Consider the following 144,179-nt stretch of genomic DNA (forward strand, 5'->3'; position numbering starts at 1 on the left):
TGCTAGCCCAAGAAGGCCCAAAATTATCCAAAGATAGCCCAACTGAGAGGGTGATAGGGTAGAAGACTGGCTAGAATGAAATGAGAGGTAGCTCTCAAAATGTGTCCTGTCAGCTTTCTCCTGCTTCATCCTAGCTTATATTATTATTTGCTCCATCAATATGTCAAAAACTAGTGGAATATTCATATCCATATTTTTTAAAAACGGGTTAATGATATGGAGCATGGGTGCAAAGCTTGATTGTATCAGGCTGGATCATGACGTATTGTGATTTTTTGGGGGTGGAACCAGGGTGGGTGTGGCCTGCATGTGACATATCTGATCAGCCACTAGTTTGACAGGCCTGAGATGGAGCATTCCCATGACTTATGATTTTAAAGTTACATGCTTTAAGAAGAACAATCCTCACACATACACTTGCTGATGACACTAGTCTGATGGAGAAATAAAGCCAGGAGAATCTATCAGTTATTGCCCTTAAATTGTCCCTCAGCAAAACTGTATAGATAGGACCGTCCACAAGCTGCATTGCTGAGGCAGATTAGCGCATGCCCATCAGAGCAGACCAAATTATGCTGACAAATTTTTCTGCCAACTCAGGTCCTGGAGGAATGAATGCAGTCACGAGGAAGAACCCTGGACTATCTTTGAATAGGCTGACCTGGCTCACTGAGTAGGCTTTGATGTAGGAACATCCCAAGAGGATAATGTTAACTATATAGTTGCTGCTGCATAGTTGGTACAGCCTAATAATTATCTCTTTACAAAAATCTTCAAACTGTTCTGTTGCTGTAACAGAGGAAAATTGTTGGGAAAGATTTCATTGCGATCTTTTCCAGCTTGGGTCTGCTAATGCACTGGATAAGAACTCCTGACATTCCCAACCAAACCCCACTAATTGGGGCTTCTGCCTATTCCTTAAGCCAAACCACTTATTCTGTTTTCACTGATACATTGGTAGCTGTTTGCATAAAATAGGTATATGGCTAGCCTGGGGAGTGAGTGAAGTTCATTTTCTTTTGAAGGGAGTGAGGGAATCTATTCTTCCATAGAAGACAGAAAAGAATGTTTCATTTTCAGCATTTCTATATTAGTAAAGAGAAAGGAATTTAGATTGTTTTCCAATTGTTTTCCTAGATTGTGCATGTGCAAGTAAATAACAGTTTCCATTTTTATCTCTATCTCTGTCTCTACCTCTATTTCTATAAATTCCCTTTTCACCTTTATAGGTGGTCTTTGTCTTCCTATATGAATTCTCCATGAAAGGCCTGTGGTTCCTGGGATCTTCCATCTTAGGAGCCACAGCCCCAAAATGCGGCTATCACTTTGGTCTTTACTTTCTACATCTGCTTCAGTTCCTCCTTCAGGCCCTGGTACTTCTCTAGCTTCTCACATTGTTTCTTCCTGATGTTGCTGTCACTTGGCACTGCTGTATCTATCACGACTGCTGACTTTTGATCCTTGTCTACTATCATATCTGGTTGATTGACTAGTACCTGCTTTTCTGTGTGGGTCTGGAAGTCCCACAGTATCTTAGCTTTCTTGGTCTCCATGATCTTCTGTGGGATCTCCCATCTGGACTTAGGAGGGGCTAGCCCATATTCTGTGTGCTGATGTTTCTGTATGTAATGCCAGCTACTTGGTTGGACCATTCAATGTATGCTGTTCCTGCCTGTATCTTACACCCTGCCACTATGTATTGGACTGTCTCTGATACCCCTCTGGATAGTCTTCAGCTTGGATCTTGTCTAGTATGGTAGACTCATACTTCTATGAATCTGGTGCTTAGTGGCTATACTTGTGTTGCTATGACCAGTGCCTCAGTGCTCTTTTAGTCCAGCCTTTTAGTCCAGCCCTTCCCACTGGTAGGATTTCCAATATCTGCCACCTCAGCTATCTGTCGATGGTATATTCCATGCAGGGTCTTGTCTTGTCATAGCACTTTCTCTGCTTGATTTTCCTCCCAGGTCTGTTTTTGCCTCAAACATTCTCTCAGCAGCTTGTTTTGGGTGCCATCTTAATGATGTATTCCTGGGCGGTCTGAGTTTCATCCAGGACAATAGCTTTGACACTCACTACACCCCAACCACCCTCTTTCGAAGTAGTGTATAGTCTCTGGGTGTTGGCCTTGAGATGAAAATCTCCATACATAATGAAGGGCTTCAGTGGCTTCTATGTTCTTTGGCCAGCTCATTTATTCTTCTAAGCATTCACAGATCATTGAGTCGTAAGCTTTCTTGTAGTCAATCCAGGCTGTGCTCAAATTGGTCTGTCTAGAACAGTGGTGTCAAACTCAATTTTATTGAGGGCTGCATCAGGGTTTGACCTTGGAGGGCCGGGGGTTGGCATGGCCGGGCATGGGTGTGGCCATGGTGGATGTGGCCATGGTGGGCATGACATGACACTTTGTTGGGGGTACCTGTTGTGGCCAAGTGCTAAGGCAGGACTTCCCTGAGACCTTCCCTCATTCTCATTATAATCTTCCTTCCTTCCTTCCTTCCTTCCTTCCTTCCTTCCTTCCTTCCTTCCTTCCTTCCTTCCTTCCTTCCTTCCTTCCTTCCTTCCTTTTCTCTTCCCTCTTCATTCTCCTTCTTCTTTCCCCTCTTTCCTTATCTTTCCTGTCCCTTCTTCCATGCTCAAATGCAAAAAGGGAAACATTTCTCCTTTTGTTTTGTTTTTAGTTTGTTTTAATAGCCCTCTGCCAGTGAAAATGGAGCCCAGGGTGGCCACGCACAGCTCCCCTGAGCTCTTTTCACTGGCAGAGGCAATGCAGGCTGGTCCTTTGCTGTTTCCAGGCTGGGTCCACAGGTCAGATTTGGCCCCTGGGCCTTGAGTTTGACACCCCTGGTCTAGACCTTTAGTCTTGGGCAGCTTCTCTATTTATGAGCAACTGGCATTTTAGTCTCTGGTGGTGTTCCCAATGCCTGTCCAAACTGTGCTCATGTACTGGCCCATGAAGTACAGTAACTAGGTGGCTGTGAAGCCTGGTGGAACTTTATATATTTATGGGTGGAAGGATCTTTCCTCCAACAATTCTGATATGGTCCTTGCAACTTAATACCTCCAACTCTGCAACTTGATTTTCTCTCTATTGTCTTATATAAATAGTCCTCAGGTTAAGACACGGGATTGCCATTTCTAAATAATATACTCTCAGATAGGGAGTGTCATGAAGATGTTTTGTGAGAATGAGGGATATTGCAGGGAGGTTCTGGGGGGACCCGCATAGGCCAGGGATGAGGTGGGGGAGGCTGGGGGAGTGCTTGAGACCCGGTGGAGGCTGCACATGCAGGGAGCCCAAGGGAAGGATGGTGCAGCATGCGTGCAAGAAGTCCAGAGGGATTTATCAAAGCTACATGTGATCTTCCCTGCTGGCTTCCCCATTGCCTTTGTTTGTGGGAATCTGGCTGGGAAGATTGTAAATAGTATCAGTGAAACCAATTGCCAATCACCCAGATCATTGCAAGGGTCCTGCAATTGCCAGAACTTGAGGACTAGTTAAAAGTACCAGTCCTTCAGTAGTGTCCCAACTTTGAATGGTCACTGAGTGAGTGGTTGGTAGATAAGGACTACCTGTATTTATTATTTATTTATTTGTTTGTTTAACAAAGGAAGTAAATACAGATAAATGGAGACAGTATAATAGGGATGGTAGGCATGCTGGTGTGCTTATGCACGCCCCCTTTAAGGACCTCTTAGGAATGGGGTGAGGTCCATGGTAGGCAGTTTGAAGTTGAAGCTGTGAGGGGTTGAGGCTGTAACAACGGAGTCTGGTACGGCGTTCCAGGCATTGACTGTTCTGTTGCTGAAGTCGTATTTTCTGCAATCAAGTTTGAAACAGTTTACCTTGAGTTTGTATTGGTTGTTGCCCATGTATTATTGTGATTGAAGCTGAAGAAGTTGTTGACAGGCAAGTTGTTATAGCAGACTATTTTGTGAACTATGCTTAGATCAGGCACAGTTCCAGATTGTCCAGGCCCAGAATTTCAAGGCATATTGTGAATGGAGGAGTGGAATACTTTTCCCAAGAAATATCTCTGAACCCGCTCAATTGTGTTAATGTCTGATATACAGTGCAAGTTCCAGGCGGACGAGCTGTATTCGAGAATTGGTCTGGCAAAGGTTTTGTATGCCCTAGTTAACAATTCAATATTACCAGAGAAGAAGCTTTGCAAAACAAGGTTAACAACTTTTAATGCCTTTTTTGCAATGCTGTTACAGTGAGCTCTGGGGCTTAGATTGTTTGAGATGAGTACTCCTAGGTCCTTGACAGAGTGAGGGTTGTCTATGAGATCATATCCTCCCAACTTGTATTTGGTGTTCTGATTTTTATTGCCAATGTGTAGGGCAGAGCATTTATTAGTTGAAATTTGAAGTTGCCAATTACACGACCATTCTGACACATAGTCAAGGTCGCTTTGTAGGGCAGTAGCATTGTCAGTGGTGTTAAAAAATTTAAGTCATTGGCAAAGAGGATGTAGCTGCTTTTAATATGATCACATAGGTCATTGATGTAAAGCAGAAAGAGTGTGGGTCCTAAATCGCTGCCTTGGGGGACACCGCTGTTAACTGGTGCCCAATTTGATAGAGCCCTCCCTATTTTGACTATTTATTGCCTGTTTGACAGGAACATGGCTATCCACTGGGTGCAGGGATCCAGAGATGCCATAAGAATTTACTTTCAAAAATAATTTGTCATGCACCACTGAATCAAAGGCTTTGTAGAAGTCTATGTAAATTGCATCTATTGCTTTACCCTGATCAAGATATGTGGTCCAAATGTTTCTGCAGTGTAGGAGTTGCAGATTACAGGAAAAAAAAATTCTGAAACCAAACTGCTTGTTAGAAAGTAGGTTGTTTGTTTTTAAGTGGAGGGTGATGGATTGGTTAATAATTTATTCCATGACTTTACAGGTGATGCAATACAGTGAGATTGGTCTGTAATTTTCTACTAGACTAGGGTCTCCCTTTTTAAAAATAGGTTTGACTGTGGCTAATGACCATAAGTTGGGAAAGGAGCTGTTTCAGAAAGATACCTCATAGATTGTACATAGAGGTCCGGCTAGGGTAGTGACAAGCTTTTTCAAGAAGTAGGCACATAATCCATCAGGGCCAATAGATTAAGATGGCTTTAGGTTACGTAGTGCCATTTCAACATTCCTACTATAAAATCAATATGTAGTAAATTGTTACAATTTGTTATGATATGACTAGGAAGTGAAGGGCAGCAGCCATTGTTGTCAACAAAGACTGAGCTGAAGAACATATTGAATAGGTTGGCCTTAACAGCTTCATTGTTACAGTCTTTCCCATTAGGTCCTTTTAAGGGTGGGGTAGATTTTGAGGGTTTAAGTTTGGCATTTACGAAATTATAGAAGGCTCAGGTGGATTTCAAGTTTAACAATTCTTCCTCCTGTTTGCAATGGTAATTGGTGCATTCAGCATTTATCTGGTGGCATAAGGCTTTTAAAGTTAGCTATCATACATAGCCAATTTTGTTTTCTCGCCAAAGAGATTTTTTTTTTGGATTGTAATTTTCTTATTGTTATGGGTAATTTGTTTTTGTTTTTTGGCTTTAAGGATTATTTTTGGAACGTATAGGTTAATGACTCTATTGACTTTGAGCACAAAAGTGTTATAATGGTTTTCTGCAGTATTACAACCTGTGAACAAATGGTGCCAATCAAGAGATGTGAGGTCGGCAGCTATGAGATCATAGTTGTCTATTTTAAAATTATAATTTGGAGTCACATCATTAAGATCCTCTTTGCAAGGACATAAATTGAGACAAAAATCAATCATACTGTGATCACTGTTGGAAAAAGGTTCTTTAACTTTTAGGCCATAAATTGAGTTTAAGCTATTGCAGAAGATGAGATCCAAGCAAATTGTATCAAATTATTATATTAGATAAAAAAAAAAATCTTCTTGATGATTGCTCATATGTCTCCTAAGTAGAAAACTATCTCCAGGCTAACAAGGTCATGAACGATGGCCTGAAGGTGCAACCTTACTATGTATCTGCGGACAAGCCACGTGATATCACTGAAAACTTGATAGCAAGTGTAGAGACTGTGATCTACGCAGACCTCAAGAAAAAATTAAGGGAATATTTTGAGCATAAACTCTTGGTCATCACCCGGCACAATGCATTCAAGCACCGTGAACACAGATCCAGGAAATCTGTAGCAGAGTTTGTGGCAGCCCTCTGCCAAGCTTCACACCAATGCGAGTTCCCTGATCTGAAAGACCATCTCAGAGACAGGCTCATTTGCAGCTTGCCTAATAGTAAATAACAGTGGCACCTATTCACCATGGAGAAACTGACTTTCCAAGATGCATTGAAGGAAGTCATGGCAGATGAGGCTGCTGGAGGGGCCATGAAGACTCTCCAGACACCAAAAACACACACCAACCCCCAGCAATCCACCAAGAGACCGCAGAAAACTCGGGGGAGGTCAGTGAGAGCGAAGAAATTGATTGCTTGTGGAGAGAGCCACCAGACGGCCACATTTCACAGAGCAAGCAACTCCCCCACGGAGCCACACAAGGTGCAGGGAACAGCATGAAAGACAGAGTGCAGATTCCACACAGCAGTATGCCATGCCTGTGGAAAGCAAGGGCATATTGCCAGTGTTTGCAGAGGTTGTCAGTGGGAAACAAAACCTGTTACGCAGCAGCACAAAGGGAGATGGCCCCCAGGACAGAACACAGTTGAATACTGCTTGGGAAGGCATAACATCCAATGCACAGGGGCCCAACGTCCCATCAAAGAAAAAATATGACTCCAACTAAAACTACAAGTGGTCCCATGCTCCATGGAGCTTGATACTGGATTGGCCCTGTCCATTATCTCCTCTACAACTTTTGACCAATTTGCAAACATAGCCGACAGCAGGTACAGCTCAAATCATCAAGCTTCAACAATTCAGAGAGTTTGAGGGTCCCCTCAGCTTAGTGGTCATAGAAGGGCCACACATCAGCTTCAAAGGACTGGACAGGTTCAAGGCCTTGGGCATCAGGGTAATGGGCATCCATCAAAACCAAATAGCCAATCTAGAAGTGGTATGCCAACAGTATGCTGATGTATTCAGCACTGAGCTGGAACAATACAAAGGAGTACTCATTTCACTCAACCTCAATCCAGCAGTAACTCCAATCCGATTAAAACCATGCAGGGTTCCCTTTGCATTGAAGCCTAAATTGATGTGGAGCTAGACAAGCTTGTACAGCAGGGAATGCTCCAATCAGTGGACTGTAGGCAGTGGGAGACTCCTATAGTGACCCCAGTTAAGACTAATGGGGACGTTCACATCTGCGCAGACTACAAGTGCACCATAAACAAGGCACTTCAGCAGCATGCTTATCCTGTACCAGTGGTAAGCTACATCCTTGCCTCACTCCAAAGTATTATGGAACAAACACTGAAGAACATTCCTGGTATCTGCCCATACTTTGTCCTGATTGCAGGGGACTCAGCAGCAGTCCTGGCGGAACATCTCCTTGTAGTACTTAACATTTCCGCAAAGTAGGCCTAAAACTCAAGAAGAAAAAGTGCCAGATCGGCACAAAATCCAGAGAATTCCTGGGTTTCTGTATCAATACTGCCGGAATCCACCCATCTGAAGGAAAGCTAAAGGCAATTCAGCAAGCCCCCACACCAAAATCCAAGGGGAGCTTCAAGTTTTCCTGGGCTTGCTCAATTTTTACCCCATCCATCTTACCTTATAAGGCTGCCCTGGCAGAACTGCTACACTGCCTACTGGACAAAAAAGCACCTGGGTCTGGTCGAGCACACAAGACAAAGCATTCAAGGCCGTAAAATCATTGCTATCCTCTGACCCCATCCTAGCTCATTTCAATGAAATACTACCAGCAACACTAGCCTTTGCTGCTTTGCCATATGGCACTGGGGTACTACTAAGCCACAGGATGCCAGATGGTACAGGGCCCTCCATCACATGCTATTCTAGAATGGTATCATCAGCTGAAAGGAGCTATTCCCAGATAGACAAGGAAGCTCTTTCCATAGTGTCTTGCATTAAGAAATTCCATGACTTCTTATATGGATGAACCTTCATCATCTATACAGACCACAAACCTCTGCTTGGTCTCTTCATAGATGAGAAACGAACACCACAGATACTGTTGCTGCAAATGCTACAATGGCCCATTTTTATGGCTGCATACTAGTACCAGCTAGTCCACAAGCCGGGCAAGAAAATGGGCCATGCCGATGCTCTAAGCCAACTGTCTCTACCACAGACTGAGCCAGATCTGGCCCCAATTTGTCATATTCTGGCGATCCAGGACCTGCCTGAAGCACCCCTACATGCAGGGGATGCTGCACCTGAAACCACCATGGACAGAATGCTTAGCCACGTTCTCAAGAAGGTCTTAAGAGGATGGCCAGAGGCCCAGCCAGGCCCTGAGTTCCAGCACTATGCTGGTCAGAAAAACAAACTGTCAGACCACAAGGGATGTGTGCTGTGGGGCAGCAGGGTCATCATTCCACCCAGTCTTCGCTCCAAGGTGCTGGATTCCCTACACGAGGGGCACTTAGGAATTGTTTGGATGAAGGCTCTAGCCAGGAGCTACTTGTGGTTGCTAGGCCTGGACAAAGTCATGAAGAATCAAGCAAGGAGTTGCCAGGCCTATCAATAAACCTGACCAGAGAAGCCACAAGCACCAATGCACTGCTGGAAGACCATGCACACCCCAGGGTCTCGCATGCACATTGATGCACATAAAAGCATTCAAATGCCTAGCCACGAGATAAGTGGAAAGAAGAAAACTCCATTTTGTATTTCTGGGTGCCATAAAAAAATCATTCATTTTCTTTCCATAAATGCAACTTGAAATGTCACTCTACCAGGGGTGGGATGCTACCAGTTCTGCCCGGCTCTATAGAACTGGTAGCTCTGAAGAGCAGCAGACACAGAACCAGTTCTGTGTTTGCTGCATTTTGGCCCACCTGCCTGCCTGGACTCCTACCTGTCCTTTATTTCCTGCTTTTTCAACCTCAGCTGCTTTGTGCGCCACAGCTGAGGTTGAAAAAGCAGGAAAAAAGAGGCTTTTCAAATGCTGCGCACCTGCGTGCAGCGTTTTTCAGCTGTCCTGGTGGCACAGCTAAAGGTTTTTTTACACGCTTGCATGGGCACAAAGTGTGCATGTGCGCGCAAAACGTAGTCACCGAACCGATAATAACACCAGTTGAATCCCACCACTTCACCCTACTGAAGTAATCTTGAAAAGCATTCAGGTTCTCTGAATGCCACTACTAATTAATAATTGCAGTATTTCTATTGGGCTCATTTGGGCAAGCTAATGTTAAAAAAGGAAGACAATAATATTAATCTAATTCTTTTTAGGAACTCCTTTTTAGGAAAGCCCATGTATCATCAAACGATAAGAGGCAAAAATCAGAGGTTTTGTAAAGTTTCCTTTGTCTGTTGAAATGGGGTATAAATATTCAATTCATTTCAGAAGAATATGAGCAAGATATTTCCAATTATTTACATCTTAACTATATTTTAATTTTTATAAATCAACCTGTATTTTCCTTACATAATCATTTTGCTTTGAACAGAAATGTTTGTCAATATGTCAACCCACTGCAGTGTCAGGATGCTACTGGTGGTGCAGTGGTTAGAATGCAGGCTAATTTAGCTCAGTGCTAGGAGCTCAATCTCACCGGCTCAAGGTTGATAAAGATCTGAGGTTGGTAAAATGAGCACCCAGATTGTTGGGGTCAATATGTTGATTCTTTAACCTGCATAGAGAGTACTATAAAGAACTGTGAAGTGGTATATAAGTCTAAGTGTTATTGCTACTCATTTCTATTCAAACGATTTAAGATAAAAATCACAAACCACATAACATACCTTTGGTACTTTTCTTTAAAATCCAGCAACATAATTTTGAGTCATTCAAATAACAGTTTTAAAGAGTTCAAGTATTTGTAAGAGTTACAGAACAAGTCCTCTTGTTTTTAATTTGGCATTTCAGTCTGCTTATGTGCCAACATAAAGCTATACAATTTTTTAAAAAGACAAGACGGAATGTCATGCAAACCAATTCTAACTCCAGGTACATGGAAGCAAATTTACATCCAAAGATATGTGTCTAAGGTAATCATAGCATAGGTAGTCCTTACTTAAAACCATTTATTCAGTGACTGAAGTTATGATGACACTGAGCGGAAATTCTGGTCCCAGTTAGGGTTGATAAGCAAGGACTATCTGCACTTACTATATAAATAAAGTATTTCATATAGATAACCCCGTAGCAGTTAGTCTATAATATATCACCATTACAAAAATGAGAATTTACACAACTTGCTGTTTCATTTCAATAATGTTTTGTATGTTGGACTTCATTAGGCTGTATTTTTAACATCATTATTGCAGTTTATGCAAATCATTGATCCACAGGAGGAACAGCCTTATTTCAATGAATTCTTTTCATTTATTGATTTAAATTACAGCAATGGAACTGGCACCAGATTTACCCTGAACAAATGTAATAGAACTTGATTCTAGGATCTACAATCAAGCCATATATTCCACAGCAAATCCCTACTGAGTCAGAATACATAATGTTTGGTAAGATAGGCAGAATCACTAAGAATTTTTTTTTTTAATGAACAAGTTATAATATCCAATATAAAGAAATGGGGAACCCATCCCCCTTATCTTTTCAAATAAGCAAGCTGTGTCAAAACAGAAACATAACAGTTGAAACTTAAATAGAGTGAACATGCTCTATGCTTAAAAAGAGTGAACATGTCAGTATGCTGCCATTAAATTATTACTATATTTTAGGATTTCCAAGGCACATTGCAATATTGGCAATGTTGTTTCCAAGTATTGTGGAAGTAAGAAAAGTAAACTTCAATAAGCTGTGGTTTCTTATCTTAGACAAAAAGGATATCTACAGAACAAAAAAAATTAGATTCCTAATTAATAATTATATAAATTACCAGTTTGTATTACTAGCATCTATCAAAAGCAATACAGTTTTACATATGTTTAATAACTACTGTATCATATTTCCAAATTCCATATTTTATTTTTCCTCCAGAAACTTGTTAAGGCTGAAAAGTTATGTTTTTTATCTGAGATTAAGTTCCAATGCATACAACAAGAATTGTTCCTATACACATACACACAAGTGCATGCACACATGTGTGCACAAACATACAGCTGCACGGTAAAATATTTCCCAGATCATAAATTTGAAAGAATATGGTAGCATATTTTCAGATTTCATTAAAAGGTATACACTTTCATGAGCTGCAGTTTATTTCATCAGCCTTTATCAAATTCATGAAAGCTTATGCATATTACTAATATGCATTAGTCTGCAAAGGTGAATCCAGACTCAATATGATTTTTGGATCTCATAAAGTAATACAGATCTCTCCTACAATTTTCTTAAATCATTCAACCTTTATCACATTTTTTTGTTTTTTCCATTTTCCCACAGGCACAATAGCTCATTTAAAATTTGCATTGTGGCTCTTTAAAAATGCAACCACTACAGATATGTATTAATGCAATAGTTTTTCGTTGTAACTCTCAGCTATACTTGAATTTCAAGCAAAAATGCATTTTAAACCTAATTTCTAGAAATTATATTTTAGACTAAGGCCTACTGAATTAAATTAGCTTAATTTCCAAATAAATATGAGTTATTCTCTACAGTTTAGTAACCATAGTTCTAACTCCAATCATTCCTAGCTATGCTTTGCTAATCTTCCATGAACCACCTTGCTAGTGAACCTCATAAAGGATATGGTAGTTCGCTTTGCTGTAAACAATTAGTCACGTGCAGCTGATACAATTTGGCAGGTTCTAGAATTTATGCATGTGGTCCAACTGATGAGCCATTCAGTTTGGTTTTGCTCTTAAAAATTGTTTTCTTGTTTAGAATTCGTGTTAAGGTTCCTCCTTTCTTTTGAGTACCATCAGATCTGGGTTGCTGTAGGTAGGAGAGATCATTATGTGATTGGCTCATTCCTGCGTCTTTTTTATGGTGTCTTCGAAGAAAAAATAACTTTGCACTCTTTTTTAATATTCCACCTGTAACAATGAAAATATATAGTTAGTGTGATGACCAGGGGCGTGGCACAAAGGCAACACAGTCACATAAGTAAGAAGAGTCCCTTTAATACCTCCAATTTTGCCCCCAATGTCCAGGTTACCTTCGGCTGGAGAAAAAAACTCTCCCAAGAACAGTCTTTAAGTGGAGGAAATTCAGTCCGAAAGGAAAGTACATACAAACTAAATAAAAATCCACACAAACCACGCTGCAGTAATTACCCGGACAGGACAAGATAAGGAATTCCAGGCTTGAAAGGCCAACAAAAAACACAGTTGGGAAGATGCCAGGAATCCAGATAAGCCTCAACAATAACAGATAACTCACGATTTGCTTCCAACGAGTTGCTGTGCGCAATCTCCCTTTTTAAACACTGTGTTCCCAGCTGCAGCGAAGGAAGGGAATCAGGACCCATAAAGCCACGCAACTCACATTGCTCCCTTCTCCATTCCTCCCTGCGTGTCCTAGGGTTAAGAGGGGGTGGGCCTGGATCTTCCTCTGAATTCTCTCTGCCTTGCTGTACCTCTCCCCTGCTGTGCCCAGCTGGACTTTGCCCCTCCCCAGTTTCTTCCACAGCCAACGGAGCCATACTCCCATTCCCTGTCAACTGCTTGGCCTCCCCCTCGGAATCAGATTCCGACAGGGGCATGACAGTTACCTTCACAAAGTCAACTTTATCTGAAATCCTAAAGTTCCCTAAACTGTGGCAATTGAGTTCTCCACAGCTGTACTGGATCCCATCAATTTCATAAATACTGGTCAGAATTGGTGTGGACTTCAATCTAGGGATTATGACTTTTCCCCTCTAAATAATTAGTTAATATTTCTGAGCACCATCATAAAAGGCAGGAGCTGTTGACATGGCATACACCTTTTCTTAACAGTACCGTAGGACTGTCAAATTAAATTCAAGTGTTTTTGTTACAAAAAAACAGAAATGCCCCAAATCTCAGAATGTTAGGTTGCTACCTGAAACTGGAAAGACTTTGAGCTTAAAATGACAAATTCATAATACACAGCAGTGTTTCCCAATCTTGACAGTTTGAAGATGTGTGGACTTCAACTCCCAGAATTAGCATAGGTGGCTGGGGAATTCTAGGAATTGAAGTCCACGCTTCTTCAAACTGCCAAGATTGAGAAAAACTGATATACAGTATACATTGCACCAATAGAAATATTTTAAATACCAAAATGCCAGGAACAACCCACATTAACCTTGTAGACCTTCAGGGTTCCCTAAACCACAGGCTGTAATGAAAAGGTCATTAATCTCAGAGAACAGGAGTTGTGATTGAAATAGTGGTATCCTTAAGACCTTTAGTTATACACTGTTATGTTTTGAATATATATAGTTGTGTTAAGCCCTGCTAAAGTGAAAATAACCTTTAGATGACTCTAACTGTTAACTCCAACTGTTTTGGAGGGAAACTTAGAACATTCATATTTTGGGTGGGCTTAATTATGATTGATTAAGGCCCTGTGGGCCCAGAGTATAAATTACAGGCGTTTGCCTGCTGTTCTTCAGGTCCAGTTTTGAGTCAATAAATGTTATTGTAGCTATGTTGGTCTGCTTCTTGCTTACTGAAGCCCACTACATAATAGCGGCAATGAGGATGGGATGCTGCAGAGGAGACAGCTGCTGCTAACCAAGAGACTGAAATCACTGGGTGATAGGCTGGTTAATGAGCCCCAGCAGGACTAGTCTTCACCCCTGCATACCAGTAAACCATACTGGAGGCACGCTGAAATCACTGGGTGTCAGACTTGGTAAAGAGCCCTGGTGGGATCACGCTCCCTGCCCTGCCTGCCAGTAAAACACACTGGAAGCACAGACATACCAGTGGGATCCATCTCAGGAACTCCTAAGTGCAGCTCAGCTCCAACCGCAGCAGTACAAGCATTAACCAGTACCACAGGGGCCTTTTCAAAATGGCTAAACTGGGATGGCTCAACGAGTTCAATATTACTCACCCAGAACGTGAAGACTCTCCAGCCACCAAAAAAACACACCAGCCCCCAGCGATCCACCAAGAGACCGCAGAAAACTCAGGGGAGGTCAGTGAGAGCAAAGAAATTGATCACTTGCAGAGAGAGCCACCAGACGGCCACATTTCACAGAGCAAGCAATTCCCCCACAGAACTGCGCAAGCTGGGGGGACTGCATGAAAGAGCAGAGTGCAGATTCCACACAGCAGTATGCTGTACCTGTGGAAAGCAAGGGCACATTGCCAGAGTTTGCAGATCTTGTCAGTGGGAAATGAAACCTGTGATGCAGCCGCACAAGGGGAAATGGCCCCCAGGACAGAAGAGAGTTGAATACTGCTTGGGAAGGCACAGCATCCAGTGCACAGGGGCCCAACACCCCATCAAAGAAAAAATACAATTCTAAAACTGCAAGGGACCCCATGCTCCATGGAGCTTGATACTGGATTGGCCCTGTCCATTATCTCCTCCATGACTTTCAACCACATTTGGAAACGTAGCCAATGGCTGGTTCTGCTCAAATCATCGAGCTTAGTGCTAATGGACTTCCAGAGTCACCACGTTCCTGTAAGGGGCGAGGCTACCATTGGAGTACAATTCAGAGAGTTCAAGGGTCCCTTCAGCTTAGTGGTCATAGAGAGGATGCGCACCAGCCTCATAAGTCTGGACTGGTTCAAGGCCCTGGGCATCAGGGTGACGGGCAACCATCAAACCCAAATAGCCGATCTAGCAGCAGAATGCCAATAATATGCTGACATATTCAGAACTGAGCTGGGACAATACAAAGGGGCACCCAGTTCACTCAACCTCAATCCAGCAGTAACTCCAATCTGATTAAAACCATGTAGGATTCCCTTTGGATTGAAGTCTAAAATTGATGTGGAACTAGACAAGCTGGTACAGCACAGAGTACTCCAATCTGTGGACTGTAGCCAGTGGGAAACTCCCAAAGTGATTCCAGTTAAGACTAATGGGGATAATTGCATCTGCGCAGACTACAAGTGCACCATAAACAAGGCACTACAGCAACATGCTTATCCTGTACAAGTGGTAAATCACAACCTCACCTCGCTCCGGGGGGGGGAGGGGGGATCTTAGCTGAACTAGACCTCTCCCAGGCTTGCCAGCAGCTCAAATTTTACCACTCCTTCTTACTGCATACTGGACAAAAAAGCACCTGGGTCTGGTCAAGCACTCAAGACAAAACGTTCAAGGCAGTAAAATCATTGCTATCCTTGGACTCTGTCCTAGCTCATTTCAACAAAATCCTACCATAACACTAGTCTGTGATGCTTTGCCATATGGCATTGGGACAGTACTAAACCACAGGATGCCAGATGGTAGAGGGTCCCCAATCGCATGCTATTCTAGAATGTTATCATCAGCTGAAAAGTTATTATTTTTAGTTGATAAGAAGAAACTGAGTATAAGGTGTCTTTATTTTCACATCAGAAAGTGGGGCTACTACTAAGGAAAGGATGAGACATCAAACAAAACTTCTAGGAAGCAAAAAGAATACATGGAAATCAGAAACTATATTCAGAAATGGATTTCATTTGCATAGGCTGTGAAAGTTTGATTTTTCCAGGACAGCCTAGATCAAGACTCTTGAAATGATCATACAGCCATTGAAGGGGAAAAAATGAATTCTGTGAAACACATCTATGCATTATAGATAGCTCTCATAGAAAGCTGAAGAGAGAGAGAAAAGAGATATCTGTAGAGAAAAGGCCTGCTCAAGAGAGAAAAGCCAACCAGTGCAATTACCTCTTATGTTTTTTAAGTTGGGATAGAATATAGAAGAAACAATATATTTAGGCAACTTTCTAGTCTGCATACATATCAATGCAGACTACGAGATGCAGGGAATGTTATTCTGCCAGGAGAGAACTCACTTGCTATGAGTACAGTATGCTGAGTAGTCACTTCTAACTCAGGCTGCTGCTGATCATTTTATGGCTAATGTTATCTATTCCAGGAAGCTCAGAGAGCGGGAAAAAAGAAATATTGCTTAGGATGAAAACTAAAGGCTTGTGCTGCTATGCTGCGAGAAAGAAAGAAAGAAAGAAAGAAAGAAAGAAAGAAAGAAAGAAAGAAAGAAAGAAAGAAAGAAAGAAAGAAAGAAAACCACAGGTGGAGCCTGGCCTGCTTTGTCTTACATCAAAATCCCAAGAACCCACAAAAGAGTCTTTTTACCCAGCTTTTGTTTAGATCTTCTTCCCATCTATAGCTGTACAATTTCATACTGTCACTTGCAATTGTGTCATAGGAATTTTCTAGACTGCTTATCCATATTGTAGGAAATTGTAATTACTTCTAAACCTGAGCAAAAGAACTGCACAATATCCTCAAATGTTACCATACACTCCTGGTATTCTCCTTGTACATGCTATTTATATTCAACAGAAATTTTCTGTAGCTTTAATGCAAAGAACAAGAAGCTGCTTGTTTGCATCAATCACCACATTCAATCTAGAGGTGGTATTCGGCAGGTTCTGACCAGTTCTGGAGAACCGGTAGCAGAAATTTTGAGTAGTTTGGAGAAATGGCAAATACCACTTCTGACTGGCCCCACCCCCGTCTATTCTCTGCCTCCCAAGTCCCAGCTGATCAGCTGTGTCTTCTTTTGTTGCCCTGCACAGGAGAACGGAGCTGGAAAGCAGGTTAGTGGGGTGGGGAGGCAATGGGATTTTGCAGTAACCTTCCACTGCCATGGCCACCAAGCCATGCCCACAGAACCAGTAGTAAAAAAATTTGAATCCCACCACTGATTCATGATTCAATACTCTGATCTGTTACATAGATCAAAAGGAAAAATATTTATATTCAAAAGACAGATAAATGGATTTTCACAGGAACCATTCATTCTAGAACAAATCTGGATATTTTACTGCCCCCATCCCAGGCCACTTCTGACCCCTGTCTGGCCCATGTGAGATCACTTGGAAATTAGAAATCAAATGTAAAAAAGTGTACGCTATGCATGCATTACAACTTATTCTGAAGGTGACTGCTTTTTCAATTTAGGTACATGCATGCATGCATGCTTATGCACCTTCATATTAGTAAAACCATACAAGTTACTGCTTTTTATAAAGTGATAAAATTAATATTGAACAGAATTAAATTCAGCCTATTATTAATGTTTGGTTCTCCATAATAATCCCAGTTTCTCATGTGGCCCTTTGGGAAAATTAATTGCCCACCTGTTCTAGAATAACACATAGACATTGAAAAACCATAGAGAGGATTTTGTTACACACATACACACATAATTTCCATGCGTTTTTTTTCTTTTTAATTCTGAACTTTTAAAATGTTTTTCTTCAAAGACAGAATCTGAAAGTAAAACAAAACAGCAACATGGTTGTTCTGTTAAGAAGACTGTTCCAGATTACTACCAGGAAAAAGTAAAGTACAAGAGGAAGGGGTAAGAAATACCACCAGCGTTCCTCTAATCCCTATTCACAACCCCAGTGGGAGCATACACTCCATCCCCACCTCAGTGATTTTCTAAGTGTGCCCAAGGCTCAAAAATATTGCCTTCTCTGATTTAAATACAAGACTAATTAGAACAGCTCTCCACTTCTGGCACTTTAAAAAGTTTTGGACTGGAATTCTAACGATACTCAGAATAGAGGTGGGAAACTATGGCCCCCTTTAGGACTTGTGGACTTCAACTCCCAGAATTCCTGAGCCAGCATTCTGGCAGCTGAAGCCCATAAGTCATAAAAGAGGCATAGTTCCCCACCCCTGGTCTAGAAAATACCTGGCTGGAGAAAACTATGCCACTGATGCCTCTTTAATAGGAAAGATTCATACCTTTGGATTTCTTCCCAATTTCAGATTCTGAGATGCTTACAGAGCTCCCTGATATCTTATCACAGTCTTGGTCTAGTAGTGCATTGTTGCTCCATTGATGGTGACTGTCTAAGGTCCAGGCACCATGGCTGTGTTCCTGGGGTTCTTCAAGGGCAGATGTCATTTGGGAGGCAGCTAGCGATACTTTTTCATCTGAAGGGGATTGTGCAAGACACCCTTCAAAACTAAAAGTATCATCTTGTTTACAGGAGCCATCCATGGCTGCTGCGTAGTCCATCATGAGTGCACTTTTGCTGTCCTGAGATAAATTAGTCTGAAACATGAAAAACAAATACCACAGCCAAAACACCATTAGTTTGGAATAAAATTAGAACCAAAAAGAATTTTTAGATATGCTTAAAATGTTTGTGTCAATGTTCTACCATGCACACTTGGACATGCTATGGAATAAAAAGTGAGTTTCCTTTATTTATTTAGTTTAGTTTGTCAACCGTGTATGAGAAAACAAGTATAAACATAACATATAAACATATAAATATAAACTGGTGTAAGTATGTACATAATAAATGAGACGAATAAATGGGAACAGTAGAACAGGGACGTTAGGCACGCTGGTGTGCTTATGCACACCCTTACAGACCGCTTAGGAATGGAGTGAGGTCCACGGTAGACAGTTTAAGTTTAAAGTTTTGGAGGTTTGAGGATGTAACAACAGAGTCAGGTAGTGAGTTCCAGGCATTGACCACTCTGTTGCTGAAGTCATATTTTCTGCAATCGAGTTTGGAGTGGTTTACTTTAAGTTTGTATCTATTGTTTGCCTGTGTATTATCGTGGTTGAAGCTGAAGTAGTCATTGACAGGTAGGATGTTGTAGCAGACAATTTTGTGTACTAAGCTTAGGTCAGACCATAGGCTTCTACGGTCTGATCTAGATAAATTTTAATTAATTAACTCATTACATCTATACCTGATTCTAATTACTATGTTTTTTACCCTAAGTACAGAGAACCACAAATTATTGTTTTGTTTTTTACTTCATGACATGAAAAACTTTAGCAACAGTTAGTGTAATCTTTCTGATGCTTGCAGTATTCAGAAGAAATGTCTTTTTTCTTCTGGGAAACCATGCCGCAGTCTAGAAATTCAACCGCAAAATCCCACATAAATCCAGTGGGGAGTTTTTAAAAGAATTTAGTAGGAAAAAAAATGATTTTGAATTAATTAAGTAAAAAAAAATCATGATTATTTTGTACCTTTGAAATCCCTGATATTATGATGGTGCTTTTTTTTCTGGGAGATTTGAGCTTTTGCTTTGCAGATTCACTGAGCTGTTGAATGGCTATTTCAGCCACAGGATCTGTGCCATTCAACACCAGTAACTCTGCCAAAATAAATAAATAAATAAATAAGAGAATGACCAGATAAAATAATCAAGTGCACAATACAGAATCAAGCAAAAATGCCTTAGTAGAAATTAAAATTCAATTCTTTAAAAAATAAAGCAATATTTTTCCATTGGTTTGCATTTCAAGAAACAGTTCTGAGAATTTTGCTTGCATTTCATCAATAGAGGCAATTCAAAGTTTAAATATACATACACTCAAAATACATCTTGTGAACAGTATAGTTTATATGATAAACAGCTTCATATCAAATTAGTCCTAAGCGCTTCAGAGGCAGATTTGCTTTTCAGGTTCTACCAACCAGTTTCTTGTAACTAAATGCCAGTGATTAGAAGTAGCAGTCATTAAAATGGAATATATGTATTCTGGAAAAATCTCAGATAACCTCTATAGCTATTTGTCAAAGGAGCAGATTTTAGTAGCAGTATTTTCTTAATACTACATAGAAACTGCCCATTGATATTTCATATCTCCTATGGCATTATCATAACTATAACCCTCTTAGTGGAAGATTATGATATCATAGAAAATGCAGTGATCTTTTAGCTTGTTTTCTTTATGAAAGCAAAAAATGAGTCCCTAAGATATTCCTTTCCAATTCAAATTGCTCAATTTCTGTGACTCTGTTAAGTATTATTGTTCACCTTGGCATGTATAGAAATCAGGCTTATTATTCTGTGTGAAGTAAGCCATAGTATCAAACAGTCATTTGGTGGTGGTGGGACTAACAACCCAGTGTCTTCCAATTCAAAATCAGTTGTATAAACCGACCCTAAAAACCATCACATGCCAGCTGAATGTTTGCTTGATATGAGTTTATTAGAATACCACTGTCTGGAGTGGAGAGCGGAGCTGCCGATATCTTTGCTCCTGGATGGTCCTATCGGATCTAAACCGTCCCGAAGAGACAGTGAAAGTGAAGAGCACATCCTGTCAATCCCAGGGATACCACAAAGTCCCTGGTAGATCCAGGAGAAGCTCTTCTTGCCAGCGGCAAAGAGGCAGCCATTAAAGCTGCTGAAGTTGGGACAGCTCCAAAACAGAAGAGAGCAGAAAGAGAGAGTGTGCCGGTTTGGTGAGAACTTTTTCTTTATTCTAAGATCTGAAAGGATACCCTAAGGAAAAGAATCTGTAAAAGTTTTTGACAGAAGTGATTAACCAGCGATTTTAAACAGGAATGTCAAAATAATTTTTTTTTCTCATTGCTGGATTTTCTATACACACTCTTATATTTTGAAACTGAAATGGTTTTTTCTTTTACATCTATTTTTTTTCTCCTTTTTGATTTTGTAATATTTTAGGCTAGAGGCTCCCTTTTACTTCTTTCTTTTTTTAAAATATCTTTTTCTTTTTTTTTATTAATTCTTATTATATCTTGCTTGGAAAAGTAGCGGGAAAGTGAAAGCAAAGAAACTTTGTAACACTGCCAACTAGAGGCTTGAAAATATTCTATTTCCCTGTGACCAGTCAAAGCTGAGAAAGAAAGAACTGAGACTCTTTTTCAAGGACGTTGCTATTTGATAAGATAGAGGGAAGAGCATGGGAGAGTATTATTGCAGGTGCTCTTCTGGGTTTCTATCAACAGCTGGACTCTGGTGTTGAAACCAAGGGGGAAAAAAGGTGATAAGTTTTTGGAGAAGAGAGCTATAATAAGAGCCTTGGATGATTAAACAAAGTGCAGTGTGCTCTTTTTACTTTTTCTAAGTTGTGCTATCCCTCCTCACCAGCTTTTTTGTATTTCATTTTATCTTTTTTTTTCTTGTAATAACTATTTGGGTTTTTGGCTTTGTTGGAGCTTGTCTTTGTTTTTCTTTTTTTCTTTGGAAGTCCAATCTCTACGTTTGCTTTTTATTTTAAAGGGAAAGCTTTAGTATTCATGTTTTTTTTTAAGGGAATAGCTTTTTTTTTTCCTTTCCTGGTATTTTTGTTTTTTCATCTACCTTTCTGGTTTATTCTTATGCACTCTTTTCTATTTGAGACCCTTCAATTGGATTAAGGTGTTAAAGAACCTGAAAATTTTTTCCTTTTCCTTTTTTTTTTCAAGACTTTTTCTACATCTAACTACTGATTGGATTAAGGTATACAAGAACCCGAAGAAATTTTGTCCTCCTTTTTTTCTAGTTTTTTCTTATCATTATTATTGGGCTTCTTTTTTCTACTATTTTTATTTTGAACTATAATTGGTTACTTCACAATTGGATTAAGGTTTAGAAGAGCCTGAAGATTTTGAATTGCTTAAAATGAGTAGGAAATTTACAGCCCCTGGTTCTTCAACTTCTACTTCTTCCTCTCCACCATCTGGAGGACAAGGTTCAATACAGACAATGTTAAAGCAAGAAAAAGAACAAGAAAAAGTGACTCTGCAGATTATGCAAGGAATTTAAAATAATCAAGCAAGATCAGAGAATATTGAAAAGAGAATAGAGAACATTGAACAAAGAACAGAGAACATTGCACAAAGAACAGAGAACATTGAACAAAGAACAGGGAAAACTGATGAAAAAGTTGAGAACATCCAACAAATGATGTTGAAGTATGATGAGAGATTCCAAAAAATTGAAGAAGATAAACAAAGAGACAAGAAGATTGGAGATATTGATAATAGATTAACGGTGGTTGAACAAGATAAAAGTGGTATGTTGAGATGGGAGATGGATAGATCAGAATTCTATCTTAGATTCCAAAACATAGAGGAAGAAAAAGGACAAAATTTAGCTGAGATAATGATAGAAATACTGCCTGAAGCTTTGGAAATAACTCAAGAGAACATGATCTATGGAATAGACAAGGTTTATCGACTTTTCACAAGATATGCGATGAGCTTACCAAGAGAAGTTCATATTAGATTTATAAAGAAAGCCATTAAAACGCAAATATTGCAAGTGGCAAAAGAGAAAACATTGAAATATAAAGACAAGGAGATTGTGGTCTTGAAACAAATACCCAGAAGAGTGAGAGAGATGAGAAGAGAATACCGATTCCTGACTAAAATGCTACTTTAAAAAGAGGTGAATTATAGATGGCTGATTCCAGAAGGTTTAATGTTCACATGGCAAGAACAGAGACATAGAATTGACTCAATTGAGAAAGCGGAATTATTTTATACAGAATTTTTTGGAGGGAAAGAGGAAGAGGCAGAAAAAGAGATCTCACGAGTTGAGTTCCAAGAGGACTGCCAAATGGCAACTGAAAAAGAAGGTGCAGTAGGTGGAAAGGTGGAAGCTAAAGAACAACATGAACTAAGATCTACGAGAGCTGCTAAACTTAACTACAAAATATAACCATGGAAGAGAAAAAACTGATTACAATTAATATAAATGGACTTAACTCAACCGTTAAAAGAAGGAAAACCTTTCATAAATTAGAGAAATTAAAATTTGATATAATTTGTCTACAAGAAGTACATATTAAAAAACAATAGGAACAATTGTTGATACAGCCAAAATTAGGGAAAATATTTACTTCCTTGACCCAATGTAAGAAAAGAGGAGTGGTTTTATATATTAAAGAGACCACCCCAGCAAAATTGATTTATACCGATGATGATGGAAGAATACTAATGGTGGAAATAATGGACAATAATACGAAAACACTCCTGATTGCAATCTATGCTCCGAATGACAAACAAGAAGAATTCTACAAAAAATTACATATGAAAATAATTGAACTGCACTATGCTAATATAGTTATGATGGGAGATTTTAATGGAATTGTAGACAATAAATTGGACTATACAGCACAGAAAACAATAAAGCAAAACAGAAAGACTCTCCCTAAATCTTTTTTTAAAATGGTAGATGAAATAAACTTAAAAGATACATGGAGAGAAAGAAATGCTAAAACTAAACAATACACCTTCTATTCAAATAGACATTTATCATGGTCCAGAATAGATATGATATGGATGTCAACAGAATTAATAACTAATATTCAAGAAATAAATATTGAAACAAGTACTTGGACAGATCACAATCCAATGACAATTAAATGGAAAGGACAAAAAAGAAGATCTAGATGGATGTTAAATAATACTATTTTAAAGGAAAAAGACTTCACACAGTGGATGGAGAAAGAATTGGTTTTTTTCTTTAGAGAAAACAAAAAAGAAGAAACATCAATTCAGAATGTATACAATGATGTTAGAGGCTTGATAATAGACTATACAAGGAAAAGGAATACTATGAAAAGACTAGCCTCTAAGGCCTTAGATGATGAGTATAAAAGACTTGAAAAAGAGCTACAGAAAATGCCACAGAAAAAGGACATCAAGCTAAAAATGGATATAATTAAATATAAAATGGGTGAAATAGAAAAAGAAGAATTAGCACAGAAAATTAGAAGGGCTAAACAGAACTACTTTGAAGACCCAAATAAACCAGGTAGATGGTTAGCATACAAATTGAGAAAGGAGAGGAGAAAGAATCAAGGAAAATATTGCAATTAATAGATGATCAAGGCCAAGTTTGCCATGGTAATAAAGAGAAGAAGAAAATCATTTGAGACTTCTATGGGAAATTGTATATGCAAGAGAATATTGATGAGGAAAGAGTCAAGCAGTACTTACAGAATGCTAACTTACCTCAGATACCTAAAGACACTGAAAAAATGTTAGAAAGCAATATAACGATGATGGAGTTAACTGAAGCACTCAAGAAGCAAAATAATGGAAAGGCACCAGGCCCAGATGGACTTCCGGCAGAATTTTACAAAACATTACAAGAATCATTGAATCTTCCATTGCTAGAAGTTATGAATGAAGTTATGTTAAAGAAGAAGATACCTAAATCAAGGTCAGAAGCCTATATTACACTTATTCCAAAAGAGGCGGCTGACCCATTACAAATTAAGAACTATAGACTCATTTCTCTACTAAATGCAGATTATAAAATTTTTGCTTCAATATTGGCAGAAAGACTTAAAAAATATTTAAATAATTTTATCCATCCTGATCAAAATGGATTTCTGCCAATGAGACAAATTAAAGACAATATGAGAGTAATCTTGGATACCCTGGAATACTACGAGGCACATCCTGAAAAACAAGTGGCTCTGATATTTCTAGATGCACAGAAAGCATTTGATAATGTGAATTGGTGATTCATGTTATTACTGTTGGAACAGATGGGTTTTGCTAAAAGATTTATTCAAGCAATAGAAGTTATATACTATAAGCAGATGGCAAAGATAATGATAGAGGGAGAACTGACAGACTCTATCAATATAAGAAAAGGAACAAGACAAGGGTGCCCACTATCACCTCTGTTGTTTGTGTTAACTTTGGAAGTGCTAAATAGAAATATTAGAGATGAAAAGAATATAAAAGGAATGAAAATGAAAAAGGAAGAATTTAAGCTGCAAGCATTTGCAGATGATCTGGTTTTCATCTTAGAAGACCGTTTAGAAACAGCATCAAAATTGATAGAAGAGATAGAGACATATGGAAAGGTGGTTGGTTTGAAAATAAATAAAGATAAGACAAAGATCTTGATAAAGAATATGCTATTAAGACAAAAGGAAGAACTGGCAGACCTATGGAAAATTCAGGTTACGAATAAGATCAAGTACTTGGGGATATATTTGACAGCAAGATGTAGTACATTAAGAGAGAATAATTATATCAAACTTAAACAGCAGATAGCGCTAGATTTGGTGAAATGGGAAAATTTACAACTGTCACTAATAGGGAGAATTTCAACAGTCAAGATGAATATATTACCCAGAATTTTATATTTGTTTCAAACAATTCCAATTAGGCTTGGAAAAGATTACTTTGAAGATTTAAATAAAATTGTGTTGAAATATATATGGCAAGGTAAGAAAGCGAGAATAAAGTTAAAACTTTTGCAAGATGCTAGAATTAGAGGAGGATTTGGTTTGCCTATTTGGGAGTTGTATTACCAAGCTACAAATTTGATGTGGGTTAAGGCAGTGGCCCCCAACCTTTTTTTGTGCCGCGGCCCGGTACCGGCATCAGCACGCATGACAAGGCGAGCCGAGCGATCGGCCAGCCAGCCGTCCCCCGCTTCTCCCCACCAACTTCAACTCATTTGTACCTTTGTTGATGGGCTTTGCTTCAGGATGGCTTTGGGACGGTCGCTGGGCTCATCTTGCCTTGGGTGCTGAAAGAATCCTCGTGCCTTAGTTTCGTTTGAAGCCCCCCCCCCCCCTTTGATGAAACTAAGGCGCAAGGATTCCTTCAGGACCCAAACGCCACTTTCCAACCGGAAAAGCTCACCCGGAAGCACTTTCTCGTCAAACAAGATGGCGGTGCCCAGCAAACCGGCGGCCCGGTAGGAAATGTTCCACGGACCAGTAGCAGTCTGCGGCCCAGTGGTTGGGGACCCCTGGGTTAAGGAATGGATAACACTAAGAAATACTAGATTGTTGACATTAGAAGGACATGATTTGTTGTTGGGGTGGTATGCTTTTTTATGGTATAAAGGAACTAAAACTCAGGGGTATTTTAGAAGACATATACGGGAGTCTCTGTGGTTAAACTGGGAGAAGATTAAAAGACAATGTTATTTGAAAATTCCAGTCTGGTTATCGACTATTGAAGCATTTTCTTATCCTATAATATACAAAAAGGAACAAACAGTTAGATGTGGTGAAATATTGAATGAAAAGGGTGAACTCAAATCTATATAAAAACTAGAGGAACAAGGTATAAAGATGAATTGGTTTTCAAATGCGCAAATACATTCAAGGTATGATAAAGATTCTAAAATGGAAGGTTTCTATGATAAATTGACTGATTTAGATAAGATTTTGACAGGTACTGATGAAAAGATGATTAAAAAACTGTATGGATATTTATTAGAAATTAAAGTAGAAGAAGAAGTTAAAGAAACTATGATTGCTTGGGGAAAATTTTTTGGATATGGGATAGATTTAGAGAAATAGCAAAAATTGTGGTCTCAAAATTATAAAAAGACAATGTCAACAGCATGTAAAGAAAATTTGTATAAGATGTTTTACAGGTGGCATTTTCCCCTGACAAGAATAGCAAGAATGTTCAAGAATAAATCCGAAAAATGTTGGAAATGTCATCAGACACCTGGCTCATATTACCATATGTGGTGGACTTGTGCTGATGCTAAAAAATACTGGACTAAAATCCACACGTGGTTGGAGAAAATGATGAAAAAACATATAGACTTGAAACCAGAGATATTTTTATTGGGAATTTTACCTGAAATATATAGTAAAGACTTGAAATACCTGATTGTAAATGTATTAACAGCAGCTAGGATTGTATTTGCTAAAACTGGAAAAATGAGAAAATACCATCACAGGAGGAAATCATTAAGAAAATATTGGAATGTGCTGAAATGAGTAGATTGACATTTGAAATTAAAGAACAAGAGGATAAACAATTTTATAAAATTTGGGATCTTTTCTATCAATTGTTAGACAATAAAATACAGTAATGAACTATGTAGACTTTTAGAAAATAATAAATATATAAAGATGTACTTCTTTCTTATTATATCTACAAAATGATTTTAGGATAGATTTGGGATGATAATGTGAACTGTTATAAAATAAACTAAGTAAATTATGATTATCTTATAAAACATGAATGAATAAAAGTATAGTCAAATGATTGATTAATAATGATTCTAAGGTATTTAATTTTTGATTGAAAATATGAGATTATATGCAATGTAATTGTAATTGAAGACTATGAAATGGAAGCACAAAACAATTTGTAAACCAACTGGCACGCTGTATGTACACATATGGAAGATAGCTTGACATTTTTATGTTTTGTTTATGTTTGTTTTCAAAAACCAATATTTTTTTTTTAAAAAAAGAATACCACTGTCTGATTGTCCCATGCATTTCTAAAGAAAACACAAACTTACCAGTATCTGAGGATGATAATGCCTTGCTTACTGAAACATTCTGACAATGGATTGCTTGAATGGATAAATCCTTTTCAATCCCTTTCAGTTTAGCAGGACTTTGCACTGGGGAAACTATTAGATAAAATAGCTTATTGTTTCATTTATACCTTATAAAGGACAAATCCAGCAAAACATTCACCTTTGGCAAATGGATAAGAAATTAAATATATACAGTAGATCTGATATTTAGACAGTTAAAAAAACCCTTTACTATATTAAGCCATACTGTTGATTGTTTGCTTTGGCTTAGCTTAAAGCAGTGTATATCCAGCATAATGTATATTCAAACTATTAAGCAAACCATTAACAAACGACTGTATTAATTATTGTAATGTATGACTCCAATCTATCACCTGCTTCATTTCAGATTTTTTTTAAAAAAATGCTTTATGGGATATGAACATACACTGTCTAGAAATTCAAGACATAGACAGTCAAACCACACAGTTACTGTTTGTATTTCTTTTCCACAGCACAGATTTTTCACTCTTATTTTTGTTTTGTATTCACAGTACAGCATACAACATCCGTTTGTTCTGAACAACATAGTTTATTTATTATCATGCTTGGAAGGGATTTTAAACAGATCTTTAAAAAAGACTTACATGTGAAAAATAATAACTGGCTTATTACTACTAGTAGTACTACTGTAGCCGTGTATTTTTTTATTGTTGCAATATAATTTTATCTACATAGTTAAACATTAGTGAAACAGGAGTGAAAATCTTTCTTCCTTCTGGAATTTTCCACGTGCCTTCAAAATTTGCCTGAGGAGATGGGTAACTCTCCCAAACAGAATTATTTTACTGATACTGAATTTTTAAAAATATTTTAAATTGATGTGTTTGATAGTACTAATATGATTGTTGGAGAAATTATAGTAGAATACTATAGTAGAATACTATGGTAGAATACTAACTATGGATCATTCTACAATTCTACTAAAGCTTGCTGCTTTATGTAAAATAATCAAGACAATCCAGCACTTTTATTCTATAGGAACAGAACTAATAGGTACATTGTTAATATATCTATATCTAATCTCTATCTCTATCTATCTACATTGTGTTTCTCTGAAAATAAGACCCAATCTTATGTTTTGGGGAGCTCCAAAAGAAGCATGATGGCTTATTTTGGGGGAAATGCAGTTTCGGGGTGATCAGCCTGGCTGAGCACTTTTCCCCCCCGGTGCATGCAGAAGAAGTGGCAAGTGCAGGGGGACTGATGGTATCTACCAGCTCCTTGGTCAGTGCACTCTGGGGCTGCACACCCCACACAGTGCAGGTGGGTTGATTCCAAGCAGCAGACAGAGGCAGAGGCACAGAGGGGGGGAGGCAGGCTATCTGGACATGCTATGGGAAAGCCAAGAGTTGATGGGCTGGAGTGAGTAGATAGCTGTGGGAGGCTTGTCTTTGCACAGTGCCACTGGCAGCAGATGAGGGAGAGGTGAGGGGCAGAAGGCAGGCAACCTCTGGTGCCCACCTACCCACTCTAGCCCACCGATTCTTTGCTTTCTCACAGCCCACACAGCACGTCTGGATCACCTCCCCCCCACACCTCTGCCTCTGTTTGCTGCTTGGACAGGTAATCAATTCACCTGCACTGCATGGGCTGCAGCTACTGCCAGACACCATTGGCCTGCATGTGCTTGCTGCCTTCTGTGCCCACTCCCTTCCCCTAGGGCTTATTTTTCAGGTAGGGCTTATATTAGCTGCACACTTAAAAATCAGGCTAGGGCTTATTTTCAATGTATACACACACACACACACACACACCTATTCACACCTATTAGCTCTGTTCCCATAGAACAAAAGTGCTGGATGAATGATGGGTGTGTGGGTGGATAGATAGAAAGATGGATAGAAAGGAAGAAAGATGGATGGATAGAAAGATGGATAGGAAGATAGATGGATAGGAAGGAAGGAAGGAAGGAAGGAAGGAAGGAAGGAAGGAAGGAAGGAAGGAAGGAAGGAAGGAAGGAAGGAAGGTGGGACAAAATTGTAATACATATACACCAGCATATAAAATTGCAATACACCAGCATATAAAATAAACAATTATGTTTGGGGTTGGCAAGTCCCTAGACATCCTAACATCATTTTGTTGTGCATGCCTTTAATCGTGTTAATCATACAGTCCAATTACCTCAGTAGGTGAAAATATTTACAGTGCCATTTATAGCACCTGTGTGGTTATAGTCTGCTCTCCTAGAACATTTTCCTCAAAGTTCTGGGGCTTAAAATCTGCCTGCTAATTAAGCCAGTCAGCTTACTAACCTGACTGTGAAATGTGAATGTGAAAGCTAACTTAATTTTTGACTTTTAAATAAAACAAAAATTTAATGAAATTTCACTGAATTACTTTTGAAATAATGTGCAACAAACAAAACAAAGAAACATGTTTCTTCCTTTTTGTTCACTGCATTTATGTGAAACAGAATTTTTACACTGTGTGAAAGAAATACAGAAACCAAAACACCAATCCCATTAAAAATCTTTTGTGCAAAGAAAGAAATAATCAATCACCTCTTTTATATACAGAAGTGAAGTAGTTGTTACAAGTTAAGATGTATTTGAGGTTCATTACTACTATTTTTAGTTGATTCAAAGGTTAAACAATTTTAAAATTACATATTCTTTTAAAAGAATCGAATCACTTTTTTTTCAGTCAAACCACCCTCCTCCTTTTTAAGAACTAGCTTGCATATTATCTGTCAATATCTTCAGTCCCAGAATGTTCCACTGCCAAATAAGTTTGGGAAACACTGAGTCAATCAAAGTTGTATCCTGTCTTTCATCTTACATGTTAGCAGAGAAATTTGTCTTTAAAAGTCAGGTTCTTGGAGCAAAGTAGACTTCCTCCTGTGTTCTCACCTGAATGCAGAACAGATGATCTCCCTTCCACCAAAGTCTTGGCTTTCACAGCAGTTACAGTAGTGACCACAGTCCCACAAGGCATCACAGTTCGGTCCTTTTCTACTTTTGCAACAGGAAGTTTGGCAGGAACTTGCTGTGATTTGGTTTCTGATGGTTCTATGTACAAAAACTAAAGAAAGAGAAGTCTGCTTAGCATCTTAAAATAAGGATAGTTGAACATATACCTGGCTTTTGTGGGGGAAAGAAAAACTGTAAATCAAATCATTCTAAAAACCTGTAAGAGTCAACACAGTTACACCCATTTTTTAAAAAATCACGTACAAACCCTCTGATGGGCTTGAAATGGGGTGATTTACTGTTTTGTCTACATTTTACCATTATATGTCATAACAAGTCAAATGAATAGGGTCAGGATACATTCAAGAAAAGAAAATTCAATTAGTGTTAAACTTTCTACCTCTGCAGACACAGATCCTACTGCAGAGCTATTATTGCTGATTTGGCTGTTCAGTTCAAAACTTTGCAGTCCAGAAGGCTGTTTCCTGAATAAATCCAAAGGAACACTAGCAGAAATGGAAGAATCACCTGCATAAAACAGAAGTAATTTATTAAAATTTTCATTACTGAAAATTAGGTTGAGAACAAGTTTTAAATATTTTGGGACATATTGTATTAAAAACTATTATCTTTCATATAAACCAGAAAAGAAGTTACTATTTCCAGTGTACCATTTGTAACTTCGTAAGGAAATCACTGAGGAAGAAGACATTGGGGCTCTGAGTTCCGCCATTTATGTTTGGACCGATGTCCCTCCTGATTGGTTAAGGCGACCTTGGAGACACATTCCACTGTTTTAAAGAAAGTGGTGGTTCATCCTCTCCTCAAGATGCCATTCAAAAGTCCTGGGCAACTTTGGCCCAATATCCAATCTTTCCTTTTTAGAAGATATTGAGATGGTGATAGGCTTGCAGCTTCAAAGGGGGCATGAAAGAAACAGATTTCTAGGGCTATTTTCATTTGGGTTTTAACTTAAGCCAAATTACAGAGCCACTTAATAGATAATCTCTATAGGTTTAGGATGGGGCAGTGTATCTGTACTAGGCCTCCTTGATTCCTCAGCAGCCTTTGGTTTCATTAAACATGGTATTCTTCTCACCTGACCTATGGAGCTAGGAGTGCAAGGCAGAGTTTTACAATGGTCCTCCTCTTTTCAAATTGGTTCTGGTTCTGGTAGAGTAAAGAAAACCAGCCCTAATCCCATTTTGCAAGTGCTTGAGGGCTAATTTCCAATTTACCACTGATATGAAACAGATGGTAAAGTAATCTGTTGGCAGAGGGATAAGAATCAACAATGTGTTGATAATACTCAGTTATATGTCTCTGCCCCTGTTTTATGGAAACTTCTGGGTATAATTCAAGATTCTGTTTGTCATTTTTAAAGTCCTGCATTGCATAAAGTCAATTGACCCCAGTGGTTTCTGGCCATCCCTCCTCAGCTGGCAGATCTGCTTTGTGAAACAGTGTTCTTTAGTCGAACCAAGGATGCTTCTGTCCTGCTTGTCCCATGGCCTTTTCCCCAAATTCAGATGGCCCTGACTTTATTGACCTCCTGGAAAGCCTTGAAGGCCATTTCCCCAGACATTGGAGCTACAATGATAGTAGAAGATAGCATACGTGTTTTGCTTTTATGCTGTTAATCACACACAAGAGGAGATTCATTTATTTTTAATTGGGTGTTGGCTTTTGCATGGCAATGTAATTATATTTTTTTGTAAACTGCCCAGAGTTACCTCATTATGATTTTCAGCCACATAAATCTGCTAAGTAGTTGTGACCATGTGCTACATAGTGGTTGGATGATCCTCTTTTCTCTGAAGCTAAATGTGTTAGTCATTAGATGGTTAAACAAGATCTTGAGTTTCATTGTTTGCTTAGAATTCATTGAGGAAAGAGTGGATGGAGAAATAACACCTGGGCTTCTGTGGTGTTCAGCAGTTTCTCCTGCTACACTCTTCTTCTCATTGGGCATTCCTCAGTTTTACAAACAGAGAAGATAAGTTAAAGCCCCTTTTTGGAGAGAATGAGTCTCCAACAGTACTTACCATCCAACTCCCCATTTTCTGTAATGTTGATTTGCAGCACTTTTGATTTGGCATTTAATTCACTGTGGACAAACAAAACTTATAGTTAGCAAAGCATCCAGATATATATATAGTTCCATATTTTAAAACATAGTTTCTTAACTGCATAATAGAATTTCCAAGTAGTTGTTTGCTTGCCAAGTAGTTGTTAAAAGCAGAACCAACTATTTGGAAGGGAAAAAAATTCCCAAATGCTGGCAAGAACATATTTTATTTTGTTTGAGCAAACAGAATCAACTTTATCAACAATTAATCATCATAAACTTACTGAATTACTGGAATTTAACGTTAGCATTTTCACTAATTCAGTAAGTTTACCAATGTTTAATTTCTAATATTTGTATTAAGCTAACTACAAAGAAAGTGTAGCTTTGTATTCAACTGTTTTTATTTCTGGGGTTGAAATCTGTAATCATATTCCAACTCATCCAGGAATAAGAATCACTGAACTCAGTAGAATTTACTTCTGAGTAGGTTTGCAGTGATATGAACTACTAAAAAAGATTTCAGTCGAACAGGAGTACATAGAAACAAAAAGCATATTCATTCCATCTAAAATTCAGCCATAATTCATTATGCTTACAGCTATTATTCTAGCCCTGTCCTAAAATCCAGTATAGATTCCAGCCACCAGCAGCAAATTAATTTTGGTATCTTTTAGTAAGAATAACTGTCACTTACCCAGGAAATTACTAACAAAGTGACAGAGGGAGAGAGAGAAAAAAGAATGATCCTGCTCACTTTTATGCTGTCTCTAATAAATAACTACCAAGGGAACATCATAGGCAAACCATATAAAAAGAAAAGTTCCCTTTCCTATTAGGCAGTTTTGTCTTCTGGTACAGCAGTGAAAGAAGGAATAAAGCAAAACCATTTCAATACCTCCAGCAGAACAGGCTGGTCAAAGTAGAATAGAAAAGTGGAAGTGTGGCCATGTTGTTAGAGGAAGCAAACAGCAACATGAAGCAGAAGTTCAACTTGAACATAATAGACTCTCTGTGTGATCCATATTTCATGCTGATTCAAAATGTTCTTTATTTACTTTTGGCTTTGTCTTGTTTGAATTAAGCTGTTGCCACTTGGGTTAGTGTAATGTTTGAACTTAACAGGTTTCTTGTCCTCTAACTGTTGTTAAGTCCAATCGGTGCTGGAATCCATCATTATTTTTAAATACATTGCTAGAAAATTGCTTCATTGAGGGGTTTTATAACATAGATGTACTCACCCAGGAAATGTGCAAAGGTTCAAATAGTATGACAAAAGAAAAACAAAACCTAAAATCCCATCCCATCCTTATGCTATAATATTTGCCAGTGTGTGATCTGAATGTAATTGATACTCCAGACAATCTACAATAAAAATGGGATCATGCTCCTTATTCTTCATTATAATGCTAAGCTATATACTACTCTGTGTAGGCTTTCAGCCTCAGTAAGCAAAAGAGATTTTTCTCACTAGGAGGATAAAAAATAGGGAATTGTTTTCTAGCACGTTTATAAAAGTATTATAAGGAGTACTTACAAAATAAATTCCTCTTTCCAAGAAAGGTCCATGGGATAATTGGCAAAAGAGCTACAAAATTTCTGCAAAGGGTCATTGAGTTGAACTATACAAATGGGGTTAATGATACCTATAATGAGGGAAATAGAAAACAACTTAAATAAAACAAGAGTTTCTTACTTGGTGTGCAACTACATTAAAAATGGTTTTTGCATTTCAAATTAGTGGGCTACTGGAATGTAGGCTCTAACCCATATAAGAACTCTTACTGTATTTGGGAAATTTTAAACGAAGAATCTAAACCTTTATCAACACATAAATATTGTAATGTTTACTATCCCTGTGATGACCAAATAGAAGTAATCTGGTAAAGATATCACAAGCTTGAGATGTCTCTTATGTGCAAAAGACTGATTTGTTCTTTCATGGTCCGGGGAGTACTTTGATTAATAAAACTTTAATGACAAAAAATATGAAATTAGAAAAATACAACTCAATCTTTTAAAAGTCATCATTAGTCATATATAGCTTCATTAAGAAAAAGTAGCCAAACCATATTTTAAACCAACCAAAAACTAGTTCAAAGACTAATTCAATCAGGACGGGGCCAAAGTTTAAAAAGCAGGAGGGAAATACAGTAAAGAATCTATAACCAATGTGGGTAAAGCACTTGTTTTCCTTAATGCTCACCTTCCCTGAATTCCCTGAAGGAAGTATGCAAGCACAGGCTCGTAAAAGCTTACAAAACCTGATGGACAAGTTATGTACTCACCTCTTTAAACATATATTGCATGACTTAGTAATTGATGTTATGACCACTTAATGTTATGGTGTATAGCACTTGAAAGAACTGCAATGACTCGCTTAAGTAACATTGGAAGAGTAAAGACATCAGCCTCACGACCAAATGCAGATTTAGTTAATACAATAATTTTTCCAATTCTTACTTATGGCTGTGAAACCTGGACTCTGAAAAAGGCAGATAAATGGGTTGACACCTCTGAACTGGAGGTGAGCTATTACGCATCCCACAGACTGCAAAAATAACAAAGAAGTCCTTGACTGACCCTCACCAAAAATATTACTTGAAGCCAAGATCGCCAAACAGAGGCTGTCATACTTGGGTCATGTCATAAGAGCTGACTCACTCAAAAAGTCAATCATGCTGTGAGAAGGGGCCATCCCAGTACTCCCTGTCGAACACTATAAAATATGATGCTGGGATGACCATGGTGGATCTGAAGGAGTAATGCGAGACAGAGAGGCATGGAGGGTGCTGATCCATAGAGTGGCCAACAGTTGGACATGACTGAATGGCTGACGATGATGATATCATGACCACTCTGAATTTTTGACTTTCCAAATCTATGTTCAAGATAGCACATGGCTAGCAGAATTGTCCCACCGATTTACAGTATACTCAGTATACTGTACTGAGTATGTCTATATGTCTATAATCTTATTCAAATCATAAAAGTCCATTATACACAGAGACATCTAGAAGTGTTCATATGAATTAATGAGCCTCAATATGTAATGATTAGGAGAGGATAGCAAAGATATTACTGCAGATTTGTATATCATATTAGTTACCACATCCCAATTATAATAAAAAAGAGAAAGAATGTGAAATGTTTTTAATCCTGCAAGAGTATGTAATGTCCTTGAACACTTTCCTGTTCTCCCACCTATAAATATTAAGAACTAGTTAAAAAGTTCTCTTCACTTGAATTGCAATGATGTTATTTTTTTTATAATAGGAATTCATAGGCAACTGATTCAAACATAAATTATCCTGTTTTGAATGAAATTTTTGAAATGGTCCATTTTAGACTCAAAACAATGATTCCATGTTTGAGCCAGAGGCATTTTGCACTTGAAATAGGGTGCTTTATATTCCAAACATTTTGTACATTCTAATTTATAATAAATCTAGTAAAGTAGCCATGCTCAATATAGGGACCTCTAAATGTGCGTTATCCACCACTTCTCAATGGAAACTGGGCCACACAATGTTGTAAAGGGCAAACTAGAATTAAAAAAAGAATTAAAAATAGAATTAAAAAAAAGATTTCTTTATAAAATTTCTTGATACTTGGAACAAGATAGAGAACAGACATTAAAACCAATCAATAAAATAACATCTACTTTAATTTATCGTTGCAATTAAGACAGAATATATATTATACAATTCAGGAGGGTACAGGGATAGCAAAATATAAATTATTATACCTGCAGTGTTATGATTGGTGAGTGTTGCCTTGATGTTTTTCATGAGCAATTTTAGTTCATGAGCCCTTGGAGGCTTAGGAGGACTAGCACCCTGTGGAATGGCCCCAGTATACTGTGCATTCTGTCAATAGGAAGCAAAAAATAAATAGCTCCATTAAAGATAAATGTGCAATAAATTATGCTGTTCTCATACATTAAATCTCAACATCATTTTGTATTAAGCATTGCATAGGCACATGAATCATTTATGCAGTCAATGCATTAAATCAGGAAAATCTTTCAACAGGAAGTCTGAAAAAGGAGCCAAAGCAGCAATGAGCAAATCCATTAATTTAAATAAAATTATACCTGTATTCCTTTTATATCAGTAGATCTTGTACTCAGAATCATAACAGGTGATGTGCAACTGATGAGATTCTGCAACACACTTTTAAATGTTTCTAATGCAGTGCATATCCCAAGAGTCTGATCCTATAAAGAGAAAAATGGTGGCATTGCTTATAAAACTTTGAAGAAGCATATAAGAAAAAATCTTCAATATTATTTTCAGCATGCTACTTAGCACATTGATTCAAACTATAGCATCATCTGTTGTACAAATTCTACATTGCTTCCAATTCTAGAAGAATAAGCTTGGATTAAGACAAATAATACATCTGGATGTAGACAAATGTATACAGGTGAGATCTCCTCATGTATTGTATTTAATTTGTGCATAATGGAGAAATGAGAACCATGATATGGAACATATAAGCAGGCATAATGGAAAGTGCCAATGCAGCTCAGTGACAATACATCAAATATAATAGCCAGACAGCAAAAAGTCAAATTGCAAATGATTAAACACTTATTATTTATTTAGCATAGGATGACAACAGGACAGAGAAGTCACACAGCCCACTAAACATAAATGAAACATTTATGGTGGTACAGCAGTGGTCTCACAACTGGATGTCCAATTGAGATATCAAGGATATCTAGTATTGCTTCATGGGACTTCTACAAGTGCCATCAAATTTGGTACCCAGGAGAATTTAGTTTATATTTGAATATTGGGAAGGTTATTGAGATGTTGAATGATATGTAGATTAGATTACACCCAATGGTACTTCTCCTTTCCTTTGTATGTTTCATTCCAGAATGGTCACCAAGGCCTGGAACCATTACCTGGAGATGTAAATAATAATTGTGAAAACAAATTGAAGTGTTTGAAGCATTGAAATATTCAAGGAACAGTAGCTCTTATTCAGAAAATAAGAAGTCCAATTTGTACATTCCCCTTCAAGATACTAGTTTGTGGTTTGCAGGGAAAGAATTCTGAATTCCTTGATCTTGGGTGCTCACACTTCACATGTATTTCAGGAATATTTGTATCCATCCCATTCTCTATCTAGTTATGCACATTCTTGGAGTGAGTTTAATTGTCAATCTAGCTAAAATTATATTAATTTAGACAGACAGAGAGACAGACATGCCTCACTTTTGGAGGAAGTAAAAAGTGGCTGCAAGGACGACAGAGAATAAATTGTTTGATGGAGATCATTAGGGCAAAGAGACGAATGGGTTCACTGGCTTCATGACACTAATTTTAAAGAATTCTTTGAGTAAATATTGTCAGTTACATTCAATTAATCCAGATGTTTTTCAAAAGTCAGCTCAGAAGATAAGTAATGCACACTAAGCAAACTCCAAAGAATACACACTGGCTGATTATTTTTAGAGGGTTCCTTATAACTTTTTAAAAAGTGTCGATTCACACAGTTCACCAAGATTGAAATTACCTGCTGATATTTAATTTACACTATGTAAAACTTTTTTGCTTTTTTAAAAACAGCAGCCTGTAATTGTCAACCTTTCAAAAAAGCTGTTACATCCACACTAGTTAACAGAAACTGCAGCTTTATCCCTTGCTCCTAATTATATTTATTAGAAGCCACTCCTTTGGAATGTAGAATCAAGGTGCTAGCGATTTAGAGATGGGACGGGTAAAATATTATTTATTTAGATCTGCTGCAGTTACATATAAGAAAACAGCAATATACTTACTTTTTGCACATTAGTAGGTTTGACTTCCATATTTGTTTCAGAGGAATAGATGAAAGACCACTTAATCTGGATGTCTTCTTCGGATTTTGTTGAAAGTTTCAGCTGTTGATAATGACAATTTATTAAGAATTGTTATTTTTATTTTGCAAAATTAAGCATGATGCCCGTTGCAGTTTTATATAAGTTGCAGTTCAATTTATGGTACAGAATCTTTCTTCTTTGAAATTTTTAAATTATGTTGTGAATATAAATTCAGATGGAAAATCTGATGTACTCTCCAAATACTTTGGACCTCAATTCCCAGCAATTCTAATAGTAAACAATTATGCAAGTTAAAAACTCTTGAAGAACAGCAGATTGACTAGTTATGCAAGTTCATTCTCTGTAATAAAAATGCAATTTAGTATATGCACAATTCAGGGAACTATAATCACCTTCTGGATTAGTTAGTTCTCAATTTTCATAATTGATCATACTAGCTGGGCTATCTTTGGTTGGTGACACAAAATTCTGAGAGTTTGATCCTAGCATCTCTTTCCCCAAAGCCCCAGACTGGGAAAGCTACAAACTAGTGCATAATTTCTGTAGGACAACTGATTAGTAGGTGCTTAGCATTTACATTTCTGACATAATTTCTGATGGGTAAACATTAGAATTTAGTACCTTGACTTACAAGAATGTACAAGATGATTAAATGAACCAATACATATGTAAGTTATCTTACTGCAAGATGTGTTAATTTACATTCAAAACATTACCTGCAAATGAAGTGGAGATAGTTTTACATGGTAAGACTGACATTCACCAGTAAGAGGTGCAGTTTGGCATACACTGACAAGAAAATGGAAGGAATTTCCAATTACATTACAGGAAACCACCTAAAAAAATAAAATATAGTTTTATCATCATTTGTATTTATAGAGAAAGCATCCTGAGCATTTATTTGAATGTTAAAGTGACTGCCATTTTTTGACATCAGAAATTCAGAATTCATATCTTGGCAGTTGCATTGGTCCAGAAAAGTAGGCTGTTTCTTGTCTCTTAGGTGAATTAAGCTTGTATATAATCTTGTCCATGGGAAACAAAGCTCATTGATGTAATTCTATTGCTATTATTTTACAACCAAACTAAAATGAACAAGCAGGAACCTGTAATGAAATGTTGTAAGATCATTTTTCAAGCTTTGTTACCCAGAGCATTCTCAGAAAAATGTTGTAGATGGCTGCACCAGTATGATAAACTGAAGAAATAAAGTACTTGCCTTTACAGCTGTATGTGTATGTATGTACATACAGTATATTCGTTCCACACAAATCAGAATGTTGCATTAGCAGGATCCTGTCTCATATGAAAGCCAATTCACATATAACTGCATGGATGTTGGTATCTCAAGAAGATCAATATCATTTGAGTGATATTGACAGAGGATTGAGTAACATCATAACAGGACTGAAGCCTTCCCAGCCTTCCAAGGAAATCTTCCCACTTGGGCTCCAAATAGTCTAAAACAGAAACTTTTCTGTAGTGTGTGGAGGAGTTCAGTGGCAGGCTGGTGAGGAAGGGGCTATTATTTTTCACATTCCTTATCTAAATTATTTAAATTTAGGCTGTCTACATGTTTAGGTCTTGGATAGGAAGATGATCGCATTACTGCTACATTAAGGAAGAAGGTTGTTTTTTTCACCTTCCTCCTCCTAAAACTTTCCCCATAAATTCTACCACATGGATATTTCCTCTGTTAGGGAATTGTTAATTATGTTTGATAAAGATATGACTAAATTTTAGCTTACACTGCCCTTTCCTCAACCCAATGTCTGCACATCCCATTCCAACACTACAGAACCCTATATTCAGTGCAGAGATATCTGGTTTTGTACCAAATTTATCAGATCAGTATGTTTATTCTTCTCTTAAAAGGGGCAAATATTTTACTTATTATTTATGAATTTAAGGTTTAGGCATTAAAGGACTATCAAGCAATCACAGAAAAATCCTATCATTTTTATCTGCTTCTTCTTACGGGTACTTTAAGTTTTCTCTGACCAAAATATATATTTAGGCTTATCTGGGAGCCTGTTTCTCACAACCTTTGAAAGGGTTAATATTAGACCACTGTAATCTCATACAGCACTTCTGCTTCTCAGTCTTAAGGTATCTTCTTCTTTGAGAACAAGTTTGTCTACTGATATGTATTAACCATTTGGTATCATTTTTGCTTCAAATATGGACAGTGTGGCTGTCTGGTTTTTAACACAGAAACATTTGTACTATTATTCAGGTAGCACTTTGTAAATAATTTACTGTTTGTTAATAGAATTCTTTATTGGCCAAGTGTGATTGGACACAAATTTGTCTAACAAAGGAAAGTAACCCATGAAAGAGTCAGTCCTTTGCTAATTTCATACCAACTAGACAACCCCTGCTCTCTTGAGTCAATATTTCAGAGTTATTTCCTTACTTAAACAGAGAAACAGAAATACGCCAAGTGGACAAATAGGGAGTAGGAGTGATTCCGACTTTCTGCTGGTGGGCATTATAGTGCAGAAAGGGTTCCTGGGATGCACAAGAGGTATGTGTTGGTTTAATAGGGGGGTTTCCCATACGTCAAGGGGAGGTTACTGATGTGTGTAAGAGGTAGGTTATACAGGTGGTGGCATGGATCAAGAACAATCCAAAGGGATGGTAGAATATGTTAGAGGTCCTGGGCTGGTGGGGATAGCAGGATTTGGGAAGGTGCGTGGAATTGCTTGGGAGTGCACAAGAAGTTCCATGCTGCTTGGGGATGGTGCTCAGGGAGGGCAGCATGGATCAGGAAGAGTATGTGAGGCTGAAGGCATGCCACATGAATCAGGAAGGCACGCAGGAGGGATTCAGGTTGGGTGGGTGAGTATGAGTGCATAAGAGTCTGCACGGGCTGGGAAAGTGCATGGGAGGCAGCACTGGTCTGGGAGGGTGCATGAGCATACGCAAGAGGTGCGGTGTGGGTCGGGACAAGCATGCAGAGGGCACTGATTGGGGAAGTTGTACGGGTACATGGGCCAGCAAGGGTATGTGAGGTTCTCTCCTCCTTTTCCTCCCTCCCTTCCTTCCCTTCTCTTTCCTGAGGGAGGGAGGGATTGTGAGATTGACTGAGAAATAGTCACAGAATACTGAAAATGATCACATGACCACAGCAGCAGCCAGTAGCACTGAAGCAGCCATGATTTCCTCAAATTCCATTCCCTCAGGAGTCATGGGTTTTAGATTTGGGGTGCATTCTGTATAAGTTACCTGTTGAGGTACCTTAGTCCAAAAATTGTTGTCCTATGATGCACTATTTTGTTCAGATAAAGGTCATGAAGACTTGTATTTTAATACTGTATTGATAGATTTTAGAACCAAATTCCTATTTAGTAGTTGGATTACCAAAGCAATCAAACATTTGTTTGAACTTTCGCAAGTAAGTAGAGTAAGCAACTTTTAAGAAGAAAAGGGGGGAGGGGAAATCAGCACACTTCTATGCATATTGGCTACTAAGAGAGGTTTTTCTACTATATATACAGTAAGGTATATAGAAATGTATATATTATGGTTATCATACAAACTAAACATTTATTTGATTATATTGTTTGTTCTTACCATGTTTCAAATTTAAATTCCATTACTATTTGTTTGCCAAGGCAAAATTGAAAACAAAACCCATTTCAATTAGTGTAGCTAACAAAGCTTTCCAAAATAGTTTACAGTAATCAATTTTAAATGCAGTATGATGAACAGAAAACGAAATAGATGAGCTTGTGAATAACTACCAGGAGTTCACAAGCTCTACTTACAAGATTCCCTTTTAGGTTGCTCTTCACCTAAAAATTACATATACACTTTCTCTTTTCTTTTTTTGAAGGCTGGAAACCTATTTAGGTAAGTATAAAATATGCATAAATATGTATATAAAATATGTGTGAAAGTTGGATCATAAGAAAGGTTGAGCGCCAAAAAATTGAAGCCTTTGAACTATGGTGCTGGAGAAGACTCCTGCAAATCCCCTGGACTGCAAGGCGATCAAAACCGGTCAGTCCTAGAGGAGATCAACCCTGACTGCTCTTTGGAAGGCCAGATGCTGAAATTGAAACTCAAATACTTTGGCCACCTAAGGAGAAGGAAGGACTCACTGGAGAAGAACCTAATGCTGGGAACGATTGAGGGTAAAAGAAGAAGGGGACGACAGAGAATGAGGTGGCTGGATGGAGTCACTGAAGCATGAGCATAAATAGACTCCGGGGGATGGTAGAAGACAGGAAGGCCTGGAGGAACGTTGTCCATGGGGTCGCGATGGGTCGGTCATGACTTTGCAACTAACAACAACAAAATATGCAGCTTTCAAATGTTCCTTGGTCCTAATAATTAAGTAAAACCTGAAAGATGTACAGCACTTATGGGAGCCTAAATGGAATAAAATCTACAATTCTTCTTAAATACCAGGATCACCATGAAAACTTTTCTCCCTTAATGCTGTCAATTTCTTTCTTCCTCTACATTCACCTCCAACTGATGAAGGCAGAATCCTGACAATAAGGTTGTGTAAATCAGTTTAATTTGTAAGCGGCTCAAAAATCTGGACTACCAGTAGATTGCATAAAAGAATTAGCATCTAATAATCCATAATTTTGCAATATGTAAGCAGTAAAGCATATTTTAGCTGCATAAATTGATTAACTAGCTTATTAAGCTTAGGACAAGAGTATTATGAGGTAAAGACAGCCACACACTTAAACACATTGAGGTTTAAAAGATTGCCAAAACAAGGTGGGGAAAAGAACTAGAAATAACTATGAAAATTTAGAGGCTGAATATAACCCATACCAGACTAAGTGCTTTAAAAACATACCTTTGAACGCTAACCAGATAAATGTTTTTCTTGCTTATCTTTATCCTCATAGCCCTTTTAGACTTTAATCAGAAACTTGAGTTACTCTGCTGCTATTAGAAAGTGATTTAAATCACAACATAATTGACTGCTACTGCCAGTTGCTGCTCAAGTAGGAATCAGCTTTGTGGAAGAGATATTGTTACTTCCCATAGAAAGCTAAGTAAAGCTACTGATGGTTGACAAAGGAGTGACTGTTGATTGTGCTGCCAGTTTCAAAGCCATGTCTTTCCAGGACTGAAATTCACAAGTAACCATTTGCAAAAAATCAAAATTTCATGTATAGTAATACTGAACAAGGTTTGGGGATACCTGGATGCTAAAGAAAGGGAAAGTGGTGGGAGAGGAAGAATATAGGCTTCTTTGATCTTGAAACCTTATCCTATATGATTCTGAAAATGGAATGTGGGAGGAAGGGCAAGTTTGAATACATTATGATATCTAGTAGGAAATACAGGTTTCAGATTAAACTTTAAAGGTGTAAACAAATGCACAATTAACTATTTCTGAATACATGAAATACATTTTTTTTCCAACCTTGGAACAATGCTAAAATTTTAATAGATTAGAATAATTATAATAGAAGCACTAAGATTATAATAGAAGCACTAAGGAACTTGTCAGTTTTTATATTTTCTGGAAATTAATGCTTCTTTTAAAACAGTCAATACAAGTCAAATGAGAAGCTGAATAATCAAACATAGTGTCATTTTCAAACCAGAGTAAGTCTACATATTCTTCCCTAATTATCAAATCCTGCCCTATATTCCTAATTTCATGTTTAGTCTAAGTTTCTGATTATCAAGAAAAAAAATATGTTAACACATTTAAATGATTTTTAACATATTTGCTTATTTGTAAGGACTCACAGAGAGCTAGCTGGGGATATCACTAGGGGCATGAAATGTAGCAATAATTACTAACCTTTTGATTTCTAGTCTGTGACGATTTTTTAAAATCAATTATTGACATAAATGCATGCCCCATTCTAGATAAAAAATATGTATTTAATAATGTAATCAAAGCAATATGAACTTTGCTTAAGGTGTGCCACAATCCAAGGAAAATAAAACATTTCACATAAAGAAGCAAAGGTTTGTTTGCCAACTGATCTCGCCCTACTCTTATTTACATAGGAATAGACTGTACTTCTGTATTTACTCCATAATGCCGCTTGTATTCTTTTTATTCATAACTATTCTTTCATTTTATAGTATAAGCATGATTTTGATGTCAGAAAGACTAATTTGTTATGGGACACTGGTAAACCAATATGCTTCCAGTATTCTTGGCCTACATTTTTGTGTGAAAAAATAGTAAGCTGAAAATTATTATCTGCAAACATGTATCATCAGTTAAATCATATAATTTGTTTAGATTGGATTATGCCATGTGATCAAATTACTAGTATATTTACTAAAGAAAGGATTTTTAATGTATCCATTTTATTATTTTGCCAATTCTATGCAACTCTTTTTTTGATACACTATAACTATTCTACTGCACAGCTAAATGTCAATCCACTGAATCTACCCTTATTAATACTTTACAACTAAGCATTAATTCCTAATAAACACTTTTTGTGTAAGGATTAATATACCATAGACAACAATCCATAGATAGTATTTACCAAACAGTGCAGAACAGCAAACAACAAATGACATAAATTGAAGTGAGATTTTTGAGGGCATGCCCACCTCAGTTTGAAATATTTTCCCCTTTTCCTGTACATGACATTAACAAGAGAGAGAGAGAGAGAATGCATTGGCCTTCATGGTAAGGAAATACATAAGCAGCTGACCAGTTTTATACATAGGGCTCCACCTTATAAATTAAGGAATGTCAAGAAAAGAAAAGCTCACGTTTTCTTCAGCAGATTTTACTACATTTATAATTCCTTGTACTGCAAGCTCTTGATTCTGATGAGCTGCATCTTCATCAAATGTAAATAAGCAGGTGTTCTGGAAAAGATAGGAAGAAAAAGTGACATACACAAAGCTATTAAAAAGACTGAATTACTGAAATTGAAAAATTGAAACAGCAAACATTGGAGAACTCTAAAACCAGTGAAAGTTGTGCTTGAAATAATGTTTATTAACAAGATGCATGGCAATGCATTTTCTGTGCAAGCCCTCAATTTCCCTTGAATAGGATGCTTGAGCTTTTGCCAAAGTACAACAATTTATATAGAAGAATGTCATATTATGTAGATTCTAGTCTGTGATACTGAGGAATAAAGTTAAGAACCCAATATTCAATTAAATCTTCAATTAAATGCTGCTTCATTATAAATCAAGACTTCTGCTATTTCAAAGTTTTACTAATGCATTTAATTATGGGAGACTCTGGTAACCACCTGTACTATGTTGCCAGGCTACTGCTTAGTTAAATGAATTCAAATCATTCTTATCACCAGTGTTGATTCACAGAGTTTTAAAAATAAGTTTTCAGTGTACATTCTTAGTTCTTTATTGTGTTACCTGTAGTAGGTGCATTAGATTAAGGAATATTATGAAAAAGCAATAACACCTGCAGGAATTAAATCATGTGAACCAAAGTAAAGTGGGAGAAACATCTGTTTGGTTTCAAACTTCCATGGGAATAAATAACTAGGAATTGTAACTAACTGCAACTTATTAATCCGGTTTAAATATATTTGCATGTACTCTTAAGAAACTTTTTCTGCAGTTTGCTGGATGTCCATAACCAATTTTGCATTCAAATTAACAGTATAAAAATCTCTATGGACCTATAAAAATCCTACTTCTGGCTGATTAATTTGCTTTGAGATGTGACTGTATGCTATAAAATATATTAAATATAACATAACCCCTAGAATAAATGCAATAATTTTTCATCTCCATTTAAACATTGAATGCTTCATAGAATGCACTAAACCAGGGGTGTCAAACTGGATTTCTTCAAGGGGCTGGATCAGCATTTTACTTTTTCTTGCAGGCCGGCCGGAGTAGGTGGGTGGATGGACGCCTCCTTCAGCACCCTGCTGGCCCCGTACCGCATTTTAGCTGCCAGAGGCACCACAGGCCAGTCCTTTGCTATTTTCAGGCTGACACCGCGGGCCTTGAGTTTGACAACCCTGCACTAAACCATCATTTAATTATGTTTCATTGAATACAATTGAGGATTTAAGACTACAACTGAGCCCAAAATTGCAGTTGTTATGCAAGGCAGTTGTTAAGTGAGTTTTGCCCCATTTTATGACTTTTTGCCACAGTTGTTAAGTGAATCACTGAAGTTGCTAACTGAATCCAGTGGTCATTAAGTGAACTTGCCTTCTGCCTTTGATTTTGCTTATTGGAAGCCAGATGGGAAGGTTACAAATTGTGATCACGTGACCCTGGGACAGTGTAACTGTCATAAATACATGCCAGTTGTCAAGCACTCGAACTTTGATTAAGTGATTGTGTGAATGCTGCAACTGTTGTGTGAAAAACGGTCATAAATCACTTTTCCCCTAAATGGTCACTAATGAATGGTTGTAAGTCAAGAGCTACCAGTAAAAATAACTCTATACATTTACTAAACCATAAATCAGAGTTTATATATTATAGTGCCTTGGTTCAGAAACAAATTGCAGAGGTTTAATGTGACATGTGAATCCAGTACATGTTCCATGATGAGTACTGATTATCTTAGAATGAGTACATGAGCAAGCTCTGCTCATTATCATATTTTCATACTATGGCCTCCAATTGGACAATATTATATAGGGCTATAGTTTAAGGTCCAAAACATCAAACTGGTTCAGAAGCTGCTGCTACATACAAGTTTACTTATTCAGTATATTTGCTTATCCTTCCATCTAGCTCTAGCTTCACTAGCACTATAGTTGGATATGTGGACTAAGGATAATGGAAGTTGGGTCCAATCTGGAAAGTGTCAGATTAGAGAAAGCTGTTCAGCTCATCTTTTTTTTATTTATCAATCCTTAATTAACTTTATGGGCTGCCCACTCACCTTTTCTGGTATCTAGTTTATGAGGCCAAACCAAATGATTTAATTCATGTTTTTGAATGTGTTCTTGACAAAAGGCAGGAAGGCACAGAGAACTATTATCTTATTATACAGTCAGGCCTAATTTCACAGACTGTGGTATACTGTACGTAAAATTATGCTATAGTAAATATAACTATTCATCACAAAATCCTTGGTTGAAATAAAATGAATTGATATATTTATGACTGCAAACTCTCTATTTTATACATTTTCAAATGTGTTTAAATATAAGAAATAATTTAGTTGAAAACAGCTGGAATGAGAGAGGGAACAAACATGTTCACCTTATTTAAATATCTAGTGGCGAACAGAACTCAGATGTCATCTATATTGCCAAATACAATAATAAAAAACATAACATCGGTAGCATGTGCTTTGTGATGGACTGTGTTCTCTTTATTCCAGGGCTTGTTTGTTATGGTGGTGAAGCAGCAAAAAAAAATGCAGTTTTGCAATGATAACATTGTTTTGAGTGAGGAAATAGAAACACTGCCTGCCAAGCAGTGAGCTAAAAAGAAGAGGATGCAGTTGCTTTCTGGAACGGATGTACGCAGGCAAAGTATTGTTAATTTCCTATCAGACTTTCTACAGTAAGTTTGTTTCCTACTCTTTGACCCTCTTCCCAAAATTACTGTTTAATTTTCCATTTTAAAAGTTATTATTGGAACACACACAATAGCAGGCTGGAACGTCACATTAAGTAGGATAAATGAATTATCTCAGTCATTCCTGAAGAACAAGCAGGGGAAAATTAATGATTTTATCCTATTTACTATTACTTTCTAGAAATTTAGGAAGGAGTCACCATGATAACAGATAACACATAATCAGAGTTGGAAGGGACCTTGTAGGTCATCTAGTCCAACCCCGCACCCAAAGTGGGAGACCCTACACCATTTCTGACAAATGGCAGTCCAATCTCTTCTTGAAGGTCTCAACTGATGGTGCTCCCACAACTTCTAAGGGCAGGCTGTTCCATTGGTTGATTGTTCTCACTGTCAGAAAGTTTCTCCTTATTTCCAGGTTAAATCTCTACTTGTTCAGTTTCCATCCAGTTTTCCTTGTCTGGCCTACAGGCGCTTTAGAAAATAGCTTGACCCCTTCCTTGCTGTGGCAGCCCCTCAAATATTGGAAGACTGCTATCATGTCTCCCCTGGTCCTTCTCTTCACTAGACTAGCCAAGCCCAGTTCCTGTAACCATTCTTCATATGTTTTAGTCTCCAGTCCCCTAATCATCCTGGTTCCTCTTCTCTGCACTTTTTCTAGAGTCTCAACATCTTTTTGGTAATGTGACTATGACCCAAGGTAGTACTTGAGTTATGACCACAATTGAGCCGAACATTTATGTTGCTAATTGAAACATTGAGTGAATTTTGCCCCATTTTATGATCTTTCTTGCAACAGTTATTAAATGAATCATTGCAGTTGTTAAGTCTGGCTTCCCCATTGACTTTGCTTGTCAGAAGGTTGCCAAAACTGATCACATGACCCCCAGGTTACTGCAACCACCATAAATATGAGCTAATTGCCAAGCATCTGAATTTTGATCATGCGACCATGGGGAGGCTGTGATGGTTATAAGAGTGAAAAACGGTCATAAGTCATTTTTTTCAGTGCCGTTGTAACTTTGAACAGTTACTAAATGAACTATTGCAAGTCAAGGACTACTTGTACTTTTGAGGGTTAGGGAAGAAGAGATTATCACCTTTTCCCCTGAAAATAGACACCACCACCCCCCATCCCATTGAATTCAAGATAATTTCTGTTTAGGATCGAACCATTACTAAGCAGGTTCAGTTGATACATTTTTTTAAAGCCACATTCCCACACACAACAGGATTGCATAACAAGACAAATCACTACTGGCCACTGCAAACCTTTTCACGCCATAGTCAAGACACAATTTTTTTAGCTGTAGAAGCTCCCCAGTACCACGATCATCACTAAGGCACTGCTTGAGCTTTGTCTTCTAGCTTTCCCTCCGTGGGTTAGTTATATCTGATGCGAAAAACTCCTGGCTAAAAGTAAGCAGCGAAGTTAACTGGAGCTCACGGACGTCTCGTTCAAAGAAAAAGGAGCTGGACCCGCTGGGGCCGGGCTGGGCATTCCCTCACCTCCCGCAATCCGGCTTCCTTGTTCAGCGCTGCGATCCAAGCTTTGTGCCATTCGCTCCTCCAGCTGTTGAGGGACAGCAGCCAGGTGAAAAGGGAGCCCCCCTCGTCCTCTGGCAGGAGTCCCGGGCGCGATGGACTGGGAGGCGGCGGCTTCCCACCGCCTTGCCGCAGGAGGCTCAGGCCATATTGCACCAGGTAGACGCTCAGGACGGCCAAAGCGGCTGTAAACAAGGAGAGCAGCGAGAAGCGCTGGAGCTCATCCAGCCAGCAAGCCAGCCACGACATGACTGACCATATTCACCGGGCCGCCTCGCTTCCTCTCGAGAGCAGGGAAGCTCTTCTCATGGCAAGGCGCCTGCCCTCCGCGGCAAACTCCGGGCATGCGTCCTTCCCTCCGGTCCCTCAGGGAAGCCTCTCCTCGGCCAAAAGTCCAGAGCCGCGGCTCGGAGCGAAAGCGCGCGGGTGACGAGAAGGCTCGGGCCAGGGGTTCGCCTTCCGCCTCGGCCAGATGGGCGCGCTTGAGAGGTCGGAGGCTCAGCCAGCAAGATGCGGCGAGTCGGGAGCCGCAACGTCACGGGAGCGGCGGCCCCGCGCGCAGCTGAGACTTTCACGGGACTGAGGCGCGGCGGCACAGCTGCCCGCGAGCGCCGGCCGGGAGGAGGAGCGGCCAAGCGGGTCACCAAAGGAAAACATCCCCAAGCTAGAAAGAAAAAGCGGAGGCGACCCAGCTCGCGCCCCCTTCTTCCCGAGGAGCCAGGCAAGGATTTCTCCCGCTCCCAAACTACGTCCTGCTCTTGGCGCGGCGTCCTCTTTTCGGCTCTTCAGGCCCTGAAGCTTATGCCGCCGGCGACGGGGAGACAAGGCTTCGCTGGAGGCTTATCCCAATCACCGCGGGCTTTCAAAAAGAGACTGGACAACCATTTATCTGAAGGGGCTAGGAGCCTTGTGGAAATCACCAACTAGAAGACCTCCAAGGTCCCTTCCAACTGTTATTCTATGCCAGTGGTTCCCAATTTTTTTTCGGTCCACCGCCCCCTTGGTGCTACAAACTCATCCTCGGTGCCCCCCACCCAGGGGTGGGATTCAAATTTCTGTGGGCGTGGCCTAGTTTGAGGGTGTGGCTTGCTGGTCACCTGACTGGCTGGCGTGGCTTGCTGGCTGGGCGTGGCTTGCTGGTCACATGACCAGATAGGTGTGGTTTGGTGGTCATGTGACTGGGTGGGCGTGGCCAGGTGACTGGCAAACAAGTGGCCCTCACTTAATGGCCGGTTGTTTAGCAAGTGTTCTAATTTATGACTGGCCTCCCCAGAGATACTTGACCTGTTTTTGGAGTTTTGACAGCCATGCACACACATGACACACTCCCTTCTAACCCTGCTGGAGCAGGTCATTGGACTAGAATCGGCAAAGCATCTCTGATTAGATTCTAGTAGTGAATAGAATCTATGCTCTAATCTACGTGCACAGCTCCGAGGCGTTTGCCTGAATCCTAGAGCCCCTTTCAGGTGCTGACTGCAATCTCTGCGCTGGAAACAAAGGGCAGACCCTTGGCTTGGGGCTTTCCTGCCTTCCACTGGATGACAGCTATCCCTCTGTTATGTCTCAAAAAGGAGGCCAACCAAATTGTGCCCACATAGGAGGGTAGGGTTGCAACTGCAAAGGAAAAGGAAAAGTCCCTGTTGCCCCCCCCCCCCACCCTTGCTTGGGATCACCACTGCCACTCCCATGACGCTGGGAGGCAGCAGCAGTTCTCTTCAGCACTGGTGGAAGTAAAGGCTGAGATCTTGGCGAAAGACAGGCAGAGGCATCTGAAGGACTCTGCTGCTTTTATAAGAATGGCCCCTTTTGCATACTGTATGTGCAGGATCGCAAGATGGAAAAGGGGCAGCGTTTGAGTTGAAAAGCTGTGACACCGCTTTATTGGGCTTTCATCCTGGGGTGGGATTCAAAATTTATAACAACCGGTTTTGTGGGCATGGCTTAGGTGGTGAACATGGCTTGGTGGTCATGTGACTGGGTGGACATGGCTTGGTGGTTATGTTATTGGCTGGGTGTGGCCAACTCAATATCACTCACATTGAGGCCAGCTTCTCCTCACCTGGCCTCTCATGACTGTAGGGATGCTGCAACAGTCGTGGTGTGAAAAATGGTCATAAGTCACTTTTTTCAGTGCCATTGTAACTTTGAATGGTCACTCCACACAAGCAAAGTACCAGCAAAGGAGGGGAAAAAAAACTCCAGAGAAATTCCTGAGACAGGAAGTCTAGTCCTGCCAAGAATGGAATAAGGGTTAATGGAGAAGCAGTTACTGTAAGCAACACCAGGATGTTTCCTTCCTGCCTTCCTTACAGGATTAGGCCAGTAATTTCTTCTAACAACCGGTTCTCCGAACTGCTTAGAATGTTATCAACAGGTTCTAGCGAATAGGTGTGAACCTGTAGAATCCCACCCTTGCTTTCATCCCCATTCTCCCCTCCCCCTGCAAGATGCACCGGAAGTGGCTGGTAAGAACATTGACTTCATGGAATACTCTCCACAATGTTGGCATTCAGTGGAACCAAAAAGAGAACAGAACAACTTGATTTCCACAAGGCACTGCTGTCTGCAGCAGCCAAGAGAAATGACCATAGAGAGTGGCAAAATGGGAGGGGATGGTCCTTCGCTCCCCTCCCTGTGAATCCAGAGGGTGATCCAAAGGAGAACTTGAATTGATTTTTCATGGAAACTACTAGTTTCCCTCGGGATCGCTTTGATCAGCTTTAGCAGCAGACTGGTCCTCATATGAAGGCACTGGTGTGAGGACACATCATCGAGTCTTAAACAAGCCATCTTCGAGCTGAGCTTTATTGTGCCTCAGCAACATCTCACAGTTTTAACTGCAGGACGTTTCAAGGCAGTAGATTTACTTCTGTGTTTTCCTATCAATCCTAGCAATTATGTACCAATGGGGGGGGGGAATCACCAGTACCTCTCCAGAATTAATGCAAAAATTTCCTGCCCTTCGTGTTATGTTCCTTTTATGCTCTGCAGACCCTAACATTTCCTCAGGAGCATTTTTTTCTTTTCACTTGTTAGGTTTAATATCAGTTTATTCATTGTTTTGGAAATACACATTTTTTCAGCATATCAAAGAATTGCTATTCCCATGACAAAAATCTGTACTTTTCAAAGTCACTTCACTAAAGGCCCCCTGCCAAGCCCTGCCTCACTCTGTTATTGCCTTGTCTCTGCTTGGTTTTCTCAGCTCTAAACAAAACAGATCCTTCTTTTTTCAGCAAAACAGGGAAGCTACCCATCAATTTTATTTTCTAAGAAAGCTTATAAAATTTGTTTGGGGTTCAGAAACAAAGATTTTGCTTTGTAACTTGCCAACTCCCCACCTTTCTGATTAATTCTTTTTAAATAAAAAGGTAGCGTAGGGAATTTTAAGGCCACTACATGTGCTATCTGCTGGCACATTAGCATTTGTGTCCACTTTACTGGAGCCATACTACACTAGGTAATGCAACAGAAGTAAACACTCCAGTTTTAAAATAAATTCAGTATAACATTCATAAAGGCTAATGGCTCCTAGGAGGAATGGATCCATGAGTTTTGCAATGAAAATTGTGGTCCCAATCTAGAGGTAAAATAGATTCCGTGTGCCTAAGTTTTATGAAAGCCTAGATCAGGGCTGTCAAACTCCTGGCCCAGGGGACAGATGCATCATGCTCTAGCCACGCCCACATCCAGTTTAGAGGAGGGGGAAAAAGTCCCAATACATCACGTGACGCCGACATGATGACATGAGTTTGACACCCCTGGCCTAGATGGACAATTCCAATGAATGAAGGTATGTATGTTCACAAAATGACTGCCATAATGGACATTGCTAGTAAAAATACACATTAGTGAGAAGGCAAAACAGATTTCTACATCATCCACAGTAGGACTCTTGAAAACAAAGAAGATACAACACTGATGCTCTGCTGTGCCAAAGTATATGCTGAAAAGTGGAATATCAGTGTTTAGTATCTTTATTTTGACAGAGTAACAAAAGGTAAAACTGTGTAGACAGATAATTTCAAGTAGTGTTGTATAAAGTATCTTGAATTTAAATAATTTCTAATTCAAACAAGCTCTATTGCAACAGTTGTTTTTCTCAGTTCGGGTGTATCTTGAGTTCAAACCAACTCCCAAATTGACTGAAGTAGTCTGTCTTGATTCAACACAGCTGTTTTGCCTGTAACATGAGAGGACAATTTGAGTTCAAGATGGTTTAGAAATTTATTTATTTTATTAATAAAATTTGTATAACTTATTTCACCAAAAGTGACTGTGGGCAGCGTACAATTGGAATGATTGTGCAGAAATGATTTATGTACTGTATTTATACTTTCAAGAGAGCAATAAATTGCCTGCTTTTGCTTGTAAATTGTAACTGTTGAGTCTTTCCAGTATTGTTTTGATTAATTTTTGTATCCATAGCAAAAATTTTAATAGTCAGAAGATTTACTTAAAAGATTTGTTCATAAATAATACATGTCAGATTTCAAACCAAAGTTTTTATCAGCGTAATGTAGTGCATAACATTTCTAACCTAAATGTAACCTTGATAGAAACTAGTCGAGTGTCATTTCCAGAACTTGTAATCTTCAGATGTGTGGAAAATATTTGCAGAATTTGCATCCAGCATTGCAGCCAACATTCCTAGCACATCTGGAAGTTACTCAATTTCAGAAGTCTGCATTAAGAGAGTACATAGCTTGGAACTTAATTTAAGTAAAACATGACTTTGATCTCTATTTGGAGTACTTTTAAAAATAATTTTATTAAGTGCTGCATTTACAATAATAAAAAAACAAATTAAAAATTAAAAAAAATGCATGAGTACAAACAAAAGAGAGAGAGAAAAAAAATTAAGAAAGCAAGTATTCTCTTCAAATAATTAACAGATGTAAAACTCTTCATCCCAGGTTATAACTTATCCTTAACTTTGGGCAAATCCAATAAGCAACACCTTCTCCACAAAGAGAAAGTTACAGGGAGGGTGGCATGCTTTTCTATGGGAAAACCAAAAAAACATTTTTATAAACACTATATGAGAGATTCTTTGATACATACTTGGAACAAAATTAGGTGAAAACATTATATGTAAATACCTGCATGGTTATCTACCATGGAAGCGATGATACACCCAAGCACATTGGATTTGGGAAAAATGGTCAGATACAAAGAAATATTAGATAAACGGGGAAAACTAAAAACAAATCAGGAATTAAAAGAGCAAGGAATAACCACAGACTGATGGCCATATTTACAATGACAAAACAGATTGTAAAAAAAGCTGTAGAAGAATTTGGAATCTATACAGAGTGGCAACAATTAGATAAAATTTTAATAGGCCCCGAAGAGACGTTTATAACAAAAATGTATACCTATTAAAAGTTGAATTAGAAGAGGAGGTAGTAAAAGGTTGCATGATAGCTTGGGCAAAAAATATTGGACATAATATAGATTTAGAAGATTGGGAAAGAATGTGGAACAAAATTTATACATTAACAAGATCAGCAGCCTATAAAGAAAATATGTACAAGATGTTCTATCGATGGCATTTGCCACCAATGAGATTAGCTAAAATGTATCCTAACATGAATCCTACATGCTGGAAATGCAAACGAAATCATGGTACCTTCTATCATATGTGGTGGTCATGCCTGGAAGCCCAAAAATACTGGAAGAAAATCTGGAGTTGGATACAAGAGATAGTTGAAGAAAAAATAGAATTTAAACTGGAATTGTTAGTAATTAAGGGGAAGTATAGGAAGAAAATTAGATATATTCTACTACATATTTTGACAGCATCAAGGGTAGTATATGCACAATGTTGGAAACAAAATGATATACCTTCGGAGGAATGAATAATTAAAAAAATTCTAGATTGTGCTGAAATGGATAAATTGACCTTAAAACTAAAAGAGAAAGAGGAATCAGAGTATTATGAAATTTGGTATAATTAGTATAATTGGTTGAGAAAGAGAAACAAGATAAAAGGAAATAAAGTTATAGATAAAATATATAAATGTATATAAAGATATATAAATGTAAATATTTATATGAAATTAGTTTGTATAATAATGTGTATAATAATGATGACACAGTACTGTTAAAATTAAGATTAACATGTTTTAAAGCTGGAAAATAACAATAAAAATAATTGGGGGGGAAAAAGAGACACCTTCTCCAGTCCAGGTATCAGCAAAAAGTCCAAACAGAGCCCAAACATAGATTGATTGCATTGATTAACAGATCTAGAATTCAGCATCCACAGCTTGATTCTTAATTGTAAAAAGCAAACTCACATTTAGAAGGCATAAAGTGGTTCCAGTATCCTGGTGTGAACAAAAGTAAATAAAATTTAACTTGACAAAGAGGGACAATTTCTCCCTTAAAGACAACTTATCACAAATATCTCTTACTTTAAATGAAAGGACAGTTCGATACAAAGCCATTTTAAATGCTCTCAGATTAGGACAGATACTGAAACTCTAGGGAAGACCTTGTTAACTAAAAGCAAACCCAGTGCAGAATATTTTTCCAATCCAGATGCCAGCAAATTTGAAAAGAACCATCCAAAATAACCTGTCCCATTTTAACCCTAATCAAATAAACCAACTTGGTATTCCTTTTTTATATGTATAAATCTATCTTACTCTTTAATCTATTCAAAAGATTGTTGATCCTTGTTTCAAATTTCTTCAAAACTTTAAACAGCTTCCTTTGTAAATCCTGTAAAAAGAAATTACTCTGGGATTGTCATTTTTATTTCCTTCTTAAAATTTTCTTTTGTGTCTGATGACAAATTCTTATTCAAATTCTTGTTCATATTGTTCTCAGATAGACTTTCTTGCATATCTTTTTCTATAGCCTCTTCTTCTGGAAACAAACTGTTCCCAAGAAGACACAACACAACTGACATTCAGCATCCTAATGCAGTTCCTCAAAAATGATTCTGAACTGCCATCATAAATTCCGTGCTGTCTCCAATATCAAAAAATTTTTCTTTTCCACAAAATGGATTTATTGTTTAAAATTAATTTCAGTCTTAATATTCAAAGTCCAATGTTTTCTAAGCCCTTAACCCATTTTAAAATTTCTTTAACAAAATCATTTTCTTCCATTTTCTAGTTATTAAAATTCTCAAAGATTACAATTATTTTATTTTGTTATATTAAGAAGGCACTCGCTGTGTTTCCAGCCTTGAGATTTTGACGGTATCTAAGTTTTTTTTAGAGCAATTAATAGGCAATTTCTGAAAGTGATCAGCAAGAAAAGTGTAACCTTGGTTGTTTTTTTTCCTTCCTTCCTTCCTTCCTTGCTTCCTTCCTTCCTTCCGTCCGTCCGTCCGTCCGTCCGTCCCTTCTTTCACCTTAATTTGCACCTAGAGCAAATTCCTTGCTTCTGGAGATGCCTGCTTTGCAGTCTTCTTGTAAGAAGTAACTGTGGAGCACAGCTTGGTGATCTTACATCCTCTTTTTGTCCAGAGAGTGTTGAAGGAACCAATCAGTGGTGGCATTCAATTTTTTTTACTACCGGTTCTGTGGGCGTGGCTTGGTGGGTGTGGCAGGGAAAGGATACTGTAAAATCTCCAGTCAGAGGTAGGATTTGCCGATTCTCCAAATTACTTAAAATTTCCACTACCGATTCTCCAGAACTGGTCAGAACCTGCTGAATACCACCTCTGGAACCAATCTACTTGTTGGTTTTCGGTTCTTAGTCAGAAACATTAACTCCATTTTTTCAGAGCCATTTCTAATCTATCTCTGGAAGTCTACTTGGAGCACTTTGAAAACTTTTTAAAAATTTCAACTTATTGCATCTTCCCCTCAATAGAATCAGACCACCAGCTAATCCTTGACTTATGATCATGATTGAGTCCAGAGTTTGGATTGTAAATTGTTTTGGGCATTAGGAGAGGTCCCACATGATTACCTCACTCAACGGCTGATATCCCAGCCCTCCAAGATAGTCGCTAGCAACAAATGGATGGAGTGAAAGATCTGCCTGCTGAAAGAGGACAGGCAGTTCTCTCCATGTGCAGAATGGAATTACTCTGCAAGGCTGGAGAAACTAAACTTGGATAGTTAGGATTTGAGTTTTGTTTCTCCAGGCCAAGGCAGGTGTTCCTCTCCCCCCTGTGAGGAAGAGAACTGGAAAACGGGGCCAGAGAAAAAAAGGTCCAAGCTTTCTCCAAGGAAGTTTGGATCTCAAAGATGCAGGTTTCATTTTTCCAGCCAACCACAGAAGGGGATTGGTATGCTGGGCCAGAAAAAGGAAGCTCAGATCTTCAGGATCTGACCTTCCTTTCCAGTCCAGCACGCCAGTTCATCTCCCTGCTGACTGCGAGAACAATGCAATTTCACAACTTTCAAGAGCCTGGGAACAGAACTTTTGACTTTACTTTATAAATAAACCCCCACCCCACACACAATACAGATGATGATAGATAGATAGATAGATAGATAGATAGATAGATAGATAGATAGATAGACAGAATCTAGACTACATTTACACAATATGAAATATGCTAAACCTCTCTGGATGATTCATGGAAATTTCTGTAACATCTTAGCTTTATCCTGCATGATTCTATAACCATGTTTATTGAAAATTGAAACCATGATTGTTGCTTTAAAATTCTAGTTATTGCTTATCAGAAATGGTGATATATTTTTAAATAACTCATCCTAGATTATTGATTTGTTGAACTATTACCCAATAGATGGCAGTCAAGCCACTGCTAAAAGTTGGAGACCTGAAATTTGAGCAATCACTTTCAGATTTTCATGCCAGATCATATAACTTCAATATTCCAAAAGGATAGAAGAACAATATATAGTGTGATTGTGAAGAACTATTTGGAAGGGTATAATTTATATGTGCTACTTTCTCATTTAGCTATCACTTAAGGTTATGTGAAAAAATGCTAAATATCTTCAGATTCTGTATTTAATTGAAAAAAGACCTAATTACATTTACATTTTTAGGTAAATGTGTGTGGTTTATAGTCTTTGAGCTTCAATCCACCATTTATGTAGGGGGAGGAACCCTAATAATTATTTGTGAGAATGCTTAATTGAACTCTCTAGGATTTACATCTTATTTACAATAAGACATAACTCTTACTCTGCAGTTTTTATTCCAAGTAAACATGCCATGGGCATGGTGACATATTATGACACCAAGACATAATGCTGTTTGGTGATTTTGGTATAATATCTTACATGAAACCAGCCATTGTGGTTATAAATTATTTGTTTACCGCTCAGCATGGTATATTAATTCCATGGTAGAGCAAATCACGAGTGATGATGATATAAGAACCTGATCTGTAGACAGTCACACTTAAATAACAAGGACTTTATTTTGTTATTAAGAACTGGAATATTGCCATGATATTTAATATGAGACAGAATCACTCCATCAAACAAGTTTATTTTACTCCATGTTTTCTTAATAAAGAACTATATAATTAAAACATACAGTAGAAAAATAATATAAAACAGCAACATTACATTAAAAGAATTTGAAACTTGCAATTTTGAATTCTAAAAAAGTTAGATTTGTACTTTAAAATTAACATATAGTAAACTAATGTGTACAAGATATACATATTCGTAACAACAGCTTTCAGATTTGTTAGTTTAAAACCAGAAAAAACTCAAAATAGAATTTAAATTATATTCCTGTTTATTTATTGGACATGATTACTCCACGTGCTTTTCTAATGCAGTCCCCCAGATTAGACAGCAATATCATAAAGAAGTAGGCCTTTTGTCATTTTTTTTTTAAACTATTTTTTCAAGCATTTAAATTTTGCCTATTGACTATTCAGAATCATTTTACAGACACTCAAAATGAAACTGGTTGTGTGTGTAATCATCTAAGGACAATGAAGAGTAAAATACTATTTAAAAAACTCTCATTAGAAATACAAATCTCATGCATTCCACGCAATTTGTATACAAGAACTATAAAAAATCTGCAAATTTTAATATCTCAACAGCTTTCCATGCAAGTGCTAAAACTGTGAATAGGGTACTGTTTGGCTCTACTGAATTCAATGGTTTTTTTTAAAAAGTAAAATAACTATAATCAACCTTGGAAAGTCGAATTCGAGATATCTCTTTCAGTATATGAAGTGTTAATAAATTTAGAACTTTATAAAGTGCTCATCTTTCTCTACTACTGGGAAACATTAGCTAACCCAGCTACTAAAAATGATTCCCCTGTTGCATTTGTGATTTATATTTGGTTTTAATACTGATTAGAAAATTTCCATTGCAGTAGGAAGAAAATTAGTGTGCTTTAATTGAATCCAACATACAGGCAACAAAATGTAAAGTGTTCTTTTAACACAAGCATGAGCTAAAAGATTATGGCTAAATTAATTTTAATTAAAGATTAATAATTGACTATCAATTTAAGACCCTATTGCCTATAGCAGCTTCTACAGGACCTGACCTGGTTTGGTATATCTTGTAATTTCAAAATTCAATTTAATTACATATGATTGCAGAACTACCACTAACATCTCCCTCCTCTTTCTGTCTACATATAATCTAAGAGGTACATCATTCAAAGAAAGCACAAGATCTTATGTTCAAATCCTAATAATTAAAAGGGTGTGATGTAGTTCACAATAAAAAAATACTGGCTGTTTTGACTATATTGGCAGGTAGGATTTATTAGGATTGCTGAGCTTAATGGCTGTTGTGGTTTTGAGGATTACTGGATATATTCAGCTATGTTACAGTGCCAGAGGCTGTAGTCCTATAAAAACTTGGACATTGCTGCCATAATTAGGAAAGATGGGAGAAGCAGATACACCTTCAGAAAAATGGGATATGATTTTCAATATGCAATTATTGGGAGATGATAAAAAGCTACCTTCCATGGAATCAAATGCTAGAGTATCCAGTATCCACAATTAAATAACTGAAGAAGTTTCTGAGCCACTTGGGCTACTGTTATCCATTCCACTTTATAAAAACAAAACCAAGTTTTTTGTTAAAATGCTACAATGTTCATACATGTTTGCTACTTAGGCATGCAAGTTTAGAATTATTCCTTATAGAATTTTCTTATTTCATACCTTTAGAAAGATTAATTTATGAACAGTGTTTAGCATAGTGCTTGTTTTAAATAAAACATTTAAATTTTATTAAAGTTTAGAATCTACATTCATATGTAGATAATATTAAATCTTTGCTAGGGTAGAATTCCAGTTATTTAATGAACTTTAATTTCAAGTGTCATTTTTGCAAATATATGAATTTGCAATATAAATTACTAGATTTTATTCATGTTACAACTAAAATAGTAGTTATATGTATCCCAATATACATATAGTGATATTTTTAATTTTGAATGTTTATCTCATTAAACTCTAAATTACTTGAGAATTATGAACTATATTTAATAAAATGTAAATTTGAGCAATAAATCAATGCCTTTGTTTGTATAATAGAAAAATTTTCATTATACTGTTGTAAATAAAATGTATGCTGAATTTTCTTTTATTACAATTACAAGCAATATATATTTCTTCAATGAGATTTAGTAGAAGAGTTTCTACTAAATCTAGACTTAACGAAGGGGAGCATGTTTGGCAGAGCTGACAGCTAGACATTCAATATTTGGAGGTTTTCTAACAGAAGCCCTACTAAAATAAAATATAGTTAAGAAATGAGAATTCTAACCTATAAAGTTAACATTTGTATTACTGGTTTAAGTATGATTCAGAAGTGTTGTGCACATTTTAAAAGTGCTGTAGTAATGGGAATGATGAGCAAAGCTTGTATATAGACTGGGAGATCACCAGATTCACACATTCCCTACCATATAGGAGTACAACAACTATCCTCAAGCACATAGTAATGAACTCTGAAAAAAATCTGTTAATATCTAACGTCAGAGTGAAAGAGGCAAAAGCGGCATATATTTGTTGTAATTCAACAGATGGAAAAAATGGCTGACTATAAATTGTTGGTTCATGTTAAGTTGGTACTATAATGGGATCAGAGTAGAAATGCTGAACTGGGGAAATATTCTAGGTACACGTTTGCCATAAAAATAGCAATGGCTCCCATTCAGTTTAAACAAGCAGAATGTAAATTCACCTTTTTAAATGATCAAGAATTCATTTATACTGAAGTTAAAAATAAATGTCATTGTTCAGAAACTGTGTGTATGAACCTTGTTCTAAAGATATTAATTAGCCTTTTATACATTCATTTATATTTTCAAAATAAGAATAAAGTACATGGTTTAGTTTGGGAATAAGGTAGTTTATTTGTAAACTTTGCTGTTAAATTATTGCTTTTTCCTTATAGCTTGAGGAAATTAAAGTCAGATTTTTCCCTCTTTTTAAAAAAAAGATTACACAAAAGCACGCTCAAAACTATAAGTCTGGCCACAATTATTTCTATTTTTTTTAATAATATAAAGATTGCTTCTGAATAAATGTGAAAGAGCTTTATTAAACTTCATAGGTTCATACCTTGAGAGCCCAGTTACAAATGGTGTCTGAAAGCCTTGTATGCAGACCTCAAAAATTACTGTACTCTAATACTTTTGTTAAATTGTAATTCTTTATCTGACAGCAGGGCAAAAGGACATTGATTTGTATGAAAATAGTAAAAAATGCCTGGATAATATTAATTTCAACACATTAAATATAATTAAATATAGTCCCCCCCCAGACCTCATAACTATTTAATAGAATATGCCCTCCATCATGCCACTGAAAGGTCAAGAATGGCCTTTGGTTGAGAAAAATGTATGTCCATCACATTAAGTTAGGATTCACAAAAGCTTTCTTTTCACAACACACTATTCACTAAAGAGTAATTATCCTGGGGAGAATTTGGTGGCCAGGTGGATATAATCATATAGCTTTCTTGCAATAGCATGTGTTTTGTACATGCCTTTCTCGGATCCACTCACTATATTGTAGCCTAGGGTGGTGAGAGAACTTAAATCATATGATCTTGGGAATTCAGTTGAGTAAACTGTGGTTCATTTAAGTATGGATAATGTGTTATGAACCTCAGTTAGACTTCTCAATCATCAGTGTAGACAAGTGATTCTCAATAAAGCCCAGGCACAAAAGGACATCAACAGCAGTAATGTAGTAACTGCTCCAAGCAATTGTTGATGCCCAGAAATATCCTATTATTCCCACAATAAAGTACAATTTGACCTGAAGCTGGATGCAAAGGCCTCAATGTTTGCTATACAGTTGCTTTCCTGTAAAACTTATTTCTGCCTTTCTTACCTTGTTTACTAATATTTGGATCATGGACTTTCAAGAATTTACTGTATTTGATCAAAAAGTGATTTGACAACCCATATTTTCTACAGCAACTTTTGATCAGCCGACCATAGAAAATAAAAAATTTAAAACTAGTCAATATTACATGGAGCTCACTAGATCACGTGTATTTTATAGATCTTATTTTTTAACTTTAAAAAATATTGTAATTTTAAGTTGCTCTAATAACCTGACTGACAATGACATTTTATTTACTGCTCATATTTCATATCCATTAGATTCTATATTAGTGTCCTATAGTTCTTTTTCCTTTTAGAAACGGAGTAAGTTTCCCTTTGTTTTTAAATATCATAAATGAATCTTGCGATTACTGTGGCTCTTTCTTACACCACAATCTAAAATGTCAATTGATGTATCTACAGCATTCACATTCTTATCATTCATTCTAATATATGTTCATTAGCTCAAACTTAAAATAAACCAGAATTAAATGTGAATTTTTGAGCAGGAAATAAAACTCCAATTGCTTGGCAGGCTTGTGTATTAATTATTCTACTCAGTCATATATGGAGGCTATAACTCATTATCCCACTGTATCAGTCCATTTTAATTGTAGGACTACTGATATATGAAGCTTGTCTACTACAATGGTTGTATTATACCAAAAGAAGAAATCAATGAACAAGAATTCTTATGTAAGGATGGTGCATGACAATTGATGAATATACATCATGTTTGGGAAGGTTGTTTATAGATGGTGCAACTGTACAGATGCCTATATGAATAAATAAATAAAGCATGCATTAAAATTAACTGCTTGAAAAGTTCCTAAACTGGTCATATTTGGTGTGGAATTATAAAGTTGAAAAGCACCACATTTGGAAACACTATTTTAACTATCACAGGCATTTTGACCAAGGAAAATCAGTGGGCTTAAATTTGCATTAGATCATGGCTCAATATTCTAATCACTTTAATCTTAAACAAACAAAACAACAAGGTGCTGAAAGTAGGATACTGGACAGAAAAGTTCAGTGTGGATTTTCATTTATGAAATACATTGCTTTTTGGGTGTTGCATTTCCTCCTCCACCTTCACCTAAGCATAGTTAATATAAAATTTCTATTCATTTTCTATTTATACATACATAATTATTTACATTTGAACATTTTTTCCAAACATTTTTTGCAGCCTTGGGTGGGCTCACTTTTACCCAGTAATGGAAATAATTTTTTTCATTTTTTTAAATGTTCATATTCATACTATGTAAGCACCAATATGGATCAGAAGCAAAGAACAACATAATTTCTGATATCTATTAAATGCCATTTCATTCAAAAATGAAACAGTTTGCATTGGAATATCAATGTGCTACTGCTTCTTACATTAATTCTGTGTATTAAAATATAAGGCTATCAGCCTCTGAGGATCAGATAAGCAGTGTATCATATTCCAAAATTAAGAATCTTTTTTAAGGCAGCCAAAGAAAGGTTCACACCTAGTGTACAGGTAGCTCATTTAATTACCAGAGTTATAACACTACTGAAAAGAAGTGACTTATGATCGTTTTTCACACTTATGACTGTTGCACTATCCCCATGGTCGTGTGATCAAAATTCGGATGCTTGGCAAATGACCCATATTCATGATGGTTGCAGTATCCTGAGGTCATGTGATCAACTTTTGCGACCGTCTGAGAAACTAAGTCAATGGGGAAGCCAGATTCACTTAACAACCACGTCACTAACTTAATACCTGCTTCACTTAACAAACTGTGGTAAGAAAGGTCACAAAATGGGGCAAAATTCATTTAAGAAATGTTTCACTTAGCAACATAAATTTTGGGCTTAATTATGATAATAAGTTGAGGACTACTTGTATAGAAATAAAAATCCAAATGCTCACATATTGCTAATCTTTGATTACATCTTGTACAATATTCATTCAGAAAATTCCAGTAATGAAATCATTCCAAGATAAGCAATCTTTTTCAATAAGGGTCAAGTTAATTCAATTGAGGTTTTATTCATTATTGCTAATGTTCAACAGGACCAAGGCCAACACAGCAAAGCACTCAATCCACTTCTTCCCTTAACATCAAATGAATGACTAATATATAGAGCTCATGAGTTATTTTCTGTAAAAACAACTAGTATGAAATTTTGCTGTTCTCTAAATACTTAAATCACTGATTCTTTTTACATGTATCCATCTTTACCAGTGTAACATTATGAGAAATATATACTCAGATTTAATGAATGCAATTATTCTATAACTAGGAAATCTGAAATCACAATATCAAAAAATTTGCACAATTTTCTCTAGTAAGGATAAATTTAGTTTACTTTCATTTTTATATCCAAAACACACCATCACATATTTCAAGTTTAATTTGGAGGGGTTTTTTTACCCTTTGTATGTCTATGCCATATATATATACATACATATGTATGTATGTATGTATGTGTGTGTGTATATGGTATTCAGCTTTGTTCAGGTATTTTCCCACGTCATTATAGTTGTGCTTTTAAAGTTGTAGCAACGTTTCGGCAGAATCTCATCTGCCATCATCAGGCTTCTGTATTCTACAAATACAGAAGCCTGATGATGGCAGATGAGATTCTGCCAAACGTTGCTACAACTTTAAAAGCACAACTATAATGACGTGGGAAAATACCCAACAAAGCTGAATACCATACATGTAAGTACCTGCTTGAAAACACACACACACACACAATATATATATATACATACACATACATATACATAACATACATACGTGTGTGTGTGTGTATGTATGTATAATATATATATATATATATATATATATATATATATATATATATATATATATGTGTGTGTGTGTGTGTGTGTGTATATATATATATATATATATATATACATATGTGTGTGTATATATATATATATATTTCAGAAACATCACAGAAATTAAATAGATATTTGAAACTTTCTATAGGCACGCTTAAATTTTAAAAGTTTTCTTTAATTGTGTGTCTGTTCATGGCTCCAAAGACTAAATGCAGTTTTGAATGTCCTATGGCAAAGTTTGCACATATATTGTCTTTTGAATGTGATAGCTGACAGTGGTGGAGCATGATAAAAAAGTGTGTCAGACTTCTGTGGAACAAATAATTTCTCACTACCTGAAGCGGTTTCTGACAGGCTTGTAGGACTATCAGGTTCCAAAGGCTGTATTTTGGGAAGCGGAGGGGGTGGAGGCAAAGGTGGTGGTGAAGGAGAATTAGCAGAAGAGCACATCTCAGATTCTTTTCGCAAAGGTTCTTCCAAAGCTTGTGCCATATGGGACTGGAAATGACTCCACAGTCGGAAATTGGTTCGGAAAGCCTTATTACACACATGGCAAATAAAGGGTTTCACTGAGCATAAAAGCTCTTGATGACGCTCTAGCTGCTTGTGTACGGTGAAAATTTTTCCACACTTTTCACAGGGCCACAAACCAGCCTCTTTATTAGCAATGCCTTCCTTTGGTTCTCGGTTGCTTTCAGAGATCTCCTCTTCTACATCATCCACAGGTTCTTCTTTGATTTGAACTTTCAGCTGTTTGGAAACACTAAGATCTTCAGGGAGGCATGAGGAATCTTCCGAATCAAAATTGATTTGCTCTGAGGAATCACTAAATACACCATCTTCTTTAGCTGCAAGAAAGCTGCCAATTTTGTTAGGCTCTGCTTGATGATGTGGCTTTGAAGCATTACTTACTTCACCATTGTGGTCCAAAACTGGTAAAGAAAAATTCTCTGTTGGAGCCATAGTATTTTGATTGTGTACCTCAACTTGATGGCGCCAAATACTGAAGGAGGATTTAAAAGTTCGCATACATTCCAAGCAAGTGAGCTTCTTATATTCACATGTGACTTCATGGTCATGTTTCAGTTCTGGAGAAGAAAACAGAAGACTGCAGTAAGCACAAACTGTTGCTTTCCGGCACAACCGCTCATGATTTCCTTGTTCAGTAAGGGAGGAAAGTTTAGCATTACAAATACGACACTGATAAACTTTTTTGTTTTCCGCTGGGTTTTCAATGCGACTATCTTCTTTTGGTTTAATAAGAGTTTTATTTCCTCCAACCAGTTTTTCTCCGGGGTGCATTTTTATATGCTGTTTAAACTGTGACAGGAAGCGATATGCTTTCCCACAGTACGTACAAAGATAAGCTCCTCTATTTCTTGACCTCAGATTCCTCTTGATGACTTGTTGAGCTTGTGAACTAGCTTGTCCCTGAAACCCTGGTTTTCCACGTCTTAATTTAACAATCAAAGCCTTTTTAATTTCTCGTTCTCTTACAATATCAATTAATTTTCTCTGAAATTTTTCATCTAAGACAGCATGTGAACTAGAAGCAGGCGAGGGGTTCTTTACAATTCCATGTTGTGTCTGGCAATGGGTCCAAACTTTGAAGTTTGTGTGAAATCTCTTATGGCAAATATCACAAGCATATGGTTTCTCTGGATTGTGGTACATATTGACATGACGATGAAGACCTGCTGTTGACCTGAAAATCTTAAGACAGTGTTTGCACTTAAATTTTTTGTTAGGCTTTGTTTCCTCCAGTCCACTACATTCATCTCTGCTAACATCAGAATCTGGGAAATCAACAAAGGGTACAGGATTCAAATTCTCTTCAAAATTGTCCTCTGACTCTGGGGAAACATGTTGGTCTACCCTCATTTTTTTGAGTGGTAGCCTTCTGTCTGCTTGAAATCTTCTTTTAGCTGGAAGTCTATTGAGCTCACTATCTTCTGCTTTAAAAGAGTTAGTGAGTTCCCTGTGGTCATCTTCAATCTTAAAAGAGTCACTTTTGTTGACAGATGATAAAGTATCTCCCACTGTAATTCTTATAATTTCAGAGGGATCTGAAAGTGGACTGCTCGGTTCCATTTTAATCTGTACTTCTTGAGAATTCATGTCCCTGTCTGTTGATTGAGAAGCACTGAATGATCTAAGACGATGTGGCTGCATTATCTGTGTCTTATCATCAGAAGCTGCTATTTCTGAAGTATCTTTCATGGGTGATTTTTGTGATATTACATTCAACATTATTCCTTGTGCATTGTTCCCCACTGAAGATCCTTGAGAACGCTTTAAATCAATAGAAGGTGAAGATATGGGAACTTGACTATCCATTGACAATGACCTTCGAAGAAGACTTTTTACAAGTGGTCCACTCCTGTCAGTACTTTGGCTTTCAGGACCAGATATCCTAGATGGGATTACTAATCCTAATTTTGAATAGTATAGTAAATTCCTGTCTTCACCTGAACAAGTTCCTTTGTTTCTTTCATTCAGCAAAAATGTAGATTCTGATGAACTGCATACAGATTCAACGGATGAATAAACCTGTTTCAAGGATATTTCCTCTCCCTTTCCTCTTAATAGTTGATCACTTTCCCCTAGTTCATCAACTGCCAGTTCTTTCTCTATAAAAGATTTCTGTAATAATATTGCATTTCTTTTCATTCTACTTTGATCATCCATTGTAACTGAAGAATCATGGGATTTTGAGTATCTTAAAGAACTATCTTTCAACCATCTCTTTTCATTTAATGATAGGCTATGTTGAAATTCAGATGACTGTTGTGACCACTTATTTTTGATAGCAACTGATGACAAAAAATTAGAACTATGGCTTATATCATGGAAGGTTGGACCAACATTTTCCGCCTGTGTTTCATTTTTGCTCTGACAAACAATGACACTTCTTTTCTGGGAGCCACTTTCATCATCTTCTTGGAATAGTTTTTTCTTGATTGGACATGCAGGCAAAGGAACTTGAGGGCTTCTAGATACAATGTTAGTAAGAAAGGAAATTCCAAGACTGTAGCCCACTTCTTGCACACCAGCCAGACTGCTTTTCTCAACAAACAAAGATGATGAATAAATGTAGTTTAATACATTGTCAAACGTATCTGGTTCACAGAAATCAAGTTGAAATACTGACTGAGACTCATTTTCTTTCTTAGTAAACAGAGATTGGAAGTATTCACTGCTAGCAGCTAGAACATTTTTATGAGCTCGAAATTTTTGATCTCCTACTATGAGAACAACATCACAGAGTTGTCCTTTCAGACGCTGCTCATTTAAAGCACTTAAAAGAGAAATAGCATGTGCAGGATTTATGTAATGCAAAAGTCCATCCATGATTAGGTTTATCTGAAAGAAAAAAAAAACAGGCTCACATTCACAAAAAAATTTAGATGGAATAAAAATAAGTAAAAGAGAGCATTTTAAAAATAATATCTTCAAAGCATAATATGGCCTTAATATATTTTGTTTAGATTTTTTAACATGCGTAACATTCTATATTAGGAGTATCAAACTCAAGGCCCATGGGCCAGATGCCAGCCTGTGGGAGAGACCAGCCTCTGGTGCCTCTGGTAGCTAAAATGGGCCACGTGTGGCTTCCCTGCACCTCATTATCATACTCCATGGCCTTCTGCAGCTCCTTACCAGCCAAAACCAAGCTGAAAACGGGCCGAAAAACTGGGCCCCAAATGACCAAAAAACAGGCTGAAAAACAGGCCCAAAACAGGGCAAAAACAGGCCCCCAAATGGCTGAAAAACGGAGGCACAGTGCTGCAGGAGGCCATGAAGGGCAAAAACAAGGCACGGGGTGAGAGGGCTGCATGCAGTTCCCTCGTGCCCTGTTTTCGCCAGCAGGGTGCTATAGGCGTCCGTCCTCCCCACCCTGTAGTGGCCCCCCCACCCCACTGCCAGCCCACAGACAAGAACTACAATGCTGATCTGAGCCTTGAAGAAATCCAGTTTGACACCCCTGTTCTATATCAATTAAATCAAGATAGTATATTTAGACATATATGTAAAACGTACAATCAGCCAAATGCACAATCAAGGATAAAAAGTCTACTTTGATTTTATCTGCATATACAAGAAAATTTAAATATTTAGCAAACAAAACAAAAACATTTTAACTTTTCACTACACCTCTGTAAACAAAAATGAAAAATGAATTGAAAGTGAAACTGGTTAAATGTTTAAGTTTCTTTTGAATTCATATTTAATTCTAAGTACAAAGGAAATAATCCCAGTTTAATAAAGTGGCACAAGGGGTACTATATACTCATTGTTGGTTGAATCTGAATTAAGATAATTGTTAATTGTTAATCTTGGAGTTAATCTATGCTCTCTTGGTGCTAATTGCCGATAAGGGGGTGATTGGGTCTTTTTTGTTCATTTTTTGGCTCATTGACTGTCTCTTTTGCATAGTATATATTGTTTATGTCTATGCGTCTTTTATCAGGGTGCCAAACTTCTAGAAATTCCCTATCATTTTTGGATTTGGCTTGGTCTAGGATGATCACAGTTTCCCAATTGAGACTATGGTTATGTGTGTCCATATGTTATGAACTTAAAGAGTTTTCATCATGTATTTTGAATGCTGGCTGGTATTCATGGATGCATTCTGCCAGGCTTCTGCCTGTTGGTCCTGTGTGTGGTTGTTGCAATCATTACGCTGTATGTTGTAGATAACTACTGTTTTTTTCTTCTGGGGCTGCTTTTTATTTATTTACGATATTTTGAAGGGCTTTAGTTGGCTTGTATGCTATGTTGATTCCACGTGGTTGCAGTAGTCTGTTGGTGATTTCTGAAACGTTCTTGATGTATGGCAATGTTACTCTTTTTAGGGCTTGTGATGGTTGTGCTGTATTGGGTGGATTGAGTGGTCAGGCACTTTTTGATGAAGTTGCATGGCTATCCATTTTGTTGGAATATGTTGCATAAATACTGTTTTCTTTTTCTGCTGTTCAGGGTTGCTGCAGTTGAATTTGTGCTCATCTAAATAAAGTTCTTACAGTTTCTTTTGTGGGAGGTTGGGTTATTGCTTTAGTAGTGGAGCACTTGGTTGGTGTGGGTAGTTTTACTGTACGCTTGTGTTTCCAGTTTGCCATTATGGTCTCTGCTGATCAGGATGTTCAGCAAGGGTAGCAATTTGTTGTTTTCTTCTTCTCTGGTAAACTTGATTCCTTTGAAAATATTGTTGATGGTTCTGTGAATGTTCTCCAATTAGTCTTTTTTTTAATTGGTACAGATATATGATCAATATTTTGGGTCGTATCTGTGGAAGTCCTATAGCTTCTCCCCTCTTTCAACTTTCTTAATTTTATTTTATTTATTTCATCTCAATTCAAATCATCATACTTATATTCTTTGTCTGTCCTGTTTCAGCTGTCTATTATCTTTTCTCACTAAGCAAAATTTCTCCTGTGATCACTGATTGGAGTATGACGCCTTTATATCTTTCCCCTAAAATTATAACACTTAATATAATACATAACTTCCGTTCGGATTCTGCTTGGTACATTCTGAAACTACACAATGTATTTTAAAAAGAAAAAATTATAAATATATAACATAATTAAAACAATAATCCATACCAATTCAATTCTATCATTAATATTAATATTCATTTAAATCTTGAACATTTTACACATTACTTTTCAAATAAGTATCATACTTCTATGGAAACACTTACAAACTTTCCATAATTACTTCCCTCCCACTTCATTTATATTTTATAAAACGTTGAGTGGTTAAAATGTTCCCATTCCTTCCTAGTTCAATTCTCTCATTTATTTCATTTCATTTATTTTGTTCACAAAAGTTTCACTAAATTACACTAACTATTTTATTCCATTTTTTAATCATATGTTGTTTCCAATTTTCTAACATTATTTCTATTACAAATGTAACAATACAATCTTATATACCTTTACAGAATCCCTTTTTCAGTTAAATTTTCACCCATTACCTCTGAATAAATCCTGTTTCTTTACATCTTGCTCCAGACCTTTGTAACTTCTCTTCCCTTCCTTCTCTCTCCCCTTTTTACTCCTGTCTCTCCACCTCCATTTCCCTCTTCTGTATTCCCCTTTTCTGTTGCTTTCCAACATTATATCCCCTTTTCACATTATTTTTCCCTTTTTTGGTTGTTTTTTTAGGTCTTAGATTCTCCATTCTTTCCCTCCTTTTCCTTTTCTTCCCCAGATAGAATTACTTGTTCATTAAAAATGGCTTCTTTGTCCCAATCTTCGTGTTGCGCAGTCTTTTCTTGTTGTTTCTTGTAGACACCAATCGCCATTTCTAAGAATTGAAAAATGGAGCCAAAGGAGCCCTTCCCTTCTTGTTCCTCTTCTTTATATTTTTTAAATTCGATTTTCAGTTCATCCAGTTCATCCAGAGGTGATGCCATTGTAGAGGGTTTTTTTAAAAACAACCACCCAATTGTTTTTAGTCATTCAAATATGATTTCCAAAAGTCCCAAAGTCACCAAAGAATCCAAATACACACAAGCTGTTTCTTTTAACACTTTCTTCTTTTTTCACTTTCTCTTCTTGGGGTTACTATTTAGTTGCAAAGTTCCAGTTAAAATGTATCCTTTAGAAGTCTTGTTAAGATTTAACTTTAAATTCTTTTGAATTCCAAGCAGTCTCCTCCTTCCAAGTCCTGCCCTTATTCTTTTCCTCTCCCTTCCCACTTATAGCAAAAAAAGGATTTTTTAGTGTTCAGAAATCTTTATTGTCCCTTTGGCATTTAATTGTATTTCCAGTTTAATTACCTGTTGGTGCCAAAGCGGATTTTTCCGATTTCTTTATTCAGATCTTCTTGTTATCAGCGTGAGGAAGGAGAGTGAAGAAAAAAAAACTTTCCCTTTTCACTTTCGTTCGCTGCTTCCGAGACTTCTTTGGGAGCGATGTATCTTTTGCAAAATTTAAATTCCAGGGTACCTTGGTTGTTACTTTTTGTCCCTGTCAGCCAAAAACTTTCACTTCTTAACTTCCTCCTGCACTTTCTTTTCCAGCTGAGTGCTTCTTTGAGATGGCCATTTCTGACCGCCGCTCTTACCGCCTTTGGGAAAGGGAGTTTAGCCAGCTGAGGAGAGGTGCGTCTCCCCTCGACCCTGCTGAGTCTCTCCTGTCTTCACCACCTCTACGGGGTGGCTTAGCCCCGAAGCCAGCTGGCTCGGGGCGCTCCAGCGGTGAGCCCAGGCAGAAACCGCACACGATCGTGGATTCCTGCCTGCCGCCGAAGCCCTGCAAACCGGAAGTGGACAGGTAATTTGGCCTTTCTTAGTGAGGTCATTGATAGTTCTCTTTATTCGATTGTTTAATTTTTGTGTTGCATTAGTGTTCACTGGGATGTAAGATTCTTTGTCTTCTAGTAGTTCTGGTTTTTGTAGATATTGTGATCTAAATCAAGTACACAAGGTTATTTCAACACTAGAGAAATAAATTGTATACTGATAACACCAATTTCACATTTGGGCAATTTTAGCTTTGTCAGAGATTTAATTCAGTTCTTAGTGCCTTCTTTGCTGTAAAATACAGAAACTACATTTTGCATCAAAGGTGAAAATACTGTCACTCTATCTGGATAATGATCTGGTAGACAGTCCTTCAAAAACATTCTTCTGCTAGTTGCTAGCTGAAATATTTATATGGGATCCAATTTACTTATTCAGTGTTAATTGCTGAGTTGATTCATGAGATCTTTTTATTGGATATACAGAGCATATTCATTTGCAATACATAAGAAGTATGGCACAATGTATGAAAATGCATTTGACCTGATATAATAATACCAGAACAAGTTTAGCATTATATGAATGTAAGCAGCAAGCATCCTTCCTATTTCTTCTCTTCTGTTGTAGCCATAGCTCCAAGTCTCTATTTTCTGGTCTAATCCTCTTCTCCATTTTCAGATAGAATAGAATACAATAGAATTCTTTATTGGCCAAATGTGATTGGACACACAAGAAATTTGTCTGTACTGTAATGGGGAGTCTAAATAGTTTAAAGTAGTCTCTCCTTCACAATTATGCGGAAGAGAAAAGTGAAACTAGGCTCTTTGGTCTTTTTTCACGTAATGCTCATTCTTACATCTGCAAAATGTCTTATTCTTTAACAACTGAAATACCAAGGGGAATCAAGAAATGTAATCCTAGTTTCATACTACTAAAGATAAATAGAACATACCAGAATGTTTTTCTTCTCCTTGAAAACACTTCAAAACAAGAGACGTCTTAGATTCAGGACTGCATTTTCTCCTTAACTGGCAATGACTTTGAAGTCTTCATGTCATGTAGTCTGTTATGGGGAAAAAAGAAATTATGTCTATTGTATAATAAACTTAACATCCAAAAGAATTTTCTGACTAATTACTGCTCCTTGAACATGTAAGAATAACAACACTAAAAATGGTTTTCTTGAGGACTTCTCCTTTCAGAATGCACTTTCAGTAGGAAACAATCTATTTGGGAAACAATTCAAAGTGGTTGGTTATAACTTCTAACTCTTTGAAGCAATGGAACTAGATTCATTCTCAGGTATGAGTGTATCTGATTGTATTTCAAAAATCTCCAAAAAAACTCTTCTTTTTCTGTCCTACCCTCAGTACAGTACATTTCTGACGACCTGAAAGGGATCTTTCCAGGAACTGCTTCTAGATTTTGGAACCCTTAGTTAAAGAAACTAAATTAATTCAATATTTGATGTTCTTGGTCAGACAAGCTTTTGGACTTGAAGTAACATCTTGGTTTGTTCCAAAACATGTGAATTGATAACTGCTACTTACTGCTTAATATATCTAATGTCTTAACTGATTTTATTTCAGGTTTTGATTGTATTTTCCTATGAGTAATTACACTAACAATTCCTTGCCATTAACTCCTGCTATGGTGCCTGATCATGGCAGGATATGTGTTCCTGGGAGGGAAGAGTATGAGCAAAGAAAGCCAGGAATGCATGCCAAGTAAATGTATGTATGTGTGTACATGTGTATATTCCCTTCATGAAAGGCATCTCACATGTCCAGCTAAAGTAAGAAGGCACCTATATTGGGCATCAGTGATATAGGAAAATGCTGCAGACAAATTATCATTGTAATGACAATGACAAAAAGGCATCAATGAACATTGAGCTGAAGGCAATTTGATTTACTGTAGTATTTTACCAAAAAGAAATAACATAGAATACAAAATATAAAATGATTTCCAATTAAATCTACATGGTTGCAGACATGAAATTGACTTGATGGCACATGATCAATAAAAAAAGCATAAACTGAACACAATAGGTAAGAAAAATACTGTCCAGATTTAATTATAAAATTATAGTCAACTTTTTGATATACAGCATTAACATCCATCTGGATACAATGGTAAAACAAATCCTAGTCATATGTTAGATATTCTGAGTGCTCAGTACATGCCCATTATAAATAATTCACCCACCTGCTACAAATAATTGCTCTTTTGAATCTCAGGTTCAGCATATATACAAATGGTCATATTGTATGCACTTAGACTACCCTTGAGACAGTTGAGACTAAATCAGTGATTGTCTATGTTATTTAAACAATATCGGAGGAGTCCTAACTGGAACACTGAAATTAGGTGAACTTGTTTGTGAATCCCAGAACAGAACTATCCTGGTTGGATTCACTTCAAACTATAGCCCCTAATGTTTGAGTCAGCCAGGTATGTGAATTCCCACTCAAATTTTGTATCTGTACTTCTAAAAGAAACAATACTGACAAACAGATTTCATTACTACTGTAAGTCACAGGGCTTTTCCCAAGTTTCCCTCTCAACCTTTCAGTTCTTTCTTATTTGCTAACGCCTCCTCAAGTTTTCTTTGGGAGTAGATAAATATGATAGATAGTTGTGCAAGTCCACTGTAAATAAACTGTAAGAGCTCTCAATCTGTTTGCTTTAGATTAAACATCTGAGGTTTTTTGTCCAATATATCTGGACTTTTTTTGCTTAATATATGTAAATAATGGTATCTTATGTTGTTTTCAAACTATTGTTAATGTCAACTTAGGGCCACTGAGGCATTAAAAGTAAAATTGCTAACTGCAGTTGTAGGGTAGGATCATATTCTTAAACGCAAGGTAGACTAAGAGGCAGCTGAGAGCTCATTTAGCTCAAGTTTGTAGTGCAGAAATGTTAAACACAAGGCCCATGGGCCACATCTGGCTCGCGATGTGGTTAGATCTGGCCCAAGGGGGGCACCCTGGAGACAGTGAGTGGTCGGTCCCTGCTGCCTCGGCTCATCCCACTGTGGGTGCATGGACAGGAGGCAGTGAACATTCGGGCCTGGCATCCCGGTGAAAGGGTAGCACTCAGAACACGGTCAGCCTGTGGAGCAAGATAGTCATCGGGGATGCCTGGGGCGGGGCGAAGGGGGGGGGGGGCTGGTCCTGCAGACCAAGTATAGGGCTGACCACATTTTGGCCTGCGTGGCTGCCACGAAGTTGTAGATCTGCACCATGCAAGCCACCAGCATCTCCATGGCCTACGAGTGCTTCCCTTTCATTGGGACCGCCCCGCCCCCACGTGGGAAAGGCACAGCTACCATTGGTATGGCCACTGGCAGTGCTGCCATCTTATCCCCCTCCCCTCAGTCCTTCCTGGGCACAGAGAGAGGGAGGAAGGAGATGGGAATGAGAAGGAAGGCAGGGAAGGAAGGGGAGGGAGGGAGATGGGTATGAGATGGAGGGAAGGAGGGAGGGAAGGAAACAGGAAGGAAGGAATAAAGAAGATGGGAATGAGAAGCAGGGAAGGAAGGAGGGAGGGAAGGAAGGAGATGGGAATGAGGAGGAGGGAGACAGGGAAGGAAGGAAACAGGAAGGTAGGAAGGAAAGAGATGGAAATGATAAGCAGGGAAGGAGGGGAGGGAGAAAGGAGGGATGGGAAGGAGGAAGGAATGAGGAGGGAGAGAGGAAGGAAGGAGATGGGAATGGGAAGCAGGGAAGGGAGGAGGGGTAGGAGAGAGCGAGGGAGCAGATGGGAATGAGAAGGCAGGAGGCAGGGAAGAAGGAAAGAGGGAAGGGAAGGAGGCAGAATGGAATTAGAGGGAGGGTCGGTCTGAGGAAAGTCCTGCCTTAGCACTTGGCCATCAGCAGTCCTGCTGCCCTTTCACCATCCCCTTGCCCCCTTTTCCTGTCCTGTCCTGGTAGTCTCCCATCCTATCTCTCAGGATGCTTTGGTTACAAAGCCTGGTCTCCTCGCATGGAGAGGCAATGGACTTCCCTCTAAACCACCACTCTGCCCTTCCACGCCCACAATGAGCAACCTGGACAAGGAAAGCAAGCACAGCAGCAGCAACCTTGAGGAGGTAAGCACAGCTGAGGGCCCCCTCAGGTAAGTGGGGCTAGGCTGGGCTTTGGGGTCCTGGTGTCCCAGAAGCTCGGGGACTGGGCTGGGCACTTGCCCTCCGCTGCCCAGGGCTCCGGGCAGCCCGCACTGCCAACCAGGGGTCCTCCATGTGGCCTGAGAGGGACGGCAAGGCTCCTCTGGTGGATTAGACTTTGGCACTCACCTTCCTCTGCTGGTCTCATCTTCCTCTGCTAGAGACCTCTGGATCCCCTCTTCCAGCCTTGCCTGCCCCCCAGGAGGTGGAGAACATCGCTGCTTCATGTGGAAGCTCAGATCTCTGAAGAAGAGGGGCTGGCAGGGGAGCTGCATGAGGGAAGGCTGCCCCAACAAGGCAGTATCCTTACCACACACGATTGGAAAAGGGGATTCCCTTTTGAGAAGGGCCAGCCTCCCTCGTGCAGGATCAGGGAGTACTACTCCCTTGCTGCCACCTCTTGCTCTCCAAAGTTCTGTCAAAGCAGAAGTTGGACTTGGAGGAAACTGCTTTCTGCAAACTTTCTCCTCCACACTTTCACACACAGTAATATCATCCTCCGCCTCCTGCTTTGCTGGAAGAGGCCACTGGACAGGAAAACGCCAACAATGTCTAGGATTGGGAGAACGTCTCCTTTGACGTGCTATGCACACATATGCATACAAACACACATCATTCCAAGCTTGGAGATATTTTTATCCATATCTGAGCTTGCAAACTGCCAATCATGTCTGGGCTTGGGAGAAGGCCCTCTCCTTTCTCTGTGGTTAAAGCTCCCAAATGTAGAATGCATGCAAACACACACTTGGCTACCAGCAGTTTGGGGAGGCAAGGAGCTTGTGGGACACCAAATTGTTCCCACATCGAGTTAGCCAATTATTCTGCCCTAACCCAGTTGCCCTGAGTCAGCCATGCCCAGTGAGCGGCATCAAGCAGGCCAGGAGCAACCAGCCACATCCACCTAGTCACAGTGACTCAACTGCTGGCTCTTTGAGGGCAACTATAATCTATAAACTATAGTCTTCAATGAAATTGAGTTTGACAACCCTGTTGTAGTGGATCTTGTTTTCCTGAATTTGCCTTCTCTGCAAAGGGTTGCTGCTGGAGAGCATAAGAAACTGTATGAGCTAAAAGTCTGCCAGTTAATTTGAAGTGCAATACTCATGATGATCCTTAGGCAGCAAGATCAGTGACAAGGGACTGTGGAGATTATAGTTGTAGATACATAAGACTTTTGCAGACTTCCTATCCATTCATGACTCTGTCTCTGTACTGTTCAAATACAAACCTCCCCCATACTTCTCTGCTCCCACAGAAATAAAGTCGCAACAGATCTTGTCTTCTCTGTATTTTATCCAGTGGGCTTCCATGGAAACACATATTGGCTGATGATATAAATATGAAAATTTTTACACCTAGCTTCAACTAATCAGTCCTTAGTAGTACTGACACTAGAAGCATAATTAATCAGTTATCACTCATGAAATTCAACCCCCCCTGCACATTGATTTTTTACCAGAAGGCAAACATGCTTTTCAAAAGTATTTAATGAAAGCAGTGCTTCTAAACGTGTGGTTTCCCAGCAAACTGCAACGTGAAAAGTAGCCCCAACAGATGCTCCTCCAAAATGTATAAGGACATTGTTTCTATAATTCTATAAAATACACCTTGAGAATATTTGGGAAGACAAGTTTAAAGGAATTACTGTACTGTATGGGCTGCATCCCAAGGCCTCCCAGTTCAAAGTTTGCTATCTCTGGCTAAGACAACTTTCTCAAATTATAAATGTCCCCCAGGGTTATTTTAGCCTTTAACTTTTATAATTATTTATTCATAATAAATAAAAAATAAGTAATTCCTATCCTGTTTGGGAATTTTAGGAGCTAAGCTTCAACACTTGAGGGTTCAGAAATGGTTGCACCGATAGGAACAAAAAGCACAAAGCATTAACGAACCCTGAAACTTAAGACATCAACACCCACCCTTCCTTTCCGCGAGGAACGATCCTGGCCCAATTATGTCTTGCCCAAAATGACATCATACTATTCAAAAACCATTACTGCGCATTCATTTTCGGCGCATGCTCATTGCGTTGTATTATACCCCACCCAAATAATTATTCCTAAACTAACCGCGTAGGCAGTTAATGTTGTTGTATATGGGCAAAGCGCAGGCGCAACACAGAAAAAGAAGCATCCCTGAGCTAAAAATGGGCAACAGACACGCGCGCTAGGCAACTAATAAAAGCAACGTGAATCTATGCCACAGCGTGAACGCGTCTCTTCGGACCCACGCATGCGCTGTAAAGGGATAGGAACTCCTTTTGTAACTGGCGCAGGCGCACATGGGAGCTTAAGACCGCAGCCCTACTCGGTAGGGGGAAAATATACCTCAGAGTTACGTCAGGAAAAGACGCCTTTGTGCACAGGGAAACCCGAACCTTTGTCCAGGAGAAGTCCCACCTTAAAGGAGCAACAACTGGGGTCTCTTACTTACCTTCCGCGCACCCCTTTTCCTTCCCCCTTCGGCCGTCTCCTTTTACGACTCACCCGCGCGCGCCGCCGCCACCGTCGTGATACCATCCATCTTGAATTTGACGTCATCCCACACCAGGGATGAAGTCATCGTTGGGAACGCATATCACGTGCGCATCTTTTCGATTGGTCGAGGTTAGCCGGATGGAGGAGGGGGAACGCGCTCGATTCTCAGACGAGGGGTGCGGGGGAAGGCGAGAAGGGCGCCGAGACGAAGAGTCCTGAGGGGGAGACTCTTCTCCCGCGCGGTGGTTCCCTTCCTCTCCCCTTTGGGAAGCGCCGCCGGGCCATGCTGGGATCGAGACAACGGCGTGAGTCGTGGGAGAGCCGCCCGTGAGATTGCGGGGCGACCGCTACCGTTGAGGCTGACAGAACCGGGGCGGGTATCCTGCGCCGAAGAACGATTTGGAGAGGACGAAGATTTTGTAGAGCTGAGGTTGCAGAAGCAAGCTGTCAAGCACATTGTTTTCGGCTCCAAGATGACCGATTTTCCCGAAGGAGGCAAGCCGAAGAACTTCCAAGTCCAGGCGTTCAAATTGGGGGGAAAGGCGAGAGTTTATCGTTTTGGGGTTTTTGTGTGTGTGTGTGACAGCTCTCGGCCTCTTCCAGAATGCTAGGTTTAAAAAAAAAGTGTACAGCCTGTTGAAACAGAATAAAACCGGTTAAGAACTAAGAAAGCTGTACTTGTCTAAAATAAAGCAGATTCAACCTACAGTCCTCAAAACAGTCAGAAGTAGCAGAATTCGGTATTTTGAGAAAGCCACGCAGTGGCATTTTCCCCACAATAATACAGGTGAAACTCAAAAAAATAGAATATCATGTAAAAGTTCATTTATTTCAGGAATGCAACTTAAAAGGTGAACCTAATATATGAGATAGACTCATTACATGCAAAGCAAGATAGCTCAAGCTGTAATTTGTCATAATTAAGATGATTATGGCTTACAGCTCATGAAAACCCCAAATCCACAATCTCTGAAAATTAGAATATTGTGAAAAGGTTCAATAGTCTAGGCTCAAAGTGTCCCACTCTAATCAGCTAATTAAGCCATAACACCTGCAAAGGGTTCCTGAGCCTTTAAATGGTCTCTCAGTCTGGTTCAGTAGGAGTCACAATCATAGGAAAGACTGCTGACCTGACAGTTGTGCAGAAAACCATCCATGACACCCTCCACAAGGAGGGAAAGGCTCAAAAGGTAATTGCAGAAGAAGTTGGATGTTCCCAAAGTGCTCTATCAAAGCACATTAATAGAAAGTTATGTGGAAGGGAAACGTGTGGAAGAAAAAGCTGCACAAGTAGCAGGGATGACCACGGCCTGGAGAGGATTGTCAGGAAAAGGCCATTCAAAAGTGTTGGGGACTTTCACAAGGAGTGGACTGAGGCTGGAGTCAGTGCATCAAGAGCCACCACACACAGACGGATCCTCAACATGGGCTTCAAATGTCGTATTCCTCTTGTCAAGCCACTCCTGAACGACAAACAACGTCAGAAGTGTCTTACCTGGGCTAAAGAAAAACAGACCTGGTCTGTTGCTCAGTGATCCAAAGTCCTCTTTTCTGATGAGAGCAACTTTTGCATCTCATTTGGAAACCAAATGAGTCTGGAGGAAGAATGGAGAGGTACACACTGCAAGATGCTTGAAGTCCAGTGTGAAGTTTCCACAGTCTGTGTTGATTTGGGGAGCCATGTCATCTGCTGGTGTTGGTCCACTGTGCTTCATTAAGTCCAGGGTCAACGCAGCCGTCTGCCAAGAGATTTTGGAGCACTTCATGCTTCCTTCCGCAGACGAGCTTTATGGGGATGCTGACTTCATTTTCCAGCAGGACTTGGCACCTGTCCACACTGCCAAAAGCACCAAAACCTGGTTCAATGACCGTGGGATTACTGTGCTTGATTGGCCAGCAAACTCCTGACCTGAACCCCATAGAGAATCGATGGGGCATAGCCAAGAGAAAGATGAGAGACATGAGACCGAACAATGCAGAAGAGCTGAAGGCCGCTATTGAAGCATCCTGGTCTTCCATAACACCTCAGCAGTGCCACAGGCTGATAGCTTCCATGCCACACCGCATTGAGGCAGTAATTGCTGCGAAAGGGGCCCAAACCAAGTACTGAGTACATATGCATGCTTATACTTTTCAGAGGTCCGGTATTGTTCTCTGTACAATCCTTGTTTTATTGATTGCATGCAATATTCTGATTTTCTGAGATTGTGGATTTGGGGTTTTCATGAGCTGTAGGCCATAATCATCACAATTATGACAAATCACGGCTTGAACTATCTTGCTTTGCATGTAATGAGTCTATCTCATATATTAATTTCACCTTTTAAGTTGCATTACTGAAATAAATGAACTTTTGCACGATATTCTAATTTTTCCAGTTTCACCTGTAGTAGTGATCTGATTCCCTACTAGTAATATCCCACCAGTATTAATGTGTCTCTGTTTTTTAATACATAGGTATTAAATCTATCCTTGAGTTTTGTTTCATAAGCGCTCTGAACCAGCCATTATACGTAGAACTCGTTAAATTTCTCATGATACATTCTGCACAGAAGTTAAATAAAGCAAATACCATACCGTTTGAGTACGTTCCTTTCCCAGTTTTGATTCATGTACAGTATGCTTTAGATTTTGCTTCATTTTTTTCCCTTTGGGTCATTTCATGCATTCTTTAATAGGCAGGTTAAGTGGTCTGATATACCCATGTTTAAAGGACAATTATTCATAATTCATAGTTATGGACTATAGTAGACAATCAAAAGCCATTGTATAATCAATAAACCAGTCGTTTTGGAACTATCTTGCCTTTTCCATGTTACCAGTGTGATCTGAAGTGTTTTCTGAACGTAAATTGTGTATCTGACAATTTTTGTTCTACATTCTGCAATTGTAAAATCTTGACTGTTATGATGTAAATGCAAGTGTTTCATGGTTGGAATTTTTTTTACCGCTGCCCTTTTCTGGTAGTGGAGTATGAATTTATCTTTTCCAGTCCCTTGGCCACTGTTGTTTTCCATAATTGCTTACAAATGCCAAGTAGCTCTATAACTAATCTTGCAAGTTTTTAAGTTATTTGTTGGGCATTTATCAGCTGAAGTTTTGTATTTAACTATATTCAATATTCTTAGGCCAAAAGTACTGTCGTTTTTTATTCTGGTTTATGTTAAAATTTGAGGCATACCAACTGGCACAATAACCTGATTTTAATAGTGACTTAAAACTGTGAGATCAATATATGTCAGTTTCTTAAATTAATTTTACAATGACTGCAAATCTATTGTTTCTTTTATTTTTTCCTTGTTTTTCCTTTGATTATATCTGTAAATCTAATAAATTAAAAAAGAAAATTACAGAATCTTTTATGCAAAAATAAGTGTCATAAAGGACAAATAAAACAAAAAACTGTATCCCCATAAAAAGCAAAATCAAACTGATGATATAGCAGCTTATTCACTAAAGTAGAATTAGATATACTGGTAACAAAAAGATAAATGGTATCTAAAAAATGTCTCTAAATATAATGTTTTAATTAAATGTAGAAAAATATTCATTCCATGGAAAGCCTTCCATTCAAAATTACTTACATTCCTTCAGGTTTTCTATTTATTAATACATATTTTATAGGGATGTGAAAAAGTTTTTGGGAGAGATCTAAAATGTGATTTTTGCTAATTGTTTTAATGGATAAATTACTCATATGTGTTCTAGATTAGCACCTAGGGGGATAAAACCTGATGAGATAATATCTTTTGCTGTTATCTGGAATTTTTTGAGGCTGTGGAACCTGAGCTAATAGACAGAATTCTCTTGATCTTAACTCTATTATCTATGGGCTTGACCCTCTCCTTATGGTTAGTTAAAGCAGATAGGGAGAAAGCAAGCAGATGAGTTCAGGCAACAGACAAATGGGAAAGTGCCAGCAGCCTCAAGAGAGGAACAGCCCTTCTCAAGGGACCTGCTTTGGTTTCATTATTAACAGATAGATGAGCACAGTGCAGAACAAGTTCACCATGCAATAAATACTAAGAAGATTAACAAGTAGTGCGCTATACCTATTGTCCTCAGTGGGAAGGTGACGGGGCAACAGTTAGTCTGTTGAAGAACTGTGGAATAAATGGTTCATTTAAATATTTGGCAGTCGGAGTTCACTGAAACTCCTTTGATTGCTTTCAAGAATGATTCATGGCAGGACAGGAGTGAAGAAAGTATGGCCACCTTCTATAGACTCTAAATTGTGTAGTTGTTTTTATCCATAATATCTGGACCTGCCTATGAAGACTGGGGGCAAAGACATTTTGTAGCCGTTCTGCTGTTTCCTGAATGAGACCAGTTTAGTAGTTGTGAGAGGAGGGAGAGGTAAGGCCTACAGGTTTTCCATTATTATGTGCTCTAAATTTGGTCCTCTCCCCCAAACATGTTCAACAATCATATAAAACCAATGGGAAAGGTCATCCAATGTAAGATACCATCAGTATGAATGTTTGTTGAAAGATACAAAAGATAAACTGAAAAACTATGAAAGACTAAAAAGGGGGAAAAAAAACTGAACCAAGAAATACTAATAGGAGAAAAAGGACACACGCACACCCTTTTAAAAAAGAAACCACACAAATGAAATAATAGCAATACCAAAGCATAAGATATAAATTAGTGGTATTATGCATCCCTTTGGAGAGCAACTTCACAGTTTGGAGATCCTCTAACACAGGGATGCCAAACTTGTGGCTCGCAAGTCAGATGCATCGAGCTGGCCGCGCCCATGCCCAGTTTAGGGAAGGAAAAAAAGTCACTTTGCATCACATGATGCCACCATGATGATGCAAGTTTGACACCCCTGCTCTTAACACATGACCTTGAAGATGGAAGCTATGACCAGTAGGGCCTGTGCCCAAATTCAGCTATGCATCCTCTACAATAGGGGGCACTAACAATTTGTTCATGCCACTTCACGTATAGCTTACTATGATTTTCAAAATGAAACTTCAAATACTACAAATTGTAGAGTCCCATCTGCTTATGAGATAGACTTGTTATTACCTTGTAACAAAATAATTTTGATAGAAGAGTTGCTCTAGCTTGTGGTTTGTTTCTGAAGGTAGCTATGAATGATTTAGGGCAGGTAACTAGGGAATCTACAAGATCTCATATTTCAAACTGATTCTGTTCACCTAACCTGAGTGAACAGAGAGTGCCTACTAAAGCTTCCACTTACCAAGAAGTAAGGCAGCCAAGATATTCTCTTTGACAGTTTTCAGCTTTGCCCCCTGAGATAAGGGTAACTCCCATCCTCATTGCCTTCCAGAGATTAGCTGTTCTGGAAGTCCATGGGGACTTGGGGAATAGTTATTAATGACCGATGTACTATATAAAGTTAAAAATGATGTAACATAATGTAATATAGTTTCAGATTATTGAGTTTACGGGTCCTATTGAATTGGCTTTTTGTTGCCTTTTGAAGAGTCTTTTAAAAATTGAAGGAATTCCATGAATTGATAGATAAATATATAAATAACATTATAATAACACTTGAATTTTTAAACAAATGCAAAACATAGCAAGTGGTTCAGGGGCATTCCATAAATCTGCATAATTTATAGTTCATTTGAAAAAGACATCTTTAATTTTGTTTTTGTAAGAATCATTTATGTAATATATTTTAACTGAAAGCAGGAAGCTAGGAACAATAAACAATTTAATAAGGCGCTGTGGGAGTTTCTCAGTATAAGGCTTATTAAAGGTAGAGCCTTAAGTGATCAGAAGATGATTCAAAAGATTTCACTATGTTGGCTATGTGTATTTTGCCAAAACAGAAAAAGGAGTGTCCAACTCAAAAAATTGTGACAGAAGTCACAGATTTGCTCATGAGTTTGAGTATGCAGGTAGGTAGATAAGATGTAGAAAAAAAGAGACATAAATCCACACGAACGCACACTGTTTATTTATTTATTTGATTTGTCAATTGCTTACAAGATAAAAAGTATAAGGATAAACATAGTTATGAATACATGAAATGAATACATATAAGAAAAATAAAAGAAACAGGACAGGGATGGTAGGCATATTGGTGCGCTTATGCACACCCCCTACAGACCTCTTAGGAAAGGGGTGAGGTCAATAGTAGACAGTCTAAGGTTAAAGTTTTTGGGGTTTGGGGAAGAAACCACAGAGTCAGGTAGAGTATTCCAGTACATTGACCACTCTGTTGCTGAAGTCGTATTTCCTGCAATCAAGTTTGGTGCAGTTAACCTTAAGTTTGTATCTATGGTGTGCTCTTGTATTGTTATGATTGAAGCTGAAGTATTCATTGACAGGTAGGACATTGCAATGTATGATTTTATATACTATACTTAGATTAGACTGAAGATGGTCCGATCTAAGTATAGTATATAAAATCTGCAACACCACACACCACCACACCTGGCAAACAGATGTATTGTGAAACTCCTTAGATTTGCCCTCCAAATGTTATTTTTTGATGAGGAATTTCTTTGCTCTCCAGTCTTATATTTAAATCAGAGTAGAAAGTAGCCAGAGTATTATTCTCTGAAAAATAGGACAATGGTTGTTCTAATATTTACAGAAGGTCATATGTATTCAGCATAAGACTGAGAAATCCAAGATGATACTTCTCTTCCTTTTTTTTTTTACAATTCTGCTTATTTTTTCTCTACCAACCTAATCACTGAATATATTAACATATTTGAAAAATAGATATATACTGCATATATTGTTTTCCAAAACCTGTTTTGAATTCCCAATGGAATACTCTTGATGTGTTTCCATGGCACTGATGCATGATTCACTATGGTTACCATAGCAATAAAATGTACAGTATCCTTTAGGGATATGAAAAACTATTTTTAATGCAACCAATATGATTGCTTTAAGGATTTATTTTATCTCTTAATTAAAATTATTGTACAAGGCTGAATTTGTATATGTATCCAGAACTGAGAATCGGAACAGAAAAGAAAAGCAGAATTTTTTATTAATTTTTCCTGTGTGTTATTCGATTAACAAGAAAAATGGAAGGATTAATAATATCAAATCAGTACTAACTGAAATCCAAAATTTTCCGTGTAAATGTTGTTTCAGGTGCTCCTTAGATGTTGATTTTCTACTTAGTTCCTTATATTGTATAGTTGTATACTTTTATAATCATGGGAAAGATAGCTGAGAGGAAGTGCCTGATAAAATAAGTGATCCCCAAAGACTTTTCTCAAACATACAGTGGAAAATATTTGCATAGATTCTAAAGAGCTAAAGCTACTGAAATCATGACCATACAAAATATAAAACAGCAGCAGAACCAACTCATTCCTTAGGACTACAATCCTAGGGAGAAAGTGACACTCAGCACAGAGGAACTAACCTCTTTCAAATAAAATTATTCTGTTAGTAGTCTTTGATCAGAAGTCCTTAAAACTGCACTATATTAATCAAAATATTTCTAGATTATGTTGAAGCTGTTGCAAACAGACAGTACGTATTACCATCTAGAGGCAATGGTTATTGGATTACTTATATTATGATTGTGGTGACCATATTCCTCGCCCTCTCTCCTGAAATAATAATGGAAATAATAATGGTGAAATATAAGAAATTGATGTAATTTAGCTACAAGATTTACTATAGCAAAGCATTTTTTAAAAAAAACCCGGAGTCTTTAATCCAATGTATATCAAGATGAAAAAAGGCTGTAAAGACTTTCAAATGTGGTCTAGAATTTATGGTACTATGAGAGAATGGATTGCTACAAGATTTAACTGTCACTTCTTTTGTGGTTTTTCTTGAAATTGTGATTGCTGAAAATTCGTAAAATAGTAGAAATTTATGTAGAAATTACACAAATATGAAACTTACCAACTTTTCCCTCTGAGGTTGGGGGGCGGGGCAATTATTTTGCATTGTTGCCTAATCAACTGCAGCCTTTTCCCTTTTCTAAAATGTAATGCAATACCTAGCCACTTTCATATTTTTAATTTTAATCTTGGCCTTTCATGCGATCCATGTTTTATTTCTTTCCTCTCCTGCTTAGTTCTGTCTAGACTTTTCTCCAGTTTATGAGTCCTCTCTCATAAAGGGAAGGAAAGAGTGCTGCTATCCTTCAGTGCAGTGAACCAATATTAGTGTAATGTAGGGATGAAGATGCTGGACCCCACTTCAAGTCCCTATTTAGACATATTACTTGCAGAGTGAATGTGAGCCCTGACTACTTCAGCCTAACATGTCATCATAGATTACTGTTATGCAGATAAAATAAAACCCCAATTTCCACTGCCTTGAGTTTTCAGAGAAAATGCAATGATTTAATTTAATAAGCAATCTATCCATCATTTGGTTCTCTCCCAAAAACATGCTCTTGTTTTTAATTTCATGGAAGAGTGTTTTCATCAGATTGTTATTCTGTACATGAATGTAACAGGTTGCTGAGGACCAGGATGGGTAATTTAGATGCAGGCAGTCCCTTGGGAAAGCATTAACAAACACATGCAAGCAAGATACTGGCTGTATACTCTCTTTGTTCCAGGATCAATGTATACCTGTATACAAAGGAAAAAAGCAGTGAATGCTTTCCTTTATATCCTAATAACTGTATGTAATACTACCAGCTCTTTTGTTGTCAGAGAACGGAGACAAATTAAAAAATGATGATGGACTTCTTTATTTTATTGACTAAAGTCTTAGTAACTATTGTTTTCGTGCTGTACATCACTTCAGCAGAGAGCGCAAGCAACACCTTTACAGGTGAGTTCTAATGGTACTACAGTAGTTTCATTTCAGGGATAATTTTAATTTAGAACCATAGATTTTGCTTGTCATATAATGCAGCTGGTCATTCATCCTGAGCCCCAATGTTAATCATGGATTTAATATTTCAAATATTTGGTGTCAGTGACTATACTTTCAAAATGATATTTTGTAAAGGAGATGTGAACATCTTTTGTCTCACATTCTTTCCCCTCTCTGAACTTGATGAGACTTTGTTTCATTTAAATTTGTATAGAATTTTAGGTAAACTATGTAAACCTTGGAGAAGATTGTCTTTAATGCTGCTGAAACATCTGTATATATCTTTTAGGAATCCCCCTTTTCTTTTAGCTAGGGGACATATCTAGAGTTTTGTGACCATGCTATAGGTATTCTCACAAAATGGCTGCCAAGATGAGTATTCCAGTTACCAATCACCAGTTTAACCAAAGTCAAACTGCTAAGCTTACTCTCAGCTATCTCTTTTAGCCTTCCAATGACCATTTAACACATCTTTTTGTTTTGTTTTGTTTTGTTTGTTGGGTTGGTGGACATGCTTTCAAACTGGCATTAAGCTATACTTCCTTTAATTATGTTTTGTTAATTGTGTATGTATAAACTAAATTTTGAAAATTGTTATGTTTCATTTTCTGAGATAGGCTGGAATATAGCCAGGAATTCTTGGCTATAAAAGTAATGTTGGAATAAAGATCATACTTGAGACTGATGTTTTGCTTTGAAGCATGCTACTATCCCATTTATTTATTTATTTATTTAAGTTAAAAGAACCTAACAAACAAACAAAATTAGGATGCCTACAGGTTGTCAAAGGATGCCGAAGGACATATCTCCTGATACATAAGAACCCTGTTTGGGATTCTGGATATAAAGTTTTGCCTATACAGTATGTAGTTTTAGAATCTTATTAGCACATTGTCACTTCATAGATCTGTCTGAGACAGCAGAATGAATAAAGCAATTCTGGCGGAGTGCTTTATTTTAAGGAGAAAAAAAATGAAAGAATGTGTTTTCTTTTCCTCCAATACTTGCATTGCTCATTTGCTATAAATTAATCTTCCCCAACTATTAGCATTCCAAGCCTCTCTTCCTAATTTGTTATATCAAGACAGGTGAAAAGAGGCTATGAGTTAGGGAGTTTTAGTTCTTTATTTTCAGCTTTAAAAGATTCTTTCTACTGGATGGTTTGACAGTGATAAGTTTTCTCCACTGTTTTTCTCCATTAATAACTCTATAAAAGGGACTGTGTAATGAAGTGCAAAATATTGCAAATAATCATTGAGGTTATATTTTATAATTATTCTGTTGAATCAATTATTTGGATTGCATTTGATTTTACTTTCTCAAATTTCATTCATGGATTCATATTATGGATCTCACTATTTTGGATATATATGAGGACTGGGGAATTCACCTTTCCTAAAAAACATCCATTGATTCCCAGATTTTTAAATAATAACCTTCTAACTCTCTCTCAGTCACCTCACTTCATAGGATTATTGTTGTGGGAAAACAGGAGGAGGAAGATGTCTTGGATATATTTACCACCTCGAGTTATCTCTAAAAATTATAAAGGCAGAATACCGATAGATAGATAGATAGATAGATAGATAGATAGATAGATAGATAGATAGATAGATAGATAAAGCTTTATTATAATAATGAAGAAAGATAAGCAGTTTTCACCCACAATATATTGTACACTGTATATGCAGTATATTTCAAAAGTAATTTAACAAACTTTTCACTGTTCAAGAAAAATCTTTAAATTGTTACTTGAGCAATATAATTTGCCACCAATGAATGTAAAATGTCAGTATTTTAAAGCCATAGTATTTGCCTGGATTATCAATGTCATAATAAAAGATAAGCTAGTAAAATGATAATTAGCCAATAATTATAAACCTTGTAAATATCCAATAAATTTCCAGTAATTGTAGTGGAAAATTCAGCTCATAATTGAAAGGCATTCACATCACATGCACCCACACCAAAGCACATTTTAAATTAGCTTAATGGCAAGCTAAGTCTTGTAACTAAGAGCTATACTGCTGAAAATGCTAATTTGTAAACACATTTTGTTTAGCAATTCTGCCCAGGGGAATAGTAGTTTTCTGAGAGCTGGGCCCTAACCTCTAAACTGTATCTTCAGTGCTTGGTTTTGTTGCTGGATCCTAATTGATGCCAGCAGGACTAGACTGCAATTATTGTTAACTTCAATATTTATTCAGAAGTAAAATATTTTTTTTGGAACAGATTTGCACTGAACCAAATTTGTTTTAAGAATGGCTTGAACAATGTGGCCTCCAATCAAAATAGACAGAATATCAGAGTATCAATAGTAAACAACAGGTAATAATAGAGAAGCCTAAATGATCTATCATGAAAGTTTTAGGTACAAGACATGCTGGCATCAAGAAGAATATGCCACGGAACTCTTTCACATGTGTGAAAACCATCCCAAAGATTCTCAATTGTGTGAAAAAAAAATCTTGATAAAATTATCTGCTTCAGGAGATTACCATATTCTGCTTAATGGCTGGGTCAGTTCTGGGTCTGCTTGGCTTGCTGTATAATAGGTATGTTATATGCTTATTTACTTTATTTTATGCTCCCCATTCCTGAAGGATCTGACTGGATTTTGGATAATTTGTTCTAACATTTGTCATTTGTTGACCAAACGTGATCTTGCATTCTTTCTTCTGGACCTTCAGACCATACTCAAAATCATCAAAATATTGATTGAAAGATTACATGCTATCAAACAAATGTCAACTCTTCGTGACCACTGAATGAATCTGTATCTAATATGGTCTTTCTGTTCTTCTAGTGTGTACTGTTTACCACTGCAGCTGCATCCTACCATCGTTCTGGTCTCCTTCCTTTTATTTTTCAGCATTGTGAATTTACAAGGATAACAAAATCTTATGTTAACAATAGTGAACTTGAATAACATTCAGTTGTTTCCAAGTAGTTTGGTGGAAAGGTACCTTCTATGCCACTAATTCCATTCTAATAGATCACTCTGCTTTCTTTATTTTAGAGAAAGGTATCTCTTTGCTTGGTTACCATTTATGCAATTATTCTGTGATAAAAAATGTGAGCAAAACAGTTGCGTATCAAAAATCATATGAGAAACAAACACCATGTGGATGGATTCCTTGGAGATTATGCACCACAACCTATTACAAAGAAGAGTACCATCCTATTATGGTCCAAGAAGCTGTGAATGTGACAGATTGTTGTGCTGGGTATGAACAAGTGGGTCTATATTGTTCTTTACGTAAGTATAAAACAATGGAAAGACTACGGCCTATGAATTGCAAAACCAACAATAATTGCAGTATAGGGTCAGCAAGTTAGGTCACTTGCCAATATCTGGATGACTTCTAGATAGCAGCAAATAAACTGACTTTTGTTTATTTATAGTGCTTATTCTTCTTTTTTTTCCCCATAAAGCAGATTTGGCAAATATGGTCCATATACAACAATAGCTAGCTGGCTGGCCAGCTGGCGGGCTGGCTGGCTTATTGATTGATTTGACTTGATTTGATTTCTATAGCTGCCCACCTCAGCAAACGATATATATTTTGGGTATTGAAATATAGAAAAAGTGTTTTTGGCTTACATACTTTTTCTCTTTAATCACATACCTTTCAGAGAGCCAGTTTGGTGCACTGGTTAAAGTTCTAGGCCAGGAGATAGAGTTCTAGTCCTCCCATAGGCATGAAGAACCAGCTGAGTAACTTTGGGCTATTTTCTCTCTCTCAGCCCAACTCACCTCACAGGTTTGTTGTGTGGAAAATAGAAGGAGTAAGGAGTATTAAATGGGTTATTTATAAAAGTAATTAATAATAAAATAATAAAGGAGAAAAGGAGTATTATATGAGTTATAACAATAATAAAGGCAGGATAAAAATATTTTAAAAATACAAATAATTTTCTATGCATTGAAGCAAATCCCTGATGTTCCTTAAAGTTGATGTATCTTGTGGAGAAACCCACTGAAGTCCAGGTTTGCTCTTTTATGGGTGGTCCTTTCCAGGAACAGTCTGATTAGGACATGAATTCATTTCAGTGAACCTTTCTAGTGGATTTTTTATTTCAAGTTTATAAGCATATGTTCAAAGGTCAAATGAATTTCCATATTTGACAAGCTGAATATGAAGTGACTTCCTTCCAATGTAAAAGAAAAATCTTTTTATGTCACCAATATTTATATGCTCAACAATTTTAAGACCCCTCCCTTCATTTTGACTTATTCATTTTAAATTATTTAGGAAAAGATAGTAAATTCCAGGCTAAACCAATCAATAAATAGAAGCTTCAAATAAGAGTTAACTCATGGAATCTTTGGAGATGTTTTTTAAAACAGCTTGCCAATTACCTTCCTAGGGCTGGTAGAGAGTGACTGGCTTTGTGGCTAACTCACACTCTCCTGGCTTCCAGCCCAGTGCTTTAATCACTACACCAGACTGGCTCTAATATCACATTGTCATTATTACTTAAATTCCTATATTATCTTAAATGCATTTTATGCATTCAGTATAAGAGTACTGTAGCTATTCTCTGAAGTGCACATAAACCTATATGCCATTTCTTCAGTTTCATGATAAAAAAGATAAGATTAAATAAATCTGTTTGAAATTAGGCATTATTTGCTAGTCCTTATTCATTTAAAAACCATTAGTTATAGTCTAAAATACATTCATTTAGGTAAATGACATAATATGCACTGAAGATTTCTCCTTTGATATATACAGTAACTAAGTCACAGAACAATATTTCTATTACTCTGATTATAGGCATGATGTTGGTCCTTTCTTTATCCTTTCAAAAATATTTATTAATAAAAGAAATGACTTCCATTGTGCACATGTGCTTGATCTTTCAAGACAGATCAACACTACTCAAAAAGTTATATTCTTTTTCCCTCTTTCAGTGCCAGAATCAGATTCTGCCTTGATTACTATTTTCAACTATTTCATATATTTTACAACTGGGAATTTTTACTCCAAATGTAATATACTGTATATTTTATAATATATGAAGGAGGAGATTGTATCATTGAGTTACTATATCATTGTATCATTGAGTTGAGTGCCTGACTAGCTGAAATACAATGTAAAGTACTATTCATCAACTTCTAATATTGCACATCCAATTTTAGTTTTTCTAGTCTGTGATATCCTTTTCTTTCCTTCTGTTTTGACATTTATTAAGTGTGCAACATTATGATTTCTCATTTTGTCTCTCTGATTATGCCCCATTTTTCTGGACCATAATATCCCATTGAGTTACAGAAGACAGTAGAAATTAGCACTCATGGAATTGTATTGACTAATAAGCCAGTATATATTGCTAACAAGCCAGTCCTAAATCAGAGAGTGAACACATATAATCACTGCATAATCAGTGAAAGATTATGAATTTAATTTGTGGCCTTTTCCTTTTAGTTCATATTTGGTAGATCTATAATACCTCGGATTTTAAAAGTTTAATATGTAATTTAGAAGAGAGAGCCAGTCTTATCTAGTTAAGGCACCAGTCAATTCTTGTCACATCCAACCATCTGTTGATCAGAAAAACAGACCCTGCATCTGTGGGAAGATATTAGGAAGGGGAAAAAAGTAATTTAGAATATTCATATATTTCAATTACATTGCTCACCAACATGTAGCCATGCCCATTTTCTTTAATTGCTACCAACATACTGTAGATTTGGAATTTTTCAGAATACATGTCAATGCTAATAGTAACTCTAGCAGTTCAGAATAGGCTAATGGTATTGTAAAACTGTAAAATCAAAATTTGTTAGATTAGGTAACCTATTCATGTGGTTCATATACTGTATATTAATAAGAAAAAACAGTTTCCTTGACCTTAAAACATTTCTACCCTATGACTATGGGTATTCCTGAGTAAATGTTACATATACTGGTAGTTTCATAGTGATCAAATAAAATTTCAGGAGAAAATGATTAGGGAGGTTTGGTAGAAGAGATATTCTGAATTATATTCTGATATTCTATAATAAACAGGCAAAATCATCTCCATCTGGAGAAAAACTCTTAGGGAAATAGCACCACTTGACTTATAATAGAGCATCTCAAGCTTGCCAAAGATAGATTTAACAAGGTAAACTTATCTTCAACTGCATACAGATATGGGCTGCCCTAATCAGATTAGAGGCTCTTCCTGCTCAGGAGAATTTGCAAATTATCTGGGGATATACAGATCTGTCTTATTTATTTCCCTAGTAAAGGTTAAAGCATTTTCCAGACCTCATAGTGCTAATATTTATGAATGGTATTATCTAGACATATTCTTTATCAACTTTTTCTTTTCATTATTTATTAATCAGTGGGCAGATTTAAAAGAGTGTGTAACTGAATGGCTCTTAATGTTTCCCTTGATATTAAAGTACTTATATCTGGATTCTAAATAATTAGAAATGAGAGGTGTTTTTAGAGCGCTTTAGATTTTCCCTAGATGCTGTCACTGGAGGATCTATTCTTGGATGCTATATTTATGTCTATATTGCACACCCAAAAGTCAATTTAAGTAGCAGATAATGGTCACTGAAGTGCACGTGCTTTGTTTTGTGTAAAATTAGGGGGAGCGTATTTAATACATGATGAATTATATAATTTAATCACTTAGATTTAACATTAAATAAATTAAATGGAATTAAAGTATTTTATGGAATGCTTTTCTCTTTCTTCCGATTACTAATTTTATTGATTAATTAACATATAGGAAAATATTCCCTGGCAAATTGTGATTGGCTGTGATTTACTGAGACAGAACCTCAAAACAGGTTTTACATTCATTGCAAATGGTTTCTAGCAAGCAACAAATGAATCAGCCACATAAAATGTGCACCAGCCGTTTACTGGCTTTCTGCATGCACTAGTTGTCATGGGAATATGAATCATACTGAGTTGTCCTTGTCTCATCTTAGCTTATCAGGCTACTTATGAATATTTCTCTTACAACAGCCATAACCTCTTAATCTGAAAACTTTTCAGAACATATGGCAGACCTGGCAAAGTTAAAAAAATAAATAATAAAATACAGTAAATAAAAGCTTTTGGAAAAAAGCAGCACCATAACAATTCTATTTCCATTATTATTACATGGTTTTCAGGGGACTTTTCCTTGAAGGAAGACATTGACAAGGTTAGGGGTCGCCAACCTTTTGGACCTCAGGGACCACCAAACTCATAATTTTAAATCGCATGGACCAGAGACCCTGGGAAAATCCCAAAAAAAGTCTGCTGGAAAATTCACCCCGTTTTCTTACCAATCAATTATTTTTTTATCTGGGATTGCAGGATACTGTCTCCAGCTCCGTTCTCAGGGGGAGAGAGGAAGAAAGAGAGACTTTTGGCTTCATGCAAGGAAAGCAGAAGAAGCAACAGAAGTCTTTCATTCTCTACCCCAAACTCTGTTAGAAATGAGTCTGTGTGAGACGTGTTGCGCTGGCACAGCCTCTTGGAGCAGGATGCCTTGCAGGGTCCCAAAGACTCATTTCTGGCGGAGTTTGGGGGACAGAAAGAAAGTCTTTTGCTGCTTTCCTTGTGTGCAGCCAAAAGCAGAAGAAGAAATAAACAGAAGCAGACTGGTGGCCAGGTCAGGTGTGTGGGGTGAGTGGAGCAAGTTCCCCCCCCTCCCCCCTTTCCCCCCTCCCCTCACTACCTTGTGTTTTCGCAATGCAAGTGACACAAACCTTGTGTTCCCATGGCCCATGTGGGCGGTGCAGCCTTGTGTTCCCATGCAGCCTGGATTAATTACTTTGGAGGGTGCTCTGCGGACCACCAAAATTTTCTCACGGACCACCAGTGGTCCCCGGCCCACTGGCTGGCAGACACTGGACTAGGTAATATTTTTCCAGGGATCTCTAAGAATTTATTTCACTCTGAATCCTATATTAATAAGAATTTGACAGTCTTTTCAGAAACATGCTAAAGTTTATGCTATAAACACTATACTAGGATTACAGTATTATTTGGCCATTGATATTTTTTGTTATCAATAACTGATATAAATGCATTAGCTCCCACTTATTTTGTATGATTGATTTAGCTTGAAGCCTATTGGTTTTGAATTAATGGAAGTTTTGTTAGATTATTTACGTAATGTTGCTTTGTGCTTTTTATCTTTCTATTTTAAGTATCCTTTATTTCTTACTTATTTTTAACAATCAAGAGATGAAAATCTTTGGCTTTCTGGATGGTACAGTACTGTAATTCCCAGGAGTCCAATTCAATATGACCAGAAGTGAGGGATGCTGGGAATTTTTATTCAGGAACAACTGGAGGGTCACATGTTTCCCCTCCCTGGGTGCAATTACCTTTGGTGGGAAAAGCATTACTTCAGTGTAATTAAATGCACTTCTAGAGCTGATTAAATGTAATGCTCATAACTATGCTAAGCATTCTAGTAGATGGATTCACACAAAATAGCATCTCTTGACATTGATATACTCTAGACGAAAGCAATCAATCCCGAAATGAGAGGGGAAAGTACTGTTTATTCACCATTAACATCAAGGGAATGACTGACATTTATATTTCTCTGATTAGAGTACTGGAATGCTGTTAGGTCTTGTTATCAGAGAGGTACAGATGTGAGAGGCTGGCTTTCATTTTCATCTGCTTAGCTGGCATATAAAGATTACTTGAATTGGAGGTAGATTTAGATTTCTGTATTGCTGGAAACCTTCGTCATCTAATTTTTGCACAAAATGTTGCTGGTGGCCTGCAAAGTTTCAGATCAAGTCAGATATTTTTTTACAGTTGAAATATAATTGCCATTATTTATTGCTCCTTTATATCATTTTTATTAAAATTAATTTCTGCATTAAACCAGGGAAATTGCATTAAAATAGTGGGACTGACCTTTGATATCAGCTCTTTCTTTCTACCATGCAACTAGCATCAGTCTAATCAGGACCCTCCAGTGACACTAGTTTGTCACTATGCCCTACCTTTTTATGGTGGTGAAATCATGTAAATCACCTTATAAAGTATTTATAATTTCACAGCAAATGCTTTCCAGTAGCTACTGTGGTGGCCACTCCCAGAGATATCCTAGAGCAGGAGTAAGGAACTACGGCCCTTTTATGGCTTGTGGACACCAAAATTCTGGAAGTTGAAATCCACAAGTCATATTGAATTCTGGGAGGTGAAGTCCACAATTCATATTGAATGCAAGTGCATAAGAGGTGTCATTTTCATGCCATAACAGTTTGTATGAGATACTACAACAGGGCTGTCAAACTCGCAGCCTGTGGGCTGGATACATCACGTGTTGGCCAAGCCATGCCCAGTTTAGTGAAGGGGGGGGAAGTCCTGATATGTCATGTGATGCCACCATGATGACGCAGGTTTGACACCCTGTACTACAATGAATCCCTTCCGTGGGCTATTTCATTGCCATCCTGACTCCATGAATTGGATGAAATTATAATAGTGATTATTATGAAAGGGTTGATAATACTTTCCACATTATAGAAAGCTGATTATATAATTATGAATTACCAGTAACAGTAATTCTATGTGTTGTTTGCAATCATGTAAAATAATATGATAAAATCTATAAAAATCCAGAATAATTCAGTATAAAATAAAAATCAACTGTATTTGAAAAAGGTACAGCCAAAAGAATCAAGCAGTACACATAGGCACTAATACTAGTAAACTATCAAAAGGATTAAAACAGCAATCATCTTTAAAAACCACTGGTGGTGCCAATAAATAAATAAGTTGATTGTCAAAATGAAAACAGGTCTGAAGTTTATCAGGCTTCTCTGGAGAAGGCCTTCTGTTATCATTTTAGAGACCTTTCCTCAGAGAGCCACCCTTCAAACCTCAAAATCAGTTTTCTTAGAAATGAGTCATAAAAAGTAAAGAACTAGAAATATACTGGGTAGGTACTAAGTTTCCAAATAGTGTACAGCTCTCTACTTCCATGAGTGAAAACCCGTGTTTCAAATTTTGTTCCAAAGTGAGCTGGAAGCTAGTGTGAAAAAGGACCAGCATAATTTATGTAAAGTGTCTGAAGCCAATTCAAAACTCTCTTGACTATCTTTTTCACCAGCAAAAGATTTGGTTTCCTCTTCAAGGCAGACTAGTACCCAAGTTAACAATGGTTTCAGGCATGGCATTCAACTTCAGATAAGGTTTATTACCCTAATCCAGAAATAGTTGCATCAAAGAGGCCAAGGGCTTCTGATATTGTATAATTAAAGGTCTAAATCCACATTTAGGTTTCTCAGTGGGGAATATAGATACTATCTGGACAGAGGTGTGGAAGAATGGACTTTATTCTTGCTCTCTCCCTGTCTTCATGTTTTGCCTTGACATTAGTCATGACTTAAGACAAGGTAACAACAATTAAAAAGAGAGGGAATTCTAGAATGTGTTTCCAATGGCTGACTATTGTCTCTGGGACTAGAACCCATTGAGTCAAGAATATTTTCTTCTCTGCTTCTTCAAAATTCCGTGGAAAAGAACTTTTGAATCTGATGTTCATAGGCATCAGTAAGGTTTGGTTCAAAATAAACTTAAAAGAAAATTCCATTGAGGATGGTTAGGTTCTACGATGTATCTAGAGAAACTAGAATCTTGGCCAGTGAGTGTACTTTTCTTTGTAAAATGTTCTGTTTTGTAGCCATAAACAGATCCAACGAGTTTGCTTCAAGACCTGGTGCCTGTCCCATGAAGATAGGGGAAGCATTAAAGAGTTCATGTGTGTCTGACATGGATTGTCCAGAATATAAAAAGTGCTGTAAGACATCCACGGGAGTCTATTGTTCAGATCCTGTTCCAGAAGGTATAGTAGTACAATAGTGTCATGCTACTTATTCTTTTCTTCTTTGGATATAGGGGAGTTGAGGCAGAGGATCTGATTTGTGGGTCTTTTCTTCTTAAGCAATCTTGATCTGATATTTTAGGTGTGTTTCAAAATTCTGTCAGGGTTTTCACACAAAAGAGATCAATTATTATGTAGAATATATGAGTCTCATACATAATTCTGATTGGTTGGTTAAATGCATATATTGTCACACTTTGTGAGTCTCAGCAGTTAATCAAGACCACCGAAAATGAGAAGTACATTATGTTAGTTCAGCACCTATGCACTAATGTAAAGTTCTGACTACCACCTGATTGTTTTTTCTTTCCATTTCTAGAACGAACAGTGACAAAATACTGGTATAATGTGTCAGTCCTTGTGAAAACAGATTTCAGTGAATTATACAAAGTGGATCCAAGACTTCTGAATCATTCACGTCTTTTGCACTCTATGGTATGAATCAACAGAATAGTAATATATAAACTGTACTGTATATTTCTGTTGATATAAAAAAGCCCAGCCTATACTCGAATGCCACCTACTGGGCAAAGAAATTATAGAATATACAGTTCCTCTTACATTTCAGATAAACCCCTTTTTCTGATGCGTTTACTGGCAAAACATTGCTTGAACATGAAAATGTTCTTAAAATGAATAATGTTAAATTTTTATTAAATATTATTTAAAATGGTTTAAAATATATTTCAATGTAATTAAAATAAATTATAAAATTCTGACTAAAATAACGCCTCTTTAATAGAATTATCATGTGTTAAGTTAATACTGAAACGTTTTTAAAGTGTTAGAAAGGATCTAATTTTGATTGCATTGTTTTTCATTTTATAAATAGAATTTAAAGAAAAAAATACTTGTCTACAATGTATTTTATAACATTTAAGAAGAGTTCCTCTCTTTTCCAGATTACTGGAGCACTGTGGCCAATGGACATCTCTGTGTATCATATCCAGACAACCAAGTCAGAAACTTATGCAGAGACATTAGTGTCTCATGTCCTGGTTGGACTGCAGCAACTGGTTCCATTGGTCAATATTTCTTCTTTGCTGAAGAAAATTGTGATCAGAGTATATGAAGTTATTGACGTTGTTGTACAAGGTTATTATTACAGATATATTTGACTGAAGAGCAGCTCTATAAAATAGAGAGATTTTTAAAATTTCTGTTTTTACTTTATGTTTGGATTTTCAGGATTAGAAAACAGGATATCTAGTGTGACAAGCCATTTTCTAGGGTGTGAGGAGGGGGGCTTTCAGAAAAGAGTAAATCTCTTGTATACATTATGTGAATCTCAAGTACAGTTTGTCATATATGATAACCTGAAAGCTGAAGATCACAATACAAATCTATCTTTTGCCACAGCATTTAGCTACATGGAGTAAACATTCACATCAAGTCCTTAATATAATGATTGCTTTCACTTCAGTGCAATCACAGAGTTAAATCAGCATCTACACTTAAGGCCTAGTTTTACTTATTCTTTAATCTGGGGGAAAATGTAGGAAAAAAAACCCCAAAGCTTGTATAACGACTAATCTAAAACTTATTTCAGCAAATGCAATTATTAAGCTGTAGACATGCAATCTACCGGCTAGGCCGTCTTTTCGGGGGTGACTTAATTTCCCCCCCCTGCATACTCGGGTGAGTGTGCAGTGACAGCTTGGATGTTGACCTTGGCGTTGGTGGGGCACTTCTGCCACTGTTGCTTTTCCTTCTCCCTTGCTGCCGCAGCATTTAGAGCAACGCCGCGGCATTTTGGCACAGCCAGGTGCGGCCAGCCAGGGCTCCTCTCTGCAGCTGGAGCCCAGCGGAGACACTCGGCTTCAGGTGCTCCTGTCGCTGCCTTCCCTTTGCCTTCGAAGGTAAAGCCAATTATTTTAAAAATGACGCCCTACTACAACAAAGACTCCCCTGCCTGAGAGGGCAGCCCAACCCCACGTAGGGAGGCGAATCTCCCGGGGCCGTAGAGCAGGATCGGCCCACCTCAGGAGAAGCGCCCAGCTGCCATCCCTGCCTGGCGCCGGGCAGAATGTGAAGACCTTTGCCTGGGGTGCCCAGCACAGCTTACAGGCGGGCCATCTTTCCTGGCAGCAGAGCTCTCACCAAGGCAGCGAGCGCCTCCCCGCTGGACCCTCTCGCCAAGGCAGCGAGCGCCTCCCTGCTGGACCCTCTCACCAAGGCAGTGAGCACCTCCCCGCTGGACCCTCTGCTCATCCCACCAGGGCTGGGCAGAGCCAGGAAAGCAAGCCGCAGGTGCGCGCCCGCCTGCCAAGCAAAAGAGCCAGGCCGACCTGAGCTTGGCTTCCTTCCCAAGTCCCTCCAGAGTGAACCCGAAGGGGCCAGCGGGAGAGGCTTCCCGAGGCAGTGATAGCACCCACCCGTCCACGGACAGGGAGGCGAGGTGATGGCAGTGCTGCCGGCGGAGAGAGCCCAAAGCCGCCCGTCCTTTCCACCCCTCGCCCAGCCTGTCCCCCTCCCCACGCATCTTCAAATGCGCCGGCAGCTCAAAACACTTCAGCGGAACGGACATCAGGCAGAGGCGCTGACTCAGTGGGGCTCAGCTCAGAGGAGGACGCAGCGCAGGCTGTCGCCTTGCCTCCCTGTCCACGGATGGGTGGGTGCTATCACTACCTCGGGCAGCCTCACCTGGTGGCCCCTTCAGGTTCGGGCTGGAGGGACTTGGGAAGGAAGCCAAGCTTGGGTCGACCTGGCTTTTTTGCTTGGCAGGCGGGCGCGCACCTGCGGCTTGCTTTCCTGGCTCTGCCCAGCCCGCATGGCTCTGGTGCGGCCCTGACGGGATGAGCAGAGGGTCCAGTGGGGAGGCGCTCGCTGCCTTGGTGAGAGCTCCACCACCAGGCAGAAGGGCCCACCTGACAGCTGCGCTGGGTGCCCCAGGTGAAGCTCTTCGCACTCTGCCTGGTGCCAGACAGGGATGGCAGCTGGGTGCTTCTCCTGGGGTGGCCCGATCCTGCGCTGCGGCCCCAGGAGATTCGCCTCCCCAGTTGGGGTTGGGCTGCCCTCTCGGGCAAGGGAGGCTTTGTCGTACTGGTAGTAGGGTGAAAAGAATTGGCTTTGCCTTTGAAGGCAAAGGGAAGGTGGTGACAGGAGCGCCTGAAGCTGAGTGTCTCCGCCGGGCTCCGGTTGCAGGGAGGAGCCCTGGCTGGCTGTGCGTGGCTGTGCCAAACGGTGCGGCATTGATCTAAGTGCTGTGACAGCAAGGGAGAAGGGAAAGCAACGGTGGAGGAAGGTCTCCTTATATGAAGTGCCCCACCCACGTCAAAGTCAACGCAGGCAGCACCATATCCAGGTATGCAACAAAACTACTTCCTAATGGCAAGCCCCCCCCTGCCATTCCCCTCCATTTCGCATGTTTAATATAGGCCTTAATTTGGGGGGGGGGCTTAATTTGATTTCATGCCGATAAAACATGCTGGGCCTTCCTATTGGTGGAGGCCATATTGTTAGAGAAACATGGTAGTATTTACCTAGGGCAAATATCTCCTGTCAGTAGGGGACAAGGAGAAAACTTGTAGCTTGATTGTATATCATGGGTCAAAAAGATTGCCATTGAGGGTATGGCCAGTCACAACCCCAATGGTGGCATTCAGCAGGTTCGCACCTTATTCGGGAGACACGTTTGTTAACTTTCTGAGTAGTTTGGAGAACTGGTTGTTGGAAGAAATCTCCTTTTGTTTTTTCCCCCACTTTACAGGGCTAATCCTGTCAGGAAGGCAGGAAAGAAACATTTTGGTGTTGTTTCTAGCCTAATCCTTATCTTTATTGCCCTGCTTACAGAAACTGCCGCTCCGGTTAAGTTTTATTAAATTGTAACAGATAATGGTTCTTGCCAGAGCCAGAGCTTCTTGAAGTTTTTTTTTCTCCTTTGTTAGTACTTTGCTTTTCTTTGCTTTATTAGAGGCTTGACTTTCTTAAAGGGAAAGGGTTGTTTTAAGCTTTTTACACTGCTTTACTGGTTCGTAGCACTATCCTTTTGGGGTATACTTCCAAGAGGCAGGATACAAGCTTGGCACTCTGTCTGGGTTTTTTTTCTGCCTTTCTGAGGGCATGTGATCTTGCCTTAAATCTGGATGATTTCCTTAGGATATGTTGTGAGGTGAGTGAGATCGGCTGGTATCTTTAAGTGGTGCAAATGGATCTAATGATTGCTTCTCCTGGGTGGGAAAGGGTGCTTTGTCAATTCATTGAGCACAGGAGTCTCTTGTCTATGGGGATTCTTCAGTCAGCCAGGTCATGGCTGTCCTAAAGGTGCTTTTTTCAAGAGGCAACTGGACTTTCTTGGTTTCTTTTGCATTGTTTTTGGAGTAGCCAAGGCACATGATTGCTCACTGATAGTAAGGTTTTAAAAAAGGAGGAAGGGATATGGATCCTCCAATTAGTTTTAGTTTTCTCTCATGATAATAAGGCTTAGTAACTTGGCACAGGCTTGAAGTTTATTTAGATACCTGTGGCATATACTAATTTTATTGTGACCCTGACAAGCTTAGGAGGTTTGAATCTGGGTCCTCTGTATAATTCATTAATTTGTCTCTTTAGCTCAGCATTTTGTAGCCCAAATATGCCCACCCACTTTCTGAAGAGCTTAAACAATCACTCTGCTAAAGGGTTTCACTTTATGAGCAAGAGTTCGCTGCTGATAGTTATCATTGCATTTAAACTATTTTAATTCCTCAAGGTGCTCTGGCACCCTGCCTGATTTGTAACTCTGGCTTGTGGGTATTTTTAATCTAATGATTGGTATTTAGGGGAGCTTTTTTCAAGCAAAGAAGCTTTTTGTATTTTTGTATGGGTAATCATTGACTTACAATAGTTCATTTAGTGACCATACAAAGTTAAAATGTCACTGAAAAAAGTGACTTATGACCATTTTTCACACTTATGACCATTGCAGCATCCCCATGGTCATGAGTGATGTTGATTGGCCATGCCACTCAATCACATGCCCATGTTTGTGAATTTATACATTAAAATATGGAAATGATGCCAAATATTAAATTATAGAGTGGTAGGAAATTCTGGTCAGGACAATTTTTTAATTTTTCAATTTTCTACATAGTGTCACAAAAACATTCCTTTAAAATAAGTGCAAACAAATTTGAAAAACCAACCTAATCCAACCAACCAACCAATGCTAAATAAAGACCATATTATTGCACCTTCTCCTTCCCTGCCAACGCCTTAATATTTATTAATGAGAAAAGTCTTTAACAGTTTCTCTAAAAATTATGAAAGAAGAAACCGATCCATATATATCCATGTATATATTCAAGTGAACATCCTTTAGGTTCCAGAATTTGTCAAAGAATACAAAAGGAGATATCATCTCAAATCAAACCTCTTTTTTTGGTCATTTTTCACTAACAGACCAGAAGTGATAGGAGGGTAGATAAATGTTAAAAAGAAGACAGAAATACATATGCTATATAACAAAACATTGCCTCTATATTGTCTGTACATTCCATAGCTGATTAAATCTTGCAGCTAGCTTTTAGGAATACCTACTTGCTTGTGAACATGTTTCATTATTTTTTTCTTTGATCCAGATTGTGATCATGATATACCCAACATTCTGATTAAAAATATGCATTCTTCTAATTTGCTGAGAAATTCAAGATCTGCACCACCTGAAATCCATGTATCAGTAGATTCTGAATGTGGTAAGTTGATTTATATTTTAAAATCATTTATTTTTAAATTTTACTTTCTTTAGGGCCTGTGGGGCCTGCTTTATTTAAGCATGTTTGCTCTTTTAATTGTGCCTACACTATCATTTATTTAACATTTCTCTGTATATAAAGGAACCAATGAATACTTATGTAAATTAAACAAATTAATTGACCTACTGATACATTTTGTTTGTAAGTATATCTTACCATTTCAGAACAATAGATTACTGTTCAGTATAGTTTATGAGAAAGCTTTTGCCTTGAAGACTTTCTTAAAGTCTTAATAGCATTTGAAAAAGTTAGATTTATAGAATGAAGTGCTGATCTTTTACAGATTGCTGCTTAAAGAATGTTAATGATTAAGATTTATATATTGGTGCTTAAAGAAGAATAATGATTGCTCAGTTGCTCATTCTGCTTCATATTTTAACTGCTTTAATCAAAGCACATCCTTTTACATAAATGAATACATATTTAACTCCTATCAATTTTGGCATATGAGATTTATTGTTTGGAGTACCACAGAATTATTTGTGCAACTATAATCCAATAAATTTGTTTATTCATTCAATTGGGAACAATATTTCAGTTGCAAGTCCCAGAGTACCTTTAAGAAATAAATAAAAAGTGCTTTTTCACTCAGTTTCTAAACTTTGATATGTCTGATTTTTTTTAAGGTAATGTGGGGATTTTGGTCTTGTGTGAATTCATATTTGTGCAAGCTGCTTTGCTGCCTTGAGTGGACTTCGTATTATGTTCCTTCTGTAGACCTATGGTCAAAAGTTCTTTTCCTAATCTCCTGGCCAGCAGTAATAGGAATTTCAGTTTAATATATTTGTAAGAGATCAGATTGGAGAAAACAGTTTTTTAAAAAAGCTTTGTTGCACATTCAGATACATGGAAGTTATTCTTCAAATAGTTTAAGCTTCAGAGTAAAGACACAACTACTGAACTGTTTATTTCTTTTTCCTCCCTTTGCCCCTAACAATCTGAAGGGTCAGCTTTTAACCTGACCATTCAACCCTTGGGGCCAACAGAAACAATCCATGAGTCCCACATGTTCAGTGGAAACAATCCTGAATCCTGAGGGACACATGTGATGACAGTTTCACTTTGGTAGCCTTGATGTGAAGGAAAATGTACATTTTTCTGTTGAATTTAATGGAACATTTCTACATGCTCCGACTGCACAAAGAAATGCGCCAGAAGCTCTAGAGCAGGAACAAATAGGCATTTGAACATAACATTTATAATGGAACACGTGAACTGCTTAGGAAATTATAGCCAAATAGTTGTTTTAGTTTAATCCTGAAATTCAGACAATTTGAATTTTGTGTGCATTTGCTAGCCTTGAATAAAATAAGATGAGTTGATTATAACAGAACAGGTAAATGGATCTGTGGGCACTTTTGAGTGAACTTACTTTGGTTCCAAGAGGAAGATTAACTAAAAACTGATCTTTTACTTTCCAGAGAGGGTGACTAGTATTTGATAGACTAAACTTCCAATCAGCTCTAATGACTAGTGTCATTCTCCAACTTCTTCAGCCAAATGACAGCAGAAATAGAACAGGCCTGACCATTTTGTAAGATTGTCCATGGTATCATTTCCAACAAGATGGGTGACATATACATTTAATAAATAAAAAAAATCTATACTACTTGCCAATCAGCAAATGAACTTAGTGGAACAATCACTTACTTATTATATTAATATGAAATAAAATTTAAAAAAAATCCCTAGCCACTTAGGTCTAGTCAAAGTAAGAGCATCTATTGCCAGATAAACAGCTGAATCCTAAATAGCTTAGTGTTTAATTTCATTCCATGGCAAAAATGTACAAATTTTCAGAAACCACACAAAAGGCTGCCCTTCTATAGACAGGTGGTTTGTTGTTGTTGTTTTGCATAGCATCACAATCAGGAATGCCAAGATAGACCACCTTATATTTCTACCCTAAAGGTTGAGGAAATAATTTCTGCCCCTCAACTATGAATCAAATTGTGCATTGACTTCCTATATTGCTAAAAGGAAATACTAAACTAACTATGTTATGCAGTTAAAGTGCATGTCTATCATTCCTTAGCCACACAAAATATGACTGTAGAAGGTTTTTATTTTCCTAAAATATGATAACTCCAGGGGTGGGCTTCTACTGGTTTGTACCGGTTTGGGCGAACTGGATGTTAAATTTGCATCTGGTTCGCTGAACTGGTATTTGAACCAATCAGCTGGCCCCGCCCACCCCTCTCCTCTCCTCCCCTCCCTGGAGTTTCCACTTGGCCCATTTTCGATGCAGGTAAATGCAGGGTCTGCGCGGAGGCTCTGGGAAAGGGAAAAAATGGGCCTTCCAGAAGTCTGGAAATGGGCCTGTTTCTGGCTTCCAGAGGGCCTCCACAGCCCGGGGGAAGCAAATTTTGTCCCCCACAGAGGCCCTAGGGAAGTCTCCAGACCCTTGGGAAGGTGAAAAATGGCCCTCCTGGAAGGTCCAGTAGGCCACACCCACCCAGCAACTGGGCAGTGAACCTGTTGCTGGGATTTTTGAATCCCACCCCTGGATAACTCTCACTCATTTGTTGTTGCAGAATCTCCTTCTATTAGAAACCACAAGATCTTCGGTGTAACTAGCAGCAGTTTTAAAGCATCCTGGAGTATAAATTCTTCGCAGAATCATTCATTCCGAGCAGAAGTGTACAAAAGCAATGAACTTGTTGAAAGAATGGAAACCACAGATATGAACCTAACTATGTTAAACCTAGAAGCAGGTGTAATGTATACAATGAACATCAGTTATGAAGCTTGTGGTAAAAATATTACTTCCAGTAGAATTGTGAAAACAGGTACTGTATGCAATTATATCTACTATTTTATTCAATTGAAAATATTTTTTCTAACAAGTCAATTTTTCTCCTAAAATGCTCCCTAATTTGAGATGATAGTACTTGTGGTGGGATCCAACTAATTTAACAACTGGTTCATCCTAAAGACCGGGTGAGCGTGGCTGCATGGGGTCATGTGACTGAGTGGGTGTGGCCAACTCAATGTCACTCACAGCAAGGTGGGGCGGGTGGGCCGAAGCGGCGGTGGCTGGAGCCTTAAACTTATCTTTGTGCAGCAACAGCAACGGGGATTCTCCGACACCTCATCTTTTGCTGGGTTTTGCTGCCCAACAGTCAAGGTTTTTAAAAAGGGGGTTGCAGCAGGAAACAGCAGGCAGCTGCTTTTGGCCTTTGTTGGTGCATCTGGGCCCCGCCCCAAGACACTGGTCTGCAGCTACTACCAGCCTTTTTTTTTTCAGAATGAGAATCCTGCAGCCGGTGCTCTTTTTCAGCATGAGAAGCCTGCAGCCGCCAGTCTTTTTCAGCATGAGAAGCCTGCAGCTGCCACTCTTTGCCGGCATGAGGATTCTCGCGCCAACAAAGATGAGCGGGTACAGGATTCTCGTGCCAGCAAATACCGGTGACTGCAGACTTCTCAGTGGGGTGGACACAGCGAGGCAAGACCACCTTCTGGGCCCTGCTCTGGGCTTCTGCCTGTTCAACCTCCGCTCCGCCTCAGGTCCCACATCCAGCCCACAACAAGGGGACATGCTGATTCCAGGCCAGGCCAGCCGACAGATGGGTGAGCGGGTGGGGGAAGCATTTTCTCTCACGCATTGCACCTGGAAGGCCCTGTGGAAGCCTAAGTTGGGGCCAAAAGGGAGCTGAACCTCACCATGTGTCCCCCCCCCCCCCAAAAGTGGTCCTTCAACTGAGTGTAGCAAGCCCAGAATGGATCTTCCTTCCCTACCTTACCTTCTAGCCCATGGGGCTCACACCATTCTCAAAGTGGCAGCCCAGCATGTGGGCAGAGGCCCCGAGTAAGGCCAGAGCCAGGGACTTGAGCATCTCCCAGCGAAGGGTGAATGGGTGGCATGTGGGCGTAAGAATGGCGAGAGCCAGACCTGAAAAGCGACCAAGTCTCACCGTGTCTACCCTGAGGCAGCTCTTCGGTACTGCACCTTACCTTCACGGGCAGCTGCGGTGAGCCGAGTGGGCGAGGTACGGAGATCAGCTAGGCCGTGTGGTCTGAATGAGCAAGCAGAGGAGCCAGAGAGTAGCTGGGCGTGGGCATGATTCTAGCCACCAGCCAAAGTGAGCAAGGTGAGATAGGGTGGGCAGGGTAAATTGGGCAGGGCCAGCCAGTGGCGGGATTTGCTGGTTCGCCGAACTGCGCAGAATCTTAATAACCAGTTCACCCAAACTGGTCCAAACCAGCTGAAGCCTACCTCTGTAGCCTACTGTAAATCTGAAATGCCTTAAGTGTCTAATTAAAATTTGGGAAGCATTAGGGTTTTATTGATTTGTCTGTTCTCATATGCTTTACCTCTCATTGTATCACTGTCTTAATGCTGTATTCTAATACTGTATCTTTTAGATGCCTTGATATTTGGTTTAACTCTAAGGATCTTGAACTATAACTTCACTAACCAGTTTCTCAATGTGAGCAGCAGAGAATACCAGAATTTTTCTAGAACTTTGATGGGCAAGGTAATGCTAAAACCCGTTATATATTTGAAATCTCAGAATAAATTTTATGTAATGCAATAATGCAACTATACTGACAACAATGATTTTCTTATTTATTTTAGTTTAACCTAAAATTAAGCTGTAGGCATAGAAAATACTGTGTTTCCCCCAAAATAAGACCAGGTCTTATATTTTTGGGGGCCACCAACAATGCACCAGGTTTTATTTTCAGGGAAGTCTTATTTTTTTCCCCAGTACCAAGAGGCAGGGGGCAGGCTCCCTCATGCCTCCTTGCCAAATAGTCTTAAAAGCAGCTTGGTCCACAAAACAGCTGAACTGCAGGTGAGCTTCTGCCACCAGCTCCAAGAAACATGGATGCTTTTGCAGCCTCAATCTGCAGGTGCCAGGCATACAGCTATGCTGAGCCCAGTGCTTTCAGGCCCTGGTGGGTGCTGTAGTTCTCTTGCCAGTTGTACAAGGCAGGCATGAGGCATAGCTGTAAGCCAAGTGCCTGCAGCATCAAGTAGGCCTATAGGCTAGTGCTCAGCAGCCCAAAAGCAACAGTGGTGATGTGGCACAGGTAGTACAGCTCCACCGGCATCTGCTGGCAAAGAGGTCCTGGCAGGCCGGCGGCTCAGCAGTGAGCTGAGAGCAGCACTGCCATGAGGGGGAAGAGCTCCTGCAAGGCCAGCAGCAACAAGGGCAGCCGCTTGGCAGCCAGCACGGGAACCACCACAACTGAGAGGAGGATGGAGAATGCACAGCAAAGAACAGAGGTGGAAAGCAAGATAATAAAGGGAGGTGATTTCTTTGGTGGGTTGGGGGAGTGAGGGAGATCTGGGTGTGTCTCTGTGTGTGTGTGTGTGTGTGTGTGTGTGTGTATGTGTGTGTGAGAGAGAGAGAGAGAGAGAGAGAGAGAGAGAACATTGTTGCCAGCCCTGGATAACTCTCTGAGGTTGGATCCAATCTCCCTCTCTCTCCCCCCATCTCGCATACACAAACGCTAACCTGCTTTCCAGCTCTGTTCTCCATTGTGCATGCAGGGCAAGAAAAGTAGTCTGTAGGACTATGTTAAAAAAATTAGTTCAGGCCTTCCAACTTCTCACACACAAACAAAAAAAGATCTCATGAAGTTGGAAGGTCTGAACTATTTTTTTAGCCCTGTATGTGGTGGCGCAGAGCGGAGCTGGAAAGCAACTTAGTCAAGGGATGTGGCTGCCCTGGGTGGGGTGGGGGTGAGGGACTGTCAACCCCACGTGTGTTTGCCACTTCTTGTGCTGGCCACGCCCATCCTTCTGGGCTTATTTTTGGGGTAGGGCTTATATTAGGCCTACCCCCCAAAATTAGGCCAGGGCTTATTTTCAGGTTGAGTCTTATTTGGGGGGAAACATGGTATTTTGGCTGCAATTCCAAAAACCAATTTTAGGCCCTTGCAGATGAAACAGAATCGGAGGAGAACAGGTAGGGAACATGATAATGGGTCCCTAACAGGAAGAAAACTCTGTATATGCTAGAGAGGTGAGGGCCTCCATTTCATCAGATACTGAAGTATATAGTATGCTGGAAAGCTATTTATCTGGGATGCTTCAATTTGAATCCCTGCACTGAGAAATTAATTAGGCTAAATGGCTGAAATTACACTTTCTAACTCTATAATTCTTTGAAAGGCTTTCATTTAATTGACACTGCAGTTGAGAGAAATTCAGTCTGTGAAATGAGACCCTGTGAAATGACATTCAGTTCTTGTCTACTCAGGTGACTTTTGAACGTAAGAGGCAAATTGCCTTGTGACAGAAGTTAATTTTGCTCAGCATGCCATGGGTGCAAATTTAACTTCTCTATAAACATTATGAAAAAAATATAAAGAAGAATGACAGAAAGGAGAAGGAAATTCAGTGTGTATATCTGAGGTTGTGTGCGCGTGTGTTTGTGGTGCACACAAGGGCATTAAAACAGTAATAGTTCTCTTCAGTGGAGGTATGCTACCAGTTTGGACTGGTTCAACCAAACCAGTAGTAAAAAAAAGCCTCCAACCAGCTAAGAGGAGAAAAAAAGCGATCAACTATCAGCTGAGAGAGGATAAAAGACTGAAAAGTACGTGGGAGAGTGGGAGTCACTCCTAGCTTTTAATTTCTTCATCCTCTCAGCTGATCAGCTTGTTAGGGGTGTGTGCATTAGGGGTGTGCACACGTGTGTGTGAGCACGATCACCCACTGAACCAGTAGCGACTAAGGTAGGATCCCATTACTGGTTCTCTTATCTGTTTTCAGATTAGGAATTCATATCCTTCAAATATGAATGCATTACACCTATCCGGGAAGCTGAAAGTACAAGTGGATTCCATTAAAGCTGGAAGTATTATTGTGAAGCTTAAAATAATAATACAAGATCTAAATTTTTCAAAAGACTTGTCTGCATTTGACCCAATGATTGCATCACTTTACAACAGTTCTATGCTTGGAATTGACCCAAAGATCTCTGCGGTGGAAGGTATATTACTTAATTCAAAGTCTTATTTATAGTTTTTTTTTTTTGAAGCAGTGTTAGCTATCTAAGATTTGGTAAGCTTATGTACCTACATCTTTTTTTTTGGGGGGGGGGTGTCTGTGTGTGCTCCTATATCTCACTGGGATCACTGCTAAAATGCGTTATCAGATATCTAAACACTGGTGATATAATTTCCTGCAGATTTCTGGCAAGAAAATGTTCTTAAAATGCTGAGAAATTGGGCCACAAATGTTTGATTTGGAGGAGATTCTGAGGCCCGCAAAAATCTTCTCTCAGTACTGCCTAATGTCCACTAATCAATGTAGTGTGGCTGTAGTAGTATTTATCCCTTTACTCCCCCTTTTATTGGCATTATTACTATTATTCTGCTGCTTTGCATGTACACTGAATGGTTCTGTGCTGGAGACAAATTCTTTGTGTTTCTAACTACACCTGGCCAAATAAAGTATTCAATCCAATCCAATCCAATCCTGCAGCTGTCTACCCTGGTATTATGGCATTGAAGCGGATGCCTCCTAAACACAATGATTTGGGTAATAAGCTATCAATCTGCCTTCCTTTTCTTTCTTTTTTAATTACCTAACTAGTTCTCCAGAGAAATCAGTGCAATTGTGTGACATTCATGAATCCTGTTTAAATAATTTATCTAACCTGCTATGTGTTATTCAGTGGTTCAAAACTTTTAACCTGTAAAATGAAGATTTCTCCAATGGAAAAATCGAGAGCAAATTTGTACAAGTACTTGTGATAATACTATCTAATAAGGTCTCTGTTACAATATCAAAAAATCTTTAGCTCTCAAAGTGTAGCATAGGCAAAGAATCATGAAATGCTGGTATTGAATTAATATCTGCATTTAAAACAGGAAATGTTGACTCCCAGTTGACAAAAGCATCAAAATTTCCACAGATGTATTTTACTCTTTGTAACTAACTGAAATATGTGTCTTTCACTTACTTGGCATCACCTTTTAAAAAAAGGATGCAAAGTCTGGATTGTGACATTAATTGTGCCAGTTTTGGACATATTGTGAGTAATTCCAAAACTAATATCACAGTGGAAGCACCTGCACATAACAGCTGAAGCAGTTCTGGGATTCAAAACTTTTTACTACTGGTTCTGGGGGCATGGCTTGGTGGGCATGGCAGGGGAAGGATATTGCAAAATCCCCATTCCTTCCCCACTCTTGGGGGAAGGTTACTGCAAAATCCCATTCCCTCCCCACCCTACTAACCTGCTTTCCAGCTCTGTTCTCCTGTGCAGGGCAACAAAAGAAGTCCCAGCCGATCAGCTGGGACTTGGGAGACAGAGAATAGGTGAGGGTGGGGCCAGTCAGAGGTGGTATTTGCTGATTCTCCGAACTACTCAATTTTTCCGCTACCGGTTCTACAGAACTGGTCAGAACCTGCTGAATACCACCTTTGAGCTGAGGTAGGATATAGATGTGTGTTCATTTTCTGTGGATTCTCATAATGACCAAGAATAGCCTGGAAAATTCCCTGTCTTATTTTAGCCTTGGAAAAAATTGGAAACCCTAACCTCCGAAAGCAGTGAATATATATGATGTTTCCTAAGGTTACATTTAGATTTTCAAGATGCTGCACACTTTTTCAAAGGTGGACAAAAAATTAAAAAATGTATTTGAAAAATATTCTTGATAACTTGGCAATCACAATTGCAGAGACAAAGATACTGGATTTCCTGAAGATTATAAAAGTAAGAGCTTATGCTTTGCTACTTGTTATCATCCAATTTAACCTAAACTTTGTTTTCTTGAATGTTGGTTTTTGAACTTCAGATTGGGATGAGTGTGCACATAGAACAGAAAATGATTGCAGTATGTCTGCAGAGTGTATAAATACAGTGGGTTCATATAGATGCAGATGCAAGACAGCTACAGATGCCAATCCAGCCCGACCAGGCAGAAACTGTGAAGGTAAAAAAATAGGTTTATACTTTGATGGAGGATTTGTTTATTCCCATGAATTAAGAAAGTGTCTTATCCCTGTGAGGGTTCTTTGATTTTATTATTTTTCAAAATCAATTATTAAATTTATTATACTGCTTTTTCCAACATTCAAGGGGGTGAACAATATTTTTTTTAAAATATAACAAGTTCATATAGTTAAAATCAAAACCAGAATTAAAATAAGCATTTAAAATAATGAATAATGTAAAGCTTGGTAAAAGAGATATATTTTTGTCACCTTCTTTAATATTCAAGAAGAGATGATAAAGCACATGTCCTTAGGGAGCATGGGTTACAGACTTGAAGCCACATAGGAGAAGGCCCATTTCACCATGCCTGAGAATCAAGCATCTTCAAAAAAAAGTCTGTCCTGAGGAACTAAATAACTAAGCAGTTTCATAGCAGGAAAAGCAATTCTGAAAATAATCTGATTTTGTTTGATTAGGAGTCTGATACACTCCGAGATCCCAATCACATAGAGGAGCGGGTGTCAAACTGGCAGCTCCTGGGCCGGATGCGTCACATGCCGGCCATGCCCACCCCAGCTCCACAAATTGGAGAAACATCATGAAACATCATACGATGGCAATGTGATGCAGCAAGTTTGACACTCGTGACATAATGAGCCACGGTGATGCAGTGGTTAGAGTGCAGTACTGTAGGCTACTTCTGCTGACTGCCAGCTGCTTGCAATTTGGTAGTTCAAATCTCACCAGGCTCGAGGTTGACTCAGCCTTCCATCCTTATGAGGTGGGTAAAATGAGGACCCAGATTGTTGGGGGCAATAGGCTGACTCTGTAAATCATAAACCACTTAGAGAGGGCTCTGTAGAGTGGTCTATAAGTCTAATGCTATTGCCATTGCTATAGAGAATGCTCTATACATCTGGCTGTGGGGAGATTTTTTGGCTGCAACTATGCAGTGAAGTCCCACATGTGTTGCATACATGTCACGTGTAAGAAAGGGGCAAGAATTTGATTGTGTAGTTGTAGCTCCCACCTCCCCTGAATGTTCTTGTTTAGTTCCCTTTGAATCTTCTCAACAGGTGAAGTTTGAGGAGTACAACTAAATAAGGAGGTGCAACATGGGGCCTGCATTACTTACAGTAGAGCTTGGAGCCTACTTACGTTGAGTAGTGCATGGACAGAGCTAGCTGCTGTTTCATTTGTATGATTAATTCATTTCAGCCAACTTAACATTTTGTTCATGTATAAATGAAAGGAAATATCACTCTTTGATATTACAATTATACTTATTCTGTACAAAATGTTGCACTCAGGTGAAATTGTGGATCCTGTTACTACACAGGGGTTAAATGTAGCGGATTATACAACTACCGCACCTTTCTCAATGGCGGAAATAGAGGAAGTGTCATCTTTTACGAAGTATACTGAAGCAACAGTGCTGCCCTCTAGTGGCATTCAGGAGTCAAGCACCCTTCCAGCAGAGAAGACATTGTCAACATCTCAGAAGATGAACATATTAGGGAATTTCAGGAACGATAGCATCTTTAACAGCTCAGAAACAGTTACTTTGGCTCCAAAATGGTCAGGTAACGTAACAAACTCAGATGGAACTGTAGCTGAAGAGAAATGGACTACCCAAGATCTGCAAAGCTCTTCAGTGACCTCATGGAAGAGAAATGAATCTACGGTAGAGACTAGCACACCTGGCTCCTCAACTGAAAGAAGTTATGAGAATGTTATAGCCCTGAATGTAACTGAAAACCCCAAATTTCATTCTTTGAACCATACCCTTGATAGGCACATGGGGGAAAATAACAGTTCTTGGTCTAATGAAAGAAACAGTACAGCATCACCATCTTCTTTCAAGGAGAATATGACAGTTTCCCTTGCTACAGATTTGAGTGGTGAGTATATCTTTATTTTAGCATTAATAATAATACTTTATTTGCGGTCACAGACCAAAACACAAGTACAATAAAAGAAGAATATGGGAAAATTAATCATGAACAATTGGTTACCAAAAACTTGACTAAGGGGAATTACAGCATTCTCCTCTGATGGTTACAGCCCCTAAATAAAATTTGGAAACCTGAGAAGTGATGTATGAGGAGCCATCCCCTAGACAATATAAGAACAAATTACTAACATTGGGTCTAGAAGGGTCTGTTTCAAGGAGAGACAGTAACTTAGATCTGCCTGCATTGTACATAGGGCAATATAAAAGGACATGCTCCACGGTTTCAACCTCAGCTCTGTCACAGGGGCATATTTTAGCATTGACTTTAAAGGTAATAGGTTATTACAATGAGAAAGGCAGTGGGGTTTAGAAAATGGATGCTAGTGGTAACAAGCCAGAGGAATGGTTCCATTTAAAGAAATAAGAAAAAAAGAGAACACTTAAGTTTTAATATTTTTGTGGGATTTAAACAAATATCTAGCCCAACCAGTTCCCTTGTTTGCAAATTAAAAAGACCAAGGTTTCCTCTGTCCAGTTGTGTTTGACTCTAGGGGGCTGTGCTCATCTCCGTTTCCTAGCTGAGGAAGTCAGCATTGTCCAAAGATGCTTCTGTGGTCATGTGGCCAACGTGACTATATGTGGAAGCGCACAGAATGCTGTTACCTTCCCATCAGAGTGGTACCTACTTTTCCACTTGCAATTGCATGCTTTTGAACTGCTAGGATGGCAGGAGCTGGATCAGGAACAGGAGCTCACCCTGTCACATAGTGCTTGGGTCTCGAATTGCCAATTTTCTAGTCAACAAGCCCAGCATCTTAGCAGCTAGGCCACTAAAATAAGTTTTCATTATTTGCACAGAATGCTGTTTGCCTTGGAACTAACTAATTACATGAGCAGGGTCATAATGGAAGAAAAGTTATCATACAATTAACTATTCTTCCAAAATGGTATCACTTGTTATTTAGATTCTTTTTTAGTCTTGTCCAAAGATTAACCAGATAGGTATCATCTAAGGCAAATGTCCCCAACCTTTCTGGCCCCAGAGGCTGGCTGCAGCAATGGCGATAGCAATGGCAGTAGTGGTGGTGGGTGGTGGGTGAGTGATTTTGCATGCACAACCTAGATCCTGTGCATGTGTGAATGAAGTTTCATGTGCTCACCCACCACTTGCACAACTCAGTTCCCAACAGACCAGTCCATAGACTCAGGATTAGGGACCCCGATAAACCCATTCTCTAATTGGGGCTGAGAAAAAAGAAATCCAAGCAACAGGTTTCCACACTAACAAAGATTCTTTTTAATAAATGACCAAATTGTTCATAAAACAAATGTGATAGATAATTCTAAGAATGGATTCAGTTGTTTCATTTTGTCTTTTCAGCACCATTTCCAGCTGAAAGAATATTTTTTTCCAATGTGACTAATACTAGCTTTCAGATTTCCTGGATTACACATTTTCCAGCAAATACTACTTTCCATTTTCTGCTCTTTGTGGAGGAACAGCTGATAAAGGAGACTAAAACCCAAAGCAGTCATCTGAATATTTCTGACCTAAAAGCAGGAACTTTGTACACTGTTAAAATAAAGCCAGACCTTTATGGAAATGAAAGTAAAACCATGCAGCGTAAAGTAAAGACAGGTAAAGCACATAAAATATCACAGTGTGTATCTACTACTGCAAAAGTCCGTAACATAAAGTATTATTTTCCAGTTTAGTCTAAATAAATAGGGACAGACATTTAGTAACATCAGATGTCCAGTATACTAGCATGCTATTCTCTTTCCAAATATCCTTCCTATTTACAGAATCAAATTTAGAGTGATTGCAGCTTGTGAAAATGTTCCCCTTGATTATATTTATCAAGAAAGTAATCAAAATTTATCTTACTTATCTTACTTTGATTACTTATCAAAAAAGTAATCAAAATTATTGATTCCTTGTAAGCAGGGGGTGGGTGAATATCCAAAATAGTTAGAATATAACATAATAGTTGTGTTATAAATATTATATCATATTTGCAGTAGTAATTGTTGATATATGCTAATCATTAACAATTACATTTCTTTTTAACAAGTGGTAATAAAGGGATGAAAAAAGAGGTTTTTTTTTGTTTTATTTCTATTTTTAAAAAAACATTATGTTGTGTATGATAAATATTGTTAGCTACTAATTCAGACTATTTTATTTAGTTTGCTAATATTTGTAATATAATATAGTAAATGATGAATGTGATATATTAATCTTCATCACTATGTTGTTTTCACAATTATTTTATTTGTTCAAAAGAGCAAAAACTGTTCTGCAAATCTTTGATCGTAGATACAAAACACTTAGATGTAAATATCACTTGTGTCTCTAAATGTAAAGTTGCTTCTTTTCAGTTGCTTTTAAGATATTCTTTTGATTTTCCACATTTCAAAAGTGAGTTGGCATAATGCATTTGATGTCTATAACCTGCCCACAAACTGATTACTTCAGTGGTGGGATTCAATTTTTTTTACTACCGGTTCTGTGGGCGTGGCTTGGTGGGCGTGGCAGGGGAAAAGATACTGTAAAATCTCCACTCAGTGGTGGTATTTGCTGGTTCTCTGAATTACTCAAAATTTCTGCTACCGATTGTCCAGAACTGGTCAGAACCTGCTGAATACCACCTCTGGATTACTTGTATTTTAACTAACAATGTTTGTCTAACTTTGGTCACCTTCTCATATCTTGCAGCTGCCCAGAAGTTTAACGGGGTGGTTAGGATAATGAATCTGAACTACAGCTCAGAGTTCAGCAACTCAAGAAGTGAAAAGCACCAAAATTTTTCAAAGATGTTTCTTAATGAAGTAAGAGGATGATGGTGATGATGGTGATGGTGATGTCTTTTTAAAAAATAGACAGCTTGTAATGGACACAAACAGATATTTATTTTATCGAGTATGATCTAGGATACAGGGTCCATCATGTCCCATGATTATTCCATAATATGGACTAGTAATTCTATGGCGATGTAACCTTAAGTTGCAACTTGCAAATCTGAAATAGGGATAAAAATTACAGAACTAATATAATAATAAGTTGAACTTTGTTCTGAGCTTCAAACCCACATATTCACTGACTGGGTGAAGAAAAATGGTGAATAATACCAGTTGCCCACATTGCCAGAATAAATTGCCTGGATTTGCTTTATTTCCATTCAGCCAGTTGGATAAGAATGAGCTGTTTCCACTCCCAAATTCCCAGTTGGCTACTTGGGAATGGCAGTCCGAACAGTTGCTTACAGACCCCACATAGTGTATATGTGTAAAACAAGAGCCAGGAGGGTAGGACTAGTGGGCATAACTTTCTCCCACACGTATTAACGGAATTCCTTAATATAGAGGAAGAAACTGGAACAATTTTCTGGGGAGAACAAAACAGCCATTTCACATTATTAAAGATTTAACAGAAAAGCAGAATAATTATTCCGTCATTCAAGAACAATCATTACTGCAACAGAATTTCTTGTACTGAGAAACAGGAATAACCTTGAGGAACAAGGAGAAAGAGCTGCAAACAACAGAATGGTCAGATAAAAGAAATCTGAGCTTGGGTCACAGCTGCAACCCAACTGAGCATCTCAGAAAAGATCCTCCCTAGTTCTCATGAACATAAAGACAATGAAGGGTGAAAAAGTTTCAGACTTACAATATTCTGTTGTTACAGTGGTATCTTGGTACTCGTTGTTAATTGGTTCTGAGAGGTGCAACAAGTACCAAAAATGATGAGTACCAAACAATTTTTTCCCATAAGGAATAATCTATTAGTCATGAGACAGTTGATACCAACAAGTTCTAGCTTATGTGTTAAGTAACAAATAAATGAGTACCGGGACATCATTTTGAAATCAAAATGTGTAGAGTACCAAATTCATTGAGTTTCAAAGCAGTCAAGTGCTGAGATACCAGCTTTGGTTTGGTTTCTTGATCTGCTCTATCTTGAAGGGCTGACATTTTTCCATTCCTCTAGGTCAGGGGTAGGGAAACTTGGCTCTTTTATCACTTATGGACTTCAACTCCCAGAATTCCTGAGTGAGCCATAAAAGGTTCCCCATCCCTGGCCTACTGGTTTTTCAGTTGTGGGGGAAATCAATTTTTGACTTGAATGGGACTGTTTAATCTACAAATGTAGGACATATTCTTTATATGTCCTACCTTTGTATATTAAACATATTCTTTATATGTCCTACCTTTGTATATTAAACATATTCTTTATATGTCCTACCTTTGTATATTAAACATATTCTTTATATGTCCTACATTTGTAGATTAAACAGTCCCATTCAAGTAAAAAATTGATTTCCCCCACGACTGAAAAACCAGTAGGCCAGGGATGGGGAACCTTTTGTGGCTCACTCAGGAATTCTGGGATCCATAAGTGATAAAAGAGCCAAGTTTCCCTACCCCTGACTAGGTCAATGATAAAAGTTTTTTTCTCTCAAGCCCTCTTCTCACTTTTAAAATTTATGGAGGATCCCAAAAGAGCTTTTTTTGCCTGGGCAATACAGTTAGGCCTCAACTTATGACCACAATTGAGCCGAAAATTTCTGTTGTTGTGAGATATTTGTTAAGTGAGTTTTCTCCCATTTTATAACATTTTTGGCACAGTTATTAAGTGAATCATTGCAACTGATAATTGTTAAGTGAATTTGGCTTCCCCATTGATTTTGCTCATCAAAAGGTTGGAAAAGGTAATCATATCACAATGGGATATGGCAACAGTCAGAACCAACTGCCAAGCATCTGAATTTTGATCACATGATCATGGAGCTGCTATCATGTATCATAAGTGTGAAGAATGGTCATAAGTCACTTTTTTCAGTGCCGTTGTAACTTTGACCAGTCACTAAACAGTCACTATTGTAAGTTGAGGACTATCTGTGTTTACCAATATTACCTTATTAAAAATTATGCATTTGGTGCTGCTACCACGTCTCATGATTATTTGATGGGACTTTACATTATTTTTCCACATACACTGGCAAATAATTTTTATTTTGAGGATGCTTGAGATGATCCTGGGAGACCATGAAGTGTCCTAGGACTACATTAGAAAACACAGATTAGGGCTATAAACATGCAACTAAATTGCATATTACTTGCAATAAAAAAGCAAGTATATGCTTATGGAGATACAGGTAGTCTTTGAGTTACAAAAGTTTACTTAGTGACTTTTCAAAGTTACAACAACACTGAAAAAAGTGATTAATGACAGCCTGAAACAGCTGATCATCAGGAGGCCGATCCAACTGACAATCAGCTGCTTGTGCTAAACAGGCTGTGCTAAAGCTGACCAGGCTGTTTGCTGTTTACTGCAAGGAGGCAAATTGCTGGGAGGCAGAGGCAGATTTTTCTTTCTTGTTTTCCTTCCTAGGCACGTCTAGGTACAGTAAATAAGTAAGTCAGTTTGGTCAAGTTTAGGCACCAGACTAGAAAGTAGGGAACCTAGTTCTGCCTTAGGCATGAAAGCCAGTTGGGTGATCTTTGGCTAGGCACTCTCTTAGCCCAACTCACCTCACAGGGCTGTTGTGGGGAAAATAGGAGGAGGCAGGTGTGTGGATATGTTTGCCACCTTGAGTTATTTACATAAATATAAAAATGGGAAACAAACAAACAAATAATTTTTAAAAATCTGTATGCCGTCCTTCAAACCATGCAATCAAAATAATTTTCAGAACAAATACATACACAAATGCATGACTCTGTTTTGGTAACAGGTCCGTACATATTTGCCTCCTAATATTCTTCAAAAAATGGATGCTGGTATGATTAACATTTCAATAGTAAGTATTATCCCAGGAAGCATTGTGGTCAACTTCAGCCTCCTGATTCCAATAGACATGGATGGAAGGAATGTTGCTGGGTATCTTCTTGAAGCTTTTCGAAACAGCAGCCTTTTCGAGGTTGATAATAGCAGTCTTTCCATATACGGTAAATAATAGTTTCTTTTAATTTCATAGACTAATTTAATAAGCAGTTAAAACTCAGACCAATATTCTCTAAGGACAGTGGAATTCCAAAATGATATTCTAATTATGAATCATAGTTAGTAGGGTGGTATTAGAACAATGTTCATTCAGAAGAACAAAGGTATTGATATTTTATAACAAGTATATAGAAATATTAAAGTATTGCCAGCATGCTAAATAATAATCACAAACTCATGTATTACGTGCTCTCTTTTATTATATTTTTAAAAAACAGATAACAACGAATGTGAGAGAGAGGAAACAGATTGTTCTCCTAATGCAACCTGTTACAATATTTATGGGTCTTATGAATGCAAATGCAAAGAAGGATTTGTCAATGTAAATGCTGAGAGACCTGGGAGAAACTGTGAAGGCAAGGTTTCAATATTTATTTTCATTTTCTTCCAACTCTGCTATTCTTATTGCCATGGAATTGTTACTTCACACTTGTGGTCCCCATGAAAAGGATTAACATACACTCTTGGAAGTTCTTGTTGATAGAGTGGGCAAAGTCCAGTCACTTGAACCTGTCCAGGGGTGGGATTCAACCAGTGTTACTACCGGTTTGGTGACTACGTTTTGCACGTGCATGCGTGCTTTGGACACATGTGCATCTGATGTGCACTGTGAGCACATGTAAAAAAACCTTAAGCTGTGCCACCTGGACAGCTGACAAGCGCTGCGTGTGAGTGTGCAGCATTTGAAAAGCCACCTTTTTCAACCTCAGCTGTGCCGCACAAAGCAGCTGTGCTTGAAAAAGCAGGAAATAAAGGACAGGTAAGAGCCCGGGTGGGCAGGTGGGCCAAACATCAGCAAACACAGAACCGATTCGGTGTCTGCTGCTCTTCAGAGCTACTGGTTCTATAGAGTCAGGCAGAACTGGTAGCATCCCACCCCTGAACCTACCCCTGAAAAAGGCCATTCTAACACCTGTGGTTTCTCCACCTTGATTTGGTTATCAGTATTGAGGTAGCCACAAATCTTTTCTCATGAAGAACCGACTTTCAGATTCCTCCACTACTGATCACTAAGGATGCCTTTAAACCTGACATGGCTCTTCTTGGGAAGGAAAGTTGTGGGTGGCATCTGGGAGCCATTGGATGCCACCCACAAGAGCCATTAGTGAGAACCCTAGAACTTGGAATCCACATATCAGCCAGAGACTAAGACTGGGGAAGGTTGGGTTAGAGGATGATGTGCTCTTCTTTAGTGTCATCCTCCTTCCCAGGAAAATAAAAGCAGATTGTAACTGACTGATAAAGAAAACTTTTTGAGATGGTGGTAAAGCTAAAAATTATTTTACATTGGTACTTGGATAAAACTGACATAGGAACTGAATGGTGTTGAGGGGGCCGCAGATGTATGGTAAATCTATCTTCTAGCTAGGCTCCCAGTTTCTCTTGAGAAGGAAAAAGAAGAGGAAGGGGGAGGTTAGGGTTTTTTTGAGTTTTGATGGTGGCCTGCTGAGCCTATGTTTATAAATACACACACACACACACACACACACAAACACACACACACACACAGAGTTTATATTGGATGCTTGTATTTATTCCCAACCTGGAAGGGGTTCAATTCATTCCTTTATCAAAGAAAGCTGTAAGCAAACATACACCTAAGGTACATGTAATTATATAAATTAATAGAATCAGTATTCCTTTTCAAGAATGATCTGCAGAGTTTCTAACATTATAACAATGCTACCGAAGTAATTAAATGGTAAATGATAAAATATATTAGACATCTTACTGCTATAATGTAAAATGCTGACTAAGTATCCTCCTTGAATGAAGCTTGAGTAGATTTTTTTTAAAAAACTCTAGCTCTTCATCCCTTTCAAGTAATTAAAGTAATACTTTAGAAACATATAAAACACACCACAGTGAGTTGATTAGGTATAAGAGCTGCGGTGGCACAGTGGTTAGAATGCAGTTGTTGTTAGTTGCGAAGTTGTGTCCGACCCATCGTGACCTCATGGACAACATTCCTCCAGGCCTTCCTGTTCTCTACCATCTTCCAGAGTCCATTTAAGCTCATGCCTACTGCTTCAGATTCCATCCAGCCACCTCATTCTCTGTCATCCCCTTCTTCTTTTATCCTCATTCTTTCTCAGCATTAGGCTCTTCTCCAGAGAGTTCTACCTTCTCATTAGGTGGCCAAAGTATTTGAGTTTCATCTTCAGGATCTGGCCTTCTAAAGAGCAGTCAGGGTTGATCTCCTCTAGGACTGACCGGTTTGATCGCCTTGCAGTCCAAGGGACTCACAGAAGTCTTCTCCCACACCATAGTTCAAAGGCATTCAGCCTTTCTTATGGTCCAATTTTCACAGCAATACATTGCCACTGGGAAAACCATAGCCTTGACTATACAGACTTTTGTTGGCAGGGTGATGTCTCTGCTTTTTAGCATGCAGCCTAGATTTGCCATAGCTTTCCTCCCCAGGAGCAAGTGTCTTTTAATTTCTTAGCTGAAGTCCCCATCTGCAGTGATCTTGGAGCCCATGAAAATAAAATCTGTCTGGTACTCCCATCTCTTTAAGAACTTGCCACAATTTGTTGTGATCCACACAATCAAAGGCTTTAGCATAACCAATGAAGCAGAAGAAGGTGTTTTTCTGGAACTCTCTAGCTTTCTCCATGATCCAGCATATGTTGGCAATTTGAATTCTAGTTCCTCTGCCTCTTCAAAATCCTGCCTGTACTTCTGGTAGTTCTCTGTCCACATACTGCTGGAGCCTAGGTTGTAGGATTTTGAGCATAACTTTACTAGCATGTGAAATGAGTGCACGGTGCAATGGCAATATCTTTCTTTGGAATTGGAATGTAAACTGACTTTTTCCAATCTTGTGGCCACTGCTGAATTTTCCAAATTTGCTGGCAAATTGAGTGTAGCAATTTTACTGCATCGTCTTTTAAGATTTTGAATAGCTCAGCTGGAATACTGTCACCTCTGCTAGCTTTGTTGTTGCTCAGATTTCCTAAGGCCCATTTGATCAGATTCTACAATGTCTGGCTTGAGGTCAGTGACCACCCCATCATGGTTATCAAGAATGTTAAGCTCGTTCTTGTATAGTTCTGTGTAATTTTGCCACCTCTTCTTGATCTCTTCTGCCTCTGTTGGGTCCCTGCCATTTTGGTCCTTTATCATGCCCATCTTTGCATGAAACTTTCCCTTCATATCTCCAATTTTCTTGAAGAGATCTCTGGTCCTCCCTATTCTATTGTTTTCTTCTATTTCTTTGCACTGTTCATTTAGGAAGGCATTTATTTTTTATTTTATTTATTTATTTTTGTCAATTGCTTACAAGATAATAGGTATAAGTAAAACATAGTTATGAATACATGGATACATATAAGAAAAATAAAAAATAAAAATAAACAATAGGACAAGGACGGTAGGCACGTTGGTGCGCTTATGCACAGTCTTCTTAAGAAAGGGGTGAGGTCAATAGTAGAAAGTCTAAGGTTAAAGTTTTTGGGGTTTGGGGAAAAAAACCACAGAGTCAAGTAGAGTATTCCAGACATTGGCTACTCTTTGCTGAAGTCGTATTTCCTGCAATCAAGTTTGGTGCGATTAACCTTGAGTTTGTATCTATTGTTTGCTCTTGTGTTGTTATGGTTGAAGCTGAAGTATTCATTGACAGGTAGGACATTGCAATGTATGATTTTATATACTATACTTAGATCTATCCTAAGGCAGTGTAGTTCTAGGTTTTCTAGGTCTAGAATTTTGAGTTTGGTGGCATAAGGTATTCTGCAACGAGTAGAGAAGTGGAGAACTCTTCTTGTGAAATATTTCTGGACTTTCTCAACTGTGTTAATATCAGATACATAATGTGGGTTCCAGACTGATGAGCTGTATTCGAGTATTGGTCTAGCAAATGATTTGTATGCTCTAGTTATTAGTGTAATATTACCAGAGAAAAAGCAACGTAAGATTAGGTTAACAACTCTTAACACCTTTTTGGCTATGTAGTTACAGTGGATTCTAGCACTTAGATCATTAGAGATGAGTATTCCAAGATCCTTGACAGAGTTTGGATCATCAACAAGGTCTTGACTATTCGGCCTGTATTTTATTTTCTGATTTTTTTTGTCAATATGTAGGACAGAGCATTTATTTGTTGAGATTTGAAGTTGCCATTTGTTTGACCATTCTGATACATAGTCAAGGTCTTTTTGAAGGGTAGCAGTATTGTCTGTGGTGTTGAATAGCTTTACATCATCAGCGAAGAGAATGCAGTTGCTCTTGATATGATCACAGAGCTCATTTATGTAGACTATGAAAAGAGTTGGTCCTAGAACACTGCCTTGGGGGACACCACTGTTGACAGGTACAGAATTTGATAGGACGCTCCCAATTTGACCATTTGACCATCTTATCTCTTCTAGCTATTCTCTGGAATTCTGAGTTCAATTGGGTGTATCTTTCTCTTTCTCCCTTGCCTTTCGCTTCCCTTCTTTCCTCAGCTATTTGCAAAGCTTCCTTAGGCAGCCATTTTGCTTTCTTGCATTTCTTTTTCTGTGGGATGTTGCGAACCTCCATCCATAGTTCTTCAGGCACTCTGTCTATCACATCTAATTCCTTAAATCTATTTGTCACCTCTACTGTATATTCATCAGGGATATGATTTAGTTCATACCTGAGTGGCCTAATACTTTGTGTACATAAAAGAAAAGATACATCCATCAAGCATCAAAAATCATAAAGGTACAACACTTAATAATAGTCATAGGGTACAATAAGCAATCAAATCATGCTAGGAAACAGTCAATATAAACTGTAAGGATACAAGTGACAAAGTTACAGTCATACAGTCATACAAGTGCAAGGGGATGGGTGATAAGGAGTGATGAGAAGATTAATAGTAATAGAAATAGTAATGCAGACTTTGTAAATAGTTGGACAGTGTTGAGGGAATTATTTGTTTAGCAGAGCGATGGCATTCGGGAAAAAACTGTTCTTGTGTCTAGTTGTTCTGGTGTGCAGTGCTCTATAGCGTCGTTTTGAGGATAAGAGTTGAAACAGTTTATGTCCAGGATGTGAGGGGTCTGTAAATATTTTCACAGCCCTCTTTTTGACTTGAGCATTATACAGGTCCTCGATTGAAGACAGGTTGGTAGTAACTGTTTTTTCTGCAGTTCTAATTATCCTCTGAAGTCTGTGTCTATCTTATTGGGTTGCAGAAACAAACCAGACAGTTATAGAGGTGCAGATGACAGACTCAATAATTCCTCTGTAAAACTGTATCAGCAGCTCCTTGGGCAGTTTGAGCTTTCTGAGTTGGCGCAGAAAGAACATTCTTTGTTGTGCTTTTTTGATGACGTTTTTGATGTTAGGTGTTCATTTTAGGTCTTGTGATATGATAGAACCTAGAAATTTGAAGGTCTCTACAACTGATATTGTGTTGTCTAGTATTGTAAGAGGTGGTAGCATGGGAGGGTTTTTCCTAAAGTGGAAATGGTCTACCACCATTTCTATGGTTTTGAGAGTGTTCAGTTCAAGATTGTTCTAATTATACCATGAGGCAACTTCCCATCTATATGTGGATTCATCATTGTCTCAAATTAGACCAATCACTATTGTATCATCTGCAAACTTCAGTATTTTAATAGATGGATCATTTGAGATGGAGTCATTGGTATATAGGGAGAAGAGAAGTAGAGAGAGCACACAGCCTTGGGGGGGCCCTGTGCTAATTGTACAGGTATCAGATGTGATTCTGCCTAGCTTCACCTGCTGCTTCCTGTCTGTTAGGAAGCTTATGATCCACTTACAAGTGTGTTCAGGTACCACTAGCTGGTTTAGTTTAGTTAGAAGAATGTCTGGAATGATGGTATTGAATACAAAGAGGACCCTTGCGTAGGTATTTGTAGATTCAAGGTGTTGTAGGATGTAGTACAGAGCTATATTAACAGCATCATCTGTCAATCTATTTCCTCGGTATGCAATCTGCATGGGATCTAACAGCAGATCCACGATGGTTTTCAGGTGGGACAGCACTAGCCTTTCAAAGGTTTTCATAACTACAGATGTTAGAGCAACTGGTCTGTAGTCATTCAGTTCCTTGATGGAGGGCTTCTTCAGCACTGGGATGATAGTAGAGCATTTGAAGCCAGAAGGAACATAGCACATCTCTAGTGAAGATTCGGGTGAAGTTGGGGGCCAATTGGTCAGCACAGACTTTTAGGCAAGAAGGTGTTATCTTGTCTGGCCCTGGTGCTTTTCCTGGCTTTTGTCTGTGAAATAGATCTTGCACTTCTTTTTCTGTGATCACCAGAGGTTGTGAATCCAATGGGTTCGGGTCAGTTGTAGGAGGGTTGGCTGTTGTTGGTGTGTTTGAGATGGGGGTTGTGGAGATAAGTGACTATAGTGTAGAGTCATCTCTTGGGTTGTTAGAAAAGAGTGTTTGCTATGACCATCATATTCTCTTGACAAAATTCTATCAGCCTGTGCCTTCCTTCATTTTATACTCCAAGGCCAAACTTGCCTGTTATTCTGGTTATCTTTTGACTTCCTACTTTAGCATTCCAATCCCCCACAAGGACATCATTTTTTAGTATTAATTCTGTAAGGCTGTAGGGCTTCATAGAACCAATCAATTTCATCCTCTTCAACACCAGTGGTTGGGGCATAGACCTGGACTACTGTGATATTGAATGGTTTGCCTTGGATTCAAACTGAGATCATTCTGTCATTTTGGGGATTGTATCCCAGTATTGCTTTTCCTACTCTTTTATTGACTATGAAGGCTACTCCATTTCTTCTGAGGGATTCTTGCCCGCAGTAGTATACCTGATGGTCATATGAATTAAATTCACCCATTCTTTCCATTTTAGTTCACTGATTCCTAAGGTGTCAATGTTCAGTCTTGTCATCTCTTGTTTGATCACATCCAGCTTGCCTTGATTCATGGATCTTACATTCCAGGTTCCTATGGAGTATAGATCTTTACAGCATTGGACTTTCCTTTCACCACCAGATGCATCCACAGCTGAGTGTCCATTCAGCTTTGGCCCAGTTGCTTCACTCTTTCTGGTGCTACTAGTACTAGTCCTCTCTTCTTCCCCAGTAGCATATTGGACACCTTCTGACCTGAGGGGCTCATCTTCCAGTGTCATATCTTTTTGCCTTTTGGTACTGTCCATGGGGTTTTCATGGCAAAGATACTGGAGTGGGTTGCCACTTCCTTCTCCAGTGGATCACATTTGTCAGAGTCTCTGCTATGACCTGTCCATCTTGGGTGACCCTGCATGGCATAGCTCATAGCTTCATTGAGCTATGCAAGCACCTTCACCATGACAAGGCAATAATCCATGAAGGAGTAGAATGCAGTATTGCAGGCTGTATTGCCTGCTGCTAGCAGTTCTACAGTTCGATTCTCAACGGCTCAAGGTTGACTCAGCCTTCCATCCTTCTGAGGTTGGTAAAATGAGGACCCAGATTACCGGGGGCAACATGCTGACTCTGTAAACCACTTAGAGAGGGCTGTAAAGCACTGTGAAGTGGTATATAAGTCTAAGTGCTATTACTATTTCAAGTGGTTTATTTTTCTCATTAGATAGGGTGCTTTTATCAGCCTCACTTCAAATTTTATTCACTCCACCTTGGGAATGACCTCTCATAAATCCAGCATGAAAGTTTACAGTTTTGTAACATTCTCAAAATTTGTTAGAAAAACACATTTCACTTTCAAGGTTGATCTGACATCATTGAGAGAGGAAGATTCTTTTAGAGTTGTCAGTAAAGCTCCTATTGCTTTGAAAAATAGCTATGCTTGGAATTGGGGTTCATATTTGTAGACCAACAAACAAATGTAGAAACACACACATTTCTAAATGCATGAAGTCTGAATAAATTGGGGGATTTGGAAGAGAAAATCATTTTACGAAAAAAGAGAGGTTTTTTTTTTGTTAATTTACAGAATGGGCGAGTTTGAAGCTGAGACAGTGAGTATCCATTGGCTGGCATTCTCTGTGTTCAGCTAGTTCAGACTGAGCAATAGTTGGCTGAGTCCGCACTCTGTGAGCTCCAAACCTACAAACTTGCTGATAATGCTATGCTGCAAGCACTTTTGCTCTGCAGATAGGAAAGACAGAGTGGAGGAGGGAGAGGGTGGTTTTGGAGTGCATACAAATGATTTCCAAACGGGAAGGCTTCTTGAAGGATAGATCTCAAAGTTGTATTTACTGTAATTCTTTGTGGGGGGAAATGAGTTGTATAATACAATTTTCAAAAACTTTTCTCTATAGTATTTTCTTCAAGCATTAGTTCTGGAGATGAACAGTCAAAGGAATGGAGCAGCACAGCTTTACCCTTGACCTATCTGTATACTTCAGACCCCGTGCCTTCATCTGCCAAAGACAATTTTTCTATTAGTAGCGGCAGAAGCTTGGAGAATGCAACTGTCAACACTACAAATAATAAGAAAAATATAAGTCAAACAACAAACATTAACTATTTACCTCAGAACTTGCCCTCTATTAACAGTTCTGCTGCTGGTTCAGTTAAGGAGGCAGTTCAAGTACTGTGTGAGTTTGAAAAAATTGTTATCTCTATTAAGAAAGACTTTCTGTACCAGCAATCTATTCCAGAAACTTCCTTGTACCTAGGGCATCCTCGCTGCAACGTATCCTCCAGTAATTCTAGCCATGTTGTTCTTGAGACAGACTGGAATGAATGCGAAACTGAAATACAAACTGTAAGTCTCTTACTCCACAATAAATTAAATAAGTTCTAATCAAACATTAAGAATAGGTAACTTGAAATAATTAGTATAAGGTTTTTGGAATTATTAATGCTGAATACAGTATTACATTCTACTTTCTTAATAAGACTTCTTTTAAAAAAAATATGCATATGCTATCCATAAAGACTACATGATGGGCAAGATTTGGGGCTTTGATTCACAGTTTAAACAGAAATGGTTTCTGAAAAGTATTTCTCATTCTTTTCTGTTACGGTAATATAATTCTTGTTTTTTCCAAGGATCTTCTACATATTAGATTCCTCACCTGAAATAAACTAATTATGAATAGATTAACTCAATGAATAAAATAGAATCCTTGTATAATCAGCAGGTTCTGCATGGTTCTTCATTTTACTGTTTTGCTTACATTATAGCCCAGCCTACACATATCTACTTTTTCCCAATCCTGTTTGCTATCTTTTAAACTAAAAAAACCAAAAACAAATTCAATATATCTTTCTCTGTTGCATTTCTTTTACAGAATATCACACACACCGTTGCAAGAACTATTCTTCGCGATGATTATTCTTCCCATGGGATTATCCACGACATAAAGATTTCAAGTCAAATTCACTGTATCTTTCAGAATGATCTCTTAATTTCATCTGGACATACTTCAGAAGGGTAGGAAATAAGAACCAATTACGTTATTGTAGACATCAAATAATTGTAGCAGAAGTCCAAAATACAAAATTCAAAGGATAAACACTGTGAAGAGGTATATAAGCCTGAGTGCTATTGCGATTACTATTTTCAAGATGGAGTAAACTTACTTTACTTACCGTATTTTTGGGAGTATAAGATGCACTTTTTTCATCCCCAAAAGTGGGTGGAAATGTCTGTGCATCTTATACAATGAATGTTGCCGAAGCCCCGTCCACACACCAGCCCCCATCCTTTGGCCTCTGCCTCCCAGCAATTTGCCTCCTTGCAGCAAACAGCATATAGCCTATTTCAGCTTCCGCACAGCCTGATTAGTACAAGCAACTGATAGTCATTGGATAGACCTCCCGACGATCAGCTGTTTCTGCAGGGATTGCCATTACCTATTGCCACCTCCACACACCCCATTTTCAGCCTCCGCATCTCATTTTTGACCTCCACATGCCCCATTTTCTGCCTCTGAACACCCCATTTTCCACCTGTTCTGATCCCTGCCACCTGGATCGGGCAGAAAATGGGGTGCACGGAGGCTGAAAATGGGGCGTGCACAGGCTGAAAAAGGGAGGCAGACACAAAAAATGGAGCATGAGGAAGCAACAATAGGCTGTGACAATCTCTGCAGCCTGAAACAGCTGATCATCAGTAGGCCGATACAACCAACGATCAGCTGCTGGTGCTAATCAGGCTGTATTGAAACTGAAACAGGATGCTGTTTGCTGCAAGGAGGCAAATTGCTGGGAGGCAGAGGCAGATTCTTTTTCTTGTTTTCCTCCCCAAAAGCTAGGTGTGTCTTATGCTTCAGAGTGTCTTATACTCAGAAAAATACGGTATATAAAATATTTCAGATTTTATGAATATTTGCAGTCAAATTATGTCTTTCTAAGAAATTTCCTTATAGAAAGGAGTAAAAATAGTAAGACACTCCTTATAAAATAATGTTAAATAGAATTTAAAAAAACCAAAAGCTTTTAATTTGTTAACACCAATATAATAATCAAATTCTAACAATCTTTGATTTTAATCATTCATATTCTGTTAAGATTCATGCAACTGTCTTAAAAATTTTTTCTAGACATTGCATAAATAAAAAAGTGGTATCCTTTCTATTTCCTTGGCTGAAAATTGAACAATTATTTTAATTAAAATTGAAAATTATTATTTTGTGGTGTCTGAAAATAATACTGGTACTGTGCAGACACAGGACATAGTCTAGTCTACCAATGTTAACAATGGCTTATTGCCTTTCAGAGTTTATACCATTTTTGAAGATTTACATGGATCTGGACACTTCTTAACAGAAATGCGATTGCTTATTGGCAATTCTCCAATTCCACCCAATTTCAGCATTTCTGGAAGTGATAATGTAATCATTGAGGTGGGAGTTCAAACAAGAAGCAAGAAACTCAAGGTGGTTGTTAGCCAATGTTGGGCAACCCCAACCAATAACTCAACGGATCCTCGTTCACTTCATTTTATACACGGCGGGTATAGTATACACAATATATTAAGATGTTATTACAACACAAGAAAAATAAATCTACTCTTGTTTGTAATGGTGACATTTTAATTTATTAGTTGATCCATATTTCTTGGCTTCAGCCTCTTAACTGCTAGGTATATTTGTTTTAATTATATTCATCTACTTAGTTATGAAAATTATTTAGATAATATTTAAAAAATGGGGAAACATTTCAGAATACATTCAGAATTTTTGGTTTCTGGTTTTAGTGCTTTGAGCTGTTCCATCATTCCATATAGATAACTTTAGCAATCAGATAGAAGATATGAAGAAGTAGGACTAGGGTAGGAATGAAATGGAAATAGATTAGAAAAACCATTCCTCTTTCTAACATACATGTCTGCAGACTTTCAGTGAATTAAATGCAGGAGTATGTTATACCAGTGGCCAGGTTTGTTATTACAAACTTCACTATTGTGAGCAGTTAGCAGAGGTAGCAGTGAAGGAATTTTCTATATGTGGTGGTAGAGGAGAGTAGCTTTTACAGGTGGCCAATGGCTGAATGCAGAGGTGGGATTCAGCCGGCTCTCACCAGTTCAGGTGAATCAGTTGTTAACGTTTTGTGCAGATTGGAGAAACAGCTGATCCCACCACGGCTGCCCTGCCCCACCCCTCCTGCCAGCCTCTCCTTATCTCACCTCGCCTGCTTGCCTAGAGTTATGCCTGCAGCACAGCTGCTCTCTGACTGCTTTCTGGCTCCCTCACTTGCTTTGCTGCCTTCGCCGCTTACCTGTACCATGCAGCATCCAGGTAGGCGAGCGGGCGAGGAGTCGGAAAGCAGTTAGGCCATATGCGCTACATAGTAGCCAAGGGCGAAGGCAGGCAAGTGGGCAAGGAGCAGAGAGAAGCTGGGCCACGGCTGCTGTGTGGTAGGCGCCTGCAGCCAATCTGCTCTCTGGCTTCTTGCCTGCTAGCCTGCCTTCAGCCCTGGCCTACTATGCGGTATCCATGGTCCAGTTGCTCTCTGGATCTTTGTCCGTTTGCCTGCCTTCACTCCTGGCCTACCACATGATACCCACCGCTCAGCTGCTCTCTGGCTCCTCACCCATTTGCCTGCCTTCACTGCTCACCTAGTAAGTTACTGTCTGACATGGACAGGGACAAAGGGGCTGGGTGGGAGCCTTCCTCTCCTCTCTCTTTTGAGCAGTATTAGAAAGAAAGGCCTGGGAATGTAAAGCCAGGCATGCCCTGCAATCCCGGCCTCATCCACCCCTGCCGGCTGAATTGGGCAGCAGTTCGGCTTTTCCAGCTGGCTGTGCCCCCCAATCTCCCTCTCCCGCAGCTGGCGGCAAAGAGGAAAATGAGCCAGGTTAAGCTGCTGCTGCTCGGCCCCTCCCCCAGCCCACATCTCATCCCTGCCTGGACTCTCCGCGGCTGCTGGGCCTCACTTGGCGTGGCTGCCAGCAGATGGGGGCAGCCAGGGGCTGTGAGGTTGCACTGCCTGGATCACCCCTCTCCCATCCGCCTACTTGTCCACCCAGTCAGGGTTGTGGCAGTGCCTGGTCTCCAGCCACCCTCCGCTCTCTGGAACAGTGGCGGCAGTGGCAGGGAATACAGGATTGCCTGGTATTAGAGAGAGAGAGGGAGAAGCGGGTAGCTGCTTGTAGAGGGGGGAGAGTGTGAGGTTGGTGCTTCTGTGATGAGGGGAGCTGGGAACCATCTGGGTCTGGTTCACCCAGCCTCTCTTCCTCTTGTAGCCGCATGTCCTCCAACTGGCATGGATGGCAACTACGGCCTCAACATGTGTAGACAGTGTTTCTGTCAGTACACCAAGGACATTGGCTTCATTAAGGTGAGAGGGAGAGCAGCTGTGTAGTCGCCAGCCATGCACTTTTGGTTGCCCACTGCCGCTGCCAACTGACACCCCATTCGTTGCCCAGAGTTCCCTGGAAATGCCCATGGCATCTCCTGGCTCTAATAGTCATGTGCAAGCTAGGGAAGTAAATCTGAAAGCATGTGTAATGTTCTAATGAGCAGAAGTTATCGTTAAATGTATGGCAGAGAGTGGACTCTGGATGTGTTTTTGCAAACTCAGTAAGTGAGGTTGAATGTGTATAGTTTTAGAAGAGCTCTGTGTATGTGTGTGTGTGTGTGTGTGTATACTATCTTTTTGTGTGCCTATGCACACTCTATACTATGTAATAGGTATGTACACATATGGCATATATACTGTACATAGGGTTAAATAGTGTATTTTGGATGTTCAGCAGTAGTAAATAAATAGAGAGGGAAATTGTATCTTGTTGAGGCCTTTGAGGTGAGTGGCTAGGAGGCGGGGCCAGGTGTGCTGAGTGATGTTGAGTTGGCCATGCCCACCCAGTCACATGACCACCCAGCCACGCCTACCCAGCCAGTCATTAGGGCAGAGAACTGCTTGTTAAATTTTTTGAATCCCAACTGGCTGAATGCCTGAGTTGAAGTACCTCAACTTGAGAAGCTGCTTGTTGGTTATTTCTGCAATAAGAAGGGGAGGGAGAATAATGGCTGCTGTCTCCAGTCTCCCTGCCCTTCTTATTGTATACAATATGAAGTGTGCTCAAATGTTATGATGCTACTATATATTTATTTGAATTTATAGAAGTCACTTGTTGATGCATACCTGTCCTATACGTCATCAGATCTCTATGAAACAGAAGAGATTTATGGATTAGTGAAATGTTTTACTATCATTACGAGAACTATCAGCCATTTAATAGCTGAAAACGGAATAGCATTATTTTGATACTCTCTTTTTGGAAAATTACCACATTTTTGTCTGATTATAAATAGAACTGTAAATCCATATAGTTCAAATTCTATGCTTCTTTAAATGTTTAATTGAGCTTTCTTTTTCAGTTGTCCAGTTCCAAATAGAAACACCACCGTGATTGTAAATGGGGTAGCCAACCGAGCCCGATTTAAACTGAACATCTTTTCATTTTTCAATGGTTCAATGGTTTACTTACATTGCAAAGTTCAAATTTGTATTGCAACTCCTAAAAGCACTTGTAGAGCGGTAAGGAGTCTTGCTCAGTTGGAAAACAAAATGATTTTAAAAGAAACAGAACTATTGTTTTATCTGTACCCAGAATGTGCTGCTTCAAAAATCAAAACAAAATAGTACTGATAAATTTAATCTGAAAATTTATTCAGCAAAGGTTAGAGATGCAATAGTTAGCAAAAAGAATATTAAGTGTTGTACATGCTATTTGCTTTTATTTCTATTTTGGTGTTTATCTACATCAAAATCTTAAACAATCTTAAATAAGATCATCTTAAGATTCTAATGTAAATAAGCTTCCATCTCCGACAGAAATGCTCAGCAACAAATCTTCTAATGCATAAATGCTTAAAAATGCTAAAAGTGCTATAAATACTTAGAATACTGTCACTGAAGCAAATAGAGAGCTGTAGTTTTTAGAACTTGCTGACTTCTATGGGAATATAGAGTAGCTATAGAGAATTTAGCATTTTTGGTTGTATCCTAAGTTTGTAACTGCAATAGGTAGATTAGGATTATGAATATTATTCCTTTTGATATTAGGAACCATAGGTTGTCTCAGAGATGTAAGTTATCTCAAAGTTATCTCAAATTATATGCTATGATACACTAGACCCCCAAATTCTATCTAAGAGTGCCTTCTCAGTTATAACTTGATAATTTGACTTATATACGTGATCTGACTATATGGCAGTAGTGTTTTTTAAAGGATCTCTAAGAGGTTTATTATTTAGTAGTCATAATCATAATGTATAGCACATTTATTCTGAAAATAAGTATTTCATAAATGTGTTTCATTCTTGCAGAATTGCCAGGGTTTCCGTTTTTGGAAATCAGGTGAAATTATTGCCACACCAAAAACAACTTGGGGTCCTCTTCGCAAATTCAATGGTAAGTCACGGCTTCAGTATGAAGTCACCAGATGAATAGTTTAATGTTGAGAGAGAGCAGAGCAATGTTGAAAATGGACACCCTGTGAGTGGAACCATACACGGAGCCAACCAAGAGAAGCCAGAACCTTTCTACTCCAAAGCTCAGTATAGGAATGGGCAAATCTGACAGGCTTAGTTCTTCTTAATGCCTCATCATTGGGAATGCAGCTATGGGTAATTTGGTTTGTTTTCATTTTTACAAATGGGTTGTGTTTGGTTAGTTGAATATAATAATTACTCTAAAAGTTTCCATTAAAATGTTTAAATGTCTTGCACATTTCTCAGAACTGTACATTTTCTTCATGATTTTGTGCAGTTCCATACTGATTTTTAAAACATATTTTTTATGTATGTAGGCATTTTAATCCAGATTTTTGCCTAGCATTTATGTCTGTTGTTACTGATGAGGTTACTGTAAAATTTAAATTACAAATTTCAGATGCTTCCTGTTTCATTTGATATGATGGCTAAAAATCTGAGAATAAATAAATGTGCATTCAAATGTGGATTAAATTAATTTCTTCTCCAATCCCAAGGGGGGGCAGTGGGAGGGATTCAGCCGGTTGCACCAGTTCGGCAGAACCAATACCTAATTTATTGTTGAGTTCTGCAAATCAGTTAGATGTATTCCAGAAAATCCGTGTTTTCTAAAACATATCTGGTTTTCATTCAACTTCCTTCCAGGTGGGGAAAAAAAAAAACCTCCCCAAAAGTTCAAGAGAAAGGAGCGATGGAAACCTCTGATCACGTCACTCAGGCAAAAAGTGTTAGTGGAGCGCCAGTGGTTTGAGAAGGGTGCTCAAGCAAGCTGGCATCCTGCCTACAGCACCCATGTGCTTCCCCTTCCCAGCCAGAGCTGGAATGCCACCATGTTTAAGTACCGGTACATACCAGCCTTCCTTCCATCGGGCCCATTTCAGCACCTGGTGCCCAGATACCCTTTGCTTCCCCCGGGCAGTTCTTTGTCTACCTGATTTCCAGCATTGTCCTGTCTCTCTATCAGGTTTCTTGCCATTGTGTGCAGGGAAACAAACATTTGTGGGACTTAAAAAAGGGGGAACTGGAGGATGAGGATGGGCCACGCCTCTCACAAGAGCCAACCCTGACCCTGGATGAACCAGTTGTTAAATTATTTGAATGCCACCACTGGGTGGGTGTGTGTCATACCAATAAAGCAAGGATATCACTTTTTCCTTACCCAAGCTCTCTGGTGAGAGGCGTCTAGTAGCTAGAATTCATAGCTACAATTAGACAGCCTGTGACACTGGGTCATCATTTCAGAGATATTTCCTTACCAGATTCCTCAATGCCTTCAACAATGGCAGAGCTTCACTGCACGGCTTCCCTGGAAAAGCTCTTAACATCAATGTACTGTTTCACTGGAAAAAAATTCAGAGAGATATTCAGAGATGTATATGCCTTGAAAATAACCGTGCTGTACTGTATAGCACAGTCAAACATCAGGAGTTGACCACAAAAACTGTTTTATGACACTTAGAATTATTATATCATAAAATGTTTATAATCATTTTTATATCATAAAACTCTTTATAAAATTTGCCAAATTTCAATTCTATTGGAGTTTTGGGTTCTGGATTCTGGATGTATTCTCTAAATTAGCCCATTTGAGATACCTTGGTTGAAAAATGATTGCCCTGTGCAGCACCATTTCAACCAGTTAAAGCTTACACCACAGACAAACTGGAGTTTTAGTAGTATAGAGATGCTGTTAAGTTGCCCAGTGTTCTACATTGTCATTAATGAATGCTCTCCCATTTTTCTGCTATCTAAAATCATGGCAGAACTGAACATGGCTTCAATATACCACATATTGAAAAAACAGCAAAATAATGTAGTTGTATTCTTCCTCAACATCCTATGGAGAGATAATCGTATGTAAGGAATATTTTACTTTTAGGTACCCACCACTAGTCAAACTCTCATGATGCTATCTATCCTCTATCAATCTCGGGGTTAAGGTTAGGATTTCTTTTCTTGTTTTTTGTTCCTTGTTTTTCTGCTAGGAGGCTCTGTCCATTTTAGGTCTCTTAGCAGCAGTAGCAGCAGCTCATTTCACACTACAGAACACGTACAAAAGAAAAACTGGAATCACTCTAGCAGTGAAGATGAGCTTCCTGCAGAACACCAAAGAGGCAGTCTCTGGTATCATGGGTAGTGGAATAAAATAAATAAATCTCTTCTCCCCTAGTGACTAGGGGAGCTCTTGCCAATCAAAATAAACTACTCTGGAATATTTGTAGCTAGGGTTCCTTTCCTTCCCTTCCCTTCCCTTCCCTTCCCCTCCCCTCCCATTCCATTGTGTCTGATTCTCAGAAACTTCCTAGACAAGTCCCTGCATTTTTTTTTGGCAAGATTTTTCAGATGTAGTTTTTAATTTCCTTTTTCCTAGGGCTGAGCAACAATGACTAGTCCAAGATCAGATGTCTTTATGCCTAAGCAGGATTAGAACTCATAGTCTCCTGATGCCCTAACTACTATATCAAACTGGCTCTCAAAGATAGTCTAACTAGACATAAAACAGCTCATAATATACCTTGTAATTGTTTGGGATATTTTTTACAGCTTGGCAAATACAGCTTCATTGATCATAACAAGAAGAAAACAGATTATTTCTACAAAGTGGGATTTATTAAGACTGCAATTTTCTCTGTGTCACTTATTCTAAATTACAAATAAACTACAGTTATCTAAACTGTATAGACCACAGTAAATCCTTTGTAATGATTATATTTCCATGCATATGATTGCACTCATGCTGTGAGACAGTATTATAATGATCTGATCAAATTTTATACAATAGCATTCAATTTATAGCATTGGTAATTTTCTCAATTTCTTTTGCTTCAGCTGAATTAAAGGAAGAGAAAAAAACTGGTATGGGCGTAGGCTATATCACTCTCATTGTTATTGCCGTACTTGTTCTTGCACTGGGAATAGCAGGACTTTTGGTCTGCCGACACAAACGCAAGGCTGGGATGTATGACCTCAAAAGGAGGACCGAGTTTTTTAACTACCAAGCCTTCCATGATTGAAATACATGTAAGTTTTGCTAATTAGTGCATTATTTTTCTCAAGAGCTAGCTTCCTAGCCCCCCCCGCCCCCCATGGAAATGAATATTTAGAGCAGGGGTGTCCAACCTTTCACCTTCCCTGGGCCACATTAGAAGATGAAAATTTGGTTTGGGCTGCACATAAAATAAAATAACAGTAACGATACCTGACCATCCAAAAAAACCATAGAAAACATAGTTAACATATTAAATTTATTTGGAAATGAAGTTAGTGAGATGTTTTTATTATTTATTATTAATTATTTATTAAAAATTATTTATTTTTTATCACAGTTTTTTTAATCACTGTTTATTTTCTGGCCAAATTTTGCCGGGGGGGGGGGAGAAAGCTCGCCCTCCTCGCGCCTACCTCTCCTCCTGCAAATGGCCCGGCTGGATGAGGCAGGACTGGAAGGCAGAAGCAGCAGCGGCGGCAGGGGCAGGGGCAGCGGCGGCAGGGGCAGAAGCAGCAGCAGCAGCGGGAGCAGAAGTGGCGGTGGGGGCAGTGGCGGCGGGGGCAGAAACAGCAGCGGCGGCGGGGGCAGAAGCAGCGGCGGGGGCAGAAGCAGCGGCGGGGCAGAAGCGGCGGCGGCAGGAGCAGAAGTGGCAGCAACAGCGGGGGCAGAAGTGGCAGCGGGGGCAGAAGCGGCGGCGGGGGCAGAAGCGGCGGCGGGGGCAACAGCAGGAGGTGGCGCTCTGACGGCACCCGCCTTTTCTGTTGCTTGGCCTGGAGCTCGCCTCGCCCTGCCTCGCGCCTGCCTCTCCTCCTCCTCCTCGCTGGCTCTGGCACGAAGGTTTGGGGTGGGCACTGGGCCGCATTACGAGGCGACCTGGGCCGCATGCGGCCCGCGGGCCACGGGTTGGACAAGCCTGATTTAGAGATTTATAGCTACTATTAAACGGCTGTGGGAAAACAAGGAGTCTGACCCTTCTTTTGCTTTGCAATTGACTGGAGCCCACGGTCCTGGCTTTATTCTCAACCTAAATGACAAGTGCAGGAAACCAGGAGTCCAGGTAATTCAAATGAATATGTTTAATGTATGCTAATGCTCTCTACATGAATCTGAGCTAGTAACGGTCAAGGCAAATTGGTGATAGATAAAAGTCCACAGTATTCAAGGTGGGCTGGACTTAGATCTCTTGTGGGCACGAAGGGACTTATGACTGGTGACATATTTGACCCCTCCCTCGAGCTCAGTTTGGTCATCTCCTACATTAACCTAATAGTGATACCATAACTAGATTGAACGATGATAAGTGGGCTGCAACTGTGATGTCCTGTCACTCATCAAATGCACTCCTTATTTTGTCTTGGCATTCTAGCTGGAATTTTCTATAAATATACTGGTCCATGAAATGCTGGAGGTGAAAGACATAACCAAAGCAGCTGATATGCAGAACATTCACCAGTGATTTAATATTTGGATTTCTTTTTGCCCTGCCTCCCAGTTCCATAGTTAATATCACTTGCTTTTAAAAATGTAGACCACTTCTAGCCATGTAAGAAAGTAACCCAAGCAATTGCACAAATTATGTGTGTGGGTGTGGGTGTGTCTATATATCTATATATCTCTATCTCTGTCTGTCTGTAACTGTAGAATTTTCATTTTAATGCAGGGGCCTAAATTTTAGAGAATGTAAGTGAAATATACTGGAAGTTTGTGAAAAGTAAGATTCTGAAGCTGATCGTATATTTTCAAATAAGATCTGCAAAACCGGCTTAACATGGGATAAAAAGTAATGAAGAGATTCTGCTTTTTTGCCATTTCAGGAGAAAAACCGAACATGTTCTTTAATAAGAATCTTCCTTTTATTTAGTGTAATTTTTAAACACTGAATGGATTATACAGTGCAAAGTATCCTTATCTTAAAACTCACATCTCCATGAAGTTGCTTCTGCAGATTTCTAATTCTTACAATAGCTTTCATTCCAACATTCAACTTCACACGTCTACTTGGCAGAAAACCTTATTCATTCAATTTCTGTTTGGATAGTTAGCATGGAAGCCCTGAAGATGGACTTTGAAATGAAGAAGAGAAACAAAAAAAGGGAGAGACAAAGAAAGAAGGGAGAGAAAGCAACAAACCAGAAAACACTGGTATAAATCTACTGTAATATAATAATACCTGGATCTTCAATTAGTTTGGATGTTCTCTGGGTCTACAAAATTTACTAGAATTTTGCTAAAGGAACAGCCGCTGTTCCTTTTACAAATTTTACACCGCTTAATACTGCAGTAATTGTAGCAAGTAAAATTGCTGCTGTAAAATAGATTGATTTGGACAGAATAAGAGCTAAAAGTAAACACAGAAACTTTCCTGCTGTGCTTTTAGAAACTACTGAATTTTGGGCATATTTATTATAAATCTTCATTCCAAAGAACACTATTTGTCTTGTAAACATATAGGAAAGAGGAACTATTTTTATAGCTATTGTTTTTGACTTCTATTTCATACTAAAATTAAGTGGATGTTACTGCTATTGTAGGTGATTTGTAAAGTGGGTTATTAGACGAGTAGAGCTGAAAGAGAAACTGAACAATTTGCTTTCGATATATGCCAAATAAAACTTCAGTCTTCAATTAGATATACAAAGCCTGTGCATTTACCTTTATGTCTACTGCTTTAATAAATACATTTTGTATAGTTATTTGCGGTCTTTTATTTTAAATGTTACTTAGTTATTCAAACCTGAGAGATTCTTTTATACCAAATGGAATTTTAGAATCTTCTAATTCAGAATTTAAACCTTAAGGTTATACTCCCCTCTATGAAAGCTTGTACATGTTATTTTAATTTCTGTACACCACCCAGAAACACTCCTGTAGATGGACACCTGAAATGAATATGCCCTATGGAATCCTAGAGGAATAATTTTGAACGTAAAACTCATGTGAGAACAGCTTATGAGAATATCTGAATTAGGCTGTGCTTAGTCAGCCCTCCATTTGTAACTTTTAGCAAGTAGACCTATACAAGCTTGCATCACATTAAAAGAAATGTGAAGAGTAAGACCTTTTCCTGAATTCTTTTTTGCTTGCAGGTATAGTAGATTTATATCTTTCACTTTTTACAGGCGCAGGAGGCAGCATATATACTGATCTCTCCCATTTTTAATTAGAACAACAATCCTGTGAGGTAAATTGGGTTGAGAGACTGTGATACCTTTGATATTATGTGCCCCAGCCCTGTCAAAAACATTTGATCTACATGTATTTTTACTGGTGGGGGTTAGGTAAAGGATGAGTATGAAAAGAATATTATTCTTTTTTCAACTTTCCATTTTAAAAAAATGCTCAAAACAATTAGCAACCAAGAGATATCTAATTCCTTGTGTGTCCAATCACACTTTGCCAATAAAGAATTCTGTTCTATTCTAAGAAATGTATTGGTCTTGTGCTACCACTCAAATTCCCCCTATTAATGCTACTTTTTGCCTCACTTAATGGTTTTTGGGGGGTTTGGGTAAAGGGGAGTTTTCTTGCTTCCTAAATATGTCTCTTTTTATAAATTGCCCCAGATATATATTGTAATCTTTTTGGGCCCTAAAAATTCAGTTGTATGATTTCTGACTTTTGTAGCCAATATTAAATAGCAATTGCACTTAGACTTATATTCACAGTGCTTTACAGCCATCTCTAAGTGATTTACAGAGTCAGCATATTCCCCCCAACAATCTGGTTCTTTATTTAACTGATGTTGGAAGGATGGAAGGCTGAGTCAACCTTGAAGCATGAAGATTTAATCCAACAAAGTTTTTGAATTGTGCTATGAAATACAGGTAGTCCTTGTTTACTGACTGCAGTTGAGATCAGCAAGCTGGTTTTTAAATGAAGCTATCACTAAGTGAAATCATAACTGTCCTTAAAATCTTACTTCAGCTTTCCCTTGCTTTAAAGAACTGTAAAGGCCATAAATACTTGACAGAGTTGGATCAAATATTAACAGGAGTGGAAGATAAGCTAATTAAAAATTGTATTGTTACTTACTAGGTATTAAATTAGAAGAAGAGCAAGTAAAGGAAACGATGATAGCATGGGTGAAAATTTTTGGGTGTACCATAGAATTAGATAAATGGTAGAAGCTATGGGAAAGAAATTCTAAATCAGGGGTGTCCAACCTTTCACCTTCCCTGGGCTACATTAGAAGATGAAAATTTGGATTGGGCCGCACATAAAATAAAATAACAGTAACGATACCTGACCATCCAAAAAAACCATAGAAAACATAGTTAACATAATAAATTTATTTGGAAATGAAGTTAGTGAGGTGTTTTTATTATTTATTATTAATTATTTATTAAAAATTATTTATTTTTTATCACAGTTTTTTAAATCACGGTTTATTTTCTGGCCAAATTTTGCCGGGGAGAAAGCTCGCCCTCCTCGCGCCTACCTCTCCTCCTGCAAGTGGCCCGGCTGGATGAGGCAGGACTGGAAGGCAGAAGCAGCAGCGGCGGCAGGGGCAGCGGTGGCAGGGGCAGAAGCAGCAGCAGCAGCAGCGGGAGCAGAAGTGGTGGTGGGGGCAGCGGCGGCGGGGGCAGAAGCAGCAGTGGTGGCGGGGCAGAAGCGGCGGCGGCGGGGGCAGAAGCGGCGGTGGCGGGGCAGAAGCGGCGATGGGGGCAGCGGCGGCAGGGGCAGAAGCAGCGGCGGGGGCAGAAGCAGCAGCAGCGGCGGGGGCAGAAGTAGCAGTAAGCGGGGGCAGAAGCGGGGCAGCGGCGGGGGCAGAAGCAGTGGTGGGGGCAGAAGTGGCAGCGACAGCGGGGTCAGAAGTGGCAGCGGGGGCAGAAGCGGCGGCGGGAGCAGCAGCGGTGGGGGCAGAAGCGGCAGTGGGGGCAGCGGCGGCAGGGGCAGAAGCGGCAGCGGCGGGGGCAGAAACAGCAGCGGCGGCGGGGGCAGAAGCGGCAGCGGGGGCAGAAGCAGCGGTGGCGGCGGGAGCAGAA

The 144,179-nt window shown here is 38.6% G+C and overlaps 3 protein-coding genes across 9 annotated transcripts; 1 reads left to right on the forward strand and 2 right to left on the reverse strand.

The window, feature by feature from the left end:
• Positions 1–9,881: 9,881 nt before the first annotated feature.
• On the reverse strand, positions 9,882–50,159 carry C2CD2 (C2 calcium dependent domain containing 2). Its single transcript, XM_087937656.1, has 14 exons — positions 49,049–50,159; positions 44,780–44,878; positions 38,773–38,892; positions 38,015–38,116; positions 36,317–36,439; positions 35,969–36,089; positions 33,758–33,866; positions 32,198–32,259; positions 30,553–30,680; positions 30,093–30,264; positions 27,178–27,291; positions 19,160–19,287; positions 17,908–18,220; positions 9,882–12,083 (listed from the first exon to the last, which is right to left on the reverse strand). The coding sequence occupies exons 1-14, from the start codon at positions 49,331–49,333 to the stop codon at positions 11,863–11,865; spliced, it is 2,097 nt and encodes a 698-aa protein (XP_087793782.1). The 5' UTR covers positions 49,334–50,159; the 3' UTR covers positions 9,882–11,862.
• Positions 50,160–53,048: 2,889 nt separating this feature from the next.
• ZBTB21 (zinc finger and BTB domain containing 21) lies at positions 53,049–83,632 on the reverse strand. Of its 7 annotated transcripts, XR_015744355.1 has the most exons (5): positions 79,052–79,264; positions 73,397–73,507; positions 55,390–55,419; positions 54,720–54,773; positions 53,049–53,270 (listed from the first exon to the last, which is right to left on the reverse strand). XR_015744355.1 is itself a non-coding variant. In XM_026713663.2 (3 exons), exon 3 carries the CDS (start codon positions 68,541–68,543, stop codon positions 65,367–65,369), a length of 3,177 nt encoding a protein of 1,058 aa, XP_026569448.1. In that variant the 5' UTR covers positions 68,544–68,555; positions 73,397–73,507; positions 79,052–83,632; the 3' UTR covers positions 65,246–65,366. The 7 variants fall into 7 exon arrangements, 3 of the variants coding, with proteins under 3 accessions (XP_026569448.1, XP_087793780.1, XP_087793781.1); XR_015744357.1 differs by lacking the exon at positions 54,720–54,773; XR_015744356.1 differs by lacking the exons at positions 54,720–54,773; positions 55,390–55,419.
• A 3,372-nt stretch (positions 83,633–87,004) lies between these two features.
• On the forward strand, positions 87,005–141,887 carry UMODL1 (uromodulin like 1). The gene is made up of 22 exons (XM_087937659.1): positions 87,005–87,843; positions 90,908–91,147; positions 98,542–98,703; positions 99,062–99,177; positions 99,645–99,837; positions 104,301–104,414; positions 107,009–107,263; positions 108,840–108,952; positions 111,202–111,421; positions 113,238–113,375; positions 114,688–115,278; positions 116,713–116,970; positions 118,051–118,163; positions 121,073–121,286; positions 121,560–121,697; positions 129,576–130,024; positions 130,554–130,696; positions 131,984–132,220; positions 135,090–135,249; positions 136,041–136,125; positions 139,035–139,226; positions 140,855–141,887. The coding sequence occupies exons 1-21, from the start codon at positions 87,744–87,746 to the stop codon at positions 139,217–139,219; spliced, it is 4,224 nt and encodes a 1,407-aa protein (XP_087793785.1). The 5' UTR covers positions 87,005–87,743; the 3' UTR covers positions 139,220–139,226; positions 140,855–141,887.
• The last annotated feature ends 2,292 nt before the right edge of the window (positions 141,888–144,179 follow it).

The sequence above is a fragment of the Pseudonaja textilis genome, chromosome 7, assembly GCF_049901715.1.
Source record: "Pseudonaja textilis isolate UNSWEBS1 chromosome 7, rPseTex1.2, whole genome shotgun sequence".
Lineage (NCBI taxonomy): Eukaryota > Metazoa > Chordata > Lepidosauria > Squamata > Elapidae > Pseudonaja > Pseudonaja textilis.

Bases quoted from the DNA above. Each gene is read 5' to 3' on its own strand.
- C2CD2 (XM_087937656.1), bottom strand. From the start codon at position 49,333: ATGTCGTGGCTGGCTTGCTGGCTGGATGAGCTCCAGCGCTTCTCGCTG. The intron at 38,117-38,772 runs GTAATGTTTTGA...CATTATCAACAG, and splicing joins TATCTCCACTTCATTTGCAG to CTGAAACTTTCAACAAAATC. The intron at 18,221-19,159 runs GTACAAAATAAT...TTCATGTTTCAG, and splicing joins TAATATCAGGGATTTCAAAG to ACTAATTTATCTCAGGACAG.
- ZBTB21 (XM_026713663.2), bottom strand. From the start codon at position 68,543: ATGGATGGACTTTTGCATTACATAAATCCTGCACATGCTATTTCTCTT.
- UMODL1 (XM_087937659.1), top strand. From the start codon at position 87,744: ATGATGATGGACTTCTTTATTTTATTGACTAAAGTCTTAGTAACTATT. The intron at 98,704-99,061 runs GTATAGTAGTAC...TTCCATTTCTAG, and splicing joins TTCAGATCCTGTTCCAGAAG to AACGAACAGTGACAAAATAC. The intron at 115,279-116,712 runs GTGAGTATATCT...TTGTCTTTTCAG, and splicing joins CCTTGCTACAGATTTGAGTG to CACCATTTCCAGCTGAAAGA.